At 37.6% G+C, this 131,759-nt stretch overlaps 1 protein-coding gene across 12 annotated transcripts; it reads left to right on the top strand.

Moving 5' to 3' along the window:
- The first annotated feature begins 11,848 nt into the window (after nucleotides 1-11,848).
- Nucleotides 11,849-71,060, top strand: Zmynd8 (Zinc finger MYND-type containing 8). 12 transcript variants are annotated; one of them, XM_067112911.1, is made up of 14 exons: nucleotides 16,296-16,425; nucleotides 18,922-19,367; nucleotides 20,337-20,512; nucleotides 21,052-21,136; nucleotides 23,821-24,001; nucleotides 24,196-24,329; nucleotides 28,221-28,336; nucleotides 30,775-30,871; nucleotides 33,942-34,125; nucleotides 38,898-42,313; nucleotides 46,144-46,299; nucleotides 51,146-51,211; nucleotides 68,689-68,973; nucleotides 69,482-71,060. In XM_067112911.1, exons 2-14 carry the CDS (start codon nucleotides 18,954-18,956, stop codon nucleotides 69,599-69,601), a joined length of 5,430 nt encoding a protein of 1,809 aa, XP_066969012.1. In that variant the 5' UTR covers nucleotides 16,296-16,425; nucleotides 18,922-18,953; the 3' UTR covers nucleotides 69,602-71,060. The 12 variants fall into 12 exon arrangements, with proteins under 12 accessions (XP_066969005.1, XP_066969012.1, XP_066969013.1 ...); XM_067112912.1 differs by having other exon boundaries at nucleotides 51,149-51,211; nucleotides 69,482-69,736; XM_067112904.1 differs by lacking the exons at nucleotides 16,296-16,425; nucleotides 68,689-68,973; nucleotides 69,482-71,060 and adding exons at nucleotides 11,849-11,959; nucleotides 58,694-62,481.
- The last annotated feature ends 60,699 nt before the right edge of the window (nucleotides 71,061-131,759 follow it).

The raw sequence follows: 131,759 nt of genomic DNA, 5'->3' as shown, positions 1-131,759 counted from the left end.
CATCGTGGGATCGAACTCGGGGGTTTCTCGCGCATCGCAAACAGCCCTAAGTTGAAAATGTGGCTTAAGTGCTGTACTCTTACAATTATTTGTGTGTGTGTGTGTGTGTGTGTGTGTGTGTGTGTGTAGCATTTGCAAAATGCAAAATATGTTCTTTCATTTACCACACTACCCATAATTGTTTGTACGTTCATATCTCCATCCAATACAAATACATGAATATTTAAATATATAAACATATGAAAAGGATTAGTAATACAATCCTTGCAGGGTATCATGTCTCGCACCCCCAGGTTTAAGTTTTCGTACACACTTGTGGGGTACAGGTACCCCAGGTAAAGGACCACTGATTTAGAGGCAATCAGGTCCACCATTTTCGCAATGCATCAGTCGCAATTAGGAAGACTGATTCCCTTTTTCAAAATCCGTTGCTTTCTGTTGTTCAGATCCATTAGCCTTCATAATTACGCTTTGAGAATCAATAACATTCATCAAGAATCTTTTTTTTTTTTTTTTTTTTTTGGTTGATGTGTAAAAAAAAATTTTCAGAAAACCCGCTTAGAGAAGTGGCGATGGGTACAAAAACAACTTATAATAACTGCGAGAGAGAGAGAGAGAGAGAGAGAGAGAGAGAGAGAGAGAGGGGGGGGGAGAGAGAGAGAGAGAGAGAATTCCTGTGGAGATATAACGAGAGATATCATTCTTCCAAGTAGAATTAAAATGAAATGGAGTGTCAGTCCACCATAAAAGCTTGGAAATACCATAAAAAAAAAGTTTAATCTCTCTCTCTCTCTCTCTCTCTCTCTCTCTCTCTCTCTCTCTGGTGGTCTGTCTGGCGAAATTTGAAGGCGACCAAATTCTCAAGAATCCATTTTAGAAGAAGTTCAATCCCTAGGGAATTGAAGCTTTACCCGATTGACCCGCGGCTTTGCTTATTGTTTTGCCGGAGGAGGGAGGCTTGTAGACGAGTCCCTATTCCTCCTTCGGTGAATGTGCGGTGCCGTAGCTGTTTGTACTGAAATAGGTACACTGTATACGCTGTATATCGAAGAAGGGACATTGTATACACTGTACAGCTCTGTATATCGGAGAAGGGACACTGTACAGCTCTGTATATCGAAGAAGGGATACTTTATATCTCCGCATATCGACAAATGTACACTGTGTATACTGTATAGCTCTGTATATTGAAGAAGGGACACTGTATAGCTCTGTATATCGAAGAAGGGATACTTTATATCTCTGTATGTCGACAAATGTACACTGTATAGCTCTGTATATCGAGAAAAAAGTACATTGTTCACACTGTATAGTTCTGTATATCGAGTAAGATACACAGTATACACTGTATAGCTCTGTGTATCGAAGACGTTACACTGTATACACTGTACAGCTCTGTATATTGAAAAAAGTACACTAAGATCTGGGTATGACGAAAAATACAAGAAAATAAAATAAAATAAACTAAAATAAAATAAAATAAAATAGAATAAAAAAGGGCGGGGGATAGGTGAGGAATTTTTATTTTTGTCCTTTTTTTCAAAAATATATTTTTGGGGGTGATATTGAAATATGCTAGGTAATTATTAACTAACATCACAGAGTACATTAGTATTCAGTTATGTACATAAAATTGTGACGAAGCTCTGTAGAACTCAATTAGTATTCACGAAAACAAAACAATATTTTGTAAAGATTAATCATTTCTTTTTTTTATCGTTTATTGTAATTTCCATTCGTTTACATTTTGTATAAAAAGTTCGTTCAGGCACATCACGATCTTGACATATTTGTAGCTACTTCAGTAAAAAAAAAAGGGGGGGGGTGAAGTTGTCCATTACGTAACCTGATAGATACAAAAACTGGTTTTTATCAAAGACCTTTTTGCTAATGACGCGAATTCTGATTTATGTCGTCAGATAAGACTGAGATTTAACTTTTGGTGCTGGGCCAAAGTTCTCTTTTTTTTTTTTTTTTTTTTTTGCGAACTCTACGTAGGGATGACCCACTTATATACCTATGGACCTTGGGATGACGTGCGAATATTGATATCCCCATTCAGTCCCATTAGTAAATGTTATTATTAATTTTTTTTTATCAAGCATTAAGCTCTGTACCGATTAAATTATGCACAGGCGTTATGTGGAGTACCTTGGGTCTCTCGTCCGTTTAAAAATGTATATATAATGACAGTCGTATGTACATTGAACTAACTGTCCACTGGATAATCTTTTATAGCTCATTTCTACCCCATAGTCTAAAGAACACTTCAGATCAGTGGTTCCCAACCTTTTTTGGCCATGCCCCACCTATAAATCCTGATGCTCCCTTTGGTGATATATAATCCTTATTATTCACGTGGAGGAAGCCTAAAAGACCATTAGTTTGGTTTAATCAAGCTTCCAAAGAAAAATACATACACACAACCTCGCTAGAAAAAATTCACTGTTAACTCATTCTCGAATTGTCCCCCTTAAAAAAAATCAAATTACACCCGGCCCACGAAGGGAACCATTGCTTTAGATCCTGGCCTACGCAAGGCTTCCAGTATCTTCCTGGTGTGAGATGGTTTGCAGAATAACCCCCTGTGCAAGTGAAATAAGGAATATATAAGAATTGCCAAACAGGTATTTTAAGATAACGATGAATTAGATTATGACCCCCAAAAAGATTTAGTTCTTGAAGCGTGTATGTGATCTATTTTTTCTCTAGCTTTGGTGAATGATTCTTCGGGATGTTCTGATAAAAATTTCCTTCGTCATTTTTTACACGTCTGGATTACGTATATTTATAACATTACTGTAGAATGTTTTGGGTAATTACGATCTTTCGAGTTCCACAAAGGAAGAAAAATTCAACATGTACTTTCCATCTGTCAGTCACATTAACCATGAATGAAAGTAGCTCTTTAACATTTCACATTCATTTGGAGAATGTGTAACATGTGGTAATCGTATAACCGATTTTTAATTTAATAAAGAAAAAAATAAATAATGGATGAGGAGGGGTTAACTTTTGGAATTTTTCGAGGCTTGGTGTTCCGTATAAAGAACATCACTCAAAATTTTGAGCTTGGTTTTAGATTAAAATTAACATTTAGAGTAGAATATCTACGCAATAAGTTCTAGAAGGCATCCAGTCTTGTGGGAAAGATCAGTGGACTTTCAATAGCACTAATGAGCTACGATAATAATTGGGTTGTCCGTCGACGACTCCAGTCGCTGTCAAGTTTTGGGCTGTTGCAGTCGCTAGAATGCTTGATTCATATCCTCATTCCTGCTGACTTTATGAAGCTGTAAGAAAGAGGAAAGTGCCTCTGCTCCTCTTTCTAATTCCTGAGAGGTAAAAAGCTATTTCTGTTTCTGTTTAAATCCTGACAGGGAAAGGAGAATTGTTCTTTTTTTTCTTTTTTGACTAATTCGTCCTTTTTTCTTTTTTTGATGTTAATGCCTCGCAGTGAAAGAAATACAATGCAGTATTAATTTAGGATAGTGAAGAAAAAAAAAAAACTATTTCTGTATCTCTGATTAAATCCTAACAGGGAAGGGAGAAAAATTTCCCTGCTCTACTTTTTTACTGTTATTCCTTGCAGTGAAACAAATGGTCCTGTTTTTTTCTTTTTTGACCTTAATTCCTCGCAGTGACTTATGTCAAATGGTGTCCTGCTCTCCTTCTGAAACGGCTAAAAAAAAAAAAGAGTGAATGAATTCCAAATCTCTGCTGAAAGCAAAAACCAGAAAAGTCCTGCTTTTCTGTTGCAATTCCTGAGGGGAAAGAAAAACAATAAATCTTCCCTGCAGTAATTCCCCGTTGGGGGGTTAGCGCCTTCGGCGCCCCTTTCGTTCCTTTTACTGTACCTCCGTTCATATTCTCTTTCTTCCATCTTACTCTCATGAACCCTCTCATAACAATTGATTCATAGTGCAGCTGCTTTGAGGTTTTCCTCCTGTTACGCCTTTCAAACCTTTTGCTGTCAATTTCCCCTTCAGCGCTGAATGACCTCACTGGTCCCAGTGCTAGCCTCTGGCCTAAATTCTATATTCACTCCACTCATTTCATCCCCGCAGTAATTCTTGCAGGAAAAGACTGACTAAAATACTGAAACGAAACGAAAGCAGCCTGTGAAATACCACTACGATTGTGTCTGCCGGGTCAGAGGCTTCGCAAAAACCGGTTTTTATTTTCGCTGACGAGCTCCAAAGCCTCTTCTTCATCGTTACCCGCGGCCCCTTCATCCTCCAGCGCCGCTGACGAGGCAGTTTCGCCACGTTATCCAGCGCTCAGCGCGCAGAATGGAAAAGATGCGGTAATCGAATTCGCTCACGTACTGGTCTTGGCTCGGTTAGATTCGTGACCAACGAATATGAACTTTTTCACGCGCACTCGTAGATCATAAAGGAGTATGGGGTATGCGAGATGAATGCTTGTTGAAGGAAGAGTTAGTGATTGTGTGAATAGACCTAGAGAGAGATTATGATAGTTCTGAGAGAGACTGGACTTGAGAATATTTGGGACATGTAGAACAGTGGGTCTTCATCTTTCGACCTTCTTGCGCCCTTTGGAAAGCACCAACCAGTTCTGCCAAGTAGTTTCTTCGACGCCAGGCTGTCGGTGACAGAGTCGTCGTGGTTTTAATCTTCATTTATATTTTATGAAAATTTGCCCATTTTGAAAATATTCAGAACCTTGACAATGCTGGGACAGTGATGAGTGAACTGAATTGAAATCCTTAACCTTTTTACCATTTTTATTTTTCTGTAAAAGAAAACTATTGTGCCGGTTTTGTCTGTCCATCCGTACTTTTTTCTGCCCGCCCTCAGATCTTAAAAACTACTAAGGCTAGAGGGCTGCAAATTGGCATGTTGATCATCCACCCTTCAATCATGAAACATACCAAATTGCATCCCTCTAGCCACATTAGTTTTTATTTTATTTAAGGTTAAGGTTAGCCATAATCGTGCCTCTGACAACGATATAGGATAGGCACCCACCGGGCCGCGGTTAAAGTTTCATGGGCCGCGGCTCATACACCATTATACCGAGACCACCGAAAGATAGATCTGTTTTCGGTGGCCTTGATTATACGCCGTAGCGGCTGTACAGAAAACTCGATTGCGCCGAAGAAACTTCGGCTCAATTTTTATTTCTCATTTTTGTTTGAATTATCATTCAAATTCACTTTTTATTTTCACTTTTGTCCTTTCACTCATTTGTGTGACTATGCAAATGTTCATCATAGTTTTTTCATCGTTGGTTTTTATGTAATAAAATGTATTTTGCATGACTCCTTCTTATAGCCTTGCCCTCGTGGCCACCTTCACTTTTGTATGTCGGGGCTGAAGATATCGGGTTCATGTCAACGCTTGGTCTAGACTCCAACCATTAAGTTATATCGGAAAAGGAAAAGAATAAGAATTAAATACTGACAGCCGAACTGGAATAGATTCTGAGTAGGAATGAAACTTGGAGAGACACTGCTGAATGCATGGAATGGAATGGAATGTGGAGTTTAGGCCAAAGGCCAAGCACTGGGACCTAGGAGGTCATTCAGCGCTGGAAAGGAAATTGTGAGCAGGTAGGTTTGAAAGGTGTAACAGGAGGAAAACCTCTCAGTTACACTTTGAAATAATTGTTAGGAGGTGGAAGAAAGGTATGAATGGAGGTACAGTAAAAGGAATGCATGAGTTATCATATAGAAGCGGAGAGATTTTATGTCTGTAAGATGAATACAGTTTGATAAAGGAATGAACGTTCGCAGAGAATTACCTAAACAAACCACTTTTCCAGAGAATCTAGATTATGCAGAATATTCTGTAAGAGAAACGCTCTTGCGGGTTTAAATGGTCTTGAATAAAGATGACCCAGTGGACCCATACTTGCAACAAATTTTTATAAAGCTGAACGTAGATTTAAAAGCTGATTGTATGAGAGGGGCGCAGTCCTATACACCACTAATTCACCTTTTGGGGAAATTCTAAATGAACACTATAATATTCTTTGGAAGCTTGAACTTCAAGTCGACGGCCGCTTTGGTGGGCTTGTTCCGTGTGAATAGGGTTCATCTTCGTATAATAATAATAATAATAATAATAATAATAATAATAATAATAATAATAATAATAATAATAATAATAATAATAATAATAATAATGTAACTTTTAGCCCATTAACTCATCGGTTCAGCATTATCCTGTATGGCACATAACCTTCATTTTATGTCACTATATATATATATATATATATATATATATATATATATATATATATATATATATATATATATATATATATATATATATAGTGGTATAACATGGTTACGTCACAACACAGGTGTCTCAACCCTTCGGAAGACGTGTACATTGGTCTACTGTGATAGGCCTATAATACATCTTGAACAGAGATGCTACCTTATAGTTCACCTCCATTTCTATACGGTGAAGTGCTTCGTTTATCCTTCGAGTATCTTCTGAAATAAAAAAAAATAGTTATTATATCATTATGGTACTGTGATGAGCCGTTCATCCTTTAGGCTATACATGTACTGTACAATTGCATGATAATTATAGTATAAAGTAACAATAGCGTTAATGGCAGTATTTAAATTTTTTGCATCAAATAGGAATTATGCATACGTCAAGAATTACCTGATATATTTACAGATCAAAAAGATAAGTGTGTGTGTAAATATATATGTATATATATGTGTGGATTTGTGTATACATGATATCAAAACCCAACGCGACGAATTGCAAGTTAATTCGAAAACGGATCTTTTCCCTAACCGTATGAAAACCACGAGATACCGAGCCATACCAGATGCTGAAGTCCTGAATATTTCAGTAAGATAACAAAATTCTCTCGTCAAATCAAAACGCCACATTCCTGAAGGACATGCGTACGAAGTCGTGTCACCAGAATCCTGACAGCGACGCTGTAATATAGAATACAGGATTTTGTTCTCGCCCGTTTACTACATACCGAAGCAGAGTTGAGCTCACAGTAAACCTGTCTCCATTTTCGCCGGCTGTTGAAACGTCTCTAGCAAAAATAAACAACATAAACTGACATAATATGTCAGTTTATTTATGTCTTCATTCCCGGCCAAAACTGACACAACTATTTACCTCCTAAAATACTAATGTGAACTTGCGTCTTTCGGCAGTGTATGGCACCATTTTGAGTTTTGTTGGATTTTTTTTTTTTATTCGTTTCTTTTGATTCGATAAGTTTTCCTATAGTTTTTTTTTTTTATAGTTTAAGCTACCATTTATCACACAGAACGGAATTATCGTTTTTTTGTGGAAACTTAATTTCAACAGTATTGATACAATTCACATACACACATATATATGTGTGTGTGTCAGCGTCTGCTAATCCATAAATTTAGGAACATCTTCCCTGGTGACAGTCGAAGTCACATCATCTCAACCTCCAAATATCTAAAAGAAAAAAAATCCTAATTATATTTATGCCCTATGTATTTAAAAAAAAAATATAATAACACTGTTGTTCTTACCTGAAAACTTAACATACAGTACTACCGTTAATATCCTTACCGCGGGCATCCTGCTCGGCCACCGCCGAAGGTTTACTTACCGTACCGGCCTCAGGCTACTCAGGCTACTCGCACAGCGTAATTCGCTTCGCTGACGAGTTATTTGACTTATAGGCAGCAGCGTCCCTCAGGTTGGCAGTATCGCCTCCAAAGCCTCGGGAGAGGGAACTTCGTAAACCGCACTTGTCATGTATAAATAGCTATATACACTATGTCATGGCTGACGTTTCCTGTTGGGCTTCAAGAAATGGCGGGAAACGGCAGCTCGTCGTCTCTCCCGGGGAACGAACAAAGAGGACATTGCCATCGAATGTTTTTTTTTGTTTTTTTAAAACCGAGTCTGTCGTTGAGCGCGGGAAGCGTTCACGAGTCTCCTTTAGGATTAATAAAATATAAATATACTAAATCGATGGTCTCATAAACGAAACGAAGTCGCCCCGCTTATACGCTGGCGACCTTGGGGGAGTGTTTAAGTCACTTAAGGGGCCTCCAAGCGTAAATTGCGAGGTGCTAATTCGCGCTTTATTGGGATTAATATATATATTTTTCTGACTCCTTTGTTCCGACGAAGCAGACGCTCTCCTTTCCTCTTCATTGTTTAAAGTGTTAGGACGAGACTTCTCCTTTTGTATCCTGTGACATTTGTATATAGATTCCCATCGAAAATTATCGTTGTAATCTTAACGCACAGACATCCGAAACATCCTGGAGTGAGTGGTTACAGCGTCAACAGAGCCAGTAGGCTATGATGAAGTCTATAGATGTTACTTCTTGTTATAGAATATGTTATAGATGATAGGAAATAAGAAAGTGCCTAATTGCAGTCCTTGAAACCTGTAACCAGCTGAAAAGTGCTCTGTGGTAGTAAAATGGACACCAGAAGCATTGGAAGACTCTAGACCTAAGACCTAGACCTACCTGGAAGGGAACCGTAAGCAGAATTTCACAGTCCCCCTTTGACTTCACGAGGCGTTGGAGGACATGATCATGATTGACTTAAAATGATTTAAGGTGTAGCATAGGTATTATTTTTGTTATTCAAAATGAACAAACATTAGTAGTTAGATTTAGCCAGCCTTGCGCTGGCACGGGCTCTTGCTCTACAGCAGCCCTTAACAACAAACGTTGTTCAGAAGCAATGAAATGGCATATGCGAAAAAGACAGGTAAAGAAATGCAATTAGGTACAAGCAAATCCCCAAACATGAATAAATATGCAAAGGTAAATATCAGAAATTTGTGATTATGCAAGGAAGAGTGGTTAAAATAAATAAATACTGGCATGTTTGGTAATATGATAAACTTTGAGATATCAATTAAATTTACTGGTAATCTTGCAGTTACCAGTGGTAGGTCGGGTTCCGTCACATTAACCAAACATCTGTGTGTTTATGCATATTTATACGTGATTATGCCTAATGACAAGTTCATCCCAATTAACGTAACAGACATAAACACCAACTTCATCAGATAGACTAAAGGATAATGTATGTCGCTTGAATGTAGTATCACAGCATAGGTAATACAACCAAGATCTTCTCATAGTTTTACATTAACGGATGTACTGAATGACCTTATGTGACCTTGAGTACCCTGGTGTCGCAACAGTTGTGGATATCAGTGCCGTAAATATGGGCCAAAATTAACAGAAAGGAAATCTTAATAAAATTTTTTTTAGAAAAAATTTATTCATACATTTATGATTCATATATACAGCATTTAACATGGAATTGTATGGAACTAACTATAAATTAGTTTTGAAGAGATCCAGCCTCCTCACTGAACTTTAAAATGGCAATTACCCCCTTCATCCAGGCACTCAGAGAGAAAACGGCTCCTAATGTCCCAAAGGTTGGATCTTCATGGTCAAGGGGACCAGATAGTCATCTCAGAATAGTTGGGGTTGCCCAGCCATAAAAGATCCGCGGTTCAAACATGTGTAGCCAGTCCTTAAACAACAACAAAAGCAGCCTCCTCTTGCCTTGGTATATTACCGTGGCGATTTCCAACATTTTGTGGTTATCACAGTTCTCAGCGTCAGGAAAAAGCAGCACTAAACCCTGTCTGATCTGGAGCTATCAATACATGTAAGTTTAGTGTTCACATATCCATAATTGTACTCACAGAGAGTAACATATTAAGTCCTCTAGCCTCTATCATAACATTCATAGAATTTTCTTGATTGTAATAAACACCCGTGGGAATTCTGGGATTTTTAAAATTCACTGTGCTACTTCTCTCCTAATTTAATCAATTCAAAATTCCTTTCTCTCTAAAAGAAAATGGCTGTGCCAAGTAAGGAAGGTCTATATGATGAGTAAAATAATGATTCCTCCCACACAGCAAAATAGTTAATGGAGTCTAGAAACCTCTGGAACCTCATCAAACTTCAAAAATCCAACAAAGTCTGGAAAGGCGGTTCCAGAGGGATCTTGTCAGCATCCACCAGGAGAATATCTTTATACTTACATGGTGGTGAGAGAGAGGACCTTCAACAAGTCCAAGACTCCAAATACTCGTCCTTGAAATCAGCCGAGAGAAGAAGAAGACCTGGAGAGTTTGTTGTCAAGTATCAATCAAAGGAATCTTGTCTTTGTCACACACGGCGTTACGAGTTCAGAGTGGGTTCCATTTCTACATATATAGTACTAATGAATAACTTTTTTTTTTTAAATTGAAGCCATGTATTCCCGTCCGTTATACAGTTTTATTCATGGAGAACTGAAGCTTCGCTCTGCCCTTGAAGGATGCCTTGTCTTCTGCCTTTTAGAGATAAAAAAAATAGACATTTATATTATATTGTTTTGATTTAAAAGCCTTGAATATAGAGGACACCATCCAGACTTTAACATATCTTTTGCTGAACATTTATTTTTGAAGCCACACTATTAGGGAAATGCAGTTGCTCTGCTGATTCATATTCTTTCGGGTCGGAAATGAAATCAAATGACTCCACACTATATGAAGTCTCTTAACTTTCTGCTCTTCGTTCTGCCGATAATTTGCATAAGGTTTATCATAATATTTCTTTGTAACTTAGTAAAGTGGCTCACTGGTGGTGCAATCACCACTGTCTGAGTTTCGGGAAACTCTTCATGACTAAACAAGAGCACTGGTGGTTTAATGGGGATCAATTTACTGTCCACTTTCCCACTTTCAGGCCAAAGAAGTAGAGTTTTTGGCGAAGAAAACGCAAGACTTACAGCAATCGGCAATGAAGCATCATTGCATCTTTACAGAATATGGGTGCAAATGCCCAGTTAAGCGAGAAGCAGGCAATAGTTCAATAGTTCTTAGGGTGTGGGCACTATCGATGTTAATCGAAGTTTTCCGTTGAAGTATAGCTTAAGGAACATGGGACAAGATGTCATTCGATGATTGTCAAGCAAAGGCTGTTTATCCTCAAAGAAATAGCCGTTATGCTATTATATTTTGTTAACAGTCTCATATTATTAGATCAGACACGAATCTAACGATGGAAAATTTGACAGGCCATCCAAGATGAGGGTGCTATGAGCCATTCAAAGACTGAGTAACTTCCTGTGAAATGGTTCTGAAGGGAGGGCTAAAATGTCTCAGAGAAAATCTGAGTAAACTCTATTTGCCTCTTGGCAACCTACATCAGTGTGTGGTTTAATTCTCATGCGTTGAACTCGGGTAATTATCATGGTCTGCCCTGCTACGTGAATCCTCAACCCGAGGTTGATTTGTACAAAATAGCACAGTTGGTTGGTCACAAATGATCTGCCTGGTATTTTCAGTACTTGACATGGGTGATTGTAATGTTATTTACTACAGTAATGTGAGATGGTCGTTTATAAGTTAAGTTTTTCATATTTAACGGCAGTTGTGGTGAAGAAAGGAAATGCTTCAATACACTACGAGGGAAGTGTATTGGGTATCAAGTTGTATAGTGTCCGTACTGATCGGCAAATTTTCATGGAGGAAGTGATACAAAATGCTTGCGATACTTAGCTCTATTTTTACGTTGGGACGTAATGAAAGTGCAGTCGAAGACTTGACAACCAATCGCTTAAAAAAGCAAAGTGGTGAGACCGTTCTTGAAAAGACTGAGACTAAAGGAAACCAAAGCATGAACGAACAGTGGAATGCAAACGTAAAAGTAACTTCTGGGGTTAATAATGACTGTCAGACAGTGTAAGAACCTGACAGAAATGCCATCTTGATAAAAGGAAAAATCGCCCATATGAAAGTCTGTGGAGAGTATTATAAACAACCATGTTATCTGGAGAGACGAGAGATCAATCACTACAAAATTCAAAGGAGTCAGTCATTGCTCACTCATTCCACTGGCTCTCGGGACCCACTGGAACCCGTTGCCGATCGCTGCAACGTCTCAACCCTGTCACGAATCTCTTCTTCAGTGTCTAGGACTCTCCAGGAGGTTGTATTTCCTTCTTTTCCTCTTGTGACTGATCACTATAGTCTTTTGGTCTCCTTCCTCCAGCCTCAGCCAGTTGTGGTATATTCTGTTCTCTTGCATTAAAAAACTGAACGGTGCTACTTTAGCTAATCTACGCGTCACCTCCGAGTTGCTAGTACTAAGCGTGGCGGATTATAGTCCCTCGAAGATCAAAGATATCGTTTATTAGTATAAAATTTGTCGACCACAGAATACTTTAATCCCCTAGTACTAAACACGGCGCCCCATTGAGCTTCCGCCATGTTTAGTACTAGCACCTCGGAGGTGACGCGTAGATAACAAGCCAAAGTGGCACCGACTGAATTGGTAACTTGAGGAAAGAAAGAGCTGCTTTTTAACTCTATGTATTGACACGCACCTTATCGCAAATATGAGAGACCAGTTGCGGTATTTCAGTAGACTTATTGCAGCTACGACAGCTAGCATGTCTGTACGCAGTACAGTTAAGTAAAAAAAGAAACATTAGAGTGATTGATTGTTGAACTACGATAGAGAATTTCCCGATATCGTGCGCCTTAATACTGGATATGTAAAGGGATTAAAGAAAGATAATCACGGTTCACAAAAAAAAAAGAATAAAACATGACCTTTGTTTTCATAACTCAACAAGTATGAGGACTTGTCACTTCAATAGATACCGCAAGATACAGTGAATGATTTAAAATTCCTGTGGCATATGAATATGATTCACGATAAGGGGATATATGAGTACTAATGTAGCATGATATCTACCATCCATTTTCTACATTTGACCACCCCAGGGGCTAGTACTAAACACGGCGAAACAGTGTAGGTGGGTCACTGTTTCACCGTGTTTAGTACTAGCTCCAGGGGGGATCAAATGGTTTTGTATATAGCTTGAGGAAGTAATTGCCATAGGCCTTAATTGGGTTGTTTGGTAAATAGCTCCTAATGTTTGATAGGTCGCGAATTGCTCGGTAGTTATACTATATAGTAGCACCGATGCAGGATGTAGGGTATACTAACCAAATAGATATAGTTTTCTCTTGTATGGCCAGCCACGGGAATCGCAGACGTTTCTGTGGGGGTTAGAGGAATAAATTAAAGGAACGGGAAAACTTTCCGCGATAACGATAAGAACTGTGCAAGTAATGCTCTCTAGTACATCACTGACAACTGCGACTTTTGGTCTGAACTGCAGTAGTGTTCTGATGAAGCTTCAGTCGCCCCAACCCATGAGCCATGCAAGACTGCGAAGAAAATTTCACAGGGTTTAAGCGCTATTTTCGATATAAGGCGCGTTTTTCCTCCTAACTCGTATGCACCTCGGCGTTCAGGGCTATTGCAAGGAAGCTTGATTGCTCACATTATAAATAGACGCGCATACGTGGCGATATATCATATTTCAGCGTCAGAGAGAACGATTTTGAAGATTTTTTTCTAGGCATATTTGCCCCGTAGCGGGTTAGTGTAGTCAGTGCACCTCACGGGGTGCACTGTAGGCATTACTAAAGGTTCTTGGCAGCGTCCCTTCGGCCCCCTAGCTGCAACCCCCTTTCATTTCTTTACTGTACCTCCATTCATATAAATTTTCTTTCATCTTGCTATCCACGTTCTCTTAACAATTATTTCATAGTGCAACTGCGAGGTTTTCCTCCTGTTACACCTTTCAAACCTACCTACTCTCAGTTTCCTTTCCAGTTCTGTGTGACCTCATAGGTCGCAGCGCTTGGCCTTTGGCCTAACCTCTAAATTCCATTCTAGGCGTATTTGATGCTTTTCGCCCCTTTTTCAATGGCAATAACAGGAGTCTACAGCATACTTAAGAACGTCGTGAACTGGGAAGTGGTAGTCAAGAATAGCATAGAACGGAAGCCGGGTTAAAACGACTAATTCACACAGTCGTTGTCAAATTTAACGCCGAGGTGCAAACTGCAGTCGTCATTAAAAACACTCCCCGGACCGAGATAAAGGCGTAAGGTTATCTGATACATTCGTTTACGGCCGCGAAAGGAGTTCGAGATGAAATATGCACATACTTGGACAAATGCAAGTCTTTTCTTGCTTGAAGACGTGTCTCTTGTGGCAGGCTATGCGTGGTATGCCTGAACCCTATTTGCATTAAAGTAGCATGCATGAATTCAAAGATTATGGATTCAGTCGGACCGTTTAACTCGCTCTGTGGGATTAGTAGATTACCGCGGCTCATTTCGTTATGAAGAAAATGTTGTCTGTCATTCTTCTGGACTTTGCACTCTCGGGAATGATGCCTTGTAACCGCTTCGGGTGTCAAAGGGTGTTAATAATTTACTGACAGACTGCTTAAAATTACAGTTTATTCTTTAAAAATACAGAATAAATTTTTGATATAATAGATTCCATAAATTATTTTTATGGAATGATTATTGAAACATTTACTCAAAACCACTTTTATCGTTCGCATTCATTGCAAACGCTCGGATGACTACAAAACTTAGAATCCTTATCTTCTTTTGCCTGTGGAGTCTTGATAGCGAATTATGTAAATATTTGCTAATTCTGTAGCAAATGCATAAATAAGAAGGCTTGGCGTTGTACATCAGGGATCTTTCGTGTCCTAAGAGAGCGAGAAAAAGTAAGATCAAAGATTAGCTACATATGCAGATGGGCCCGCGTAATCTAGTTTGACAGCTTTGCAAACACTTAATCGTTCAGTCACTCGATATTCCGTAGCGACCGAAAAGAGACAGCGAAAAAAAATACTCCTAAAGATACTGACGTATAATATGGGTGCTTTAGTTCTGAAGTGCCTTCCCCAGTTCGAATTTTCAGCGCTCACACTCAAGTACCGTTGGACAAGAGCCCTTTGCTACAAGGGCCTGACTTAACTTTGTGTTAAATTTCTCCTGTGGCAGTGCCAAAGTAATTTAGGTGTGGGGCCTTTCGCTCTATTGAAAGGGCAGTGGGAAAAGCGAAAGAAAAGCTGACAGAGCCGTTATAAAAAGCTCATTCTCGAACACCCGAGAAGGGGTTTTTTATAGAGAAAATTTTAAGGGGGATCACACACCAAGTTTTCTGAGTTTCACTAGACATCGTTTGCGAGAACAGCCACATTTCGTTACATCAATAAAACGATGCCATTATTTTAGCAGACAACCGCTGTATTTAAAGCTTAGGGAGCCTGGAAGGATTATAACCGAAAATTACAGCACATTCATGTTGGTAATGACTGAGCTACAAGGCATAAGATCGGCTTTGGTCTCAAGTCATTTTCCCTCAAGTCTAGAAAGAGGCGAAGCAATAACTTAGTTTAATGTCTGGTCACTCCCTCCCCGTGGGCATAAAAACAAGCCAGAGCACTAAGCTGCCAAGCAAGCTAATGGTCTCAGGAATCACGGCCTGCCTTACCACTGCCCATCACATACACCCCAATACCAAACAGCGCCGCTCAGTGTCTTGGTGATCAATGAACTGCCTGCTGATAACACACCACCAACAGTGTAGGCATCGCACGCACATTCTCCTCTTCCTCTCTCGTCTCATACACACTGGGGCTTGAAATGGCATCTCTGACGCTAGAAATCATAGCCTTTAGTGGGGCGGCATTATTGTTATTATGCCGTGTTCATGCCTCGCTTTACTCCCTCCTCCCCCTTCGCCCTTCAATGTGTGTGATGACGGAAGGGGGTCTCCTGTTCTCCCCCCTTCCTCAGCCACTAACCATTAAGTCATGGTTTATAAATATGTCCTGACCATCGACATTAGTTATTGTTTATAGCGGCCTGATATGTGGGTGTGTCGACCATCATTGCAATCCATTCATGTCATTATTGACAGACATAATGGCCCTCGACATGCATTTTGGAGAAGAACAAGCATGCACACCTTCAGCCATTGTTCATTGCCATGCCAAAAGTCGCTTCGGATCCGAGACTGGAATAGTTAGCGCGTCGAATGCAGCCTCTGTCGTATGCCCAATTCGACAGCGCATAAATGCAAATATTTCTTCAAAAACACGCCATGCCATTATAGTAACTACAAAACAAGATTTGTTACTTTTCTTTCCCGTGAGAGAACGCAGTGCCACCAAGGACACCTTTCCGCTCAGATGAAAACCCACAAATTTTGAGCCCCTGTCGAATTAGGGGCTTTGTTTTCGAGTTCTGCCCACGTGTAATTAAATATCCTGCTTTGCTGAGTATGTCAAAGGTGACATAGCATACCACTAGTGGCCAAGAGTGTGGTCCTCTTGAATAAACTGGCTGCTGTCATCTCTACGTAGTCGGGGAGATCGAAGCGCCGAGGCAGTCTAGCGATGTGGACGTAAGATCGAAAGTTCTATGTCATGTCAGGGGATGAAGGACCGTAAGAACTTGCCAGCGGGGAGTTCTCGGCAAGAAGACCGCTCAGTACACAAGTGTGATGATGGCGGCCGGACGCTCTTCGCGTCTTGCTCCTCTACCAAGATAACTTATCAAGTCTCCCAGGTGCGATAAGTGATAACCTGGCAGCCGGGGCGAACGTCGAAGTGGAATTATCGAAGCCCAGTTCTTGTAGAAGTGAAAGTGTGGCGGGATGGCATAGGTGAAGGTGTTGTGTTGGCGGCGTTCCCAACTACCAAGGCGAGAGAGAGAGAGAGAGAGAGAGAAACTGAGACCACGAGTCCTCTCTCTCCCTCTCTCTCTCTCTCTCTCTCTCTCTCTCTCTCTCTCTCTCTCTCTCTCTCACTCACATACATACACACACAGTTGGGGCGGTCACGGCTACGCCAAAATGTCCCTCGCCGTTCCTTTTCGTACCCCTGGTTTTGAGTTGACCCCTGTGATTACCCCTTGGGAGCGTGTCTCGGAACGCAGACGAAGTCACGGACGCTCTTCCGGAAGGAGGAGAGGCGGCCCTCTGGTCCATCGGCTGTGGAAATCCGCGCTTATATTGTAGCAGGTGGTGGTGGCGGTGGTGGTGCTGGATTCCATATCTTCAACTCGGAGGGCGGGCAGAGGCGCTGGGATATTGTTTGGGAGCCTGTGGGCGGGAATTTGGTGGCTCAGGGCATACCTTGCTTGCCAAGGATGTAATTGACCTTTCCATCACAGCTACCCCAGTTACTTTATGGACGACGACGGCTGACCAGATCCCGGAGGGCATTGTTGTTCTTCTTCCGGAGGGACGAGGCTTGGTCTTCTGACCATCCGTAATATATTAATTGGTGGCCAAGGTACTGACGATGTCTTGGGTTACTCGGTAGATTGTAACGCGAGACGCGCTTGAATTTCAAGCCGCTGTAATTACACACTACTGTAATGCGAGGCTTTGCGCTTACATACCCTTGGCACGGGGTATCATGTTGGTTGATTGATTCATTGGTGACAAGATTAGATGGTTATTGCCGAAGACTTAACTGGAACTTGTAATACGTCATGATAACTCAGTGTTGTGGTACTGGACACCAGTGAAGTTGTTAGATGTGTTTTTATGTGGTGCTGACATACGATGTATGATTTGAATATGTTTTCAATGCCCATGTAACGAGATTCACATGATTAGAGCATTAATTGTTAATATTAGCATGTATTTATCCCCTTCAGGGTGGGTGGTGAGAATTAAGAAAGCTTTTCGTTTCATAATACCTTTGGATGTAATAGAAAAAATTTTCACCTTAATCTGTAGGTTAGTTGAAGCCTATTCCAGGCTGCTGTTCAGGTTAGCCTTGTAGTGGCTACACTAGCCTATACCTACAGTTGTCAGTTAAAGCCTAGCTGTCATTAACACTAGAATGCATATTCCATTGAACAGAAGGGAGAGAGACTGCCATTCATTAACAAGCAAAGGATTGCACCCTGAGTAGGATTTGGTCTTCTGCTGTTGTCATAGGGCGCTATTACTGCACTAAGTATATTTTTTGTAGATTTTTATATTTTATTATTGCATAGACTCCCATTTTAATAAACTGGCAGTTCACTTAAATGTTATTATTCGATTTAGATGGTTTAACATAGGAAAAGTCAGTTTCAAAAAAATTCTCCAAATCTCCCGTGGTGGTCATGACAGTACCATGATTGTTATTATTTACTTCTATGATTGTTAGTACATTTTTTGCTGTGGTTACACTACTTTATTATTACGCAGTTGTTATTGGTATTCATACCATCGTCAGGTAGTGTATGCCAACCTTGATTAATTTAGGTATCAGGTGCTGTAGGCTTGATCCAGTTTGGGCCACTGTAGAGCAGGCACTATGTTGCCACTTATAGATACTTAATAGCATCCTTCTAAAACCATGTTGCAATTCTGGTTTTTTAAATATGTTTTGAATGATTTACATGTAAAGCCAGTTTGTGCGTATATTGCATATTTTGCCAAAAAAAAAAAAAGATTCTGATACATCAAGACCTGTTTTTGCGAAGGTGTCAGAAATATGATGTGAGTTTCAACATCGTTTCCTCACACTGTTTTTGTTTTGATCCACATTTAACGTCATCTAGGTTACTTAGCAGCCCACAGCCTTGAAGCTAAGAAATAATAGTACCTGTACATGCTTTGTGATTTGGGTGAGAGCTGTTTGGTAGTGTTCAGTATGTACAATATGAAGATTGTCAGCGAGAACTGGCAGTCATCGCATTAACGTTAACCAGCTAGCAGGTGTTTCTTGTGAACATGTGTAGCTATGTTCTCACGGCTGGTACATTTAGAGTGCTTTGGCAAGTTATATGTGTTGAATTTTACCCACATGCTGTCCTGTACATGATGTTTATTTTGACGAGCAGGTGTTCGCATTGTAACAAGTGTACATATGTATATGAGACTCAAGGTTTTCAGTATCTGGGCAACAGGCATTTTAGGATGTGACAGTTCTGTTGTTAGGATTACTGTATGTCATGTGAGTTTTAGAGGTTAAGTAGGAAAGTAGCAAAATTTTGATTATTGTGTATAGTAATTCTGTATTTGACATTTTGGAATTTTACTAACGATAGAATTCCTTCCAGGTTATAAAAGGCAGCTATAACTCAATGTAACCATGTCAGCAGAAACCAAGACCTCCCCAGAAGATGAATCCACGTCTATCTCCCAGGATCCTGTCGAGGAAGATGAGAATCTCAGTGACATTGACTCGCATGCGGGCAGTGAGCGTGATGCCATGTCTGAAGCCGGCTCAGAAACCCCCTCCATCTCCGACAAATCCAGCGCTCGCAACAGCCGCTCGACCTCGAACACCCCGACGAACACCAGATCGACCCGCAGTAGAGACAACCCAGAGTTTGTAGCCAAACAAAAATCCTTCATGGCCAAGATTCAAGCTGCAACGTCGGGGGTGGATAGCCCCATGGCTAGACCAGACACACCTGGAAAAAGGAAGAGAGATAGCAGTGCCTCATCAACACAGAGTTCCTCCAAGAAAAGAAAGTCGGGAAAAGTAGACAACAATGGTCAGGTAAGGGGTTTGCACGTGGCTGTGTGTCTGCGCCCGTACTGGTTTTCTCGGGTTTTGTACAATTGTTAACGTGTGTTACCAGTTAATTGGAGAGATCTTGGTTATGAGAGAAAGCATGCTAGTATATGCCATATGCTTTGGTTTGAGATTGCGAAGGCGTGGTATAATCATTACTAATTAAGATTTGTAACCATGAAAGTGAGGTTTCAATGTTTTTTTCATTGTTACTGTATCATCAGTGTTTTTTTGGAATGGGTTCTTTCTCCCATAGTTAAGAGATATGCTCATTTTCCAAATTACAGTATATCTCAACTGTTTTTATATATGTATATATATTGTCATTTTATTAGATCTTGTACTGTATAATTTTCATTTTTGTGTTTTACAAAAGACTTTCCAGTGTCTTGTAAGCTCCCCAAGATTAAGCTAATGACATTAAATAGTCTATTGCACCTTAATTTTACTGCCTACCCTTAGGCCTTCAAATTAGAGAAAGTGATGGTTATAAGTGATAAGTAAATTTGATCATTCATCACTAAGATGAGATATATTTTGGTCAGTCACATTTTTCAAAGATGCGTGCCAAAGGGCACGATAAGAATATAAGGTGGATCAGCGATGGGTTCTTTGTTTATGTAGGTTTTAATTTGTTACTAACCACTTTTATCAGTATCCCATGACAAAGAATTTTGACCCTCATTCACTTATATTGGACAGATGAATTATAGATCTTAGGTTATGATGGATTATTATAGAGGTCAAAATTATGTTGGGCTAGTTCAGCAATGTAAGTCATTCATTCAAGTAATCTGGTGTGATAAATTATACAGTTGTGGTTTATAAATAAACTAAGATTCAAATATCAGATTCTGTATTGTAGAAACAGTATACATGTAGATCCACGACAAAACATTTCACTGGACCCTTTTCAGACTTGAAAATTGGTAATACTGAATTTTATTTTTTCAGGACTATCAAAACGACAACTACTGTTGGGAATGCCATCGTGAAGGTGTATTTATATGTTGTGAAATGTGTCCCAGAGTATTCCACCTGAAATGCGCTGGGATGGAAAAGGAGCCGGAAGAAGACTGGGCTTGCAGTGAATGCCATGCTGTTATGCAGGCAGAGAACATTGAAAACAGGTGAGCTGCTTTTGCATTCAGTTTTGTGATTTAACTGCTACAGGGACTTCAGCTTGTAGATGTTGCCCTGCAATGGTGAAGTGTTAATACTGATAGATGTTGTAGACGGTATTGTTATTGGGTTGCGTTGGTTTCTTTATGCACTAACCTGTGAATGGGGATTTGTATTCTTGGGACTCATTAGAAATATGTTCACTGATGTTATGAGAGACCTTTGAGCTTAGGGGGGAGAGGTTTTACCCAGAGAAATTATAACAAGACACATTTCATGCGTATTTTGACCAGCCAGAATTGAAGATGTGTTTCTGTTTTTAGGATAAAAGAGTTATTCTCTGTCCTGAATTTAAAACACGTGGTATTTTGAATTTTCAAATCAGATGCAAAGCAAAATTATACCAATTCATCCAGCTGTTGAGTTTTTTTTTTTTATAAAATTCACACTAGAAATTCAATGATTTTGTTGGGAAATGTTAGAATATACATCATTAAACCAAATTCTTGGCTGGCTTGCGGCTTTTATTCAACTCTTTCTTTTCCAGATCCCGAGCTATGCAACTCATATCAGTAGAGCAGCTTTGCACACTTCTGAAGTTTGCCCTAAATCGATTGAAGACAATGCCTGGGGTAAGTTTATTGTTAAGCTTTCTGGAGATTTTGTAGTGTACACGTTCTGGCGTTTAACTTCGTTCTTTGATACAGCACAGTTTGACTTATAGTAGTTATTCCTTATAATGTAGTATGATGAGATTATATATCAGAGGACATGAACAAATTTCATCTATTTAATTTTTAAAGGTTACACTTTATATTTAGTAAAATTTGTAACGTTCATTGATAGGTTCCCTGTTTTGGCATTATGCTGTTAAATTGTCCAATCAGTTAAGTTTGTAGGGAGTTTAAAAAAGAAAGGTAAAAACATTTGGAAAAGGTAGGGTTGATGGAAATGAGAAATGTGATGTAGCGAGCTTGGCTCCTTCTGTGTTTGATGACCAGATAATACAGTAGAATGGAGTATTGAGGAAAGGAAGGAGGTTCGAAGAAAGATTGAATGAAGTCACAAACCTTTGTCAGTATTACACTTGGTTAATGGTGGAGTTATTTAAGTGTGCATATACTGTATGCGACTAAGTAACTGGAGACCTCATAAGAATGTGATTTAACCTGATCAGCCAGTCACATTGTTTTCTAAAGTTCAGCATTACTGCGTAATTGTGACCGGCAGTAAGTGATTAGATTCAAGGAGAGAAGGGTCTAACTCTTAGGGAGAGGGGATGTTTTGCAGCCTCCAGACAGTCCTCATTCATTATTATTATCCATCATTAATGGTTTTCACCAGACCACTGTTGTTTGTTTAGACTTGTAGGGCTGAGTATGTATATAAATGAGAATTGACCTTCAGAGCATGACAGAAAGGCGGAACAGCAAGGTGAGGAAAGACCTGAACGGTTGCTGTAAAGAATATACGGTATAGTATTCCTTAAAATTTGCTGCTCAAGACAGGCCAAAAATGCCAAGTAAAAAAGCATTCTTACTGCAAACTTCTGCCTAGGTTGAGCAATCTGATAATCCTTCCCATCCTCCCTCCCTGGGTCTTTCCCCAAAACCAGTCATATGTAGCCAGTCTTGAGGTCCACCATGATTTTTGTAATCTTGCTAACACATAAGCAAGTAAATAAAAAAGTATGGTCTTTTTGTCAGAGGTAATAATTCTTGGAATTTTTTCCTGCCCTTATTATGACAAGAGTAGACCCTTCCAAGGTAATGTACAGTTAAGAAAGATTGCAGACTGTTGTGGGCATTTTCATGAAATGGATAGCCCTTGAAAATCAGCAGATATGCTGACTGGAGAGTACAAGATGAGAATGAGTATCAGAAATAGCTGGTTAAATAGCTAAGAAATAGGAACTGGCCTTTGAAATTCAGTAGTCTTGCTTGTTTTGATGTTTCAGTTTTGAATGAAAAGTCCTTCTATATCTCTGGAATTGTCGTGTTCCATGTCCTTCACTTCTTGATGGTCTGATGCTGTCATTTTCATATCTGCAATTTCATACCTGTATGGAAACTTACCTCTTGTCTTGAAAAATCATGAGCATGTAAGGTTCCACATTTGTTGTTTGAAGGAAGAGCCAATGTAATGTAATTTGGGATTTTGAAAAAGCATTTAACAAAGTATCAAGTAAAGGAATTATGTAGGCAGTACAAAAGTACAGGATATCAGAAGCACCCATTGAAGTAATCTGTTATTTTATCATAGCGAAATATGTAGAGTGAAGATGCTGGCAGGTTTATCAGAGAATTTGAGTTCAAGGTTGGTGGCCAAGGATCAGAGCCAGGTCCTTCGTTGTTTATGGCAGTAATGGAATAAACTACACCATGGTGCAGAATCAGAGCAGATGTCCAGTTGGAAAAGTGGATATGTGGATACTGTGGGAAACTGTATTGTTGAATTCAATAGTACTCATTAAATGTTATGTATAATGTCACAGAATTGAGTATTGGATTTTTTATTATTATTTTCTAATTGCATAAGAGCAAGCAGCAAATAGAGAACCATCATGTTGTGGTTGAAGGGAAGCCTTATAGGTAGACCACATTTATAACCTTGGTGATATAGTATACTAGATTAATCTGGTACTGAGAGGCCTCTTTTGTTATGAGGGAAGAGAAAATATGGAAGATGTATTTTACGTTGTTGTGATTGTGTAAAGTGTGATCTGTATAAATGGAAAATGGGTGCTGTATTTGGAAAGAAATATGAGAAAGGTGCTGAGAAATGTGCTGTAGATCTTAAGGGAGAGGAGTAGTCAGTAATAGTAGATAAGAAAGTAGCAGAATGGCGAAGACTATCATGGTCCAGAAAATCACTGTAAAAGGTCACAAATGAAGACGGCCAGGTGGTGTTCAGGCAATAAAGTGCAAGAAACTGATGAACTCATTTTGCAAGTGATCCATGAAGTGAGAACCTGAAGTAAGAGACGTTGTTGGTAGTGATGTGGAAAAGAAGTGTGAAGTCTAATGATGTATCATTATGAATACCATAAATATGTTTTATGTATGGAACACCTTTAATTTATGGTGCTTCACTGTATTTGGTTGCAATGGTCAGATCTTAAATAATCCAGGTTATATAATGTATGACGCCTTATCTTTGTTTAAAAGTTAATGCTTGATGGAATGTTAGCTTTTTTTTTTTATCAAGATGAATGAAGTTGCTATTCATTTTTATCATTGCCTAATTTGCTGCATCTCGATATGTTAATTTATTAATCTTACTGTTTCATAACAACAATATATTTTTTATTCAACAGATGGAACCATTCACAAAACCTGTAGATACTACAGAATTTCCTACCTATGAAGATGTGGTGGTCCATCCAGTTGACTTCACCTCCCTTGAGCGTAACATAAAGAGAAAATTTTATGGTTCTACAGAGGCATTTTCTTCAGATGCCAGATGGATTGTACATAATTCTGTGATATTTAATGGAGGTGAGTTATCAGTTGGTTGTCAAGGACTTGGGTGTTCTCATCTATCTTCCCCAAGGAAACATCTGCCTTTGTAACCATCACTGCTCATGTTTTGTTTTTATAACTTCTTGGCATTCATAGTGTTGTCTTGTAAACTAAGGCATTAGATTTGGAAACGATGCAAACGTGAAAAGTAACATTGTTAATCTTTCCAGCAAACTCCAAAGTGACTTCAATGGCAAGGTCATTGGTCAAGATTCTGAAGCAGGATATGAGTGAAATAGAGACCTGCCCAGACTGTTACATGAATGCTCATCAAAAACCAAATAGTTGGTTTACAGAAGCTTGTGTAAGTATTGAAATGTGTTTTGAAAAAAATTGTAAAGTTCTTTTGCTTTTCAAGACTTTAAGAAATTCTGTCTGACGTGTCATAGAATTTACATCTGTTACTTATGGTATTGCGCAGGATCTATCCACATGGGGTAGTGCTGTCAGTGTGCCTCATGCGGTGCACTGTAGGCATTACTTTAGGTTCTTTGCAGTGATCCTTTGGCCCCTAGCTGCAACCCCCTTACTTTTCTTTTGCTGTACCTCCACTCATATTCTCTCTCCTCCATTCCTGACAATTTATTCATAGTGCAGCTGCAAGGTTTTCCTCCTGTTACACCTTTACAGCCTTTTTACCGTCAATTTCCTCTTCAGCGCTGAATGACCTCATAGGTCCCAGAGCTTGGCTTTTGGCCTAAGCCCTATATATTCTATGCACAGGATTTATGATTGTGAATAGACTTTTTGTCAAAGGAAGAGAAAGGTTTTTTGAAAATGATAAAATTATTGTCTGGTAGACTTTTATACACATGATGAGGCTAGGTTACGGTAATCCTTTCATTATTGTGAAGTCCTGCAAATCATGAAGAACAAAGGTGGTAGTGAGGGTTAACATGTCACCTCCCTCACGATTGTTTTGTTTTCTTTTCGGCTTTATTAGTTAGAGTTCAGCCACAGAAAAATTCCAAAATATAAAACTCTAAGTAAATAGGAAAGAGTTGTAAGGTATCTCAAAACTAATTTCCGTTTCTACATTTTGTCTTTCTTGCTTACTTTTTACACGGTTAAACATTTGAAAATGCTACTCCTCGTGATTTCTCAGTTTCCTTTGTAGTTGTACTGTTTCTGGTGTCAGATCTCAGACTTGACCGTTGAAATTTTGTTAAATTGCAATTTTATTTGCCCAGTCATTAGTATTAAAACTTGTAATTAATGGATAAGGTAAGATTGTATGATGGTAACCAAGTTCTAAGAATGAAAAATTGTTGACAGTATACTGTGTATTGAGACATAGTTATAAAAGAATAATTTTTTAGACCAAGTTAAGCCATGAATTCACAGTAAGAAGAACATGCCCAAAAATACTAATTGTTAAATCTACCATATCTCAGCATCTAGAGTATTCAAAATGCATGCGAGTACAAAAAATATTCATGTGACTCAGTTGTTTTATGGAAATAATTTTTGAGTAATAACTTTATGTATACACAGTAATAAGTATGGATACATAAAATCCAGTATCTTATTCATGAAAAGAAAAGAAGTACATTTAAACTAGAAACAGAAAAAGAAGCCCAAGTCCACAATATTAGTTTTGTTCTTATTGAGAGATGTGTAAACATAGTCAACAGATATAATAATGATCGTAGTCAGTTGTTACTTAAGATGTACATTGTCTCTCTATTACAGTTGTAGCTCAGTTGACATGACACAAATGACCTTTCACCATACATTACAAAGATTCACTTACATTAAACTTTGTTCACTACTAAAGTGGTTGATGGCATGTGACAGTCTGCACCACAGAGGTAATTTGCCCCCTTCAGCCTCGCAGAATGTTTATCGCATTTACAGTGTTTATTGAGGTGCACTTTGGTTATTTGGGACTTTGCAGTTAAAAGTATATTGTGCTGCTTAGGCAAAGGAAAAAAATCTGTCTCCAATAGATGAAGGTTACCAGGTTTGGTCTTGGTTACCTGGACTTATAATCATGCTGTCTGTTCACTTGTAGAGCACAGACTTCATGCCTCTTTTCCTAGTTTCTCACTGGGAGAATACTTGCCGAGAATGTTTGACTTTTTAAAATGATCTCAAATGCATGATGATTTAATGAATAAAGGGCTTATACCCTGTCATCAGGAGTGGTTTAGGGATAATGATATCTCCAATCATGTAAATTTCATTAACCAGGCCAGGGTCCTTGCTTGGCAAGAGAATGTGATAAACCTTTATTGAATAGAGTTAACATACATGATGTTCTCTGCTTCTCTGGCTAGCTGGGCCATTACCAGTTGAGATGGTGTATATTTCCAGCTCCCTTGTAGTCAACAAAGTATAAAGTTTGGCACAGGAGCTCCACCAGTATGGAAACCTTTTTGTGAATGTCTCTTGTACTCCTAAAGAAGTCCAACAAAGCATTCTTATCTTGGTCACAATGGTGCAACCAAAGGTTTTGTGTAGCTTCTCGGAGTTCCATACTTAACCAGTAATACCTGGCATGTCTTTCGAAGACAGTGTCCAAGAATGTGTGGCTTGGGTAATAGCACCATTACCTTTCAGGATACAGGGATCACAGAGAGCTTAGTGATATGGTGGGGTTACTTGAGAGTCCATTCACCAGCTCCCAGAAGTCTTCCTGAATTTATGACATCTGGAAGCAGTAATCGTTTCAAGAGCCTTAATTGATTACTCTGCTGAGGCCATTCTTGATCTTGTCAGTCATCTTTAATCTCATGGGCACAACTTCTCAAAATTTGACCACTAAGTGACATTTTTTCTCTGAAGAGAAAAGTTTGAGGTTTTGTCTGACCTGCCTTTAACAGTTGCCGTCCAGAAGCTTGGTTGCTAAAGAGACACCCAAGATTGTGTGCAAGGATGGAGTCTCACCATAGCTATCAGGATTGAGATCTCAGAAAAGTTCCATATGGCTAAGATAGTTGAAACTCCTGGAAAGTACTGGGAGGAGAATAATATCCAGCTCTTGACTTCATGTAGACAAAATAGGGTCCCTACTGCATGTACATCCATAGCAAAACTAGCATCCTTGTGACTCAGTGCAAGACAGACTTGCCTCATTGACTTGAACACTCCAACTCTGGTTTAAGACCAGTGGAAGAAGGGCTGTTCGGGTAATGATGTCATTGATTTCATCCTCTTTCAAGGTCTATCATGTTGGTAGAGTTGGGTCCATTTTAGCATTGAATAAGGCTATTTATAGTGAATGAGTTAGTAGAAAAATGTCTTACTGTAAAAGCATTGTACTGTACTTTCTCGAAAGCAAAAGCCTGATAGTTGTATAGGCTTCAAAAGTCATATTTAAAATATGTGTAGGTGTAGAAGTTTGAGTTCATGACAATACACAATATCAAAAATAAGAAATTTGAAGGATTTTATGTTGTATTTTATAGCAAAAAGGATACAAAATAGTGCCACACTGTTCATACCACTAATATTTTATAGTGAAAAGATGTGGAATAGTTCCATATCCTTCAAACTGCATAAGTTGATTTTTATAAAGTAGTTTAACCACCATGCTAATGGTTTGGGAATACAGATTTCAAAGGTTGCTACACTAACTCTGGGACTTGTGGGTTTAGGAAAGGCATGTGAATTTTATAAAAAAAAAAAAATTATATCTTGGTTGAACAACTGATAGGGAATTTTGGATGTACATTATTTCGTTATCAAGTAAACTGGTACTGCATATTTCCTTTCTTATATGGACTGGTGGCCGCAACGTACATAGATTTAAAGAATATACAGATAATCATTTTGTGGTGAATGCAGCCAGACTAAAATTATTAGCCTAGCTTATCATGGGCTAGTAATGAAATCCCATGAAGGATCATAGCAATTGTTTATACTTGTAATTTGATCTACATTTTCAGAAATGAAGGTGGTCTTATGTTGATGCTAAACATTAAAAAAAAAAAAATAGATCAAACAAGCATGAGGTATTTTATTTTTTCCTTTCAGGCTACAAGACATTCTTCATATCATAACTTTTCTTTTACGCCACATTACCTGAATTCCAAAGGTTTTCAGGTTTATTTTTAAATTGTTTCCTGTATTTCTCCTCACTTATCATTCTAACTTGTTCTAAATCAACAAATGCATATTATGAGTTCTAAATCAACAAATGCATATTATGAATGATAATGCAAAAATAATTATTATTCTGCATCCCTTGCAGAGATCGGCTCATCCACTGATATGGGCTAGATTGAAAGGCTTCCCCTTCTGGCCAGCTAAGGCTGTCAAGTGGAAGGACGGCAATGTGGACGTCAGATTTTTTGGGAGACATGACAGGTAAGAGTGTAAATTTTCTAGTGCCCACATGTGATTTTGTTACTTGAGCCATTCAGATTGTTAATACAGTCATACCTCACCTTAAGTTGTTTGCAACTATATGACAGTTTTTCAAAAGTAATTGGAAAAATAAAATTCACCTTGTGTTAGTTTACTCAAGCTTACGTCATTTAGCATCGTTGCTGGTTGATTTTAGGGTGCTTAGGATTGTTTTTGGTGAATGGTTTTGGTAATTCTTTACAGTAGTGTGAAGGGGGTTGTATATTTTACTAAAAAGATTGCAAAATGGTTGAATTATTGAAAGGTTTTTTGTGTTTGCGTGTGACTAAAGTATGATTGATATAATGGGGTCTTAATAGGGATCTAGTTTGTTTTTTAAGGTGGCTAATTCAAGTTAAGTCAGCTTTTTACTCAAGTTGCATGTTTTGGAACCAGTTAATGATTTTGTATTGTGCAAGGTATGCCTGTATTTAGTAGGTTTCCTTGTATAATGAGCCTTAAAAAGGTGGAGTCCTAATTCCTTAACATATTGCATTAAACACTAATGGAAACTGGGGAATGTTTTTGTTTTCCTTGCTTTGCTACAAAGAATTGTGATTTATTTAGTCAAGTAATCCTATTATATGACTCATAAACAGTCCTGTGCAGTAGACATAATCAAGCCAAGCCTGTGAGAAAGATCTGCCTTCTGTCACACATTTAGATTTCTCTTAAGCACCATTCCTCAATGTTCAGAAGAGATTCATTCAGCAGCAGGGCAGTTCACCTTGCAAGATTTCCTGCCGCTAAGATTCTGTTTTTTCAACTTGAATCTTTTAGAAGCTTACAGGCAAAATTATTTTATGTAATGTAAAAATATTTCCATAAGTATGTTAATTCTGAATACATTTTCTTCACCTTTACATCAAAATCTCCTTGTGAAGGACAATCAGATGTTTAGTTATCATTTCACTGATTAATGCTTTTGGTCGAGCTCACTGCTTGTCAGAATAGATTACTGGAGAACATGTAAATAAACTATATTCATAAATAGCTCTTATTAGCTAAATGGGCACTATTGTGAAATGTCAGTTAATGCTTTTAGGCCTGCAAGCATAACAAGCGTAATAGGCCTGTGAAACTAAGTTCTAATAAATTTATTCAGCTTCAAGATCTGAAAAATATACTAAACTTTGAGTGATAACAAAGATACCTAGGCATATTTGTGCACTCAAATTCACTTTCTGCATTAGAGATATTAAAATCATTTTTATACTGTAAGACTAGAATTATTAACAGGTAATTTTTCAGTTTTATTTACATTATTTTATCCTATGCTCCATATTTTCTGTCCTCAGAACCTAGCAGTAATTTGTTGTGAGAAGAAATATAAAGTAATTTAGCAAATATTTTTGTCAGTTCATATTAAGGTGATAAAAATGCATAGTATCTTGGGAAAAATGCAAATTACTTAGAATTCTGTATATTTTATCCTCGCCAAAATTGAAATAACAATCACCCAAGCAAGCAATTAGCCAGCCAGTGGCAAAGGTGCAGGAATGAGGAATGAATGAATGACTTGGAGTGTTGTTTGTGATTTTGGAGTTAAACAGTTTTGCCATTGTAGCTTTTAATCGATATATTCAATTTTTTTTAAATTTTAGAAGGAAAAAAATTGTGGAAAAGGAAAGTTTTCAATCACATATACCAAAAGTTGGAAGTCTTTTAGTGTTACTAATCATTAGTGATAATGATCGGTTTTCCAGTTACGATAGTGAGGTATAGAAATGTACTGTAATGTGTCACAAAGTTATTGCAGCTAATTTCACAATAAATAGAGTGGTAACACATTAATAATTTTAAGTATTGCTTTGAAACTTGTGAATGATCTAGCAAATAATTGCAAAGATTGTGAAGTGATGTTTATTATTGTTTTTTATCCGCCTTTACTACAATTAAGGTGTACAGTACACACTGCTGTAATTTAGTTGTGCAAATGTTAACGTAAAGTACTGTACATTGGAAATAGTTCTTTTCAGCTGAGATTTCATGTGGGTGTTTGTTTTTTTCTATAGCCAATATCTGAATACTTAATGTTATGCAGTGTTGCTTGCCATATTATCAGTAGCAGTGAAGCAGAGACTTCAAAATGGATAAAATGAGTAAAATTGATGAAACTGTTTTTGTCTGACTGCCCTAATAGTATACATTATAAAGGGAGTTATGGTACCTTGCTTTCTAGTACAGTTTTGGTTAAAGTATCTTTCATTTTTATAATAATTATTGTTGCTACTAGTAGCAAGTTTAATTGGTAATCTAACCCTATCGAGTGCTTGCGATGTAACAAAGAGACTGTAGATGATTTAAAAACAGCATGACACTGGTTTACGGGAAATGTTTTATGTTATTTCATTTGGGTGGTGTCAGTGAATATTAAAGGAGGGAAATTCCATTTACAGGTCATGGGTTCCCATCAAGGAGTGCTTCCTCTTCTCTGAGCAAATGCCAACACCTCTGAAGAACCGTAACAAAACTTTGGAATCCTGTCTGCAAGAGGTATAACGTTTTTTCACTGTTTGATAAAAGTAGTTACAAAATTGTGTAATGACTGTTTTACTTGTCTTAAGTGTAGTGATAGTAATGGCGGTGTGTTCTTTTTGCATTTAGTTATTGTGGTTTAGAATTTACTAGGGGAGTCCTATGCTGCTGTAAATGTTTTTTTTTTTACCACAGAAGCTTTTAATGTGTTAGCTTTGTCTTTATAGAGATGATCCGAATTTAACCAGTTTCTTGTTTGATAAATAAGGATGGTTAAAAGTTGACACTATTTCCTGTATGGAAACAAGAAAACCACCTTTAATCAAGTACATTATAGCTAGAGGTTTCAGTCACAGATAAGCAATACAGCAGACTTTGTCTATGAATTATCTATCCCTTATAACTGAACTTCTACTTTGCTTGAGCTTGTCGGCCATGATGCTGTATGACTGGCCTAATTTTTTTCATGAATTGAATGGAATTTTGGATTTTTAGAATATGGTGAGATGGATCTGATTAAATGAAAAACAAAATGGAGGAAGCAAACTTCAGTCACATGCAAGCCACTATATTCTGAACAAATGGTTCATCCAAACCTTCCCCAGATGGGAGAGGATGCCAGTGTTTGCGTGGAAATACAGAAATACGATCAAAAGGAATGAGGTGACATATTTAGAATAGGAAACATTGTTTTTTTTTTTGAAATGCAGGGACTTGAGTAACGTGGATACAGACATTTTCGTGGTTGTAGAGTAGATGACAAAAGAGTGCGTGGAGGAAACTAGAACTGGTAAATGGCCACTTTTGGATCTTCTGAGCTTGGTGTGAATATAAGGTTTCAGTTCAACTTGAATCTAGCCGTTTGGTTTATTAGTTGTGCAATTGAACCATTCTGGGATGCCTAAGTATATACTTAGATTTGAAATGAACAAACCAGATCAGGGAAATCAGTGATTGAGAATAGAATTGTGTACAAGGTCCTTTTTGGGACAACCATCTCAAAACAGGTAACATACTCCTGGTCATCAAGATGAAATTGGCAACATAAACATCATATGTTTGTATGTCAGCTCTTTCTCTCAGGAAGTTAGATGTGAAATTAGTTCTCTCCAGTCTTTTCTGTCCTCCTGCCCGACTCCCATCAGAGCTAGTTCTGCATCTGTCCCCAGTCTTCATGATTTCCTGAGCCTACTGACATGTCAGAGTACTGCTACCTCCATATCTGCTGTGTTGCATCCTTTATCACATGTCCAGATCATCTCAATCATTTCTCATGTCAGTACCCAATTGTGTAGATTAGTAGAGTCCTTGAGAGAGAGAGAGAGAGAGAGAGAGAGAGAGAGAGAGAGAGAGAGAGAGAGAGAGAGATATGAACACATACTGTATATGAAAGAGATGTACAGTATATATGAAAAAGTAAAAACCAGAAAACTGCAGCTGGGGGTGGAGGGATGTAAAGAATCTTCAGTAATATTTACAGTGTACAACACAAAACACTATAATTGGCACCCCAATGCAGGACTAATTATGCACCTGGATATAAAGATTAAAAACACAGTGATGATAGAATAGTTTTATTATTTCACTGTACTCCACATAGCTTCTCTCATGGTACTATCATCACTCTATCTAGGCTCATTTACACCTCATACAGTTTATTCTCATTCAGACTACTTGCAAACTATTTCATAAATACTTGGTCTGTAGACCCTCTTCCCTGAATAAGCCCCCACTGTTCTTCCCCATCAGTCCTTCTTTCATTGGTCTTCCTTTTTTTAAATCAAAATTTTACCTTACACCTTTCCTGGCATATTAGTGTTATTCCCTTATAATTCTTACATTTGCCACTCATTGCCTTTACCAGTATACAGTGAATCAATTATCCTTCTCACCTATTCTTTCTGAACCTTTCCGTCATCCAGACATAACTTACAAATTGTGGTCTGTTACCACTTAATCATGTTTTCACGACCATTACACGTTATCTTTCCTTTCATCTACCTCTTAATTACGCTTCCTACATCTTCAGTAGTCACTTTCATTTGCATTCTCCAACTTACACTGATGCTTTTCACTTAGTCTCCTTTATCTCTGCCTCTCATCTATCATCTGCCTTCAACAAATCCTCAACAAAAGTATGTATTCCAACAAATGAACAGAACCAAGCCTTCCCTAGTTGAATTTGAACTCATATATGGTAGTCTAGGGTCCAGTTAACCTTAGCAGTTTTGCCATGAAGAAGGCTAAGCCTGCTTCTGCTCATGCATACATCAATTTGTTGAATTTGGATATATTTTACTAGAACTGAAGTAGATGCATTCTCACCATCATAGCACATTGTGTTAGTGTTTAGTGCTTTTTAGGCCCAACACACAAATAGATTTTATGAGTAATTTCAACAGTTATATATGTTTTTGTAATAACTAATGACAACCTAAGTTCTCAGATATTTGCTTTTTAACATGCTTATCTCCAGGGTTTATCAATTTGTTTTCCATCTAGGTTCAAGGCTTGTCGTGATAGGGGTATCCATCAAATAATACAATCCTGTAGGGGGTAGTGCTGTCAGTACACCTCATGTGGTGCACTGTAGGCATTACTAAATGGTGTTTGCAGCATCCTTTTGGCCCTTAGCTACAACCATGATGTAGCCATTTGCTTTACCTCCATTCTTGCTTCCTTTTTTCAATCTTGTTATCCAACTTCTCTAACTATTACTTCTTGGTGCAAATGCAGGGTTTTCTCCCAGTTCCACCTTTAAATCCTTGTACTTCACCACCTCTATTTGGTGCCCAACGACTCCAACTCCCTCTGTTCACTGCCCTGAGTTTTGAATGGCCTAAAGTGTCCCAGTGCTAGGCTTGGCAGCCTAAATTTTATAGGTGAAAAGACAAAATTATGAAGTAAATGATTTTGTAATGTTCTTATGTTATGCATTTTAGTCTCATCAGCAGTCTAATGATGTGATTTGTGTCCTGGTGGCATATAACGTTTGGATTTTAGGGCGCTGTGGTAGGTAGAGTGGTAGATTATGACTGCTTCTCAATGCAATCCCTTAAATATCTCCCTGTGTCTTCTATTTTTGTAGGTAAACGATCACATTACCAAGCTGAGAGAGAGATTTGGTAAATTCAAGTATGCTCCTCATCGCGTCCAGTTCAACCCACTTGACCAAGATCAGATTAAGATTATGCTGCCAAATTATAAAGGACCAGTTCCTTTGAGGGTTCGTGCTCAGTCCAGAGCACTCTCCAGACTTTCTGGTCAGTCAGGTATGCCTCTTGTTTTCTGATATACTCACAATACATAGTTTATACTTTAAAAACTTATTAATCATACAATGGCCATACTTCATGGGAATTGCTTCAGTCTCACCAACTTGAAAGATCTTGCAAGGGGGAAAGGACCCACTGGGTATGTATGTCCATCATGCCCCACTGATACAGAAGGGGCCGAAGGCATCATTCTGTGGTGTGAGTTCTTTCAGAATTTGTTGTGCTCACATATATTTGGCCATTCATTTGCCCCACCCTGATGGGTTTTGCTTAGTGCTGAATGCATTTATCATTTAAGTTAGCATCCTTTTGCCTTTTGGTCGGTGGCAAAGTTGCTACTGCTGTATTGCTATGAATATTCAAACAGTTTTTAAGTATAAACCCATCAATATTTAAGTAAGTTTTGCCCATTTCTTATTCCAATCACGATTTATTTAGTAAATATTTTACTGCTTTCATCCATGCACATTAATGGTTACCTTCAAGTCTCCATTTCTGCCTCAGCTGTTCATCACTGCATATTACTTTTGCTTGCCAAATATTAAGATATTTTGTAATTATTTGTGATTAATATGATATCTCTCAGTTGTCCTGGTGTTCAGGGATTTATTTACATTGATCATGCCCCAGTGTACTTGTGTGGGTAATGATAGTTAAGTCCTTTAGCTCTGTATGTCGTCCTTGGACAAGAGCCTGCATTTGCAGTGCCCGTCCTTTAGGGGTCAACAGTGGTTTCCTCAGTGGACGTGTCTGTGTGTAGGCTGAACAGTTGGCCAGTGATTCCTTTACAGCCAGTGGCAAGTCTATAAATGTTGCTCATTCAGTACTGCAGCTGGTGAGTCTTCTGTTCTTCATTTTTTCACACCACCACAACTGCAAGTGTTAAGTTTGGAGTGCTTAACTTAAGAGAAGCTTGTTTTAAGTCTTCTCATTGACGACACTTTGTCCCCATGGATCTCTCTTCCTCTAAATGATCTTCCCTTCACCCTTGGAAGAGGTCACCAGGTCTCCTCATCACCTTCTCTTTTTATCTTCACTTTTACTCCTCCCACTCTTCTCTCTTCCTCTTCATGTACTGCTCTCCACTTGTTCTTTGGAGGTTAGTCTGAGGGATGCCTCTCTCCAGGCTCAGCTCAAGAAGATTGCCTGTGTTCCAGACCAGTTTTTCAGTTTAATGGATTCTTCCATTGAATGAGTTGATCATGACCAGGCAGTCTTCTACTTCAAAAACACTGCATGTGTGCCTACTACTGTTCCCTCACAACTGTTGAGTGCTAGCCATTTCTGCCCTCTGTGGTCTTGCCAATAGCCGCAGCTCCTGCCCTTGCTCTCGCTTACATGTGTGCACTTCCATCCCTTCCCTATGTGGTCTTGCCAATAGGCAAAACTCCTGACTGTATTTGCATACTTGACTTGTTCCATATACTCAGTCACCCCTTTGCACTCTACTTTTCCTGCATATCTGTCAGCTCCTTTGTACCCATCGGCTCATGTATATACTGTGGATGATGTGTTCTCAACTGTTTCAGGGTATTTGACTACTTCAGGTATATGGTACATATAGTACTTGTCTGCTTCAGTCTGTTCCAGTGTCCTTGCCTGTACCCTGAAGTCCCTTTGATCTTACTATCCTAAGAACCTGCTGCGTTGTTTTCATTTGCAAGGTATTCCATTCCCAAATGGTCCAGACCCTGCCATTCCAGTAAGGCCCCCTGCCTAAAAATAGTCTTGGACCCTAATGAGAGATCCTCAGCAACCTTTTGCATGTGAGCTGTCAAGCACCCAGGCAAAGCCATGGCCAATATAGCTCTCTCCAGCCCATTCTAGTAAGCAAGTTCCCAAACCCAGCTGGCACTCTTTAGTCTTGTCATCATCCTTCAGAACCTTGATGTTTGACCACCATCTCTCACCTTGCTGCTTGCAAGAATGAGCTGTTGTGATGACCTCTTATCTCCTCTTCAGCTGTTTCCTCCAGTGATACTTCTTCTTATGTCTCTCCTTTTATTTGACCTTACAAGTGCAGATTCAGCACATTTTCTGATTTCTGCCCCTTCTTGACTGAGTGCCCACCCTTACTCGCAAGTTACACTGGGTCATCTAAGAGAACCCAGTTCAATTTATCCAAGGATAGCATGTTACAATGGAAGACTCAGGTGAGGAAACCATGGAGGATGTGTTTCCTCCCAACCTCTGCATGATGCTTTGGTTGCTGTTGTTTTGGACAACAAGGAGGTATCAAACTTGAAGACATTGGGCCTCTCCTTGCCAGGTCATTTAATTCTAACCGTCAAGGTATCCTGCATATAAAAGGTTATGTTTTCATTAGGGGTTAGGATTATTCCATGAGCAGTTGTCATCCCCCTCTCTCTGCCAGACTAGCACCCTCAGAAGAAGTTTTATCAAATCAAGGACTGCTTTTCATAGGCTAGTCTGCCTTCTTTTGCCATAGAGGGAATTGTGAAGATGCCCTGCCTCTTGCACATACAGAGGGAATTGTGAAAGATGCCCTGCCTCTTGCACATAGATTGACTTAGTGGAGAGTTGAGGAAAGAATACATCTGAGTACTTCTGTAGGGAGAGCTTGACATTGTTAAACTAGCAGAAGTTGGTTTTTCATGGTAGTACTTGCCTTCTAGCTGGTTCATCATTCTTTGGACCATGTGTTGTATGCTAGTGAATGTGATGATAAACAGGGATCATACCTTCCAAGACCTCTCCAGCCTTCTGTCTTTGGCAGAACTTTGCTCCTTGTGTGTTTTCGATCCCATGGCTCTTGATCTTTATCTCAAGAACCTTGTTTGTGAGTGGGCCAAGAAGCTCACAGCTACTGCCATCAGCGCCATTATCATTGGCCCTTTTTCCCTTACTATCCTGAGTATGCTCGTGAACAGTGCCCATGTTCATAACTTTTTTACAGCACAAGAATTCTCATGCTGTGCCCTAAAATATCCCTACTTTATTTTTATGATCCTGATTATACTTCCTCTTTGATGCATTTCTGTTTCTGTTCAACAAGCAAGCATTAGCCTAAGTGTGCATTTTCCTCTGGAGATGATTGTGCTTCAGGTGTCAAACACTGAAATACATTCTTATTTATGCCATCTCATTACCTTCTATAATCAGAATGAATGATGAGACCATTTGCACTGATTATGAAGATCTAATAAATTCAGTTGAAAATAGCAGTAAATAGTCACCTTTAGATTCTGAGGAAGTTCGGAAGTTTCAGCAGTGAGATGAAGAGACAAGTAAGACTTGTCACCATTTTCTACCGTTCACAATGCAGTTACAGTGGAAATTGACAAATGTCATAAAGACAGCCAAATCTGTTACAGCCTAAACAACCCAATGGGTGGCAATCCTTATTTTTTTTTTTTTTTTTTGCATGAATAAGAAATCCAGTAAACTAGTGTTACTTCAACCAGAAAATCAGATCTCTCGTTCTTTCTCTCCCGTTAAACTTTATAATGTTGAACAAATAAGTTCATAATGCTTTATGACATTGCACTATTCACAAAACAAAATCAGCCAGTAATATTTTTTCTTATTTTTCTTACTTTTCCATGACTCTTAAGTGTGTCAGTGAGTTTCATGCCTTTTAGTTGAGTTCTTATTCCCACCATTGGTCTTTTGTGGGTCTTTCCTTGGCTCCAAAGTTTATAGCCAAAATGCTGTCGTTTAGTAAATATTGACTCATTCTTGGACTTAAAATTCTTGCCTAATTATCTTTTAAGCTAAAGATGATAATCTTCCCTGGGAGAACCATAAGAATATGCCTCCCAAGGACAGTCTTTCTGTTCTTTGGACTGAAAGATTCTATCTTTTTGTCTGTTCTTTCACAGAAGTCACCAGAATCTTCCTGTTTCAAATTCTTATATTAGTTTTGACAGTTTATTTCTTGGGCTCCTATTGGGGTTTTACAAGAGAGCATCTTGCATCTCAAGATCAGGGCCTTTAGTATAATCAGGAGCTCTCTCCCATCCTTTTAACAGGCATTTGGAATTTTTAAAGCACATATGCTAGATTGTACTTACATGCTTTTATGCATATATCTCTTGATATTTACCCGTTGGGATCGATTTTCATGGTGGGTTATGTTTTACTGACTTGGGAGGAATCGAGGTTAGACATCCTTTTCCTCTTCATGATCTCATCCCTCAGGTTCTTGCACACCTGGAGGCAGGGTTATCCTGGAGTACCCACCTTATTCCTCATGTGCTTGGCGAGTGCATTTCCTCGGAGTTTTGTCTTTCAATGCAAATCCATTACTTATGGAAGCTCCCTTGATTTTGATTAGTCTACTGCCTGTCACTGTGAGGGATAGGATAATTTCAACTGATTTTACCGTACTCTTTTGTTATTATGTTTCTTTGTCTTCCATAAATTGCTATTCAAGCTATTTTATGGTTAATGGATTCACATGAATAAACTATATTTTTACATTGAAACATGTTTTTTTGCACACCCATTAATCATAAACTTCCAGTTCCCTCCTCTTCTCCCCATACTTTTTGTTATAAAAGTTGATATTGAGGAATAATACCTTTCTTCCCGTCCAAGCCAGTGGGTCACAAGCTAGGTATGCCTAGTGGTATTTTTGCCACGCAAGATTTTTCAAACTGGGTAACTCGAGCTGTTCACGCTGAGTAAGGCTATCTTATTATTAATGGGTTTGTAGGAAAAACATATTTTTGTTGATTATAAAAAACAACATATTTTGCATGGGTGGATTTCATTCTAGATCTAATATTTGCGTGTATGTTTTTCAGATGATGAAACATCTTCAGTTGCATCAACTGATAGTGGTGCGTCCACCAGAAGAAGAAAAAGGGAATCGGGAACATCATCAGCTACTCAGGAGACAGAAACAGAGGCAGAATTTCCAAGCCAGTCCTCGGTGCAAGACGACGACGAAAGAGCCGATGACACTCCATTTGTAAAGTCGGAAGAAATTGAAGACCATAGTTACTCCAAACCTAAAGACCAAGAGGGTAAAGGTGAAGTGAAGTTAGAGGTGAAAACAGAACATTTATCCAAGCCAGACTGTTCTGATCTGAAGGAGGACTCCGACGATGAAATGGAATGTGAAGGCTACCCTACGGGAAACTACGACGAGGAAGAAGATGCCTACAGTCTCATAAATGGTCGACCTTTGACTGTGGAAAAAGTCCCCCAGATTTCCAAAAAGCCAAAACTGATAAGAACGAGACCAGTGCTCAATGACGGAGAATCGAAGTCTGAGAAGACTGAGTCAGAGTTGGAGGAGAAAAAAGAAAATGAACAAATGAAAGAAGCCGAGTCTCCCAAAGGATTGAAAGACGAGGAAGATGGTGATGACGACGAGGAGGAGGATGAGGAGGATAATCATAATCATGATGATGATAATGATGAAGAGGAAGAAGTAACTATGCCTGCTGATGATGATGATGACGAAGAAGAGGAAGATGAAGAGTTAGGCAGACTGCAGTTGAGTACTACTGAAGGAGAAGATGCACAGGATGAAGATGATAAAGAAGAAGAAGAAGAAGATCAAACAATGAAGGGAAATGAGAGTGAGAGTGAGGAGAAGGAAGAAGAAAATATATTGAAGCTGTGTTTGAAAGACGGCTTATTGTCAAGTGAGACCAAACTAAAAAAAGACGAAGGTGAACTGGAGAAGGAAAAACGTGTTAGTGAAAGTGACGTAGCCATAGCACGTAATAAAGAGGACATCAGTAGAAGTAGTAGTAGTAGTAGTAGTAATAGTAGTAGTAGTCACTGTGATAAAACTTTACAAGGTGATGACAAATTTTTGCCAAACAAACCGACAGTTCATGAACGGGAAGAGGAGAGCGGCCCAAAGAGTGTGGAAGTGTCAGACAAGGAAAAGAGCTCAAAGGACTCCAGAAGTGACAGTGAAATGTGTGAAAAAGATGCAAAGCGGGGCGTTGAGATCAGTAGTAGTGACAGGGACTTGCAAACTAGAACATTAGTGGAAAAAGTTACTGGATACCCGGGGATAGTTATAAAAAGGATAGTTGACACATCCAATAGCAAATCTTTAATAGAAGCTAGTGATAGATGTACATTATCAAAGTTGGGAGACAATAGTTTTTCACAGAAAGTAGAGAGTAAGGGCAGTAGTGAATTGGAGGTGAAAAGTAGTGATCAACCAGAAATTAAAGATAAGAATACCGATAGTTTAAGTGAAAGAAGTAGCGTGAGCAACGAGAAGTATAGGGGTGGCGTCGATGCCGAAGGGAAAAAGCTGATGGAATTGGAAACAGACAGTTTAAAAAATATTAACGAACCGTCAGAGACCACCGATCGCGATGCTGGTCGTGCTGGTGATAAATCTAACGATCCTGAGGAATTAAGTGGCCACGATGAGAGTGATGATGAAAGCAGACTGCAGATAGACAAGGATGACAGCGATGATGGTGACTGTGATAAGGAAAGGGAGAATGTGTCCAGAAACATTACTCAATCAGAAAGCAATAAGGATGAAAGTGGTAAAGGCAAATGTCTGGATGGCAGAGAAAGTGAAAAGGCGGCAGCGAGTGAAACGGAAAGTGGGAGTAATAGCAATGAAAACGAACTTGAGAGAATTAAAAGGGAATTTGCCAGCAAGATGGGCATATCCATCACTGTGAGAGACAGTGACAAAAAGAGTTCTGCACAATCGAAGCAAAGTGAAGAGAGAATGGACGTTGATGAAGCGTCTCTGTCCAAAAAAGACAACGAAGACAGAGAGAGCGAAAGCATGGAAACTGAGAGTGAAAGTAAAAGCGCTTTGGAAAAGACTAAGGAAAGTGTTAAACAGCAGGAAGAGGACCCTTCCAGGAACTCTCTCTTTGATGCTGTTCAGTTAATGAAGAACATGGGAACTATAGCAATAACAAAATTGGATAAATCGTCGGAGCTCGAGTCACGACTGGAGAGTAGCATCAGCTTGTCTTTGGCCAAAGGCCAAACAAAATCAGATAGCAGTGACTCCAAAAAGGATGAAAGTGACCATTCTGTCAAGAATGAGGAGAGCGAGTCTCATATTACAAAGTCCTCTAGTGGTAATAAAAATATGGAACAGCAAATATCTGCATTGGGATGTAGCGTTAGTGTGACTAAGGCATTGGATAAAGATAGGGATAAAGAGAAAGAGAAGGAAAAGGATAGAGAGAAGGAAAAAGATAAGGAAAAGGAAAAAGTTAAAATGCCATCTGGTGTTGATACTACACGCCTGAGTCCTTCCATTTCCATCATAGCTGTTACTGGTGTCACTGAGCGCCATCGAGCTAAGACTACTATTGCTCCATCTGCTTCGCCTAATCCAAATCGCAATTCACCCACACCCTCTGGGCATAATGCTCCTAGGAGTTCTCCATCAGTTAATGCTCAAAATCATCCTGAAAACTCATCGTCGTCTGGTCAGCCAAATAATCCGCCAAGAGTTTCATCTGCTTCATCTAGCAACTCGCCTCATACTGGTAATACGGGAGGAATTCCACCTCCTCCCCCACTGTCCCATCCTCAGTCATCCCCCTCTAATAGTGCTTCATCAAGAGGGGTTTTTGTTCCACCATCCGCTACTAATCAGGTTTTAGGAATAGCAAATAATCGTGCACCTATCATAACTAGTCCCGGATTGAGAATGATGTCAGCACCTGGCCCAGGGCCAGGCATGATGTTCCCGAATCGGCTTCCAGGAATGCCTCCTACAAGACATTTACCTCCAGAAGCAGGGCCTCTTGCAACGCAGCTCCACAAACATTCACAGAAATTAGCTGAAGTCATGAGAGCTACTTTAGAGGACGTTCTTGGAGGGCTTGTGGGAACTGGTACTCCTGAGGCCCGGCTTGCCGCACTCCAGTTGGAACTAGAGCGCACCAGTTGGAGACACCAGCAAGAACTAGCAGAAGTGCGACACAATGCAGACGTCATGCTGGTAGAGATGAGGGCTAACCTCGAGGCTGAAAAGCAGAGAGCCGTGGAGGAGGTGAAGAGACAAATGGAACAGCAGCATGTTGAAGTCAGGAGACAGATGGAGCGTCAGATGGTCGAGAGGTTGGCAGAGGTTAAACGGCAAATGGAAGCTGAACGACAAAGAGCAGTGGAAGAGACTAAAAAGAAACAGTGGTGTGCAAATTGTGGGAAGGAAGCGCTCTTCTTCTGTTGTTGGAACACTTCCTATTGTGACTACCCATGCCAGGTGAGTTATAACACTCTTAATATAAGGTCTTTTTTAGTTATAGTATATTTAAGAATTATAGTTCTGACCATGGTGTAAATATGGCCTACATAACTACTTAACACATGCTTCCAAACTGTACGTTGAATGTAGCATAAAGATCTTTGGCAGGGAAAGGTACGAACTGAAATGACAAAATTTTGATTAATGGGAAAGTATAATGTTTACCTAAAAACTTTCACTACCAAAATTATCATGATTAAAAAATTAATCTGAAAGTATTTTTAAGAAAGGCAATACTGTAAAAGGAAAACAAGCTTGGTACGTTGTCCAAAGTAAGCTGAGATTGAGTATCTGTAGAAAATCGGTATATCATCGCTTACTGTAAATTCATTTTTCTTGGTTTAATGTTGGTCATGGTGTTATTTTGAAGAGGGATACTCGTAATATATTTCTGTATGTACATAAGTGGAAACCAACAAAAATAAATGGTCAAAATGACAAATGTATATCTCTACCAAAATATGAACATTGACCAGTTATTGTCCAATATTAATGTGGAAGAGACCAGAATTATAAGGAAGATTGAGAAGACTCAATATATACTGTAAAATTAACCCGGATTATTCAGCCATCCTATTTAACAGGACTTGTTATTATTAATGGTCATACTGTATGCTTTTATGGAGGAAGCCAAAAAGACTATGAATTAGCATAGGAAGGGAATGGCCATATATCAAAAAGGGGTATAGGAGCTAATAAGAAGAGTGTTAAAAATTACTCATAGTAGCATTAGTCTTGAAATGGAGAAACAAATCCACAGTTGTGTATGGTTCTCCAAGAAGAAAATTATTAAAACATATAGTATAAAAAATATTTAAATATAAAAAAATTAACAGCAGTGAATAAAACTAAATATCATAAGTAAATGGAGGAGGCTTTGTGAAGGAGTAACTATAGAATGTTAGAATGCGTGGCCGGAGTTCAGTGGAAAGATTGTTCCAGATGAGGGAGAGATCTGTTGTTCAGCAGCTAGAAAATAGACGGAAAACTTAAAGATTGAAGTTTTATTATTATAGAAAGTTTCGTTACGCTAAGTATGTTACTTTGTCGTGACACTAGTATGTCTAAAGTGAAGATAGTGGCAGTTGTATCCATACAGTTTGGTATTTATCAAGAATCAGCAGTGAGTCCCTTGCATGTATATCATAGTACGGAAGAAGCTGCAAATGAGTGCAAAAAAGGTGTCCCTGGAAGCTGCTTTATAGGGATGACTCAGGGCTAAATGTGAAGAACAGGTGGTGGATGTGTTTAAGGGCCACGCCTACGCCATAAGGCCCCTTTATAAAGCAAATGACTGTTTCTACCAAATGATTGAAGGGGGTTTGCTTCAAATTTTTACCACTTATTCTACAACTAATAATGAAAATTCTCTCTTTGGGAAATCTAGACATTCAACCTCTAAATACATTTTTTTTGCAGTTGAAAAGAATCATGACGTCACTTTTCAAAAATAATATGCATGAAAAAGTTGCAATAAAAATTTTCTTGACAACAAGATAAAGATATATAGTTATACTACCCTCTGTAAAAGCTTAATTGAATTTTGTTCAGTCTTGGAGAAATAAGCATTTAGTTTTGAAAAAAGTGAGTTTTGAGAAAACAGCAAAACAAAAAAATTTTTGGATTTTCAAGAGAATCCTTACACAATCAGGACATCTTGACTGAGTTATCCTTACAGTATATCATTATAACCCGTTTTCTCTATGAAGCTTCCGCTAGAGAGAATGGGGTATTTTAGTGTGTGACAATTATTTTGATGCCAGTTATTTTGACACTTTTTACATATATTTTTACAATTTGTCGTTCACAGTGTCGTACAAGCGAATCTAAAAAAATATTTTTAGCGTTAACGCTTCAGGATATGTTTATTTAGACATAAACCAATTGAAAACTAAAATGTGATAATTCCTCGAAGTTTGGCCGTTGGCACGCTCCATAAAAGGTGGAATGGAGGAGTGTACTGGAAATCAGCATTAAGCTTTTAGTGACTGGAAAGGAAGCAAGGCAATAATTACATTCAGGAAATTGGCATAAGGTGGTTGTGGGAAAGGCATGGGGTGATGTCACAGTAGATGCGCAGGACTACAAAATATTCATGGAGTTAGAGATTTGTAATGGCCAAAATTCTTTACAGGTGCAGATGGAGAAGAGAGTGGAGTTAAGAATAATTTTGTGACAAATTGGGAGCATTTTGTTACCTTGGGGATACACAAGACTCAGTTACTCTCTCCTCCACATATGCGCTTGTAATGCGTTTTGGGCATCACAAAATCTTTTTCCAGCTTATTGTGAAATCTTGAGCACCTCTTGTGACACTATCTGTTGCACTCAATAAACATACAAGAGTTCACCCACACCTCTCCCACAACAACCCATGCATCTTTTTCAGTAACCATGATCTTTGTCTTACTTGCATTGATTCAGTCATCTGCCTTTAGAACATTTCTACCACATCTTCCTCAGACTGCAGTTAACACTAGGTCATATGCACAAAGCAACTCCTGAAGGTCTCCTTTTTTGCACTTATTTGTAGTTTTTCCGTGCTGTTTCTAGATGGGCATCAACTTTTATCTCAAGATTTTTCTCATATACCTGTCACTGTCTTCACACCAGAGCGAGTGTTTTGGTTTTGTTAACATCACTAGCCTATTGGGTCTTTCTGGTACTCTCTGCTTGCGTAATTATATATGGTATAATCTCTCTCTCTTTTCATTGTACTTTTCCTATAGTTGCTTCATGGGAAATAAATACCTTAGTAAATGTATTCATTATTCAGTTTCATTTTCACAGACTCTACTTCAGCAATAGACAAAGAAACCGTATGAGAATCAGTTTTTTTTTTAACAAATGTAATAATCCGTAAATTTTATAGCAGCTCATCCTTTGGTGAGTCTTTTGAGTGTTTGCTTTGAGCTGAGAAGCCTGGTGGATAAATGATAATGGTATTCATGCATTCTTCTTGTACTGGAATGAAGCAATGGCTGAAATGACATCTTAGAGATACTCTTGTCTGTCCTTGAATTCAGTATTAAACAACATGTTTTTATATTTGAATTACAAAACATATTTATTTGAGTGAAACTTTTTGACTGTGCATTTCTCAATGGTATTGCACCTCTCCAAGGTATTAACTGACCTCTTCGTGTAATGGCCCACCCTTTGTGCATGCTTACAATCAGTTAAACATTCTGCTACTTTACCTAACTTTGGGCAATATTTCTGCTCTTCTGAATTTGTTTAATTTCAGTCAGTGATAGCAAAACGATGTAAGTAAAATTATGGTTTGTTGACCCTGAAAAATTGCAGCTGTTTTAAAAATCTTGTTTATTTTGCTTTGAAGTAGTAGTTCTGTATTAAAAGAAAAATAATTTAGTTTTGGTAGTTATAGCTGCAACGGGAAAAATTAAGAATTTTTGCAATGTAATCTTGATGAGAAATGATTTGAGCAGAAAATTTATAATTTTCATAATTTTTGTCTTAAATCTTTCCATCTAAATCTTTTGTTTCTTATTTGTTTATTTATTGGTACTTGGCATTTTATTTTGTAATGGTCTTGGTAGCAGACTGTCATTTGTTTGGACTGGGCTCAGTCCATTTTCACTTGGAGATTGTATAGACAGTACAGCTAAGTTGTGAGAGTCTTGTTATTAGTATTTTATGCTGTCCTCTTACAGCTAGCTTTTACGATAACTTTTAGAAGTTTACTCGTATGTTTTACAGCAGTCACATTGGCCCAAACATTATGATAATTTTGTAGAAGCTTACTTTTATTTCTTGTCTTTTTGCAGCAATCTCATTGGCCCCAACATATGTCGGTATGTGGACAAAATAGCGACAGTGGAGGTGGGGGTGGTGGTGAAGGAGGTTCAGATTCTGTCAATGGGGAAGCCAGTGCTCAGTCTTCGAGAGTCTCCACACCTGTCCAAAGCCTAGTAGCAGCACAGGTAAGGAAAACTTCAAGGATATGACAGTGTCATCTTTATTTCTGACATACACAGTCCATTTTTGAAGCTTAGTTGAATGATGAAGGATTTTGTGTTCCTTTCCATCCTGAATACTTGATTATTAGCTCAAGTTCAGGGACGGACGAAGCACGTGAATGAAAATTACAGTCATCACGAGTGACAGGAAGGTAGAGAAATTAGTTAGGAAGGTAAGGTTGAAGCGCTTGCATCTACAACAGAAGAAAACCATAAAACATTCCATGCACAAGTTAACAGTATAAACATAATCAAGAGTACCTTAGGGCCTTTAAAAGACAAAGATAATAAAACTATCAGTAGTGGCACAGGTATGGCTGATCAAGTAAATGAATAATTTGCTGGTTTGTACACAAGTAGGCACCTCAGAAATTTGTAACATCCCAGTAATATACCAAAGAAGAGTCACTAGAGAGAATGGAAATAACATAAATAGCAGAAATAAAAAATAAAAAAGTTGAACCCAAATAAGTTACGAGGTCCTGATGAATACTAAGAAAATCAAAAGGAGAAATTACCCCTAACATCTGTGACATATGCAAGGCATCACTGGAGGAAAGAAGAGCAATGAAGTAAGGGTTTTAAGAATGAACCAGGGATCTAAATGCTATTAGCTTGACATTCCGTGGATTATATAATAGGATCTATTGTAACAGAGTATATTAACGAGACATTTAAAATCAGTAGTTTAATTATAAGCAGCCATCATATTTAACTAACCTTTTAGGCTTCTTGCACACTATGTATGGTAGATATGATAAAAATAGAAAAATAGTTGTATTGTTATATGAATTTCCAACAGGCATTTAACAAATTTGGGCAAAAAAAAATTAATGGCAAATGCAAGGAGTCAAGGTGTCATTATCATAGATGAAGTAGAAGATTGGATAGAAGGCTGGCTAAATAACAAAACAAAGACTTGTCATTCATGGAACATAATGGAACTGGCAGGAGTATCAAATGGTGTGCTTCAAGGTTCATGCTTGGTCCTCTGCTCTCACTACAGTCGAAATGATCTGGAATTACTAGATGATAGCGAAGTAAGTAAGTTTGCTGATTACATTACACAGTAAATCAATTTCAAGAATAATTGGAGAAAATTGGTGATCAGTTAGTAAAATGGCAGAGGCAAAGTCCTGCACATTAGTCATACAAACAGGAGTATGAAGTTTGATCTGCAGCACAGTACTTGGAAAGGATATAAAGAATTGTCATCAAGAGAAAGCTCTGAGATACATTATCATTAGTGTCTTGGAACTCACAAAGAAATGTGCGTAGAAGTTGTAAAGCAAAGCCCAGAAAATATTAAAATACATTCAGCTCCACTTTACAACTAAGAGAAAGACTGTACTAACTTAGAGTACACTGCCCGTTTCAAGAACATCCCAAAGGAAGGACATAGAAAAGTAAGAAGGGCACAAGCAAGAGCAGTGGAACCAGTGCTATCAATCAGGCATAATGGATATCAAAGGATACCTTGATGAATATTCTCCTACTATTTCTGTCAAAAGCATCTTCTCTGCTAAGCCATTTTTCTCCAAATCCCTCCCTAATCATGCCATCTAATCATTTGCCTCGGTGTCAGTCTTCTACCATAACAGGTTCCATGGAAGCCCTCTTTAACTCCTTCCTCCTCACACATCATCACCACATGTCCAAACCATCTTAATCTCGACTCTCTTACTGTGTCAGTAATGCTTAGCACTCCTGCACTTCTAATTCAGCAAATATGTGAACACAAGATCAATGACAAATTAGCAGAAAAAGAACCAAACAAAATAATAAGAAGCTATAAAAAGAAGCAAACTCAAACCCCAAATGAATATTGATAATAAAAGAACATGCTGTGTCAAGCTCAAAATTAGTATAAAAAGAAATGGAACAAAATCCATTCAGTAACCTATAAAAGATGGTCAGTTAGCACCCAGGGGAGGTGAAGTCACTAGAATCCATCATTGCCCACAGTTTGGTTACCATAAACGTTTCATACAAGAATTAAACATACTTTCCAATATCAGTGAACAGTCTATGCATTACGTAATCACCAGTTGTATTAACAGTAAAACAACACAAATGAAATTATATGCAATACACATAAAACAAAATAGGTTGAGAAGTTCAAATTGAATCCTGAAAATAGCTGTTACAGTTTTAGAAAATAGACATATGGATGAAAAGCAAAACATCCAGCACTCCAGTTTAAATACATGAATACTGTACAGAATAAGAAAGTAAAACTGATAAAAAATAGAAAAATAACAAAGCGGGTAATCACCAAAACCCGGCATTTCGTAATTAAATTTGCAGCCATTGTATTGTCCAGTAGAATGTAAACAGAATTCAAGCCAGAATCCATTTAGGCAAACTACACTACAAAGATTAATAGTATCAGAATATAACCCCATGTGTTTGTGTCTCCAACACATTGGGCAGTATGATCAACAAATTAAAACTACCAGTCAGCCTATTGAAACCAGTGAACATGGAACAGAAGTTTACTTCCATATTAAAATCTCATATGAGGAAAGGGTAGCCCAGATTCCTACATTGCAGTATTTTGCCAAAACCAGATAACCATATGTAATGTACACTGTACTTTATAACCAAACTGTAATTACAGTACATCTGAATGATGCATGGGCCTCACCAGTTGGCTTGGGATTTACTGCAGAGAACAGCCACATTCATATCAGTTACAGATTTTAGATGGAGAAAATTATGATATTAAACTAAAAATGAGAAATACTGGTATGTGTCACCTAAACTGTAACTGTTAGGTCTAATTTTTATAGATTTTTGAATTGAAAAGCACATGTGTACATTAAAACTTATTTAAAAGCTGTTATGTACTACTTTTTGAGCTGACAGATTAACTGCAACTGTTCTATCTATTTTAGACTATAGAAGCCAAATATATATAGTATATATGTAACTCATTATCACTTGGTATTGAAAAGCCAAGGTCCAAATCAAAGTGAAGGGTTCAGAATCTTCATCAGAGTATCCAAGGCCCTCAAAATAAACCTATACAAGTTGAAGGTGGCAAACCTTCCTCTCTTCACAGTGACTTGGTACCTGTTCAGTATCTCAACCTATTTTTCATCGCAGCATCTTGTCCTTGAAAACGCCTAGTAAGCATTTTTATTTTGTCACTATTTTATCAAGGTTATGGTGATAGAGGGCTTCGTGGCTCCAAGATCCATATCCAGAAGCCACCTTTAGCCATGAACACCATTATTTAGCAGCGTAATTAGGTTTGAGAGACAGGGTCAACGAGTGAGAATTATTGATATGCAAAGATTAGAGGAACCTTGATCTTTGCAACTCCTGTCATATCTTTAAGAGTAATCCATTCTTTTCAAACATAAGCTAACCTAGCACACCTCTATCATATCCATATGAATGTCCAGTACTGTTACTGTTCACACAAGGAACTCTAATTTGATTTTGAGGATTCTTTTCTTACAAGCCTTATACCAGAAGCCATCTTTTTTCCCGTAAACAGAAAAAAAGAAGTTTGTGGCAGCTAGTCATAAGGTACTGGGGCTAGTCTGTTCATCTGAGTGAACTTTACTCAGATTTCTTTTCCTCTTGTGCGAAAATCAGCAATGATAGCGCCAATAAACTGCTTAACGGCTCCGTTAACCGGTTATCAGCGTCGATAAACTGCTTACCGATTCTGATAAACTGCTTACCAACGCCGATAAACTGCTTACCGGCGCCAAAAATCCAGTTAACGACATCGCTAGCCAAGTGCCGTAACACCAAAATGCCTTTTAACCTATGCTGCCAGTAAGCGGGGACTGCCTATAATTAAATTCACTTATTGGTCAGTCTCCAAAGGCACTGCATACAGGCATTTTATAAGTACAGTACACTAACTAGATGTCAATATTGTATAAATATTGGATTGCTATTCATAGTAAGGAAGCTTTCACTACAGTACATTAGTTCTTATTTAACCATAAACAGTGTGTATATGCACTATAACGTATAATTTTTCATGTGAATTTTAGTATGGTGTAATTAAAATAAAATTCACAAGTACAAACAGTGCATCTGTTTGGCAGAATACAGCTGAATTGAATGAAACCATGGTAATTTCACATTTCTGACTGACTCTTGACTTGAGCTCGATATTATTCATTCTAGGATCCATGGAAACTGTATCGTTTTAGATTCTGATGAGATGATGCATATTTCATTCCTTGAGGCTCCAACGAAGTCATCTGTAAAAGTATAAAATCAATTAATTACAAATATTTTGATGTCAGGAAGGATTGGAATGATAGTTTTTTCCTTGCAGTTTTATGCAGTAATTTATATAGGATAGCATTGGAAGAGACACTTGAAATCTATATGAAAAGTAGAAAAAATGTCTATTCCTGACGTCAGCATTTTCTGAGTTTATAATTTTTTTTTTTCTTAAAAATACAAAAAGAAAGTGAAATTATTCTAGGTTCAAAAATGAGACCAAATCCAGCATAATTCAAGCTTCAGAAATGAGACCAAATCGTACATGATTCAGTCTTCAAAAATGAGACCAAATCCAGCATGACTCAGGCTTCAAAAATGAGACCAAATCCAGCTTTATATCATGAAAAATAAGTTTAAAGTAAGCAATTGAATGCAAATTATCCCACAACTCATAACTAGTAGATCACAAGTGTGTGTGTGTTTTACCACAGGCAAGTTTTGGAATCCTCCCCCTTCTCCTTCCCCCAGCTCAGAAAGTTAGTCTTGTATGTGTTCTGCAAAATTAGGCCTCTTTGGAAGCAGTCTCGTAATCTATTTTTCCTTAATTATACAGCAGTTGGCAGATGAAGAGGGTGCAGTTGCCTTAGCAGAAGAATTGAGACGAAGAAAGCACCGGGAGGTAAGTACAGCCTTACATCATTCTCTTTATTTAATTATTGGTGTGAAACCTATGTTTGTGTACTTGAGCAAAATGCATGATTTAGATTGCCATACTTCATGGAATGTATGAAGGTGAGTTAAATTCATGATGTTGGCTATCCATTTTTATAATTGTGAAGAACTAGTTTTAGGTATTCATTGACCTCTCATGCTGTAATGTTGAAATTTAATTTGTATGCCATTCCTAACTTTTTTGAAGGGTGATTGTATTTCTGCTTGCAAGGTATAGCAGAGTTTTGGTATAATAAGTAATTTAAAGAAAAATTTTTCAATACATTTACTTTTTTGGATAAGCACATGTGCCTGGATAAAAGTAATGGAAGATTGTGTTCTAGACCATTACTGGTGATTCCATTTGAGACGGGGAACATTTTAAAAGATCAATATTGTCCTTCATCGATTATTAGTATTACAAGATGAAGTTTGGAAAGTTGTACAGCTTAGCAGAATCTGCGAGCAAATTTTGGAAATTAGTGTGGAATTGCATCTTTATTGTATTTGCGTTACATATTTGATGCAGTGACGGAAATAGCCATCTTATGACTTCGCAACAAACACAGAGTACCTCACATCTGATTATGCCTAATGACTTGGCAGACATGGTTAGCAGTGTGCTATTTGTGTACATATATGAACAGTGATTAACTGTGGAGACTTCCACTTCCAAATGTATCTCATTTTTTCTTTAGCACCCAGTCATTTTTCAGGTGTTTGTGAGCCGAACATTCCTTTGCTGAAAGATTTTTGTTTTAAAAATCTCTTTCTGTCTTTTGTGGCTCCCAGATCATTGTGATAATTTTTGTTGTATATTAAGTGAGGGAGGAATATTCATCAAACAGTTGGGTTTTCTAGGTTTTTTTGGTTTTAGATATGAGGTGTTCTGAAATCTGTCTAACCAAAGTTCACTTACGATTTCCCAGTTCATTGTTGATTATTGCAAATACTGTGGTACATTATTTACTTGTTTGTGATGCTCGCATACAGAGCATATGGGATTATATTCAAATGAGTTTGTTTATTTTGAAGCATTTAAGGCTTATATGTTTTTCTTCCATGTTGTGTTCTGTTGTTGAGTTTGTTGCACAAAACCATAACTAAATAGTTGATTATGTATATTTTCTAACTTCAGTTTTTATGTTCAACTTAATTTCCAACTTGGTTTTTCCTACTGACAGCAGTTACTGCTGTAGTATTCAGTTTTATCAGGGTTTCCAGATATATTCTTTTGGAATATAGCAGAAGCATGGACCCCAATAACCGCATTGTCTTAGGTAATGGATGACAGTGTATCTATCAGGCAAACTTATGTTTGGTAAGATATGTATGGTAATATGATCTGGATAGGAGGACTAGGAGTTGATTCATATAGCAGAGTAAAGTTATGAAAATTTACTTAAGAAGCCAAGCCTTGGGGCACCTTTATACATCCAGTGCTTTAGATAGTGAGAAGGGGACAGCAAGATTGAAGAAAGGAAGCAGAATGGAAGTAAAGTAAAAGGCTAAAAACTGGATGTAGCCGGCGGCCGAACGGACAATGCAGATGCTCTTTAGTAATACCTGCAGTACACTTTGTGAGGTGCTTGACAGCATTATCCCCCTAGGGGGGGTTGTCATTTAGCAATGACTGGCAGAAACAAGACATGAGCTAATGGTGTTTTATGTTTTGTATATGAGAGTCCTGATGTTTCTCTCACTTGAACATTATCTTTTGCATCCATCATGATTTTGTGCAGCGATCCATGTGATTGAATTGTTTATATATGTACAGTGCAGAACAGTTTTAGCTCAACAAGCATCCTTCATGATAACAGCTACTTTCCATTCACAAGGTGTGGGTTTGCAGTCTCTTAAAAATTGCCAAACTTTATAATCGCTGCTACATCTAACTTAACCTCTTTTAACCAATCATAAGCAAAAATTTAAGTACAGTCTATATAACTTCAAACAATGTTTGTAAGTTAACAGTATCTCTTGTGGAATTATGAAAGTATGTTGAAAAATGGCCAGACTAAAATACTTTTGCACAATAGCTTCAAATACCAACCTCTGAAGCATCTACCCTTGAGCCTTAGGCTACTAAGGAACCAAGTAATTCTTTGCAGCCATTGGTTGTTGACTTATAATATTGAGCAGAATCAGTATTTACTTACAGTGTGATTACTTAAAGTTATTAAAAATTGGCTTATTTTGAATAGGATAGTAATATAACATTATAATACTATATAAATATACTGTACTACATCATTATTTACACTGTAATTTCATCTGAATATATACTGTATATGACATATACATGCAGTTTCTAGGTAAGCAAAAGGACAGAATTAAAGAAAGAAGAGCAAATTGGCATCTCTCTCTTCTCATTTTTTTTTCACAGTGTACGAAAAAGATAGACTGATGATCTTTATACAGTATTATTATTGAAGAGTTTGTAGTATTACTGAAAACAATAATATTAAATGTAGTTGCACAAAGTTAACTGTATCTTAGTTTAACCAGACCACTGAGCTGATTAACAGCTCTCCTAGAGAGGGCTGGCCCGAAGGATTAGACTTATTTTACGTGGCTAAGAACCAATTGGTTACCTAGCAACGGGACCTACAGCTTATTGTGGAATCCGAACCACATTATAGCGAGAAATGAATTTCTGTCACCAGAAATAAATTCCTCTTATTGTATTTGTCAGTAGGAGTATTTGATCATATTCAGTGATATGCTGTGCAGTATTATGTTTAGTAGATAAAAACCTCAAACATGTATTGGGAGGGCCCTCCCCCAGCCTCTCCTTGTGGCACTCTCACCTCTGGGCTGCATAAAGCACATAGGCTTGAGCGTGTTTGGGAGGCAAGGCAGAGAACTCCTTTGAAAGGGAATCACACCCTTTGCTAACCATTGCTGCATGCTGCACTGACTTGAGGAGCCTCTCAGCACTGGGTTTGTCGGCTTACGTTGGAACGTTAAGGCTTGCGTAAGAATATGAGTTTCTGTCTGTGGAAAATGAAAATTATCATAGATTTTTAGTCTTCCTTAAAAGTATTGGGGTTGTAATTTGTACATTTTGTAGTGGGAATTATCATGTGCGTATGGTGACCTATGCGTAGGAAGAAGTTTTTTTTATTTTGGTCAGAAGTGTAGTATTTTCTCTGTGGTTCATCTTCCTTAGAGTTATTCGTTTGCTTAGGTGGCTATTGTATTAATTTTAGCAAAAGAACCAATTAGTTATTGTCTTCGTTGACATATGGCATTCTGTTCTCATACACCTGGTACTTGGAAAAATTATCTTGTTTTCCTATTTAGCAGTTTCAAAACCCAGGAATTTTTCTTTGTAGCTATATTACTTGCCATTTAGTATTCCTTGCCATTTAGTATTCTACTTACAATACATACTTTTCTATGAAACTTATTGATGCAACATCATTTCTAAATAAATTACTTAAAAAGATCAAGATACTGTGTTTCATTTTATCTAATGAAGTAATATAAACATGAAGTAAGTTTACATGTCAGGACAGAATTACTGATTTACAGAATTTGTCAGGACAGAATTACTGAATTTACAGAGTTATGTAGGTACCCTGTGATGGCTTTTTCTATGTGTGCTACAGTTTTTTACACCAAATCCCTTAAGGGGTTGCAGTCCACATTGTGCCTTGAATTGTGTACTGTTAGCAGTACAGTACTGTAGTAAAGATTCTTTGCAGCTGCTGTGCAGCCCACAATGTATAGCTCTCGTGACAATTATTCTATCTGTTCCCACCTGCATACTTGTAAGATTAGAACTTGTATTCATTTGTATTATTTAACCAAAAGTATTACATACTCCCGAGCTTCATATATGACAACGATGGAACATATTAGATGCAAAGGTCCATACTGTCTCTGAAAGGTGTAAGATTGGTTGCCATTTCACTTAATAAAGCAAAATCAGTTTTATTGACTAAACAGTGCTTCTGTTTTTGCAAAACTGAGTGCTGTACTGAATTCCGCACTGATGATTATTATGAATTTTCCACCACAGAAATTTATTTTCTGTGACTCAAGAAGTGGTGTTGAAGCCATTCAGAACTATTGCTCTAAAAATTATATGTACAGTACAGCAAATTTTTTACATAACACAAATTACATGAACCTGGTGTAGATGTTGAATTATGTTGGATCTGTGCCTATGTGGAGATACGGGGAAATGAGGAAGCCACTAGAGCAGCCAATGTGACCAGGTCAAATTTAACCATCTTGGTCAGTGATATTGAACATCTCTAAAACTTACAAATTTAAAAGATGGCAGGGTTTATAATGCACTGTACCTTATAACAACAAATTAAGCCATAATTCGACCATGGGTTGAATTATGGCTTTTTTTTTTATCAGACCAAAAGGAGCTTTGCAGTAAAATAATTTTATCCTGTCTTTGAATTGGCAACTCTTGTTCGACTCACGGATACGTAATGAACAATCCATGTATGCCGAGAATGCAGGTCAACACGAACAGTTATACTTATGTCATGTTAATGTCCAAACTTCGGCCAGCGGTGAAGTCATGTTTTGGAAATGACACAGGAAATTTTGTCAAAACCTTCATAATTTTCATTTATTCACTTAAATTTTTAAACAACTGCAGATTAATAGCTAAAATTTAAATTCGAATGAGAGTTAAGTATGCTGACTCATTGGTTTGGTTAAACTACTTAGTACTGATAATATCCTCCCAAGCTAGCTGCTGTAATTCTTTATCTTTATTACCCTATTCTAATTTTTCTCTTAATACTGATATATTTGAGTATTACTTACCAGTTTCCTGGTTAAACTACTTTAGTAATAATAATAACAGAGGAGATTATTAAGCCTGTCTCTTACTTAAATGTAATGGCTGTATTAGCAGAATTCAATTTATGTTGAAGTTTGTATTTTTCTGACGATTATATGGTAGTTGCTGAGTATTTGTCATTCAAGGAAGGATATGAATGCATTTAGGGAGGTTTTTGTTTTACTGATGGAATTATACCATCAAATACAGACAAACGAGTAATGTAAAATATTGTCATTACCATTCTGTTTTATTTCAGTATAGCATGATTACAACAAGAGTTGTTATCCTGCGTTATGATGTTGCTGGCTTTGTGATTGCAGCCAACAAAAATGTGATGGAGTCAATAATTAATCTGCTCATTGCAGATGGGCTGATGTCTCATCCATATAAACCAGTTAGAGCTAATCGTGATGGTTGCGGGTCCTCTGCTGCTGTTATTGTTTGGTGCCTCCTTGATTGTCTTGACAGGAGGGTGACCTGGGTATCCCAAGGTCAGAGTTCCTCTGGGCACCTCATCAGGGTGGCATGGTACTGATCAGTGGTGTCATCAAAAGGTGATTTTGTCAGAGGTTTCCACAGGAACACCTCATATGTTACATTGAGGGCATACAGTGCCATGAGAATTTGTAGACAGTGACTGCCCTGTCAGTCTTTAGTGACTTTTATGGTGACCATTAGGTCCTTGGTATGGCACTATTGCACTTTTTCTCAAAATGCCTGCTGATGTTACCATCTTGAATGTGACTAAGTTTTTTGGAGGGAAGGGTGCCTCGTTGTCTTCCCAGTGTAAGTGCTGAGGCATCCTTGGGGAAGGCTATGCAATTGTTAGACTGTTCGTCTTCCTTGGGGGTGCCATTCAATCATGGCTGTGGTTTATTAGTTTCGATGCATCCTGCCTTATGATCCCTCAACACTTCCGTTGGGATGACCATGATGTGTCTCTTGAAGTTTGTACGCCATGTTGAAGATGGTATCATCGGGAGGAATTTTGAAGAATACCATTACCAAGATACTGATCTGCAAAGAATTCATAGCCACCACAAATGACATTGGTAGTGTGCGGGATAGCTGCCTCTTGCACATTCCTGAGAGACACACATGTTAAAAAAACATACCCTCCCTTATTGTTACACAGGAGGCATTCCTTTTGCTTACAAAGATCAGCAAACCTCCAATGCAAACAGTTACATTTCCTGACGACAAAGATGAGACCTCCCGAGAAACTGTCCCCTCCGATACTTGAGCTGCCAACTTGTCAGATGGTCAGTGAAGTTGTACCCAAGGACACTCAACCATTGTAATTAGCTACATGGCTTATATGTCATACGTAAATACAACCAGCACCATCATCATAATTCAGTATAACAACAACCCTAGTTATGATCATGCTATATAGTATTGACTTACATTGTACATTTCCTGTTTCTAGGTAATTATACATTTTCAGTAGTAAAATGAAAATGTCACTGAATGTGTCTGTCCATACTCTTCCACAAATACTTGAATAATGGACAGTTAATAAATAATAACCTTTCTTCCACAGAAAAGGGGGGAAGGACACATTGTTATTTAAATAATAATAATAATAATAATATAATAATAATAATAGTAATAATAATAATAATAATAATAATAATAATACTGTAATAAGTACTACCAGTACAAAGATAAAAACATATAATTAGTGAAGGAAAAATTTTGACATAAGTAAAGTTCAAGTTATGGCAAAAGAAAGATTTAAATAACTGTAAATTTCAGATTTTTATTAGTGTTATTTTTATTCTTTATTTACCATATGGAAAACTTCCAAGTACAACACTGTAATACTGTACCCGTATTCAAAAGAAAATCGTAGTTAAATTGTATATGAAGTTGAACTAGAAATGAGAATCTATAGTTTTACTTATAAGAATACATCTGGTGATGTTTATTTTTTAGGATTATCATTATATTATAATATTACAGCTGTGTATTTTTCCCTTAATGCTGGTGGCATGGGTCTTCTCAGTTAATATGCTTACGTTACTAATTTGCAATGCAGTGTTCACTGTCAAGGTTATTATTTATCTGTATGATTTTGTATGGACATGGGCTGTTTGTTATAAAAATCTGTGTAATATAACCTTGTATCCTTTCATATTGTGTGTTTGTGTGTGTGTTATCTGTTGTGGTAGTTGGTATGGTTAGTGTATGGAATTAATAGTTTGCTTCTTGGAGACTCATTTCCTTTGCATAGGTTACCCATGCGTTCAGTAACTAGTTTGAAGAGAAATCATTCAGTGACAGGTTAATGAGCCTCCCGAAGGAAACCCGGTAATGAATTTTTGTCTTTTGTAGTAGTTGTGTTTTTGTAAAATTAGTGTTGTGCCTATTGTCGATAATGTCCTTTGTTGCACATATCTCTTTATGAAGGCAAGATGGATTTACCAATATACAGTGGGCTTGCTATGAAGTTTTGTCATATAGTACAGTACCGTAAAGTACGCTCAGAGCAGTAAAAGCAGTAGATTTGCTTATGCTTTGTCCTTGTCCATGCTTGGAAATTAATGCAAGGGGAGGGAGATGAAGTTGTTAAAAAATGACTCGAGCTTGACCTGGACCTCTGTGAGTAAATCCATCTTGTCAATTTTTCAGGATGATGTGGGGAGTCTAACTTCGTCCATATTAGCCCAGTGCCTCATCAAAGGAAATAGAGCGCGCCCACGAAAAAAAGCCAAGTCGTCCTCAAAATCTGGTTCATCCAAAGAAAAAGCTTCTGGAAGAAGCTCCCCTGAAACACTTAAATCTCCTAAAGCTTGGATGGAGTGGTTTTTAGAGCAAAGTGAAGGTATCAAAGAAAACTTGAATGTGACAACCAAAAAATCCAAGTCAAAGTCACACAAACCCTCTTGTAAAGTTCCTGAAGGGTCCAGGAAAAAGCGTAAAAGTACTCCTTGTATAAGGAGAAAAATTGAACATATTCTGACCCCTGAAGAAGTTACCAGTGATATGCTTGACAAAGTTGCTGTCAGATCTAAAGATAAGCAGCATGACCAGGAAAACGGCACTTCTTGCCATCAATGTCGGCAAAAGACTGGTGATACAAAGACGATATGCAGGTCAGGGAGGTGTGTAGGATTAAGAGGGTTTTTTTGTGGTCCATGTTTAAGTACCAGGTATGGTGAAGATGCAAAAAAGGCCTTGTTGGATCCCACGTGGGCTTGTCCAGTATGCCGTGGCATATGCAACTGTTCACTTTGCCGCAAGGCTTTTGGGCAGCAAGCAGTGGGGCAGATTGTGCAAAGGCTGGGAAAAATGGGTTACAGTAGTGTCCAGCAGTATTTAGAATCAAAAACAGAAGGGGACTCTCAGGAAGATGCCCCCAAGACTGGTACTTACAAGTATTCTGATGATGAAGGTATGGATTATGAGGAAAATCGACTGCAGATCTTGAAAGAGGAGGAATTAGAGGAAGATGACAAACTGGAGTTGGAGGAAGATGAAAAACTGGACTCGGGAGATGAGAGTGAAGAAGAATTGTTACAGGCTATGTCTACGTTATGAAAGGCTCGTTGGCTTCCTGTGATTTGTAAATATAGAGAACACTACATTGTATATTGTAAAGATTCTTTTATAACAGAAATTCATTTGTATTGTTATCTCTGTAAATCATATAAGCATATATAGAAATACTATATATAATTTTTGGCAAGCAGTATGTTTTTGCTTGCTCCGAGTTTCAAAGATATAAATTAATTGTTTGCGCTGTTGTTGGAAACAGGGTACTTACCGTAGCATTTCCTAATAATGTTAACTTTTACTAGATTTCTGTACAGTATATTTTAGCATATACATGAAGTTAGTTCTCCATTTCATTATGGTAATGGGGAGAGATATAAAAACTATGCAAAACTCCATGCTTTAGTATACTTTTGCTATATTTGATACATATGAAGATTGATTTGAAAGTAAAAGCAGTTGAACTGCGGTTAGACAGCATTGTAATTTTAGAAATAATGTGCCATTTTAGTTGGGACCACAACCAGCATTCTTCAATGTACATAAGACATTATCCATTTGTTTAAAGTGCACTTGCCAGTCATAACTAAACTAAAAAAATCTAGTACTGGATGTCTTCAGATTTACCCAAGGGTGAACAGATTAGTGATGCTTGTTGTGCAGATGTTTTATTTTTTTTACCCCTCCATGCTTCTCTGTTTTTCAGAATGTGAATTCCATTTTGTTCTCTTGATTTTGCTGTTTTTTTTTTATTTTTCCCCCCTCCATGCTCTACTGTTTTTCAGAATGTGAATTCCATTTTGTTCTCTTGTTGATTTTGCAGTTTTTTCATTTTTCCCCCAAGTAAAATATTTGTATTCCTTTGTATCTTCCTAGTATACTGTATAATGTATTTTAAAAGTTATTTAAAATGCTTTAAAGCAATTTTGTAGAAATATATACATATTTCCTTCTTTTCCTTGGAGTCTTTATTTAAGGGAATTATATTAATTGGAATTATTGGGTAGATTTGGTATTTACATTCAGTATCCAAGTAATTTTCCCGTGCAGCCGTTATGTAAATGCGTAAATGCATGCCTAAGTAACTACCTCTAATATGAATCAGTATGGCATTATCACTTCACTGTTTTACAAATTAACTCCATAAAATTTCATAAAATGAAACTAATTAACATTGCATTCACAATAGACTACACTTCCTTGGCTTTGTTTTTGTCCGCTGAGTCTCCTTTGGCAATGTACATGCCTGTGGTAGCCAGTACTAGAGTTGTAGATGAATACGTGTGGAAGGGACTTTGGTGTGTTTCAAATGGATACGTGACACTCACTTAAACTTTCGTTGCATTTTCGTTACCCTTTGTCTCTTCAGAATAAGTCAACCTTCTTGAAGCTGTACTGTAATATAATGTTTATACTAATAAGTTTTCAAGAAAAATTAGAGCCAGTCTCTGTGTCCCACTCTCCCAGTGTGATTGATCTTCACATTTCTCCTATTTTATCATAAAATTTGTTTTTAATATGCTTGAAGTGTAAGGGAAAAAATGATTTTTCTTTACAAACCTAACAAATGAGCTGTAGACTTGATAAGGTAGAGGAAGGTGGGTTAACTCCAGTTTGTTTTTAATGAATATTTGATACTTGATCTCGGTTCACTTTAACACAGTTGATATCTTAGCAGGCTGTGCAAGAACTTTTTGCTAACCTGCCTGATTAATAGTCATGTTCTTCCTATCTACAGTGCTGTTTGTATAACCAATAGCAATGATAAACAAATATAAATAATTGAGAAATTATAATAATAACCTCCTTGAAGTAAGCTATATACTTGGTGATAATGGAAGAGGCGTGATTAATGGAGGTTTAGCACTGGCGCAGTCATACGGTAATTTCAGTTTCTGGAGTACGTTAATACCTGGATTATCTGAGATTCCTAATTGACGAGTTTTTTTGTATTGTATATCTCCTTGCATATTGTATTTTTGACCCCTGCCATTTCTGTGATTCATTTGTTGGCATTCTTTTTGTTCATTAGCTTGTGTAAACCAAACAATCATATATTGATTGTACATTTTTTTTTTACTGTTAAGTAATTGTATGCTCTTAAAGGTTATTGATAACAGTAAATATACGAAAGCATCAATCTTGTTTACTTTAGGATGCAGTAAAAAGAGCGTGAATTGTTTCTTCTTGCTGAAGTTGTTTTATACTATTGAATTAGTTTGTTTTTACTGATTATTGGACGAATTACTTAAAGTTAGTATTCTACGGTACTTGAGTAAATTTAATGACGAGGAAATGTTGGTAACAACTTACAAACATTGCTGAGTTTGCGAGTCGTTGATTTGTATATTATTTTAATATACTGTACAAAATTTGTTTTCCAAGCGATAACTCATGCATATTTCCTTGCAATATTAGAGTAGGTTTAGTGATTCTTTTTTGTATAGGCCAGGAGAGACTGTTGGTAATAGATTTATTTGATTATTATTGAGTACTCGGGCTATGCTGATTTGTATAGTGTTAATGTACAAAATTTGTTTATAAAAATTAATGCTCCCACATTATAGCACTTGTTTTGGATTACTATCATAGTCTGTCACATGAAAATGATCTATATGCAGCTACAAATTAGGAAGTAAACTACGTATATTGAATTATATATTCGCCTGTGCCCGTGTTGTTACCAACATGCTGTTGATTTAACCATAGGTTTTACTGTCATACTTACTTGAAATGAAAATATTGTGCATGAACAGCAAATATAATACTATGGATGTACTTTCTAGTTTACCCATTTCAAAGGGAAAAAGGCTGTATACATGTCACATTATTAAATGTTTGTTGCACATTCTCTAGCAGAGGGCATGTCTTGAATCTTTCATCTATTTTTCTGGTTTTTTGAATTACAAGTTAAGAATAATTTACTGTGCACTTTATTTTACCCAGTACTGCTCAACGTTGGCCCAATTTGGACATTGTTTTTAAAATGAGATGTTACTGTTTTTTATACTAATATGTGTAATACAGTACATCAGTTCATATAATTAGAGTTAAAGTTTGCTCCGACAGGCATACAAGCTTACACTTTCATAGATGGATGGATAGTATTCAATGCAAAGCACGCTGCAGCAGCTGGCTACTGACTTAAATAAAAACAAGAGCCTATCAGTAGGCCTCTGAGTCCCCCATAACCTGAGCTGGGGGAGCTCTCCCACTTTGTTCTCGGTTGCCTTGGTGTACTGTACGGTTGTCGCTGACCTTCGTCTCGCACTAGTTGAGATTTGCTTTTGTGTGTGCCACGTGTTCATGCTCTATGTTCGTTTTTGCAGCTGCATCTTGCCCTTCCACTGCCTTAACCTCCTCCAGTAGCCCTGTGCTATAGATCTGTGCAGTTTATAGTTGTTTTTGTGCTGAAGGAAGGCGTTTCACTATTTTTTTTCTCTGTGATGCCAAGTCACCTGGGCAACCTTCTTTGTGTGATCTAGCTTGATGTGAAAGTGTCTACGTGTTTCGTTGGCCCCTTCTGTGTTTTTCAGATGGCTGCAATGGCAGTTTCGAACCCGATTTCTATCACTGTGTGGGCAAGGGCAAGCCTTGAAAGTTTATTTCCCCAGTTGCGACCCATATTTTGAGTGTTTGTCATGTCGGAGATGAGAGCTCATTGTTAATGTGTGGGGTGCTGTAAGAAGGGAAGTTCCTCTAGGAAACTGATCCTTACCCCATCTCCATGCTCTTCAGTGTTCCTGCCTTTGCCACCTGTGTCAGACAGATGGCGATGGTACAGCAATGTAGGGAGGTTAAGCCCTTCAGGAATGTTCAAGATTCCAATATAGCAACCTATGTGAGTTTGCCATGGGTTTTTCTTCCCCCCCACCTTCCCCTGACTTCAGTAAGTAAGGGGGTGGGAAGGGAGAGCAGTCTAGTCCAATGAAGTGTTTGAGGAGAGAGACAGAGAGAGAGAGAGAGACTTTGACACCTGAGAGTCAGGGAGGGGGGAGGAGAAAGAGCTTCCTCACTAGCAGGAAAGCTAAGTGAGACGATTCGCTCTCGATTGACGCCGCCCAAGTTTTAACCCCCTCCCCGTTTTTTCTTTCCTTTGGTGGGTTGCTCTCCAGAAGCAGATAACTTAACAGAGCAGTGTCATTAGAGGGATTCCTCTCTCCTCCTGGAGGAGAGAATAGATGAAACCAGTGCGAAGGGGGGACACTACAAAGTAAAAGCGATTGCTGAGGAAGCATACAGTGGAATGGAATTGGGGAGCTGCAGGAGTTGGAATCTCCTCTCCCGAAGAAGAAACCCTGGGACCAAAGGAACTGCTTCTGGAAGGAGAACCCTTAGTATTCCTTTTCCCTTTTTCTTTGTGCCTTAAAAATTTTGCCTTTTTCTTGTGTGGGCTTGTAAGTATCAAGAGACATCAATTAATTGGCATCTCCTAAGAAAATTCAATTAGAATTTTCTTTGATATGTATGAATTATCTTGTGTAGACACCATCATTGATATGTATAAATTATTTTGTGTAGACACCATCACTTGATGAGCAGTTTTTAAGATCTGCCTAGGATTTTTCTTGACATATTATAAATGCTTTTGTGTATACACCTTCACTTAATGAGCAGTTTTTTTTCTAGAAGATTCAACTAGAATTTTCCTTAACAGGTGTGAATACCTTTGTGTAAGAAGTATGGAACTCGCTTGTTAATGGGGGTCCTGGAGGAAATAAGGCTAATTTTTTTTTGCTTACATGTATAGATACCCTTGTGTAAGTGGTATCACTCCCCATCAGTTAATGAGTACCTTGAGAAAACCTGGCTAGATTTTCCTAAGACAAGTGCAAATCATTTTTGTGCTTAGAGGTATAAAACTTATCAGTTAATGACACACCTTTAGAGGAAAATTCATCATGATTTTTCCTAGACAGGTATTAAGTTTTGGTGAAAGGCTTCATCAAGAAGAGAACAGCAGCTACATGTTTGTTAGCAGCAGTGCCATTTTCCTTGGGTTGACTATTCGTCATTTAATTCTGCAAGGTTTAGTCGTTTGTAAGCCCACATAATTGACCCACCTGGGATAAATGGGGGCCTTCAGTCCATAAGTCCAGGTTAGCATACACAAGCAGTTGTCATGTCTGCAAGCTTGTGCCCAAGACCTTCATGTTTGTGCCTGTAAGGGTGGATGGTTAACAAACAAGCGCACTCATGTTGACTGACACTATGAAAAACAAAAACCACAAGTTGGAGTACTAATATATTTAGAAACACAAACAGTTTTGGAGTGTCACGCTCCTTCTTCAGTGTGGTGAAATTGAAACCAAACTACAGTCCATTGTGATGAAGTTAACAAAAAGATAAAGAAAAAAATGATGTATGAAATATCAATAATGATAAAACAGGCTGATATCAAGGGAAAAGCATTGTCAATATCTGAACAGGTCATTTAGGAAACAATATCTCAAGTAAAGCACCAGTTATTGAGGAGTAACCAAAATAAACAATGCAAAATGGAAGAATAGGTGTTTTGGTCATACTAATGAACTGGTAGTTTTTTTTAGAAATTAGAGTAAAATGAATGAATGGCTATAATTAACATTATATATAAAAAGAAAGACAACACATATTGCTCAGTCCACATACCTAGGCATATATACATGAATATACATGCAGTATTTAAAAGCTGTCAGTAAGGGAGTTACAGATGTATTCCATAATAAAAATTCTGTTATAAAAACTAAAGCTCTGTACCTGGAAAAAATAAAAACAAAAGGATTCGAGTCACTACGTTACACCACATCCAAGGGCTTTAATAATTTTTCTTTGAATGATTTTTTAAAATTGGAAATGACCACTCCCGAGATTGAAATTAGGCGTGGCTCCTATTAACGAAGCCTCACCAATTCTGCGTTTATAATAATCATTGAACTTATAAACCAATTTTGCATTCATCTATTATATGATTTTTGTTTTGTGATTAAAGAGAGAATTTTTCATATTACAGGTCTTTATAAAATGTTCCTTTAACCTGACTTCCCAGTTTCTGCCACTTTCACCTACTATAATTTTTTGCAATCTTTACAAGGAATGGTATACACATCTGAGGTAATTACAGATGATGGCCTGTTGGAAAGAACACTCCTAATAGTAGAAGGGTATTTAAAAACGTGATAGGGGTAACTATGAAAGACAGATGCACTGATACAGTAATGAGAAACATGATCTTATGTAATGGTATGAAATTAAAATTCAGGTATATACTGAGATAACATGTTTAAAATTTGGACAATATCCAAGTCAAATCATGTAAAACATTTGAGGAATGATTTGCAAAATATGGCGAGAGAGAAAGTCTGCTATTGTGTGAGCATAGGCCTATTTATAGAGTTGTGCAATGCAATATTTTTTCTATAATACAGTAGACTGAGTGATATATTTGTAAAGTATGTTTTAGAGACAGAGGAAATTGGTGGTGGACTTGTGAAGGGAAGAGGGGTGGAGAGTGATGAGACAGTGCACAGGTTGGGATCATCGGTGGTAGGGTAGCCAAGACCATGCTTTACCATACTACATAAAATTTTAAGTGATATTGGTATTCAAGTAGACTTTCCAAGAAATTCATACCTTAGTATTGAGTTGATTTGATAGTTACTGTAACATTCAAAGACTGTGTACAGTAAAAATATCTATTACCTCAAATAACTTGGGATCTACTGCTCAAGAGATAAGTTTTATATCCTGTTGAAAAAAAAAAACCAAATTTATTAGCATATCTGTTAGCTTCTCAGCCAGCAATGCAGCCTTGATAAAGATTTACCATATATGCTCGCGTATCATGCAACTTTTGAAGACCTAATTTTGAAGCTAATTTTAAGGGGGGTCACATCATACACGAGATATAAAATTAGCGTATGTAATATTCACGTATTAGTATTGTATTATAAAATACAAACATAATGAATACAGTATGTATCTTTTCCATGGATCTTTTAAAAAGTTATACTTCAATGAATACCTATAGTATGCATCTTTCCCATTTACCTCTTAAAAGTTATGCTTTACTTCCTGTATCCAATCACATTGTACGTACAGTGCTCTCATATTACTGTACGTACTATTGTATTAGTACTAGCTAATAAGTTATCTCATAGCCCTAGATGGTTTTGTCATGCTACTTCCTTTGCTTGTTGTATGTGAAGTCCCAGTTTTGCCACATAAGCAGTAAAATACTATCCAAAAAAATCCCCTTACCCAGCAGACCAAAAACTTCGATAAGTAAATGAAGTGGACATTAATCTCGAACAACCCTGAATCCCTGCTCATTTAAGCATCAAAGGAAATGAGGACACAAAGTAGCTCTGTGCAACAGCTGCGACTGAATAAAAAAAAAATTCCCCTATTTAATTTTGGGAGACATCAGCTGCCATTGTCTTACTCCTCCAGGTTTCACTTGAGTGGAAAGGGGGCTTGGGCATTATATGTATGTTTGGTCTCTAGGCACTGACCTGTTGCTTTCTTCCACTGCTCATTAGCAATCTTTACTCTATACCTTGGTTTTTGGCTACACGCAATGAGGATTATCTGCTTTGTCCTGTGAGGGCCATTTATCACTATCTAGGGGAGGACTAAGGATTGTATAATTAACAACCACTAGCTTTTTCTTCCCACCAGTGGAAGAAACAAGTGTCCTGGAGTTTGGTATAGTTTTGTTCAAAAAAGGTAATTCTTTGTGTTTATAGTAATGTATCGGAGAACAAGGCAGGACAGGTACAAACGAGAGTTCACAAGATTGTGGCTTTGGAATACAATATGTAAACTTAACACCTGATGAAATTAAGTTTACGTTTGCCAGTTTTTATTGAAGGGGCATTTTACATAAATGGGTGAGAATCAAAAGCAGTTTCTTGCTGCAGTCCAAGTTTTACTTGTGATGGGGGATGTTGGGGCCCTTAGCTTCTGTGTCTTATTTCATCCTCATCCTTCATCTATATTATCTAAATACAGTATGTAGATACCATGGCTTTGAAATTTATGTTGTATGTAAATTGAAAGCTGATGCATCAGGGGAACTTACCAATACAGATGTGGTTTCTTTTTTTCACTTTGAATTTTCTCTTACCAAAAGTAACCCTTAGGATTATCTGAGTCATGACATGCGATTCTTACAGACCCCAAGTACCCTCCTGGATCCTTCAAATACTTGCATACAACCTATGGTTCTCAACCAGCTGTGTTATTCTGTTTTGTATGCAGACTACACAGACAGTAAAAAGGATGGTTGGTCCCTACCAGTGGGTCCAAGTGATACATGTGAACAGTCCCGCTTCTTGTGTCTAGATAAAAAAGAAAAAATGGTTTGTCAAGGGGATAATCAAAACCACAAGTGTGGGTATATAACATTAATGGGTTTGTAAAAAAAAAAAAAATGTTTTGAAACCTGAATTCTTACCTTGGACTCCAGTAAAGCTATTCTGTTACATGTATCTAAGTTCCAGTATAACCAGTTGGTTGCGTCTTGAATTGTAAGTCGGACATGTATTTGCAAAGCACATAGTATAGATATACTGTTAGACAAATTTTTTAATAGCACAGTGTAGTTATACTGTGGAACAAAATCTTTGCTTTTTTATCTACAAATGAAGCTTTCATCAATAAAATTAATAGATGTAACTAAAATTTCCTTTATAGAAAACTGCTTTTGTGAGATTCTACTTTAACGTGCTGATGCAGGACACATTTTCTGTGGTCTGTATTCTCTCACATCTCCAGTAAACAGGCACTATCACAAACATACAATAATATTAAATGTGCTTTTTAGCTATTTTAACCAATAACTTAACACTTTGTACTCTTAATTTTAATTTTCTACAATTTCAATGTTCTACACTTACTGCAAAGTTACCGTAAGTTAGTTTTAGTGTTTTTGGTAGCTGTAAATTCTTTTCCTGGTCAAGGCCTTATTTTTCTGATTTTTTTTTAATAATAAAGAATTTTTGGGCATATATATATATGTGGATGGTTGTAATGTCCACAGATTGCAAGTAGGCGAGAGGATTTTTTTTTTTTGTTTTATAAAATACTGATATGAATCCTTATGGGATACTGTATTGCATGCTAATGTAATAATATTTTTTTGCTTCCAGAATCCATCTCCTATTTACGGAGAAATGGCTATGATGGGTCGTGGATCTCCTGCAGTTGGTGTTGCTGGTAACATGACAGGCAATGCTAGTGTTCCGGCTGGAAGCCCTAATTTAGCAGGTCTGAGTCCTGGAAGTCGTGCAGGCATGGCTGCTCTTGGAGGACCTGCAATGGCTGCGATGGCTGCAATGGCAGCTGGAAATACAGCTGCCTCTGGGGTACATTCTGCTGCTCACGGCAATATGAAAATGCATCGCTACATGCCACCAAATATCATGCAACAGCAGGTACAGTATTATTAACTTTTTGATGTGTGATCTTTCATACAGATGGTAAACAGGAATGTATATTATTATTCAAGTTAATTATGAGTTTTGCAAGCACCAGGTTCTGCACTATAGCATTAATTAGCCGGTGCTTTGATCGTACGGGAGTGAAATATTGATTTGTAATGTTAAATACAGGCAGTTCCTGGTTATCGGTGGCCTCGGTTATCGGCGATCCGGTTTTACGGCGCTTGTCTAGCGACGACAATAACTGAATTTTTGACACCGATTCCTGGGTATCAGCACCAATAACTGGATACCAGCACCGATAACCAAAGATCAGCGCTATTATTGCCGATTTTTGGTTATCGTCACGCTGTCGGGAATGGAACCCCGCTGATAACCAAGGACTGCCTGTATTGTATTGTTTGCTGTATAACTTTCAGTTCAAAATGCCTCTTAGATTTTGTTTTATTCCTTTTTTTTTTTTTTTTTTTTTTTTTTTTTTTTTTTTTTTTTTTTGTGACAGATGTATGGCGGTGTTGACCCCAGAATGATGATGATGATGGGACGTGGATTACCTCACGGGGCTGCGGCTGCTGCAATGATGAGGAATCCTATGCACCACTTCAGGCCGAGATATATGTGACCACCGCTGTTATCATCCGTTTCTGAGTTAGTCCTAGTTCAGCGGGAGACAGTGCTAAAGATGAAGGATCTGAAAGGTTTCATAAGGTGAATTGTATACTGGGTGAATGTGAAATTACTTGTGGCGAGTCCTGGAATGCTTCAAAAGTACCTGCAAGGAAGATGATGGTAAGACTTTTTGGAATTCTTAGGAAAAGATTCCAGACATAAACTGAATGACACTGGTGGTTATCAAGTGGAGGATGTTAACTGATAAATGTCTTGGAAATACTGCTAGCTGATTTATAATTTGCATAATGTATCGTATTGTGACAAATTGATCTCAAACTTGCGTATACTATACATCTTTTATGTACTGTTCTTGTATTTATATATTTTAAATTTCTGGTGTTATAGTACATTACACAAGTTGTAATAGAAGCATAGTATTGAAGAGGGTTTTCAGTTAGGTATGACTAATAAGGAAAAGGTGAATTAGTTCGCATGTTGTACAGAAACCTACCTTATTAATAATTTATATTTTGTACAAATAATCAAAATAATTATTTGTTATATGATAATCTTCACATATACAATGATGGCTTTGTTCATACTACTGTACATATTCTGTACATGAACAGAATTATCTGTTTGAAGGAAATGTCAGCCAAATTCAATTGTTTAAATGACTTTTTCTACCTTCCATACATTTTTGTATCACTAAACAGGGTTACAGGGTCTCTTGACAGTTATCTTTATACAAAACTGTTCCTAGTTACACTATGAACATAATTGTATTTAGGAAGCAGTACATATTTCTTTGTGCACTTTGAAATAATGCAACATCTTAATACGAATAAATTGTGTAGACGCATAACCCTTTCAGGTGTGACTAACTGTAGATACTGTACCTACATTTGAATGTAATGAAAAGTTGTTTCCCCACTTCACAAAAGTAAGAGGCTTCTCTCTTAAAATACCCTTAAATGATTTGCTGAGGCTGCTAGTGGACCTTGTCTTAATAGCCCCCAGTATTATAGATTATGCATTTAAAGGTGTTTACTTAGTTTAGGAGTTACGATATTCTGCAGTGGAATGTTTTGTCTTGAAAATTTATGAAGGCACACTGCTTTTGTTTCAATCTGTCTTTGTATTTGAATCTGAAGTGAAGCTAGTTTTCATGAGTGAATGTTAATTTCACAAGCATCGTCTAATGGAAGCCGTTAATTAAAAAGATAAATTTCTAAATTAGTGGCTGTAATTTTGTTAGGTCTTTCATACAGACCATATCAGAACTAGTAGACACAAATAAGAATGTAAGGTTATTACAACATTGGCATAATGATCTTCTAGTAATAAACAAACAAATACTACTTAGGCAAAAAAACTATATACTCTACCACTTGATGGGTAAATAACTCGCACGTCATGAATTTTGTATACTCTTGGGATAGATAAGAATAAATGCTTTTTAGGTAAAATGGGGTTTCTTATTTAAATTTAAATAAATTGAAGCTTTAATATTATAGATACAGATTTACTTCCTAATTCCAGGTTTCTAGATGTAGTAATGGGCGGTGTCTGAAAACTAATCATTGGTGTGTGGGATCTGAATATTTTGATAGCTATGTAAGGGATAGTTACATGTCTACACTAGCAGGAAGTATGAAAAGTGATGATGAGCTTTGGGTCTTGTCCTAAGTGTTTATAGGTAAAAAAAAATTTCTGTTGTTGAAACAGGGGTATTGCATTACGAAACGGAAATTTGAAATTGTTAACCAAGGTCCACAAAAGAAATTTTGTCTTCTAGTTAGAGGTAGAAAGTAAAGTTTTATTTTTCCCATTAATGTATAGTTTTCAATGTTCCAGATAAAGCTGAAAATATATGAGCAGCACCTTTTATCAACTGATTTCTTGGACTTTACTTGAAAGGTTGATAGAATTGTAATTATTTTTTCCTCTGCTTACTACCATTTCCTTGCCCTTTACTTTGTATAAATTAAAATCTTTTAAATAGTTTTATATCAAAGATTTTGGTACTTTGCACGTATTGCAAGCTTTATGTTTCAGGAATGCTGTTGCATTATTAGTTTTATTGAATGTTGAAATGAACATGTTTATGTTCTTGTTCTTTGATGTTAAATTATCCTTGTTGTACAGTTGTGAGGAAGAGGCAGTTGTGTTTCATTTCGTAATAACAGTAAGCAGAGTGAACGCATTAAGCTTTTTATGCATAAGCATGCAAAGTTTGAGTTGCTAGGCAATCTTGCTATAGCTGACTTTTTTTCCTTTGTAATTTCCATCTTTGGAGATGGCGGCCTGTATTTTAACCATTATGGGTGTAAAATTTAAATTATGAAAACTGAGGATCATTAAAAATACTCTGATTTGGTTTCACGTGCCATCCCAGAAATTATTTTTTGTGGTGTTTTAAATGGCATGAGCGTATTCCATTTCAATTGCTCCTCTCATGTAGATAAGGATAATGTACTCTATCCCTCTCTTTATCTCTTCTCAAATGTAACCTTGAGTTATTCACCTTAGATATTGCATAGATGAGTCCAATGAACAGACTAATGGTTTGTTGATTTCTTAGTTCTTAACTCTTAGTGGTGACATCGGACAGTTCTGATTACTTTTAGCTCCCTGCTGGAAATCATTAGAGAATAATCAACCACTTCCCTGAACCTGCATAAGGGGTGGCTGATTCTTGCCATCAGATCTGTAGATTGTCTCTCATTGTCTGATGAAATAATAAAGATATTTTATCATAATACTCAGTGTGGTGCTTATTTGAGAGTTATGGTTGTGCGAGAAATCCAGTTGAATGGAAAGTTACTGATACTGTACTTGAAATGGTTACTTTGAAGTTGAAAGTAACTGGTTAGATTAGTTTGACTATAATATTTTCATATAGGTTTATTAATATTTAAGATGTACATATTTATACAGCATAAACAAATATTTTTTTTTATTCTTCGGGCGTGTGATTATTTGGGTGTCATGCAAATACGGTATATGTTCTTCAACCATTGTTATGACAAATAATGATTAGGGCAATAAGTATATTAAGCGTTTGTATTAAAAGGCTAAAACAATTTTTGTTACATGAACATGAATGGTTTTATGTACGTATATGCCAAACTTCAAAGAACATGTACTTTTTGTGGAAAGTTGGAGCACTGTTTACAGTTATTCCTGGTATTCAGTTGGGTGTACCTTTACAACTAGAGGAAGTCTATGATAGAATAGACAGTCTTGGATGCAGAACTAACCTGGAGGAATGGTTTTCATATAAATGTAAACTGTATGTGTAGAGAGGGATTTTGAATGTGCTTTAAGCATTTTCCTTCAACATATTCATGTTTGTTAAAAGTTCAAAAATTATGGTTTTGATACTTAAACTTGTGAATACCAAAGCAGCTTATACAGGAGGTTGACTGTATTCATAAAAAGTTTTTTTTTGTGATTTGAAAAATCATTTTTGCTACATTTACTTAAAAAGTTATGTTACATTATGGCTAGCTCTTGTAAGGTTTGTATTTGCCTTCATTTCTTATTGTAGTTTTATGCCTAATTTTAACAATTTTTTTTTTTTTTGTCACACAGTAAACCTTCGATTTCTTTATATGATTGAGCACTTCAGAGGTTGAAAGGGACATTTTTTTTGTTAAAAAACCAACCGTAGAATTTTTATGGGTGTAATGCTTATAAGAACTTGGTAAAATTGTGAATGATTCACGGCAATTTTGCAAGCATTGGCACACAAATTTTTCATTGTTATTCTCATGTGTTAGGTTATCTTAAAATTAGTGTAAACATTACCTAGACCTATGAAACCATAAATTCCATAAGGCATACCAAATAGTAGGCCAACCCTATGAAAGTTAAATATCTGATTCAACTACCCACTGATCATAGTAAAGCTAGTAATTCCAGGATTACATACCCCATGCAATTAATTTAATTTCTTAGTATGTCCCTCTGAATGACTGGTTAGACAGTAAACCACATAAGAGACATCTCAGAAGCCAGGAAAATTACCATGCTTGCTTCTTTCTGTATTAATATGTCTGCTCACATGTTTTGTGATGGGTTTTTTTTGATGCTTTATCATAGCAAGTTCTTTTATACGGTGGAAGACCTGTGAACTTATCCATGGTGTAAGAGACAGACATTTCAATATTGATCACATACCACAATATGCTTTATATCCTTAACCCCTTCTTAATCCAGTATATTTCTTAAAATCTCCTTATGTGTACTTTTTATGGTCTTTTATGTTTAAACACTGTCTCAAGGTAAAAAAACCTCCCATCCCTTCAAATTGGCTTGGTGCTTGTAGGGTAGAAAGTGGACCAGCTTCCACTTCGAAGAGGTGCTTCCTTCTTTGTGGTTACTTCCCCAAAAGCATCTCTGTGGCTAAGCATTATTTTTATTGTTAGTTGGAAGTTCATAGAAAACACTGCCATGAAGTATTAAATTTATTTAATGTAGATATTTACTCACATAAACACTGCATACAAACACATTTGATTGTCTGCTTTCTGTACATTAATGGGGACTTTTGTTGACATTAAAAATACTAATTTGAAGAACTTAAAGATTGGCTCTTGTAGAAACCATCATGATTGTCTTAAGAAAAAAATACCATGTTAAATATTAGTGAAATACAAGTAGTTAATGGTTTTAAAGCTATTTTGATAATGCAAATTTGGTTCAACAATAGTAATGTTCAAACACAGTAGATCAGTACCTTTCTGTCACTAGCAGCTTACTTTTATGGAGTAGCTGTTTATTCTGGTATTTTACATAGAGTTTCTAAAATCTGGCTTCCAAATAATCCTGGCATAATTGTTGGGACACTATCCACTCAGATTTCATGTAAACTATTAATCAAACAGTACCCAGTAATACAGATTTTCTTTCAACAAGTTTATTATACTTTCCTCTACAGTGACCACTGTTTTGGATGTGATTATGAAAATAAGTTGTTTGCTTTTTTTTATACATAGACATGCAGAAGTCCAGATTAATTTGCTCCACAAATTTTTATGTATATACTATGTTCAACATGTATACTTTTTTTTTTTATCCACAGACATGCTGAAGTCCAGATTAATTTGCTCGAAATCTTTATGTATACACTATGTTCAACATGTATACACTAAGTTCAAATGATAATTTTCTCTTGGGAATTGAGAGAAACTGCTGTAGCAATTATATTGATTGCTAGAATAGTCATTGTATATATAAGATGGAAAAGAAATTTACAGTGGAATAGATTCCAGAATGAAAGATATCTTTATCCTCTTGTTGTCTTTTAAACTGTCATTCTAGATAACTTGCCGTTCCATAGAAATCACGAGATAAAACTCCAGTGTGAGAATCTCTTAGTTTATTTTTGTATACAATAGTTACAGAAAAATATAAAATTTTGCTTTTATTAAAAAAGTAACATTTTGGACAAAGCATTTTTAGTTTGGTGTACACATTTTCCCAAGTGTTGCACCATTTCACAATAACTGCTTCATCTAACAAAGTAGTGTCTCTTGGGGTCAGTTGACAAATGTGTTGTTAATATATCATTACACTTGATGAGGTGCAGCTACTGTACTTTTGCAAGGGATAACATATTGACTTTATACTTAGGTTGTGCATTTTTTTAATTACTTAGCTAGACTTATCTCATTCTCTACCAGATCCACTCATTCATTCATTCATTCATTTATATTGAGATCTTGGGAAATCACTGCATGCATTAAACCTCACTTCAGTTCATATTTCTTTGTGTTATCTTTTAGATAACAGTTCATAATTGTGGTTTCCCACAGTATTTGAATTCAAACATTCTCTTTTTTTACTAGCGCATTATTTCAGCGAATTCTTTTTTTTTTAACTTAAAGCAGATGTGTTCTAGTTTTAATAACTTTCTGTTTTAGGAGGTTAGAGTGCACAGTTTGATGATAATTGTATACATTAACACTGTTATTTAAAATGTCTAAAGCTCTAGTCTAATGGCACTTCAAATTTGGAATTAACTACAATTCCTCACTGCTTGGTATGAAAATTATTTTTGTGACTGACCAGCATATAATTTGTTTCTTTTGCAAGTAATCTGCCATTTTTTGTAAGTTGAAATATTCTTTTAAAGTGAATATTAGTATTTTTTCAACTTGAAACAATGCTAGGAGTACCATTCAACCTGCAGTGTGAACAAGCCAAGTGTTTTCCGGTGGCTTGTGTGGAATATTTGAAATGTTTCTTTTCTCTGAAGCAAAACTAACACCTTCAGTTCATATAACTGTGACTTTTCCCTTTCATTCACTTTAAAATACAATACTCAATTTATGTTATATAACTGAATATTTAGCAACCATTATCTATTTTTTACTAGAGTTTCCCATGTTTGGTTTAAAGAAGCTGTATTGGTATATTTTCTGTTGATCTTTTTCTTTTCGTATCTTTCGGGGGGCAGAGAGGTGATTGGATATGCCATTTCACTGATTACAGGCAGTCCCCGGTTTACGACGGGGGTTCCGTTTTCACGCCGCGTCGTAAACCGAAAAATCGTCAAAAATTGTCAAAAATCCTAAGAAAACCTTACTTTTAATGCTTTGGGTGTATTGAAAACTATGTAAACTGCATTTTTATTGAGTTTTTCATCAAAGAAACCTCAAAATTTTTATTATTCTGCCGTTTTGGAGCCATATTTCCTCCGTTGGATCGGCGTACGACGCGTCATAAAACGGGAATTAATTTCTGATGAATACATTTGAAAAGCGTCGTAACCTCGGAACGTCGTAAGCCGGACCCGTCGTAAACCGGGGACTGCCTGTATACAATTTAAGTAGATTTTTATTCAATGCAATTTGTTTTTATTGTAATGAAAATAATAGCATACCATTTCACAAAAGTTAGATTTTCACCCATCTGTTTTCCTACAACTTTTCACAACTGCCGTTTGCTCTTCAACCATTCAGTGGTTGTGAATTCTCTACTTAAAACATAGACTTGTTAGGCCTGTATGTGAGAGGAATAAGAAACCATGACATTGCATAACAATATTATCATGTATTCACAAAAGTTAAAGTTACTACCTTCAAATGTATTTGAGGTAACTTACCTTTATCATGAATCTACTTACTTTTGGTCACAGTCTTGCTTGCAGTTACTGTGCTGCAAAAATTAATTTTGTTTTTGAAACCTTTTAAAGAGAAATGCTGTGTATGTATGCGTGTGTGTGTGTGTTTTTGCTTTCAGTAAATCACTCTTCCTGCTTTATTGAAAAAATCATTTACTTTGTAGAGGTAACTGGCATTTCAGACAAAATTTTAACATTTTTACAATTTACGTTTACTTGAGCAATATCATACACTAAAATGGTCTTATTCCTTTAGTTCACAAAAAATTTGTTCTATTTTCCAATAATTCTTATCATCAATATTTTGATTCTTTTTATTAATATTGTGGGTATTTCATTTTCATACAGTATTCACGAACAGAACAGGGAAAAATGAATATCTTAAAATTAAGTATGCTTAAAAGTAAGCGTGTGTATGTGTGTATGTACATATATAAATATGAAATTGCACAAAATATGAAAATGAAAAAAGCTCTGTGAACGACTGGAGAAGTTACGTATGAATGGGCAGGAAAGGTATGAGAACCATGACATGTAAAGTTTCTGCTTTGTTTCATTTAAGAGAACAGCCGTCTGCCTTTAATTTGTTTATCCGTCACATGTCTGAGAGGGGTATTCATGACTTTGGAGGCTATATGATTTACAAACTTGAGTATCTTCGTAACAAGGGGGTTATATAATTTTTGTATGAAACGTGTCTCAAATATGTGTTAGCACGTTGTGCTGTGTTCAATTTTGTTGTGTTTGGGGTCTAACCCTTGTGTGATAATGGTGCTGATACTTGACAATGGTTGTTAATCCTGTGAAAATGTGTTACAATACCAATGTGCATTGTAAATAATTATGTTCCATAGAGCTTACACAGAAAATTGAAGAGAAGGGGAATTCTAAATTATATTCTCTGCATGTGAAATTGTAATGAACACATTTTTGTATCTGATGATATTGTTAATAATGATACTAAATACATTATGTATACTCTAGGGTAGGAATTCATGTCAAGTTTTTGGGAATAAACAATTTCTGTGGTACTGTACTATGTTGAGATGCTGTTCCTGGTACTCTTAAGGTGCACACCCCTTCCGTAACATCTTTTCAGTTCTGTGGCATTTCCTTACGTTGTTTGTATATGATGAGAATGTTAAAACGAGTCTCTTCTGTAGATTAGTAAGGTTTAAATGATGAATACCATATGTACACATTGGTTATAAGTGATTTTTGTAGGGTATTTTTACTAATGTGAACTTAGCTCAGTTGTTTGTAAGCATTTAATTTGATTTAGCTACTGATTTTTACTGTACCCAAGGGAATTACCAGTTTCACAAATGCTTGGAACAGCATTAAACCACATACAAATTTTGTATTTATTTTTACAGATATTAGATATGAATCATCACAAAGAGCAGTGCTACATTTGTATAATAACTTATTTATGATAACATGTTTTCATCTGTTGTTCTGTAAATACATTGCAGTACTTCCTTCTTGCTTGAAATTCTCCTATACATCATATCTGTACATCATTTCTCATTTTTTGTAAATATCTCGTCTGCTTGGTAGTTAAATCAAGTGGTCATTACAATGACTAGTAGGAAATGTTAGTGATTTATTTTTCTAGTAAACAAGTAGTATTTGTTTCAGTGACCTAATGTACCATGTTTTTCAATATTTAAAATAAACTTTCTATGTACTGAAAAGTTTTAGATGAACCACCCTCTGTAAATATTAATATATTAGGTGAAGCCACAGTTGCCAAAGCATTAAACTGGTATGATGCTCTCAGGAGTTATTCTTCGGCATTGTCAGAGCTCTTTCAATTGCTGGAATTCCAGCTCCCCTACTTCCCTCAACTCCAGGTATCTTGCTGTGGCCTTAGCACATTGGAAAACCATACAGTCTCCTTTTATGGCTGAATTGGTGTCAAGTTTATTCTTACTTATGTTTCTAGTTTCCCTATGGGGGCCGTTCGCTTGTAGCATGCTGCTTTCCCAGCTATGGTTGTCAGTAATAATAAAACAAAAATCTTGCGCTGAAATAGTAGCGAGACCTGATGAAGCAGACCCCGCTGTCAAATTCAGTGTGTTAATCAACAAATTACTGAAAACACATTAAGGAAACTTCATACTTTAACTAACTCTGATCACAATTTGGAAAGATTAACTGAGCAAGATTTTCAATATGGAAAATAATGCTTTCACAGGTGACAGTCATTCCAGCATGTGATGAGTATTACAGAAACTGACATTTAGAACCAACCTTTATAACTTAAGTCTTTTGTGGTATTGTGAACTAGATTCTTACTCCATTTTTCCAAGATTGCCTCAGCTGATGTCATCGCTCTGGACTGAATTAGCTTGGGCTTTCTTGTATTTTACATTGTTTTTTACCATCTTGTCCAAATCATGACTGATCCTTGGTAAATGAACATGATTTGAATAATTTAGAACAGAAACAGTGAAACTGGATGGCATGGCTCCTCACCTGTTGAAATAGGGCAGCTGATGTCACCAAGTTAGGCAAAGAACTGACATTTAACTTGTCCTTATTGTTGGACCCAATCTCAATGGGCCAATATCCTTAAGTCAAAGGGGTCATGTATATCCGGGTTGAAATCTGTGGGGTAAAAGAAACAAATCAACACTACTAAAACTGGTGACTGTTATGCTTTCTCAAATCCATTTGAGAGGAAGGACTAACAGATATAAACATAGAATCCTTATGCCTTAATACAACATTTATGACCTACAGCCTTACAAAATTAAATTAAAGTAAAAAGACAAATGAATTGTATCTTGAATGTTGCCATTATAAATTTTCAAAATTAAAGTAAAAAGACAAATGAATTGTATCTTGAATGTTGCCATTATAAATTTTCATAACATTTATTATTTGGATATCAACTGTTAAAGATAGCTTTTATCTCTGCAGTGATGGTGAGTCAGCATTCAAAAGAAAAAGACTGAATGGCTGCCACGATGATTGTCTAGTACTGTATACCTGTTCTCAACAAGGTGTGTGTTTCAAACATTTTAGTTCTTGTAAGAACTCGCACCGACAGCCCACAAAGCATTGGGGAGGTTGGGTGGGGTCTACTTTAGCAGTAGGGAAGTATCCAACAAACCTGTTTTATTATTTTTTTCTTTCCCTCTCGATTTTTTATTTTATAATTTTTCCCCTTTTTTATTATTTATTTATTTAATTATTTAATGACTTAATTTTTTATGTATTCTTTCCCCCCTTCTTTTTCCAGCCCGAGAAGAACCCTAAAAAAGAGTTCAGAGGTCTGGTTAAACAAATCATTTATAACTAACTAACTAACCCGTTTTACTATGAAAATTTATTATTTCTCATGAATCTTACCTAGTATTAAAGACAGCTGATTCCCACACAAAAGAGGATGTTGGGTATTTCAGCTAGACAAATTCGCTCAGCCTATCGAGCTAAAGTTTTTTGCAGGAAACCCAAAACATTCTCACCTGATCTGGAATCTTTTCTGGATCTTATTGCTGCCATTACTTGGATTCCATTCAGGGAGCAAGGCTCTTACGTATGCAGCAAAGAGCAGCCTTGAGGATAAAACCGCTTCAATTCGGCCAAAATGAAGCAAAGCAGTGTGAAGTGACCCCTATGCCTGGGTCTGCAAACCCCAAAATCAACAGTTAACTAAAATAACATTCCTTTGTGATAAAACAATATCCTATACAATATATGTACCTTCATGCTGCCCAAAATATCAAAGCCCAGGCTTTAAAAAAAAAAAAAAAAATATAAAAAAAAAAGCCTAAAAGATTTCTCTTCTTTGGTTCAGGAAAACATTACCCACAATTATCAGGGAACTACAGGTTTTATTGTATTTGAACGCAATAAATTTGTCATAAAACTAAATGAAGTCACAATGGAACTGATTCCACAGGCTCAAAAGGATCTGCAGATGAAATTTTAGAACTACTGTATGTCTAAATTAAAGGGAGAGACTGACAATGAGTTCTAGAGGCTTCAATCTCAACTGATCTCAACACCTAAAGGTGCTCATCCTTAGCCAGATCCAACTGCACATGATGCAATATAAAGGAAAGCATGGAACTACAGTATAACCTTGGAAGCAGAATATCTAGCTTGGAAACAACAGCGGATACTAGAGGCTGAAGGATGAGACTAACCGATGGCCAAAGAAACAGCATGTAAAGAACGAACAGGTGCATTTTGAAGAGAAATGGGAGTGCTACTTTGGCTCATTATCTAAGAGTCACCTCCGAGGTGTTAGGACTAAACATGGTGGAAGCTCAATGGGATGCTGTGTTTAGTACTAGCCCTCCGTGCATCAAAGATATTGTTTATTAATATAATTTGTCAACCACACAACAGCTGTATATAATACTCTGATTCCCAAGGGGCTAGTACTAAACACAGCGTCCCATTGAGCTTCCACCATGTTTAGTACTAGCACCTTGGAGGGGACACGTAGTTAACATGCCAGAGTAGCACCGAAAGAGGAATAGCAGACAAGGATTTAGAATAAGTAGATGTAGAAGAGGTTGGCTTAACAACTGACTGAGTACAACTCACTAGACATTATTATTAATAACACTGCCTATACCTATATATGTAATCAGTCCTACTGGTGCTAACCATCTCATTACTAGATACCGATGATGGTAGAAATTGAATACGGTGCGAAGATTACATTTACCAAAATGAGCTGTCAGCTAAAACACTGAACGAGACTCAGACCGCGAACAATCAGAGGCAGGTGACAGAGGGCACAGAGCCACACTGCCTCAGGAACCAATCTGGTTCCCTGGCAGCACTCTCTTCCAACGGTCACAGGACAGTCTTAGGCTCAGGCTACAGGAGGGCAAGGGCACCAACACCTTACCACCTTACAGGGAAACACAAAAATGATCACACACTATGGGGAGAACTGGAACAGCTCCATAACATAAATTCAGACAAACCTTTTGCTGTTCTAACTTCTCAATACGCTTTTCCTAAACTGAAAGGGCTCCGTAGGGGGGTAGTGCCATCAATGCACCTCACCGGATGTGTGTGTGTGTGTGTAGCCACACTGCATCAAAAAAGGCTTGGATGAACACAGTTTGTCTGAGACAATAAAACTAGAGCTAACCAATCGGTCGTTTTATCGTTAGCCCCTCTCTCCCCTTCCTAAGGAGAAGAGAGGACTTGCATTTATGAATCTATATCTAAGATTATAGACAGGGTAATCAGTTATGTAGGCTCACCTGCAGGACTCACCCGACCAGCATGTAACGGATGGCTACTCATCTATTTCTGCGAGAGAGGAAAGATAAAAGAGCAAAGGGAGGGAGCCAGTCCTCCCCCCCATATTCACTTTCTGCCACCAAAAACCTTAGAAGAGATGCAAACTGTCCACTGTGGGAGCTGGGCAAGCTACACAACTTGTTGAGCAGCCACCACAGGACCCAGGGAAAAAGTGTCCCAGGCCCTGTGGGCAACATCCTGAAGGCAGAAAGACATGAGAGTGGATAGCCTAGACCATTTTCTGTCTTAATACCTGTAGAACCGACAAGTTCTTCCGGAATGCGAGGGACAGACCAATGTCCCTATCCTCATGAGGCTTAGAACAAACCCCTGGCCACATGTCAGGCGTAGAGTCCGCTTGTTTGATAGCCTCATGAGGCTAGAAAGAAATTGTGACCTTGAACACTTTTTCTTTCGTCGAGGCAATACTAAAGAAGGGCTGTTGACACTCAGGCTTGAGATGTCAAGTCCTCTGAAGATGGTACCATAGCACTCTAACTGGACACATTAGTATCTTGTTATGATCACTACCAACCAGTTCCCAGGTGGGACTGACTGTGACTCGAAAGTCTTCACTTCGAGCTCCAGGACAAACTTGAGTGAGACAGAACCTCATTCCTCGAAGCTTCACCTAAACGTAGATTTCTCTGTGGAACATAAATACACATTATTTGCTGAAAATTCGCCTATTTGCGGCATTTTTCAAAGAGAAATGTTCACAAATTACTGTACAGTATTTTCATATTTTCAAGAATAAATGCACTTTTTGTGATAAAACTATTAAAATATTCAGGTATAAGCATTTTCAGAAGGGTTTTTGGTGTTTTGAACTATCAAAAATAGACAGTTTTAAGCATTTTTACAGGGGTTTTAAGTATTTGGGATTTGAGCTATTTGCAGGGAGTAGCAGTCTGCATCCCCCACGAATACCGAGGGTCAACTGTACACTTACCAAGTAATTACAGAATCAGGGCCCTCCCTCCTCCCCTCTAATGGACATAAGGGAACAAACAGAATGATGCCACCAACGTCGTTCCAACACTACCCGTGAAGTGGATGGAGTCTGTTATTACACTAACTATCAAAGTGCTACTGCAATTTTTAAATAAAAGGCTGCCGTGCGAGGTTAAAACTATAGCTATGTAATTACTTGGTAAGTATATATGAAAGAATTTTATGAAAATATCATTTTTAAGATATTATGCTGTTTACATTAACTTTAATATCTGACAATGAGTAAAACGTTTTAATCATAAAAAAATGTATTTAGTCATGAAAATAACATCAAAATACACTACTGTACTGGTAAAGGTAACTCAGGGTCTCTATGAAACCCGAGTACCCAGAGTGACGTGCCTCTCTTGGAGGGCCGAACACTCGGAGATTCCGAGTCACGTAAAGGATGATCTTCGGTTGCTCCCTCTGCCCGAGTATCCGAAGAAACACACTAGTCTGAGAAACTGACTTCCTGGAACTAGTATCGGTGATACAAGTTGCCTCTTTGACTGTCATATCTGAGGAGACCTCTGCACCCTGTGATCCAGTGTTGCAGGGTCTCAGAGAGACTCACAGCAAGATTCCCGAGTCCAAAGACTTGGGAGAGCACCCAGAAGAGATGGCACACAAGCAGATGAAGGCAACGACAACGATGACAATTCGATTCTCTTCTTCAACTTCTACCAGAAGTCTATAGCTGACCCGGGAGCCTTGCACCATTCCCGTGTGGGTGGGAAGGTTGGAAAAAGGGCACACACACTCTGGAATCTCTCTCTCCGAGTCGAGCCACGGGTTCCGTAGGAATATGCCAGAATTAACAATTATATCAGAATACTGAATACGCAACACAAAAGGGTAAAATAAAGGGATGGATTTTCTTTATACAGGCAGTCCCCAGTTTACAATGGGGGTTCCATTCCTATGCCAAGTCATAATCTGAAAATCGTCGAAAATCATAAGGAAACCTTTTAATCCTTACGGGTGTCTTGAAAATGATGTAACCTCTATTTCTATCAAATTTTTCATAAAAAAAAATCCAAATTTTTACCATTTTGCTGTTTTAGAACCTTATTTCTTCCGTCGGATTGGCCTCGTAACCCTGGAACGTGTCGTAAACCGGGAAATAATTTCTGATGCGTCAGCTCAGAACGTTGTAAGCCGAGCCCGTCGTAACCTGAGGACTTATGTATTAGCACATTATGTCCAGATGTAAGCAAAAAACAGCAAACCAGCTATACCAATCAAAAGGTTAATAAGTCACAGGTTTGCCTTATATCAGAATGAACAATCATATAATTCTGAATATGCAACACAAAGTAAAATAAGGGGTTGGATTTGCATTACAGTATATCATAATAGTACGTCCAGATATGTATATGCAAAAACAACAACACACTAATACACATGAAATCATCATATAAACAAACGTATCGGTTGAACTGCAGGCACATACGGAAGAGCAGCGAGTCTCTCTTTCTCTCACTCTCTCCCGGCCAAGAGCAAAGTGAATGCGTACTGACTGGGTGAGCGGGACTCTCACCCATAGTCAGTAGCCAGCTACATACTTAACCACCTTGTTTAAACAAGTTAAATGGCCGGTCTCCAGCTGCGCTGAAGCATATTCCTCTTGTAAAACCAATGGTTTGTATATTGTGTAGGAACAATGAGAAAATACAGTAAAAACGTAAATGAGAATAACGTAAAACATAAACTTAAAAAATCATAAGCCTAACAACACAAACCAAAACAATCTGTAGGAGTTCTCTGACGCCAGCATCCTCTTACACGTGGCAGTGAGAAAGGAGGATTGCCGACACCAGAGTCATTAGGGAAAAACCATGTTTTTCAATACAGCACTCGATATAAAAGCATCTCACAACACAGAGCAAAAAATTAAAGAATAAAGAAAACAGTCCACGTATGAAAGCCTTTCAAATCTAATAAAAATTAGATGTGCAGATATACCTATGAGAACAAAGAACAAATAAAACTAACATGATTCTGATTACGTGGAGACACAACTGCATCAAACCACGAGACACAAAAGGGTATTTTACTTTAATACCAAAACTTTACATTGAAGTTTTTATGCTGTTCTAAGTCTCCTTAATATGTCTAAAATGAAAGATATGCTAAATTGAAAACAGATTTACTGTTACTGTACTGGTAAATGTACCAACAACTGTTGACAACTACTTTGACTTTTTCTAAGTTCTTGGTTTATGTTAGCAGTCAAGAGAGTGGAGCTCTTGATCATTTGCCCATGTGTACTGAGGGTAAGGATGGTTGATTGATTAATTGTGGGTTATCTGGAGTCACAACTGGCTAGCATATACGGAATGTCTTCTGTTCTCACCGGAAACTGTGGGCACTTGAAAAATGCTGAAACCGTATAGGTTCTTTTGTTTCAAGTTTCACCAATTACTCTTAATTTTGGAATTCAGGAGTTGCTTTAAAAAAACCAGCATCAGGCTGTCACTCTTCATTTGATGCAGATTTATAACTTAACCCTTGTAATTTTATTTTTGTTTCAACATTTCTGGTATTCATTTCAGAAACAATATAGTAATTTAATGATACTGGAACCCCTTATATCCCACAATCATGAGCAACTACAGTGGGAAACTGTAGTTTCATAGGTGGGGGAAAATGCAAAAGGGAAATAGGCCTAGAAGGAGGTAACCTAACAATGCCATGAGCTTACTCCTACAAGTTCTGATTCTGATTAAGGAAAGGTTTACTTTAAGTTTTGCAGCTTGGTAGATTTTTACTTAAAGCCATAATCTTATTTTGGAGTTGAAAATGTGACTCTCCCATGTTTGAGTATGTTTTACATGTTTCTGACATCCAGTTTGGTTGTAGCGATAGTGGTCCTCCCTCATATGGAGGGAAAATACAGGAGTGAAATACAAGAATGTATTGTATTCTAACATGTGCACAATACTCCTGCAAATTCTGATGATTAAGGTAAGGTTTACTGAAGGTTTTAAAAATGACAGCAGGCACCACACAACTAAGGACCTGGTAATGTTTGTGGGGTGCCAGGTGAGGACCTGGTGCCCTAGATTAAGTTACAGGGGTCCAAGGGGGAAAGTTCTGTGCAAGGTAAGCCCCCAGTGCCCTGGGTTCAGGTTAGGTCCAGTTACACCCCTATAATTTCAATTTACAGTTCCCCAAGTTAAGTTAGGGCAGTGGTCCAAGGGGGCAAATCCCATAACCAGCCTAGGTTAGGTTAGGTGGTGGTCCAGTTGTGAAAAGCCCACTTGCTAGGTAAGGACCTGGTCCTCTAGGTCAGGTTAGGTGGGGAGCCAAAGGAAATGAAAAGGTTAAGTGAAGAATCCACGGGGATACAGCCCCATGTTAGGTAAGGGACTAAACCCTAGGTTAGGTTAGGTTTGGGAGTCCTGTGGGGGGGGGGGAGAACCCACCAGGATAAAATCCATCCTTGAATTCCACTCGTTTCGTGTTTTCTCCCACCCATCGCTCCGCTTTCTCACTGTGGTTCCTCGAATTGTAGGATTCAAGGGGGGGGGATGTTGTCTATATCATAATAGAGTATAACTATAGAATCACTCTGCACAGTTTAATACCTTGGAAACCGAGTTTTCCTATACTTAGAGTGTCGCTGATAAAGGTGGTGGTGTTGTTTATTGGTGGTCAATTATCATTAACCTTGTCTCTTCACAAGGGACCCTTTGGGAACGGGGGGGGGGGGGGTTTGGGTGGGGTAAAACACAGGATAGATAATGAACATGTTGTTATAATGGCCACCCTGGAATGGTTCCGTGTATGCGCAAGGCATATGGGAGCCATATGTCCAAGAAGGGACTGGCTGAGGAAACCTATTAAAAAAGGAACTATACTAACCTAACCTAACCTAACCTACCCTACCCTAGGCTGCGTTTCAAAGTTGGGGGGCTCTGCTCCAAGGTCCCCCCAGTGAAGGAAACTCCCCTTTTTACCAAAAGTCCCTCTATAACACTACACATGCGTGATAGCATTCCAGGATGGCCAGCACACAAAAACATATCAGTTCTGAGGTTAATTACATTTTAATTACAGTCGGCCGCCATAAAATAACGGTAATTTATTGATAAGCAACCAAACTACTGTAGGAGAAGTTAATTTCCAAGGTAATAAGCTGTGAGGAGTTATACTACGGTTCCACCAGGTAATGGACCGACAAATCAAGTAAGAATTGTTGATGTTATATATAAAAACTACGAAGAATATAACACTATAATAAATATAAAGTAAATTTTACCATACTACATTAACCAAATGGGTTAAATACGTCATTTACGTCATCTTTTATACAGCTTTAATTATGCAAACAAATAATTAAAAAATTCATTGAAAATTGGTCCAGATTTTAGCTAGTGGTCATTAACTCTCAAATATAACGTATTATTAATACGGAAAAGCTAATAACTTCAGGGACTCTCAAACATAACGTATTAATAATACGGAAAAGCTAATCATTTCAGGAACTCTCAAATAAAAAGTACTATTAATACGGAAAATCCAATAATTTCAGGGCGACATTATGGCACCTGCTATCTATATGACAATAGGAATCATTTACCTTTTTTTTTTTAGAGTTACAGTCGCTTGAAGTCACAAGATGGTTCTAACAGGGTTAAATCTGGAAGGAAGCGACCAGTCAGGTGTATTTAGGATAATTAAACCTTTCAATTGGCTGAGAAAAGAATGAATGCTTCGATTTTGTTGACACAAGACAAGTTGCTTAGACAATGGCTGCCACCGGTCACCGCCTACATTTATTATTAAACACGCTGCTTATGGAAAAATGACATCATGTCAGCTTCAATAAATGACAAACTTTGGTCCCTTTTACTCTAGATAAAAGGACATGATGGAATTTTACTTTATTTGTAGTTTTAATTTCTTTTGCAAACGCTTTGTGGATGCTTCTTCTTCTTCTTTGTCTAGGCGCTGTTGTGCTGAAGGTGGTCCATAGATTAGCTTGCCTTCATGGCCTAAATTTCATAATTAAAAGATGAAAATGCGACATACGGCTTGAATCCGTTATCTTTTGTATTACTACAACAGGCAGTAGTTCCAATACTATCACTTTATATATATATATATATATATATATATATATATATGTATATATATATAAATGAAAAAAGGATAGTTATTACAAGAACTAGCAAAAAACTAAAGAAATATCATCGTCATATCACTTGCTACATGTTTTAATAAAATGAAGCGACCCACATTATGCAAAATACTCTACTAGATTCTGAGCCAATCTAATGCTTCTAATTATCACTCCTAATTAAGAGATTCCAAGAATGCGATTGTATCCTTTCCGATCTACTCAGGACATTTTGAAGATTAATGATTCATTCAAGAATGACGTAATTACGATTAGTGTGAACATTGAAAACTATCTTTCTACGACCATATTGGCTTGAAAGCCAACTACGATGCCCATCAACCATCCAGTCTAATTTCTGTGAACGGTTGCTTGGAGTTGTTGAAGCTTTTCATCAAAAGAACTATTTTTTTTTTAGCAATTAAGGATTGATTAGCAATTATCAATTGGATCTATACTAAAATCTCATCAACTGTTTGAACCACCATGAGTCTTTAAGGCGCAGGTAATGAATAATTAACAAAAGTATTCCTGAGACAACATACCCCCGCCAAGAACACTCTACAGAGATTAAATGAACTTGCTAAAATTTTCCAGCTCTTATGCACGTATTTAAGCAATGTAACCTATTTGCGACCTAGAAGCATTTACACTTCTAAAATATGTGACCTTTATGGAACAAACTCAATCAATAAAACTCTCAGGGAATTGACGTTTTGATTTGTCATAATGAACATGATATAAGGGCCTCTGAAACATTTAAAACAGTTAAAATGAGGTGACCTTGACCTTTGGTGTTCAAACTTGGTAGCCAATGACCAGTTTAAAAAAAATAACGTTTTTAGGTGGTGGTCTATTTGTTACTGGGGGTGGACCACTGTAATAAACTTTGTCGATTCCTACCAGTCGACTGTACAGATAAAATGCTAATCTTCCAGTTTCCGTTTCAGCGTGAAATGAAAATCCGGTTGCAACAGCTATCTGCAGGGCAGATGCCAATTGGTGTTACTAACTTTCAATGTTGTCTTCTGGCCTCAGACCCTTAACCTTTGACTGGCTGCTTTCAAAAGCTAATCATCTGAAGATCCCCAATTGAAATTTTTTCGTCACAAAGGTTCATCAAAATCCTAGGCACCTTTGATGATCATCAAACGAATTTTTTTTAATGTTTAAACACAGTGACACTAAATTATGGGTACTTGGAAAAGATCTCTTCAGGAATCAGTCCGAGTAGAATATCATAGAAACGTGACCAAACAAGTAAAAAAATGCGCCGGAGTTTCTTCGGCACAATCGAGTTTTCTGTACAGCCGCTACTGCGCGTAATCAAGGCCACCGAAAATAGATCTGTCTTTCGGTGGTCTCGGTGTAATGCTGCATGAGCCGCGGCCCATGAAACTTTAACCACGGCCCGGTGGTCGCCTATTCTATATCGTTGCCAGGAGCACGATTATGGCTAACTTTAGCTTTAAATAAGATAAAAACTATTTGGACTAGAGAGCTGCAATTTGAGATGTTTGATGCTTGGAGGGTGGATGATCAGCATACCAATTTGCAGCCCTCTATCCCAAGGCGATTTTAAGATCTGAGGGCGGACAGAAAAAGTGCGGACAGAATAAAGTGTGGACGGACAGACAAAGCCGGCACAATAGTTTTCTTTTACAGAAAACTAGAAGTAAGGAAATTCATCACGTAAACTGTTTATTCTGCTAAACTCTGCCTCGAGGAAAAAAACTAAATGAATTCGATCACTAATGCTGTGATGATGCATGTGTAAATGCATGTCAGTATTTACACAAATGGAAGGAAAATAACAGAATTATATCAATTTTAGTCTTTTCATTAAATAAAAGGGTGCTTTTCGCGTAGGCAAAATACCTCACAAGATATAACCAGATTACTCATGCTGGAAAGTGGAATAACTATGAAACAATAAGCGATAACATTGCAAGACATAAATGCAAACTTTTGAATTCCGACAAAATAACCGCTTTTGTCAGTTACGCGGCGAAATCAGTCTGAGGCTTTCAAAAGTACTACCACAGAGAATCTCCACAAAGGGACTGAATTCACCTTGTCGATACGTTGTGTTTATCCCCGGAAGTATTTCTGTCCCAGTACAAAACGTTACGTAGTATTTTCCACAGAGCGGGGAAGTCCACTCGTCCAAGACACGACGTCTTCTTGGGAAGACTAACCTAAGACTATGTGATGACATCAGCATTCCCCTACAGAAGCCTCGTAAGGTGTCACGCGGACAGGTGCAAAGATGCGAGGCTTTCTCTTGCAAAATCTGTCAGAGCGACGGTTTCCTCCAGACAAAACTATGAATGCCTTGATGCCCTGTGGGCGTGGTTTAGAGATGGGTGTGCGGACGCGTGAAAAGTAGGTGTGTGTGTGTCTGTGTGTGTTGATGGAGATGGGCTGAGCGAAGAGAGGTAGGTGCGTGGGTGGATGGGTGGGAGAGAGGGTTCTCCGAAAAGCAGCAGAGGTGATCTGGCACTGCCGTCGGAGGGCAGTAGATGAAGTCAGTCCCTCTACACCCGCCGTCAAAACAACACCACGCGCGCTTTGATTTAGTCTCCCCTCAGTGTTCGGATTTTGATATTTTTTTTTTTTATTACTCCCTTACTTTTCTCTAACCCACTCTCTTTCCTTTAACCTTTCTGCCCCTCGTGGATGTACAAACTCCCTCTGGATTGTGGATAGCTGTGCCACGTGTGTGTGTATGTGTGTGTGCGTCTATGGATGAACACCCCCCCATGTGCAGGCGAAGGTGGAAACTTGTGGATAATCGTCCCGGAATCGGAACTTTCCTCTATCCAGAATGTCGTCCTACAGAAGGACCTACTTACCGGTAAGTCACGAAGGTTTCGCCAATCTGCAAAGGCGGACTGATAAAGATAAACCATTAAATCTTCTCTTAAGATGACCTTATTTTCCGTGCCTCTCTTTTCATTTTACGTTTCCGAACACACTTTCTTCTTTTTGGGGATATTCTGAATAAATACGTAGTCTAATTACGGATTACACGCATACATACACACGTTCTTTTTACTCGCAAACCTAAACTTATTTGAATAACGTGCTACTGAATTCATAAAATTGGAAAAACTAAATAAAAAAATAGCCCAGTAATCTACAAAAGCCATATACACACATTATATATATATATATATATATATATATATATATATATATATATATATATATATATGTAAGTATGTGTATGTATATATATATATATATATATATATATATATATATATATATATATATATATATATATATATATGCGTGTGTGTGTATAGATTGTGTGTATGTGTCAATTTTCGACAATTTTTCCATCGCGAAAGGCACTCAAGAAAGGAGGAATGATCAAGAAAATAAATTAGGAAATGAATCTCCTCATAGGGACCGCCGAGCGGAGCCGTTTTCTATTAAAGTTACAGAGCGTTCAGCTCGGCGAAAATAAGGATATAGACAAGAAAAAAAGGAAGTACGTAAAACGGAGGGTTGACTACTGAAATTTTCGCTTCCGCTTAGCTCACCTGGAAATCATTTCCGGACTTTGCTGATCAATTTGAAATTGTCGCTTTGTGACGATTTCAATCAACCTTAACAAAAGCGTTAACTACTTACTAAGGAAGTTTAAGCTAAATCAGGCATGAAGTTTCTACTAAATACCACACGCTGGTTTAACGTAATACTTATCTTAATAACTAAAGAGATAAACGCGCAGACGAACATGACCGAATCATTCGAAAGAGTTAGAACAGAACAGAATATAGATTTTAGGGCCAAATGCCAAGCGCTGGGGCCTAAGGTCATTCAGCGCCGAAACGGAAATTGACAGTCAAAAGGTTTGAAAGGTGTAACAGGAGGAAGAATTTGCAGCTGCACAATGAAACATTTGTTAGGAGAGGACTGAGGAAAGTAAGTTAAAATATCTCTCATTCTCGACTGAGTCTTTTCACAGCTCATTTCAGCCCTCTGGTGATGACGAAATAGATAACTTCGTTTTCGTTTTTCCGGCGTCAATAACCTAGATGTTGAGACGTCAGTTTTATTAGGCAATCAATTTTTCTTTTTTCACATTCATAACGGAATTTCTCCTATAAGTCCGTTTCCTTAACTTACAAAGATGCGGATAATATATATATATATATATATATATATATATATATATATATATATATATATATATATATATATATATATATATATATATATATATATATATATATATATATATATATATATATATATATATATATATATATATATATATATATATATATATATATATATATATATATATATATATATATATATATATATATATATATATATATATATTTACCAAAATTTACCTGGAAGGAAATTGTGAAAATAAGCATATACTGATGACTTATTTTTATCATTTTAACAATAAAAGACGAGTTATCCATTATTAGATATAGATGACAACATAATGTATTTAAGTGAATTTGAATAGATTATTACGGTGCTCTGTCGTAATAATATTTAAGCAGATACACGCAACACACACTATATATATATATATATATATATATATATATATATACATATATATATATATATATATATATATATATATATATATATATATATATATATATATATATATATATATATATATATATATATTCACTTCCACAACCTCTGGTTCGTCGAAGATTGCAGTCATTGTGGTTATCAAAAATTTGCACTCAAAATTGATTACCCAAATTGAGAGGAGTACTGTACTCCCTACGAGCGCTGTCCAGCCCTCAGCCCATTCCAGATCGCGGTTGTGGGCTAAGGGACACTACGATATACTTAACTGCCAGAAATTTCCACAGTCATATAAATAAAGAGAATAATTATCAACTCTTAATTAAGTTTATTATATCTCCTCTGTAGAGTGAAAACAGGTACTGGGTAATTTTATTTCCTAATTATTAGCGGCCTTGTGCCTGCCACTCGTTTTGGAATCCTGAAGAATTACCTGACAAACTGCAGATTTTGAAGACTAGAATCCCTCCGTTCAGGAATACAAAGTGAATTAAATGTAAGCTGGAAATTGTTCCGTTAAAATTTTTATTTACTTAAAATCCTCCTCTTGCCTGTTTGAGGTCGAAAGTAAACGCAATTTTCGTGGCGACACTAAAATTAGATTGGTTTTCGGTCTATACATAAGCACTCACACACAAACGCACACACATACACAAACACACACGTATCATGAAGATCAAACGCTTCTGAATGCAACTGCAAAACGCAGGACTCACAATTCCTCAAAAAAAGCAATTGCGACTCAATCGCAAATATTCGATATTACAATTTACTTCCATTTGCGAGTATTTGAGTTTTTGCGTTTTGGCTTTTCGTGCTAAATTATCGTGTAATCATCACTTTATTTTTTGAGAACAATCAAATTATGGTTAAATTTAAAAAAAATATGAGTTTATGAGAAAAGCGGAATGGATTGGGGATCATTTATCCAAGAAAGCTTTATACACACATACACACAAATATATGTGTGTATGTGTGCTATGAATATGTATATATATACTGTATATATGTATACAGTATATATTATATATATATAAAAGCATATTTTTCTCCAATTTTTCGTTACACTTGGTGCTTATTATACACTACAACATAACTTTTTTCAATTCTTATGCTTTGCAATAATCTAGCGTTTTCGTCCGTCCACAACCATAATTCACTCTCTATTCTGCAAAACCAAAAATCTGTTTAAGGGAAATAACAGGCCGATCTCGTGCTCTCCAAAGTCCATATTTCTTATCTATAATTGATTCGTTCGTTAAATTTTATAGCCTTCCGCCCCTCGTTGTGATTTTATAATGATCTGTGTTATTCTGGCGGTTTTTCACTTTTGTTGAATGATCTTGAAGGTTTCGCCTGATCTGCGAACTCGATAAAGCAGACATTTTTTCCGTCATTCATCATTCTTAGAACAGAGTAGAATAGAATACAGAATTTACGACAAATGCCAAGCGCTAGGACCTGTGACGTCATTCAGCGCTGAAACGGGAATTAACAGTAAAAAGGTTTGAAAGGTGTAACGGGAGGAACACCTCGCAGTTGCACCATGAATCAATTGTTAGGAGGGGGTGGAAAGTAAGATGGAAGAAAGCGAATATGAAAGGAGGTACAGTAAAAGGAATGAAAGGGGTTGCAGCTAGGGGTCTCAGGAAGGGACGCTGCAAAGAACCTGAAGTAATGCCTACAGTGCACCGCGTGAGGTACACTGACGACACCACTCTCCTAAGTGGTTAATCACTCTTTCACCCAGTCGTTATACTTCATTTTTTTCTCGTCTGCTGAAGGCCTCACCGTGTTTTTATCAAAATATTCCATTAACTTTTGATCTCAAGTTCGTCTCAACGTGCTAAATCAACTGCAATCTCACAAACTTCATTTGAACAGCAAGATGAACTCAAGAAGACCTCGACTGGCAATTTGCCAAGTCGAGTTAAACTTTTTTCAAAAGTTTTTTGGGAGTCTTCATTGTTTGCTCGTGATACCTCTGGGGTTTTGGACAGTTTTTACTTTTTATTACTGCATTCTGAGAGGAAATAGCTATAAAGAACAGAGAACGTGGAATTTTTAGGCCAAAATAGGTCAGGCGCTGGGACTATGAAGTCATTCAGCGCTGAAAGGAAAATTGACAATAAAAAAAATTGTTTGAGAGGGTGGAAAATCAGATGGAAGTAAGAAAATATGAACGGAAGTACAGTGAAAGGAACGAAAGAGGTTAAATATCTATAAAGTAATCGTGAATGAGGGAATGTTTAATTAACAATGTTTAGTTAAGATCTTATCTAGTCCTTTTAATCTTTAATTCATAACAAAAATTAATGTCAGGCCACCGTTCCCGTGGGGTGGTTTCCAGATCGATTTTGTGACTGATGAATCACAATTTTAGTTGCATTTTCCATTTTACAGTTGGGGCCTTTCAGCATCGCCCTCTATAATCGTTTTGCCTAGTTGATGGAAGCGAGGTCAAGGCATTCTCTTGACCTTGGATGGAAGTATGGGTGCTACTGTTCAGGGCAACTGGGTCAACTTTCGCGTCACATCTTTATCGAGTACCGGGGAAATATACATTTATATATATATTAAGAATAATCTTGGGTTTACAGCAGAAGTACATTTGACTTTAAGCAATGTACTACTTATGCTAGCAGACAAAAAGTAACTCCTAGCTTTGATAATCTGCAAACCTACCAATGCAGGAGGAAGCCACGGTCTTCTAGAAAGAGCAAGTGGGGCTTGCATCGGCAGCGTCGGCCTACATGAACAGACCATCTATCCGTTGTAATAGCTAAGAGTCAACAAGGTGGAGGTTTAAACCAACAATGACTATGGGCCATGTGGCAGAAAAGTGGAACCCCAGACACACACACGAAAGAAAAAATGAAGAAACTTCACACCAACACCGATATTAATAATGCAAACCAGAGAGAAACAAATACTGCACAGGCAGTTCATCCGTAAATCAGCATTGCAGGTATAAATATGTCAGTGAATGTTGCGTTTTTTTCTCTGGAGCCGGCCGCTGTTAGGGGAAACAGCTTAATGGCAAGGAAGATAATACATAGGCCTATATATTGGCATGCAAGTAAATTCATAAATCATGACAAGAAAATAACTTGTTCTTTGACTTTTCACGGAATGATTGAAAGTACATGTACTTAATTACGTTGCATACCACAACACGCGGCTGCTAAAGCTATGTCAAAAGCATCTTTAAGACAACAGTCACAAAAAAAAAAATTCTTCTTATTAAGTTTTGACTGGAGAATCCCTACAGTCTGCTGGAGCATCTAACTGGTCTGAGAAGAAACAACGAGGGAAAAAATAAGAAGAGAAAACTAGACCGAATGTGGTAGAGCCTAGGGATGGCTGAGGTGTCAGCAACACGGGAGAATCTGTTAAGGTTGGTGGATTGTAGAGGGGGTGAGGGGGTAAGGGGGGGAATGGAGATGACATGGGAAATGTGGGGAAGGGGGTGCAGAACCGTACAGACTCAAGCGCGCGCGCGCACATTCACAGACACATACCTGCCTTCCTCCTCAAATGGTTGACCAGGAGCCTTGCCAAGTCTCTCAATCCTCTCTGTAACTTTAAGTAGTCGTTTAGCGACGTTCAAAACGTGCAGGGGAAGGGAGAGGGGGAAGGGGTTATAGGGACCGAAGGGGGCGGGGTTAGGGTGGGGAGAAGAACTGTCGAAAACAGAAAAAGTCGAGCCAAACGCGGTAAAAGGAGTGGCTCTACGATGGTAGGTCTAGGGTTTTTATAAGTAATGACGTATTTATCTCGGAAATTAGAGCTTAAAACTTTAAAGCTGTGGTATATATATATATATATATATATATATATATATATATATATATATATATATATATATATATATATATATATATATATATAACCTTATGGTTTTTCCCTTTGGAGAAATTGGCAACTGAAAGCTAGAACCTTTCGATTCTCAGCCAGTCAGTCTCTGAGGGCGAGGTTGCTACCTTAATTCTCTATTCCTTGACCCTAGGTGACGCTTGTACCCATTCAGGGTTGGGTCGACTGGTGTGAGGCTGTCGGCTGTGATAATACAATCCCAGTACTCTACCACTGGAGGCAGGGTGTAATCGAACCATGGACTGTGCGCACTTATGCAACCCTAGGACCCTACCACCACTGAATCTTAGTTTATATAAACAGAGACCAAATGGAAGAGCATTACATTACATGTGGTATTATAAATCATAATACCTTTGGGTACATTACTCTGAAAATGATAAGTAACTATCAGATTCGAAGTATAAGTAAAGTTAATCTTCCTTAAAAAAAGGTTGTCTGAATATCTTATCTTCTTGATCCAGCTAAAGACTCAAGCGATAAATTTCTGTTGCCTTTCTTCCTAGTTAAAGCATCTCTGAACACCTGTCCTTTGAGTCGATAAGTATTGCCAAAAACAATCTATGACTCGCCCAAATTTACACTGTGGTTCGTTCCGCTAATATGTTTAAATATGTCGCTAATTAAATATTCAGTATTTTCTTTGGACAGGATTTTCTTTGACAGTGATATAAGACTATCTCAGCCGCTTCAAGGTGTCATACGTACACCCGTGCATGCGCTGTTTTAAATTTTATGGTAAATATTTTGTGACAGATGAACCTCTGTAATAGGAATAACTTGAAGCCGAATGAATATGTCTCCATTACGGTTCGTAATTATTCTTTATGCTTTCTAATCGTGGCCATTTTGATTACATTGCTCTGATGTTTCTTCTGGTATGTCTATGGTGGAAAGACTGAATATATTATGGAGATTAGGACCTCAACGCACGCAAAAATAAGTCACTTGCAAATAATTCTCACTGAATTATTAAGAAAACTAAAATTATTATTATTTGATATCAAGAAGGTGAGGTATTTTTTTTTATGTAAAGGAACCTTATGTCACGTAGACCCTCTTATTATAATAACACGTAGGTTGAAATTCTGATACATTCCTATTCTGCCTGATATTTGATGTTTTAGACAAGATCATCATTTGGCGAAGAACGAATTGAAATCGCGCCAATTCAGACTCTAGAAACTCAAAATATCATCCGGGTACCTCATTCAAACCCTGTACTTAGGTTTAGAAGGGTCTAATATACAGGCAATGGTTTCACATTACTCCGCACACAGATTTGCAAGTACAGAGCTGAGTCGATTGTTCACGTAACTCCAGAATTTGTATATAAAAATGACCTTTTAACCACAAAAAAACATTATTGCAAATGTAAAACTCGGCAAGTTTTATGGTCTTTCTGTGCAAAGCTGGAAATGGCCTTCACAGGTGTCAGTATAAAAATCATTGAACAGAATGCTGGTGAAGAGAGACTCCACATTTAGACCTAATTAGCTGGCAATATAAAAGGGTATATACTAGCGTTATTAGTCGCCTAGCAACAGAGTCAGGGGAGACTATAGTATCTTCTCCATTTCCACGTGTGTCCGTCCTTCAATGTGTCTGTCATGCTGAAGGGATTTCGGTCACACTTGGTACAAAGGTAGACCACCATGTATAGATGTGCCTGTTCCGTCTTTCTGGTAGTCAGTTTACACTTAGTTTGGTTTTACTTCTTTTTATTTCTTTTTTAAGTCAGATTAGACTTGGGGCACGGTTAAGCAATGGCACGCACAACCGTAGACTTTAACCTGACTGTCGGAGTTAGCTTTCTACCTTTGCTAGACCTTTCATCATGTTCTATTTACCATTTCATCAATAGGAATGCTCTCAAGAAAAAAAATGGTTGGGGGCCCAGTTAGTGATTTGCACTACTTTAATAATACCCCCCAAATGCTCGTTGGATATTGCAAGATACGAACAAGAAAGGAATTTAAACATGATGTAGACTGTCTTAAAGAGACAGTACCTTCCATGTAAAACAAAGATCTTTGATTCGGAAATTTGTCTAGGCTGAGATTTCAGGCGTAGGTTTAACACGTACATTCTATTTTTTTTTTTTCCAAGATCAGTTAGTTTTCAAGTAAATGAAATAGTGAAACCCCAGCATTTAAAGTATCGCCCTGTAGTAGAGAGATAATATTGCAAAGGTACCATACTAAAAAGAGTAGTGTTTCTCTCCACACACAAGGCGAAAAGTGAGAACAGTTTATCTAGCTGAGGACGCCTTTCAGAGTTCATACGAGACTGGAATCAGACTTCATTCGATTAGGAATATAACCAACCAGTTCTTCGTAACCTGTTTTCTATAGCGTGCTTCCACTGAATCCTGAAAATCGTTTATTTTATCAGTTTCAGCGTCTGTTGTATCGTCAGAAGACAAGCTAATGAGTAATGGCCGGCATGTGTCCCTCCCTCCCTTCAGACAAGGTGGGGGCTGGGGGTTATACATGAAAAGGCAGCCATCGTCGCATTACCGTCTAGATAAATCTTGAGAGAAAACTTCACTCGGTCTTTAGACGTCAATGAAATGCCAGATGATTATGGCCGTGAGCGTCCTGAGTAAGATTTTAAAAGCCATTCGTATGCTAATATTTACAGTGGGCATACGTGTGATTTTTCCGCGCAACGGCCATCCGTCATGAATAGTACTATAAATTTTTGCAATAAACATAACTATGAATGCACGTATTACTAAATGTGTGTGTGTGTGTGTGTGTGTGTGTTTGAAAGCACACACACACGCACAAAATCAGAATCTGAAAACCCTGGGGAGCTACTTGCCTTTGTAATGTAATTCTCTCTTAAGAATAGTACCATAAATTTTTGCAATAAACAGCTATGAATGTAGGTACTACAAAACGTGTGTGTGTGTCAGAAAGTACACACCTACACACGCAAAAATCGGAATCTGAAAACCCTGGGGAGCTACTTGCCATAGTAATGTAATTCTCTCTCATGAATACTACTCTAAGTTTTTGCCATAAACAGCTATGAATGTAGGTATTACAAAACGTGCGCGCGCGTGTGTGTGTCAGAAAGTACACACCTACATACACAAAAATCGGAATCTGAAAACCCTGGGGAGCTACTTGCCACTGCAATGTAATTCTCTTATTCAGCTCTCATGGAAAGCGTCTACCAGCTCCTAACTCCAGATTACCTCGAACGAAGCGACAGCTTTGAAACGCCACTCCACCCCTTCTCCAGCGATCTCCCGACGGTATAGGAATAAATACCACATTGCCCCCAATCGTGATGTGTGTCCATTTAGAGAATCATGTTTATCAATTAAGTTACGACGACACTCGAGAGTAGGTGGGTCTCAAGAGTACACGAAGTCTCCTCCGAGGCTGGAGGAGAGAGTCTCCATAAATAAGACTTAATGTTATGGTAACTGACTAGGACAACGGCTGAGTATTATTCGGAGGACGTGTCACTGCAATGACTCTAAAAACTGCCCTGAAATACTGTCATGTAGTTGACACCTTTCATTATTTAAAGCTCTGTGTGTGTGTTTATTTTTTAGGGATGTAAATAACAGATATGTACGTAACCACTTCACCTCTGTTGACACTGGCTCTAGTCCTCTGTTGATGAAAGGTTACATTACTAAGTTTAAGTAGCATTTAATCTTGCTTTATAACCCAGTAAAACGATGTCAATCTATATGCATTTTTTTGATGTAGTCTTACAGACACCTATAGCACTGTTTTTTTTTTTTGTAATGTAGTTTTTAATATCACTGTCAAATGAAAAACTAAAACTTGGCAAGATGCTTAGACTATTAATAATCTATTAATGAAAGGCCAATGTACACTGATGAAATTGCATAACCTGAATTTTTTAACTTGGATGAAACCCACCAGAGTGGGACATCGTTCATCTGCATGAAACCTACATTACAATAAATATTTTACACTGGCGTTCAGCCGTTGGCAAGACTATTCAGAAAACTAATGATACCAGCGCAGAAGTAGCTGTAAGGTTGAAATTGCGCTCTCAGGTTTGCAATTTGGCATGGTCGCTAGTGTCGTGACATCCGCTCAGATGTGGGGAGTTCGCGCCTGCCCCAGGGCAATGAAAAAATCACTGGTGGCTCTGTATCATGATCAGTTACTGCTGCAGAGTGGGGTCTGTGGTGGGAGGTTGGATTTCAAGTCAGTGGTCCCTTTGGTGGGCTTGTTCCATGTGAATAGGTTTCATCTACCGAAATACTAATAATAATAATGATAATACTATTGTAGGGCTGCGTGCATTTAACTGCTGGTATCTGTGTGTTGTTAAAAATGGGGGCCGTTGCAACGAAATTCCAGTGAAGAAAGTTTGACAAATGAGAAATGCATAAGGATGCCAACGCTTGGCATCATGACCAGCTTAGGGGGAAAGATAGATTAGTTTGGTTACAAATGATTCCACATTGCGTCGAGAATGGAACAAAACACTGAAAGGGGGTTATAAATGAGACATTTTGGGAGGAAAGACAGATGGGGTTCTACATTACTGGACTCCCAGAAATTGTAAAAAAAAATAAAAAAAAATCTTTCGTAATGTATGACTGATGCAAGAGTTTTAATAAGGAGTTCGAATTTCAAGGGCAGGAAATGACAGCATTTTATGTATATACATAAATATACATATATATATATATATATATATATATATATATATATATATATATATATATATACTGTATGGATGTGATTACATAAATGTAAAATATTGCTTATGCTTCCAAGACAATCGATGGACCAGTAGTGCCAACAGAATATTCTGGGGTGTTACTGGACAAAGCAAAATGGTCTGGTCATTAATTTCCTATCGCACTGTACCTCCATTCATATTCTCTTTCTTCCATCTTGCTATCCACCCTCTCCTAACAATTGTTTCACAGTGCAACTTCGAGGCTTTCCTCCTGTTACACCATTCAAACCTTTCTACTCTCAATTTCCGTTTCAGCGCTGAATGAACTCATCATAGTCCCAGCGCTTGGCTTTAGACCTAATTCTACATTCCATTCCATCTCTGTTCTTTTCTGAAGAATGGCTTCATGTAGTCCAGACCTGATCGAGGCAAGAAAGATGGTCGATAGGAAAAGAGTGAAAGGAAGCCACGAACGTAAGATAACAGATGTCAGGAGCACAGAGAAACGCAATTGTGTGTGTGTGAAGGAGGGGGGGGGGTGGCAAAGTTTGGCAGTAAAAGAAGAAAAAGCACCTGAACAGAATGAGCGTGAATCAATGGCTGCTTGCTTGAACTGTCACGCCACTGACGTTGGGGCTAAGTCAGCGTTTTGTTACATAAATACATTCTATCACATACAGATTATTACATATATATATATATATATATATATATATATATATATATATACATGTATATACATATATGCATGTATGTGTATATATATTAATGCTTAAACTCATACCACTCTCGAAACATACTAGTCTCACCATCGAAGCTATGCAAAGACTTCACTTATTGAGACTTGGATAGATGACCGCTAAGGATCACCAGGGCTCAGTTGACATATCTCCCTTGCCATGCTAGCAACGGCTTACCAGAGCTAGGCCTATTCTAAAATAAGAAGCCGCCTTGAAGATATCTGCGTTACTAGTACTAATTGGGGCAGTAAGGGGTCAAATGTACTAGAAGAGTCGACAGAGGCTTTCGCAGGCACTAGGCAATTAGAACTATTGGAACCACTGTTTGCAGCCGCTTGTATGTAGTATTTATGTAAAAAAATATGTATAAGCTATAAAGACAAATTTTGTGCACAGGTTAAAACAACTTTCTACCATTTTTCTGCTATACATTGTCAGAATAAGCTTCAATAGAATTACACGGAAAATGATTCAGATTAATTAATAAATAGACTAATTAATAAATATCAGGACTAAATGATGAATGAGTGAAAAATGTACCTCCATCTCAGGTAATACTACTCTGTAGAAAAGGGGGAAAATTTTGCTATTGTTCGTAGATTCGAGTATCTTGTAGGTCCATGGCATTGTGCCTACTAGGCCTAATGAATATCCGGCACTTGGTAAAGGCCATACCTAGTAAAGATCAAATACATAGAGAAATGGTCATCTATTGAAAAGTCATCCTTTTACAGAGGGGAAAAGTCTTGTACGATACAACAATAAATACAGATACTTTTTTTTTGTATCATAATTTTGAAATGTGATTTTAAAATCCTCAAAAAATAAGAGACGGGTTGAAATCATTTCGCGCCCTGGAAACAACGGTAATGGGTGAAGCAAAACATAAACCAAAAACGGAGTCTTCTCCAAGGAAATGGAGAAGAATCTGCTTCACTCTGTTTATCTTTAGCCCATCTGAATGAAAGACCAATGAATGTCAAATAAAAAATTACCAACTGTGTAATTCTGATGACGTCAAAGGCGAGTATTGTTGCGTTCTCATGACCAGCTAAGGAGACATGGCTGGTCACAAAAATCAGCCCGTACCTCTCTCTCTCTCTCTCTCTCTCTCAGCACCCGTTTCTAGGGCATTTGGGCATGCATCTCCGCCCCCAACCCCGCCCATTTTCATCTGCCAAAACCCGCCAGTGACAGCGTCAAGAGTTGTCCCCTGCCTTTTTTGATAACGTGGGGTGACCATTAGTACTATATTTATTCTTTTGGGTCTCGGTCATTTTTCTGTTTCCAAGGTCAGGCTGTGTTGCTGTCCGAGTCTGTCTTTGAAAAGTAGTGAGGAAGACGGTACATCTTTGCAGAAGGTCTGTGGCCATTAGGCCTAAGGCATTTGATTACTGGAAAACTGCACTGGCGATTTTTACGTTGTTCTGCGAGCGAAAGCTTCTTCAAAGTGATGCGAATGGATATCCAGATTTACAAGGGAATGGCGGCACAGAGTAGAATAAAATTAATAGAAAAATGAACGATAGTAATCCACTCGTTCGTTTTGAAAGTGTATAAACAAATCATACGACAGAATCATAGAGCAGCCAAGAAACATTGTAGCAGAATCATCGTAATTCAAACGATTCAGAGTTCATCCACAAGGCTTTTGCGACCTTCCTGTGAGCAAGGCTGATAGACGCACAGGATCAGATGCCCGGATGCTAAAAGCCGTTCCTAATGAAGGCAACAGAGATACGAGACACGGGGAAAAAAATATGTGAAGAAACCTGTGAGGAAAAAATGGTGATGATGATCGTCAGCTGCTAGTCGGGAGAAAAAAAAGATGGATAAATAAATAAGAGAAAAAATGAAGAGGAAAAACTTCTGATTTTTTATACGTTGGCGCGAAACCAGTTAGCCTACTTTATAGGTCTAATTTCCTCTCTAACTTACTCTTGATTTTTTGCTCTGATATTTTTCAGAAAGTGGTCGTCCCCCATTTCTAAGAGTGATGTTTGTGGACAGAGAGAGAGAGAGAGAGAGAGAGAGAGAGAGAGAGAGAGAGAGAGAGCTTATGGTAGAATAAAAGGCTTCACAACTCAGTCGCGCGCACGCAGATTTACATTTGGTGTTTGCAGAACGAATCTTAAATCTAGAGAAACTTTCGATGCCTTTCACTGGTTCACTTGTACATTTCGGTATTTATTTCAGAACAGGCGTTAAAATGCACTCTCTTTTTCATCTCACTCTTTCTCCCTGATTCTAGCGTGCATACAGCAAGGGATAATGTACCTCTACGAAATCAGAATAAGATAATAAGATACTCCTCAGTCGCGTAGAGGAGTCATTCTCAAAAAAGTATAAAATGAGCAGAAGTTTCTTCGGCGCAATCGAGTTTTCTCTACATTGTACACTCAAGGACACCGAAAATAGATCTATCTTTCGGTGGTCTGGGTATAATGCTGTATGAGCCGCGGCCCGGTGGTGGCCTATTCTATATCGTTGCCAGATGCACGCTCATAGCTAACTTTTAACCTGAAATAAAATAAAAACTACTGAGGCTAGAGGTCTGCAATTTGCTGTGTTTGATGACTGGAGGATGGATGATCAACATACCAATTTGCAGCCATCTAGCCTCAGTAGTTTTTAAGATCTGAGGGCGGACAGAGAGCAGTGTGGACGGACAGACAAAGCCGGCACAATAGTTATCTTTTACAGAAAGCTAAAAATGGAAAAGAACCACACCGAAGTGCCAAAGCACTCGGGTAATGCAGGGACTACCGGCGGAGGAAATGACCGAACCATGAGTTGCGGAGCTAAACGAGATCGAAAGAGCAAACTCTTCAGATCTTGGGGCTAACTTTACCACTCCAGGAGCGAAATTAACACCGCCATTACGCCTGCACGCGGGAATCCGTTACGGGCTGTTTTCAAGCCTTGAAATATTTCCTTTCTCTTAATATGTATTTTAAATGGTGTGGACGGAAAATAAGAGCCTTGTATTGAATACACTTGACATTATTGGATGTATATGATTCGTCCTTTTTTTTTTTTTCAAAGTAATGAGAAAGTACTGAAGTGTGTCAAAGGCAGTTGGTACGAATGCAGTAACCATTTTACTCCGTAACGGGGTAGCGCCGTCAGTGCACCTCATGCGGTGCAATGTAGGCATTACTTAATGTTCTTTCCAGCGTGCCTTCCTTAGGCCTCTAGCTGCTAACCTCTTTCGTTCTTTTTACCGTACCTCCTTTCATATTCTCTTTCTTCCATCTTATAACACCCTCCCCTAAATTCTATATTCTATATTCTAAATTCTATATTCAGTTCAACAACCATTTTACTTATTCATATATTTATTTCTGTTTTTGCTCCACTGCCCTGAATTAAAATGTCGTTACCTGTATTCGTTAAAATATTTGACGCAAACTCCTCCCTTCTAGTTTTGTATTGAGTCCTATTTAATTTTAAAGGGCCCCTTATATCATTTATAAGGTTCAAATTCTATGTGTTTCTTTCAAAAGGTATTGCAGAAAAATATTGCTTAGTTTCGGTACTTATTTTTCATCTGACAGATTTATTAATACCCTTTTTATTATGCCTGTACCAGTAGTGAACTGTATATACATACATATATATATATATATATATATATATATATATATATATATATATATATATACATAGACATATATTCAGTATATATATACATTTATATATGCATATATATATATATATATATATATATATATATATATATATATATATATATATATATATATATATACATATGTACACATACATAAATGTATTCATACCTGTGTGTACGTCTATCTGAGTGTGTGTGTGTGTGTGTGTGTGTTTGCGTGGGAACATAAAATAATCTAAACATCCTTATCTACCTTGGAAGCAAATAGGGAAACTGTATTATTTCACCTGGGTATACCCGAGATAAAGCTAAAGTCAGTCTAAGAATAAAGCCATAAATTTAACCTGGGCTTGATTTACGAGCGAGTTTCATGACTAGTGTGTAACTTGCCTCCGTATCGTTCAGAAATAGATGCTGAAAAGTTGTTAAGTAAATACCAAAAGGTTCAGAAATAAATACTTAAAAGGTGTTAAATAAATGCTAAAAGGTTCAGAAATAAATACTTAAAAGGTGTTAAATAAATACTAAAACGTTCAGAAATAAATACTAAAAAGTTGTTAAATAAATACTAATAGGTTCAGAAATGAATACTAAAAAGTTGTTAAATAAATACTAAGAGGTTCAGAAATAAATACTAAAAAGTTGTTAAATAAATACTAAAAGGTTCAGAAATAAATACTAAAACGTTCATAGAGACAAAGAAACCATTCAGTATAGGGTCGTTATTCTACGAGGTTATTTAGCTTATTTTTCTCTCTAATTTATTATCAATCAGCTACAGAGAGAGAGAGAGAGAGAATGAAAGAGAGAGAGAGAGAGGGGGGGCCGGTGATGATAATTAGGGGTGGGCCTAAAGTCTTGCACAATATCCAAATCTGGACCATCATTCAGTTCCACGGAAAAACACAATGGCTCCAATCCGCTCGCGGAGAAATGAGAAGTTAATGATATTCAGCGCTCTCTCTCTCTCTCTCTCTCTCTCTCTCTCTCTCTCTCTCTCTCTCTCTCTCTCTCTCAGAATCTGCATGATGCCAGAACTATAGGGTATAAGTTCCTGACTTACTACGTACCGAAAGAACCTCACACAAGAGACTTTCTGCAGTTATTTTTTATGTAAGCAGCTATGATATTTTTACCGTAAGTGAGCTTGCATTCCTTCATTCATTAGCGGATCTAGAAGAATTTCATGGGGGTGGCCACCATTTTCATATTATACATATTTTTATGTATGTATATGTATATATATACACATACTGTATATATATGTATAGATACATATATATGTGTATACATATACATATTTATTATTTTTTTCTTAAAATTTTATTTTTTCTATAACTTTTGTTATTTTTTTCCCATTTTTATATTTCTCAATTATGTTATTATTATCTAAATCTTCAATATTATACATATATATATGTATGTACGTATATATATTCACATACTGTATATATATGTATACACACATATATATGTGTATATATACATATTTATTATCATGTTTTCTAAAAATTTTACTATTTCTATAACACATTTTTTATATTTTTTCCCATTTTTATATTTCTCATTTATGTTATTATTATGTAAATCTTCAATACTGTTATTTTGTTATTGTTTTTCACGTGGGGGTTGGGGGGCACGTGCCCAGGTGCCCCCTACCTGGAACCGCAAGCTAAATAAATGGGCAATAGCGAGATGGCTCCTCCAAGGCGAGATTGTTCTTCCAAAAAAGAATCCTAGCGGTAAGGAATTGCTTTGTTATTGAAACTGACGTCGGAGAGGCGTATGTATACAACGGTTTGAGAAACTATACCTAGCTAAAAGTTAAGTATACCTTAGTTTTACCAGACCACTGAGCTGGTTAACAGCTCTCCTAGGGCTGGCCCGACGCGCCATACATTAATTTCAAGTGCACGCTGAGACATCGGCCGGACAAATTGTTTTGGGAGCTTTCGAGCCGTTTAATTAATTAGGTTACTTTAAATGCTGTAAAATAACACCATGCTTTCATATTATATGTATATATATATACGTAATTAAGTGGTTTGTGGTTAGTCGACTGTGGGGGGTTGTAGGCAGGGTGGAAAAGATATATGGGAATAGTGACCTCATCACAAAAGATTTGATTTAGACGATTTACATCTCAAGGAACCATCCGCTTTTTGGGTAAGAAGGACTGTGGTTGATATATATATATATATATATATATATATATATATATATATATATATATATATATATATATATATATATATATATATATATATATATATATATTCTTACCCACATATTTGTGTTAATAAGTGAAATGTAGCTGAAATTAAAAACTCTCTCTTGGAGTCTGTAGTTGCAAATTCCTTTACGTCAGCAATGTTGCATGCGAAACATTATCTGTGTATACAGGTTCACTTTCAAGCCAAGAAAAGAGGCGCACAAACTTGGATCTACAACACAAGGGGGCGCCAAAAAAAGAAATAAAAAATTTCGTCCTTGAAACAAGAACAAATGGCTCTGCAGCTTCACAGAAAATAAGTAACCCTTGGGTTTTTGTTATTATTATTATTATTATTATTATTATTATTATTATTATTATTATTATTATTATTATTATTATTATTATTATTGTTGTTGTTGCTTAAAATGTTTCACCGTATAATCATTACCTGTATTTCTGCTGGAACTGTTTCTACTGCCGTTACTACTATTAGGGTTCCTACTACTTCTATAACTACTACTGCTTATGTACGTACTATATATATGTATATATACAAATACTTATATATATACACATATACTTTCCATATATATATATATATATATATATATATATATATATATATATATATATATATGTATGTATATATATATACCTGACGTTCCCGCTGCCTTTACATTCAATTCCAAAGTTGATCTCAATCCCTAAACAACTCTTCAAATCATAATCATGCAAGATCAAACAAAAACCAAACATCCTATTCATCATCATCATCTTCCGAGCCCGCGGAAAAACCAAAATTTCCCACCGGAGAATAAACCAAGATTATAAAATAATACGAGAACTTTTGGCACACCGGATCGTAAACACTCAACAAAGGGTTGAAACCCTTTCATAAACAGACTTCCTTCGCTAAACAGGGAAAACTGAGCTGTTTACAAGATAAAGAATACAGAATTTGGGCCAAAGGCCAGGCGCTGGGTCCTGTGAGTTCATTCGGAGCTGAAAGGGAACTGACAGTAAGAAGGTTCGACAGGTGTAACGGGAGGAAAACCTCAAAGCAGTTGCATTAGGAATTAATTTTTAAGAGGGGGTGGAAAGTCAGATGGAAGAGAGAGAATATGAACGGAGGTACAGTAAAAGGAATGAAAGGGGTTGCAGCTAGGGGGCCTATGGAAGGGACGCTGCAAAGTAACGCCTGACGCCACTAACCCCCTAAGGGGAATTTCAGTCTTGAATAGCTCGGTTTTAAACGGCGAATTTTTAGGGGATCCTGACCACTAATTCCTCATTATAATTCTTCGCTTTGACTTGGAAGGTCGCCGTCGCAAAAACTGCGGACGGAAGCTGATGCCAAGCGGGAGAAGTCTAAAAGTCTAACGAGCGTAACGTTTCTTGACAGGAAAAGAACCTTCTTACTTGATGTCCCACCGACTTGCTTTTGTTACTTTTTACGTTCCTGCCAGGTTGCTTTGGCGATGATCAGGAAGCCTGTCTCGTTAGTGGATTGTTTTTCTCGCAAGCAGCACCCGACTCACCGAACCATCTTCTTATCGTAATTAACAATTAAATCAACTATCGTTTAGGTAATTATACTTTCTCGTTAGGGCGGTATTCCGCCTTCTTCAGGTAAGCGAAATGCAGCGACAATGCAAAGCTTCAGAATGCGATGATTACCTTGCAAGGAATTAGACTCTGTCAAGAAAGACGGCATGGGGAATGTAACTATTTCTCCCTCCCCCCCCCCAACCCCCCACCTCACATATGGGCCTCCGCGCTGCCAAGAATTGCGAGTTTCCGTGTTCATATAATTAATATGGCCAAGTTTAAGACCTCATTACGAGGGGAGGTCTATAACCTCCAGAGGACTCTCTTCGCTTCGTTGCATTCATCTAAAATTAAACAAGTAAAAAATGCGCCGAAGTTTCTTCGGCGCGATCGAGTTTTCTGTACAGCCGCTACAGCGTGTCATCAAGGCCGCCGAAAATGGATCTATCTTTCGGTGGTCTCGGTATAATGCTGTATGAGCCGCGGCCCATGAATCTTTAACCAATGCCCGGTGGTGGCCTGGCTTATATCGTTGCCAGATGCACGATTATGGCTAACTTTAACCTTAAATAAAATAAAAACTACTGAGGCTAGAGGGCTGCGATTTGGTATGTTTGATGATTGGAGGTTGGATGATCAACATGCCAATTTGCAGCCCTCTAGCCTCAGTTGTTTTTAAGATCTGAGGGCGGACAGAAAAAAGTGCGGACGGAAAGATAGGGAAGACGTCTCAGTGATTTTAATAATGAGATTGTGGACTATAACACGAACCTACGAAAGTGCTTTAATAACAGAATTGCGGGTGTGGCTTGCTGTAGAAAGTAAAATTTAGGGAATCTGATTCATTTAGAGTGTAAGACTATAGACTACACGCACAGCTATAATTGTTCTAACAACTCAGGATCGGAAAGTCACACCGTCACTTTCTGCTGATTGCAAGAGCGTTTATCGCCTTCGGTAGTATCCACGATTCGACTACTCTCCACTTGAAATCAAAGGACAAACGCGAGTTGTAAATCTCGGCCTGGACATCTCTCTCTCTCTCTCTCTCTCTCTCTCTCTCTCTCTCTCTCTCTCTCTCTCTCTCTCTCTCTCTCTCTCCCCAAAGACACAAACGTCATAATCAAAGCCAAGCGCACAGAGAGAGTTATCTGAAAGCCGCGGGATAAACATTACAAGCTGGTCGTGTCGGGTGGCTGGCTAGCTAGCTAGCTAGCGAGCTGGCTGAGAGGAGGGGGAAAAACGCCTAGGGTCTTCTTGGGGCCTCTGAATGGCACAGACGTAGGGTGGAAGAGGTGAAAAAGAGGAGGAGGAGGAGGAGGAGGAGGAGGAGGGGGGGGATTGGCACAGTGCCACCAGCACCTCCACCTCCATAGACACACTCCTTTCCTCTCCTTCTTCCTCTTCTGAACACAGGTTTTAGGCTTCGTCTCTTTGATTTCCGATGCAAAACGTTTGTCTGTACCCTGAGACTTGCCTGCTTGTCTGTACTGTCTGTCTGAGTCCGCTGTGCGCACGCTCAGAGATCTTCCTTTCTTTGTACCTTTGGCGGAAGGGGAATCGTGCTGGGTTGGGCCAAAATTATCTTAACATATGCCAACGTAATTAGGTAAAAGATGTTGCTACTGAATTATCTGTCTTGAGAATCCTGACGATTTATTGTGTGCTCTATATATACTGTGTATATATATATATATATATATATATATATATATATATATATATATATATATATATATATATATATATATATATATATATATATATATATATATATATATATATATATATATATATATATTAAAGTAAAAGACATCATTATCAATCACGTGACACACGGCAAAACAGCAAAACGACGCAATTTGCAAATCGATAATTACACAAAAAGATACTCACCTATTTCCTCTTTACTCTTTCTGTATCAAAGAAGTGAGACTCTTTCTGTAATCGGACGTGGCCATCAAGGTCCCGTCAACGTCATTCTCTGAACGATGTTGAAGTCAGTGGCCCTGACTTCAATCCCGAAGATGCTGAAGCCTCGTGACTTCAGAAAAAAAAAAAAAATCGGGACGCGTTTGATAGAAGCTTTTATTTTGTTTGCTTTCTCGTGGGAATTTTGTGGACATGCATCTCCACCAAAAGCAAAGTGCTGGGACCCATTAGGTCATTCAGCGCTGAAAGGAAAATTGAGAGAACAGGAGGTTTGAAAGGTGTAACGGGAGGAAAACCTCAAAACAGTCACACTAAGAATCAATTGTTAAGAGAGGACAGAAAGAAAGATGGAAGAAAGAGAATGTGAATGGAGGTACAGCAAAAAGAATGAAAGGGGTTGCAGCAGCTAGGGGTCGAAGGGACGCTGCAAAGAACCCCAAGTAATGCTTGCAGTGCACCGCATGAGGTGGACTGCTGGGCAATCTGTCTCTTGGCGGGATTACGCGAAAACTAATGATTATGTTTTGCGATGACTTTTGAAGAGATTAAGTATATTCTAGGGAGCAACTGATTAGATTTGGGCGTGTCTCAATCTGGATGTAGATTCAAAACGTCTTTGTTTCCTCGTTTAATGTTTTTGTTCCTAGTGTGAATTTAAAGAATATGTCAACTTCCTATTATTTGAATATATCAACTTCCTATTACTTGTCAAAGTGCGTTTAAATTTAAGATAGAGGATTTGGGGAGCTATTTTAACAGTGGCCCTAATATTAGTGAATGAAAGGCCTGAACGACGCATGGAATTTGGGTAAATCCGAGTCTCATTGCTGTGTCTGGGTACTTTTTTACTTCGTTGTTTTAATTTAAATTTTAATTTATATTTCAATTTAAATTTTAATTTATATTCTAATCTATATTTTAATTTACATTTATTCAATCTTGAGCAGAGTTGCTTTGGTATCAGAAACGAACCCTAGGAACAGCAGACCACCAACTGAGCGCAAGAAGTGAATAAACAATTACGTAAAAAATAACGTACGATTGCTCGAAGTACATAAATAATTACATCAATAAATAACGTAGGATTGCACACAGATTTGACCACCTCGAGTCTCACTTCCGACCCGGGATACGGTAAGTCTCCACAAAATTTGAAAGTATCGAAATCAACAGGAATCTCTATGGTCTCTGGGTGGTGAGGTCCCACAGTATTACGTTATGGAACTAGAACATAAGATTTAGGCCAGTGGCCAAGTGCTGGGACCTATGAGGGCATTCAGCGCTGAAAGGAAAACTGGGAGTAAAGGAGGTTTGAAAGGTGGGGCAGGAGGGAAACCTCAAAGTAGTTGCCCTATGAAATAATTGATAGGAGAGGGTGGAAAGTAAGATGGAAGAAAGAGAATATGAAAGGAGGTACAGTAAAAAGGAATGAAAGGGGTTGCAGCTAGGGGCCGATGGGACGCCGCAAAGAACCTTAAGTAAGTATTACTTTATAACTTCTTATTTTTATGTGAAATGTTTGTGTGTGTATTTACAGGTGTATATATATATATATATATATATATATATATATATAATATATATATATATATATATATATATATATATATATATATATATATATATATATATATATATATATATATATATATATATATATACCTGTAAATACACGCATACACATTCCCCTTATAAGTATGTATATATATATATATATATATATATATATATATATATATATATATATATATATATATATATATATATATATATATATATATATATATAAACAAAAACTTCTATCACGGATATAACAACATGACAAAGTATAAATTAAGCATATGGACACGAGTTCTTCATTGGAGGGTGGGTAGAGCTCTCGGCTAAGTACGCTGTTGGCCCAGCGTTCGACTCTCCGCCGGCCAATGAAGAATTAGAGGAATTTATTTCTGGTGACAGAAATTCATTTCTCGCTATAATGCGGTTCGGATTCCACAATAAGCTGTAGGTCACGTTGCTGGGTAACCAGTTGGTTCTTAGCCACGTAAAATAAATCTAATCCTTCGGGCCAGCCCTAGGAGAGCTGTTAACCAGCTCAGTGGTCTGGTTAAACTAAGATATACTTACTTACGAGGAAAAAAAACGGGTGCAACATCTTTCGCCTTCGTTCTCAATGGCCTGTCCTATATCGTTGCCAGAAGCACGATCATGGCTAACTTTAACCTGAAGTAAAATAAAAACTACTGAGGCTAGAGGGCTGCAATTTGGTATGCTTGATGCTTGGAGGGTGGATGACCAACATACCAATTTGCAGCCCTCTAGCCTCAGTAGTTTTTAAGATCTGAGGGCGGACAGAAAAAAAGTGTGGACGGACAGAAAAAAGGAAAGGAAATGAGTGGCAAATAAAAACTATAGGACGAATCAAGAACTAAAAACTATAAACTTCTTTGATAGGTTGTTAAATAGACTTGGATTGATTGCTATGGTACAAAGACTTTTGGCTGTAACCGTTGGGAGTTGATCGAATGAAGAGAATAGAAAAATAATAGATCTATAAGTTAAAGATAGTCTGTTGTTCCAGCGTGTTTACAAATGGCACTGTGCAAAGGTCAAGTTAATGACCTGTTCATTCCAACAGATCTTCCCAAGTACTTGGCCAATCAAACGCACCCTCGGCGCTGTGTCTACAAATTGCATGAAAGCAATTGCATTCACATTTAGAAGTCACAGACGACTGTAGCCAAATCTAGCTGAAGTCTTACGGCGCTTTGATAGGCAATATGTCATTTGATAGGACATACCTTTGGTTTAAGACTGTTCACGTGGAGACGTTGAGGACTTGAAGTTTTTTTTCAAATGAAAGACCACCTCAGGAGAGAAACGGCATGACAGGTGAGTTTGGCCACACACAGGAAAACAAACGTAGTGTCGTTATGTAACCAAACAAAAAGCTGAAAGTATTCCTTAGGCATGTTAGGTACCTGATGTAATAATCTGGTAGTTTTTGGCTCAGCTAACATAAACATAGACGACAAAGACATTCGAGAACGTTGCGCAAGTCGTTTTTAGTAGGGTATCACACTGCGAAGCGTCGACGCCATTGTAGTACTTTAAATTAATATTATTATTATAATTATTATTATTCAGAGGATGATCCCTATTCATTTGGAACAAACCCACAGGGGCCACTGACTTGAAATTCAAGCTTCCAAAGATTATTATTATTATTATTATTATTATTATTATTATTATTATTCAGCAGATGAACTCTATTCATATGAAACAAGCCCACCAAAGGGGCCATTGACTTGAAATTCAAGCTTCCAAAGATTATTATTATTATTATTATTATTATTATTATTATTATTATTCAGCAGATGAACTCTATTCATATGAAACAAGCCCACCAAAGGGGCCATTGACTTGAAATTCAAGCTTCCAAAGAATATTATTATTATTATTATTATTATTATTATTATTATTATTATTATTATTATTATTATTATTATTATTCAGAAGATGAAGAACCCTATTCCTATGGAACAAGCTCACTAAAGGGGCCACTAACTTGAAATTCAAGCTTCCAAAGAATATTATGGTGTTCATTCAAATGCCTAATTCTGGATTCATATTGTGTAAAACTGACCTCATAAACTCACAGATCTTAGGATACTTTAAGTTCAGCAGTTCTATTTGCATTCAGAGCCTCGTCTTACATTCTTCAGGCCAAAATCGGTTGATTTTAGTTTTCTGTAAAAGAAAACTATTGAGATGGCTTTGTCTGTCAGTCAGCACTTTTTACTGTCCGCCCTCAGATCTCAAAAACTACTGCGGCTAGAGGGCTGCAAATTGGTATGTTGATCATCCACCCTCCAGTCATCAAACATACAAAATTGCAGCCCTCTAGCCTCAGCAATTTTTATCTTATTTAAGGTTAAAGGTAACCATAATCGTGCTCCTAGCAACGATATAAGATAGGCCACCACCGGGCCGTGATTGAAGATTCATATGCCGCGGCTCATACAGCATTATATCGAGACCACTAAAAGGTAGCCCTATTTCCGGCAGCCTTGACTACAAGCTGCAACGGCTGTACAGAAAACTCGATTGCGCCGAAGTAACTTTTTATACTTGTTTAGAATAGCATATACATTTTAGGCCGAAGGCCAAGAGGTGGGACCTATGAGGTCATTCAAAGATGTACCAGGAGGAAAACCTCAAAGCAGTTGCACTATGAAACAATTGTTAGAAGAGGTGTGTAAAGTACGCGGAAGAAAGAGAATATGAACGGAGGTACAATAAAAGCAATGAAAGGGGTTGCAGCTAGGGGCCGAAGGGACGCCGCAAAAACCTTAAGTAATGCCTTGCTTATGTTTATTGTTTTGTTTTTCCGATTTGCGTCATCGGGGATGAACCGACTTCTCAGAAGGTAAAAGGAGAGGGCGTGGGCATATTGACATAAAACAATGAGCTTTTTTTTTTAATGTAAGATTATTGGTGATGCGCATTACGTGTTTCAACCATGACTGACGTCATTTGCTTGCGTTTTCAATGAACAATTAAATGCTACGATTACAAATATTCTCTGCTTTATTCGGGTATTTAAAATACAGTATGATTAAAGATGAACTGATTGTATACATTATATATATACATAATTATATATGTATGTGTATGTATACATACATAGTACATACATTCATACATACACACACAATATATATGTATATATATAGATAGATAGATAGATAGATAGATAGATAGATATATTTATTTATATATATATATATATATATATATATATATATATATAATTTTTATATATATAAAAATATATGTATATATATACACACATACACACACACACACACACATATATATATATATATATATATATATATATATATATATATATATATATATATATATATATATATATATATACACATACTTACAACGTAACCGGAGCAAATAAACCACGACTACCGAAGGTCACGACTCGAACAGCTGAACGTTTCAGCACATTATCAAAACAATTTTAAATGCTTTGCAATATCCTCGTGATTTGGACTGACTGGAAATATTTCACTTGTCCGGCACTTGTTAAGAACATCAGCATTAATTTAGTCGTTCAGCTTCAAGCATTTCGCTGTGAGAATATTTTCATTTATGGTTTGGGCGCCACCCCACCCCCCAAAAAAAATACAAAACTTCGGACACGGATTGAAATAAAGAATCGACATCGTATAAAATGATTTCTGACATCAGTTACAAGACATCTTCATCACCTGATAAAGGACGTGGATAGCAAACACTTGTCATCTAAAGATAACGGTTTTGTCACCTGGAAGTGAATTCGTGAGACGAGGTTGAAATCATGAGATAAAATACAGACAGGTGGAATATTGATGGCGCCTGCGCGCGGGAGATCCCGCTCGATCTATTTCTGTCAGAAGGGAAAGCTCTTATCTCCGCGAAATCTCCTGCGATTTTACAGAATATAGAAAAATGAGAATTTAGCACTGGGACCTATGAGGTCATTCGGCGCTGAAACGGAAACTGACAGTAAGGAGGTCTGAAAGGTGTAACAGGAGGAAAACCTCAAAGCAGTTGCACTATGAAAGTTAGGGGAGGGTTCAGGAAAGCAAGACGGAAGAAAGAGAATACGAACGGAGGTACAGTAAAAGGAATGAAAGGGGTTGTTGCAGCTAGGGGCCTAAGGAAGGGACGATGCAAAGAACCTCAAGTAATGCCTACAGTACACCGCGCGAGGTGCACTGACGGCACCTTCCCTCGAGGAGGTGCCCGTATGGAAGAATTGACATGGCGTCTATTTTTACTTGAAGGAATTCGAAGCATTCTGCGTTGTGCTTCTAGACTAGAACGGTAAAGATATTCAAGCGGGCATTGTGACCAGAAAGGTCGAGAATCCAGTGTCACACGGGAAAGAGACGAGTTACGTAATAGGGTAAAGAAGTGAAGGTGTTTTGTGTTCCCCTCTTGACTGATGACTCGAACAAAAGAATTCATGACCCGAGCATTCAAGCAAAAGTAGACGAAAGAAACGTGACTTGAAAATATGCACGGATCTTTGAAAGCTTATTACAATATCATGTTTGAGCTGGAGAAAGCAGAGTTTTTTTTTATTTGATTTTTTTACGTGAGAATAACCTTATCATGTAGGTTGTTCCACAAGGTAGTATTCTGCGGCCTTTGTCATTTAATTTTGACAAGCGACGTCACTGTTGCTCTTGAAATTATTAATAATTTTCTCTTTTTTTTAGTCAGTATTAAATATATAACGCTGTAAGAAAGCGAAATGTGTTCGTATATTCATAGAATTTGGCAATAATGTCACATTCTTCATCACTCTTGCTCTACAGCGTGTAGAAAATTGCTTTGTTTGGGTGTCAAGAGCACGTTCTGGGATCTTTAACTTTCCAGATTTATGTTCTATAGTAAACATGATTTAGAACGTCGACGCAGCTTTCTCTGCATTGTCCCCTTCTAGAACAGAATAGAACAGAGTATAAAATTCAGGCCAAAGACCAAGCGCTGGGACCTATGAGGCCATTCAGCGCTGGAAGGAAAACTGAGGGTAAAAAGGTTTAAAAGGTGTAACAGGAGGAAAACTTCGCAATTGCACTGTGAATAAACTGTTAGGAGAAAGTAAGAAGAGAGAAAGAGATCATGAACGGAGATAGAGTAAAAGGAATGCGGCGTTCTGTAAAATTTGTGACTGACAGAAACGTAGTTTTATTTTGCAAGAGCAAATTGCTTGAAGGCACCATTGCTGGCTGCAACGTTCATTACAGAACCGGAAGTTATGTAATGCAGTCCAGTATTTAATAGAAACTTAGTGAGAGTATATAAGTCTCCTAAAATCCTTGTCATTTTAAATGTAAAGACAGCAATAATTATGAGTTATCAGCAATGCTGTACAAAGACATCATACGCACTACCGAGTAAATGGTCTTAGGTGGAATATTTCCGAGACGTTAAAAGGCGAGAGAGAGAGAGAGAGAGAGAGAGAGAGAGAGAGAGAGAGAGAGAGAGAGACCCGTAATGTCACTTCTAACGTTTACAATCAAGGAGAGAAACAGGTCGATTATAAGAAACTCTAAAATCATCATCGGACATTTTCAACTCTGTGTGGCGGAAACATTGCAGTTACAGTACAGCCCCTTTGTGTACTCCGGAATGCCAGCTATCCGAGTCAGTTCTCGACTGGGTTCAAGACTAATGAAGCCTTCAACCTGTAAACCAAATAACAGCCACTAATTGCCTCTCTTGTCAGGGTTGTAACGACATGACCACATCGCTTCTCACCCCATTAAAAATGATCTCAATTAATTTGGCATAACAGGAATCTTGCGGGAGTTCAGGAAACACGCGACATTTAGCACGCGATCGACTCTTCATTTCACGAAGCGTAAATTTAGATTTGTTTTGGTTTACTGGGGAACAAATGCGATTATACCGCAGTGCAGGGAAAAGTCATATGCACGATCACTGACAATAAATAACTTGAGACAGGTAAAAAATGCGCCGAAGTTTCTTCGGCGCAATCGAGTTTCTGTACAGCGTATAATCACGGCCACAGGTAATAGATCTACCTTTCGGTGGTCTCGGTATAATGCTGTATGAGCCGCGGCCCACGAGACTTTAACATTGCCAGACGCACGATCAGGGCTAACTTTAACCTTAAATAAAATAAAAACTACTGAGGCTAGAGGGCTGCAATTTGGTATATTTGATGACTGGAGGGTGGATGATCAACATGCTAATTTGCAGCCCTCTAGCCTCAGTAGTTTTTAAGATCTGAGGGCGGACGCACAGACAAAGCCGGCACAATAGTTTTCTTTTGCAGAAAACTAAAAAGTTCAGCTTTTGTATTTTTCCCTTTTGAACGAGTTATATTAATTATCTTTTTGAAAGGAAGACCGAATATTTTCCTTCTGTACGAATTAGTTTAATTTTTTTTTTCTTTTTTAGGAGCGAGAATTCCAATACGTCCCAATTCTATCAAAAGCACCGACCATTTTATATATTTCTATATATATAACAAAACATTTCTTTTTGAATGATTAAACCTAAGAAGAATCTGGCGGGGCGAAAACACAAGCATTGCAGATTACTGACACAAGCAGACCACAGATTTTATTCTGTGGCATTTGAATTAGAGAAAATTGGGAGAGGATCTATAAGTGGACGTTCAGCGCAAGGTCTTAAAACTTAATGAGAGGCGTTATGACGGCTTCTTCGAGGCTCGAGGGCGGGGGCGGAGGACCCGCGGTTGGAGGTTGGGGTGTGAGGGGGTGGGGGGGGAGAAGAGGGGTGGAAGGTGGGAGAGGATTCTTGTATGGCGACAGGGCCTCGACAGAACGGCTTCCTGCCGTTATGTGCCAAAAATACAGGTGCATACACACCACGTGATGTTGCTTTCTCTCTCTCTCTCTCTCTCAAATAATCCTCCTATCTGTCTCTCTCAGGATGTATGGTTTATAAGAACTTGAAATGGTTGGTATGTAAGCAGAGAATTTCTACTAGCGATCATTTAGTTTTCTGTCATAATAAATCATGGCTTAAATATACAGAGTCAACTAGATTAGAATAGAATATAATGTACGATTTAGACTGAATGCCAAGCGCCTGGACTTATGAGGTCATTCAGCGCTGAAAGGAAAATTGGGGGTAAATGGTTTGAAAGGTGTAACAGGAGGAAAACCTCGTAGTTGCACCACGAAACAATTGTTAGAAAACGGTGGAAAGTAAGATGGAAGAAAGAGAATATGAGCGGAGGTACAGTAAAAGAAAAGAAAATAAAATGGCTGCAAGCTTTCTCCTTTTACAGATCCTTCCAACAAAAGAATACGCATTTGAAAAAAAAAACAGCCTGTCGAATTGCTTATATTTATCTGAAATTCGGAAGAAACTCTCGAATGATAAAGCACAGGTGAAGAATAAAGGCAGATATTTCTAAGCATTATCGCATGCATCTGCCTGTTGGCAAACGTCTGGCAACACTGATCTTCCTAATCTCATCTAGAACGAGATCGTCATTTGTCTCCTAAACACCTGCAGCTGCCTCGAAAATTCTACGAGGCGTGGCCCACTAACGGCGAAAATATACACGAAATTTTGATAGCAACATTTCCTTAAACTCGAATTGAAATGAACTGAATATGGAATTTAGGCCAAAGGCCGAGCGTTGGGACCTATGAGGTCATTCAGCGCTGAAATGGAAACTGACAGAGTGAGAGAAAGAGAATATGAAAGGAGGTTGCAACAAAAGAAACGAAAGGGGTTGCAGCTAGGGGTCGAAGGGACGCCGCATAGAACCTTAAGAAATGCCTACAGTGTACCGCATGAGGTGCACAGACGGCCCTACCCCCTTACAGGGATTTAAAATTGACTCTTGTAGAATGCCAATAAAAATCATTCACGCTGATAGCTTGAAAGTAAAAAGGCTTTGGAACTCACTCTAGCAGAAGGGAAATGATAATAACATTAAATATGGTGAAACGAATCCACAGTTATGTATGGGTACAAACATCCTTTAAGATATATCTGTACGGTGAGCTTTCGGGAACCTGTTCGACTCCCATTTTCAATCGAACAGATTCCCGGAAGCTCCTCTGTACAGATTTATTTTTAAAATATATTTGTATCCAGACCTAACTGTGGGTTCGTTACTCCTTTTCAAGACTCATGCTACTACGAGCATTTTTCAATATTAAATATGATGAGAATGAGACAGTGAACAATGAAAATATGCAGCCATAAATGATATAGACTCTATGGTATTTATGCATGTACTATATATATATATATATATATATATATATATATATATATATATATATATATATATATATATATATATATATATATATATATATATATATATATATATATATATATATCCCCTCAGAACTTCTTGACAAGTCGCGTATAAGTGGCCTTGCTGAAAATAACGTAATGGGTTGACATCTCGAGGCTGTATTATATATAGAAATAACTCCTCACTCTCTTTTTTTTCAGTCCGAATTGAAGGTCCCATACACAGACCATAGAGAGAGTGACATATTTTGCCCGTGCTGTCGTGGTCCACAGTCTAAAAATCCACTTCTTGTTTTAGTTTTCTGTAAAAGAAAACCATTGTGCCGGCTTTGCCTGTCCGTCAGCACTTTATTTTGTCCACATTTCTTTCTGTCCGGCCTCAGATCTTAAAAACTGCTGAGGCTAGAGGGCTGCAAATTGGTATGTTGATCATCCACCCTCCAATCATCAAACATACCAAATTTCAGCCCTCTAGGCTCAGTAGTTTTTATTTTATTTAAGGCTAAAGTTAACCATAATCATGCTTCTGGCAACGATATAGGATAGGCCACGGCCGCGGCTCATACAGCATTATACCGTGACCACCGGAAGATAGATCTATTTTTGGTGGCCTTGATTATACGCTGTAGCTGCTGCACAGAAAACTCGATTGCACCGAAGAAACTTCGGCGCATTTTTCACTTGTTTTTTTTAGCAGACATTATAAAAATCTTGAAATGACTGTTGTTTTTATAAAGTGAAAATTATCTCATGTTTTACTATTAATTCATTTTGAAAAAGTTATATTCACTGATAAGAATTTTTTTCCCTAACCTTAGGATTATCGATGCAACAAGTTATATTATCAGTATCTTAGCTATAAACAGATCATGATGAACGATAATCACTACATTCAGACGATGATTCCAGGTAAATCTTCTGTTTCATCCTAAGCTACAAACACGAAGTCAAGAATATCTGAGAAAAAGGCAAGATATTTTGTTTTGGGGGGGAATTTTTCCTTGGGTTTGAAGCTATTTTTTAAGCAAAGTTACTGATTTCCTGGTTTTAGGTCAGAAAATAATTGAACTGAAATCTAGGCATGAAGAGTGACGACCTTGAAAACTATCACGGAGAACTGGTTCTACAATTCTCTCCATATATCCCAAATTTTGGTTCCAAAGGAACTCGTCGACTCTCAAAGAACTTTTGTATTGACAGTCTTCTTTCCTTCACCTGCTCTTAAGATCCACCAACGGAGGCAACATTTACTCCAAAGGCCTAGACAAATCAACCACTTCCATCCCTTCTTCCACCACCCACAAGAATATCAATTGCTGCACCTTCTTTGCTTTTATTAATCCTCACAGCCTCACTATTCTGCCCTAAAATGAAAGACTGCAATATCTGCAAAAATACAAATCTGAGAAGAATGGTAGATACTCCCTTGACTTACTACTGATTTTGCAGATACTGCGAATGGGACCCCCTAAATACTCTTGGAAAGCATTGAAGAATCATTCTGAAACTGCAGTAACTTGTGTATTAGTGTTTCACTACCCAATAGGTGGCATATCTCAATTTCGAAAATTTGGCAGATACTGCAAATGGGACCCCCTAAATACTCGTGGAAAGCATTGAAGAATCATTCTGAACCTGCAGTAACTTGTGTATAAGTGTTTCACGAGCCCAATGATGGCATATCTCAAATTCGAAAATTTTGCAGATACTGCAGTTTTCCATTTTAGGGCAGTATTGTTACATAATCTTTCACATTTTCCGCCATAAAAGCACCGTAAAGTTATTTTAACAGTCTCTGAAGCTTCTCTTTAATGTGACCAATTAACCGAGTGTTGTTTATTAACATCAGCTACTTTTTTAACTCCTTTTCTCACTCCACAAACTTACACTTTGTCTGTTAGCCTACTCTCTCCCTGTCTCCATACAGTCGGCGCTAAAACGTAATAAAACTCTCATCCCCGTTGATTTTACATTCCCAAGCATTGACAAATGCCCTCCTTTTTAACTGCACTTAACCAGCAGATGCCCATTTTTGAGTAATAATTCCCACAAGTCTTACCTTTCACATTCTCTAAAGGTGTTGCAAACTTGCCAACAACGCCATCTCTGTGTCCATCTTTGCATTAAAATCACCCAGCACAACTACATTTCAATTTCCAAACCCTGCCAGGTTTGGAAATTGAATATACAGCATATACATAATGTTTATGCATACAAGTAAATGTATGAACATCAGGTTTGGTTGTTGGTGTCTGAGGCAGAGCAAACATAAGTCTTCTCTGTATGGAAAGGATCTACCCAACCTAAGAATGGAAGTGATATGGAGCAAAGATAACAGTTAAACTAAAGCCCCCGTATCTGCCTCTCCTAAATGTCGGAACTGCGTTTTCTGGGAGGGTATATATATGGCCGCTATTCGGATCCTCCAAGGTCTAATAGCCGTAATATCTTCTTCCGTAACAAAGGTTGTAGAGGAAATTAATGTCAGGCGGAGAAAGGACGGCGGATATAATAGATTGTAAAGTTCAAAGGTAAGGGAGCCAATGGGACATCACGCTTCATAATATGAATCATTTCATTTGAAACTCAGGGGTGCCATTTCTGTCCCCCTCAGAACTCTCTTGCCTTGACGGAGTTGGCCATCTCTGTCTCCCTCACGTAGCGATGAATTGCTGAAAGGGACTATGAGAAAGAAAAAATGAAGAAGACAGAGCAGCAAAGACATCAGCGGAGAAAGAAGAGAGAGGAAAAAGAACGAAAGTGTTCGTCCCTAAAAGAATGTGGATGGGGGGACTCCGCGGAATGCCCAGATACGGAATCTCTTCTGGGTCGTTGCGGTAATACCTTTCATAATCCAACTCTCTCTAAACTATTACGTCGAGATTCGGAAGCCGTTAACGGTTAGAGAGTTCGATTCCGAGGCTTTCGGAAGAAAGTATAAGGCAACAGCTCCAAGAGGACTTCACCGGACGGGGATCCTGATAGCGTATCTCCAGGTCTAGACCTATGGTGTATCTCGTGTAATCTCAAGGTCTAGACCTTTGGTGTATCTCAACTTCTAGACCAATGGTGTATCTAATGTATCTCAAGGTCTACTGTAGACCAATGGTGTATATATATGTGTATCTCAAGGTCTAGACCTATGGTGTCTCTAGGTGGGCATGAGCGGGAAATTTAGTGGACGTGTTCACTAACCAAAACGCGTACCGCACATAAATCGTTAGGAAAACAGAGCGGCCTTATTTCCTTTACAGGTGCAGAGATTCTTTCTTAGTTCCACCTTATGGCTAATGACTCGGAACGACACATGAACGATGCAAAAACTGTACGTTTAAGAGGACGTACAGTGTGTGAACATATGTCTACTAGATTGAAAAAAATGTTAAAGAACAAAGCCTCGAGTGTAGTTTATATCGAACGTTGATATCAGGTTGGATAATATCATGGTAGGTTTGTTACAGAGAGAGAGAGAGAGAGAGAGAGAGAGAGAGAGAGAGAGAGAGCATATTGAACGGCAAGAAAAGCCACCATCATTCCTTTAAAGCATTTGCACTCTAGAATTTTTCCACAGCATGCTGTTGTCTGACTAGGCCTCTCTCTCTCTCTCTCTCTCTCTCTCTCTCTCTCTCTCTCTCTCTCTCTCTCTCCTGCTAAACTGCTCAGCACGTGTAAGCAGAGGCCAACAACATCATGAGTACCTAATTACGTAACTTCATTTCAGAAATAGCGCTACGTCAGTGTTACCATTTCTTGTCATTGACTGATGGATATTGCAGACATAAAAAGAAGCCAAGATATTAATAAAAAGATAATAAGATATGTTCAGTTGGTGAAACTGTTTGTCTGAAAAAAAAGAACGATACGGTGTATTGAAATTTATAATGAAAAAGAACAAATATGAACGCGAACGTATGTCATAATATATTCGAAGCTTGTGACTAGCTAATAGATTCTGGAGAATTTGTCGTTAGACCAAGAACTGCAAAAGCTGCCGTTGGCTACAAAAATCATGAACTTGCTGCAAGTATTTTGCAGCTACCACTTTGCCAATATATTCATTACAGTCACCAATATCTGTTTCATTGACTGAATGAATGCTTAGCTAATGGTACTACACTTTTCGCAAGATTTATCATAGTGGCAAAACATAATGATGCAAAATAGGTCGTAGCTATTATCCAGAGAATTTCGTCTTTTTTCTGGGTATATCCGGCCTTATGCCAACATTTGCCCTGCCCCCAAGGTGGCACGTACATGCCCTAAGGTTTGAATGTTGAACCGGTGTAAGAGGCCTGGTGTGGACAACTGAGCGCTGACCAACCGGCAGAGACCTCATGGGTAGCCAAGGCATCTTTTTTTTTTTTTTTGTCATTTCTGCTCTCTTAGTCATTCGTCCTCTTCAATCTTTTCTTCGCTTCCCGAACATGTGTCAAGTTCATTTGTTCCCTGTGTGTTTCAATAACTGTTGTGATATAGCTTCTAATTGTATAATTCTTACGGCACTCCGTGTCATTTCATTTATCGTCCTGTCAAAACTTTACCGGACGTTTAAAATATAGAATGACTATATTATTTAATAATATTTAAGTTTTTGTTTCCTTAGCACTCTTTTTTGTTTATTAAAGCCTACATTTAGCATTTATTTCTTTTTTCGGTTTGGTCTTACTTATACAATGTACGTATAACAAAAATATAAGTATAGATTAAAACTGCATACACTCAGAGTTTATCCAAATCTCAGTACACCTTGTAATCCTGTTATCATAATTTGTAAATTATTTATGTATGTATACGTATAATATATATATATATATATATATATATATATATATATAATATATATGATATGTACTATATATATAAGTATGTATGCATATATTATATATATACATACAATATATATATATATATATATATATATATATATATATATATATATATATATATATATACAGTATATATATGTTCCATTGGAGAATCACAAATATACAAGCAAACTAAACGATGAAATCTGGCGAAATTTTATAATAAAACGGAAGTTAAAATCATGGTTGCAAACTCCAGTTTAGATATTCCCGCAGAGGTAACAAAGTACACAGTTGGAAGGTTGACAGTGCCTAAAGAGAATAAGAATAATGAGTCTTGTATATGCATTTTTAAAAGGTGCCTCACTGCTGGGAACGTGCACTTTCAAATGGAGGACGTTCGTAGTCATACTTGGAAAGCAGTGAATACCGAGAAAAGAGTAAATACTGAGGACCAGATGTTATTATGTTCGGCAGCCGTTTTCGCAGAGTAAATAAGCGAGCGAGTTCATGGCTGAAGATAAAGTCTAGATAGAGGCCAAGTTTAGCTGGACTGGACGCGTCTAGACAGAAAAGTTATAGGAAAGACGTGTCATACAGAAAGGAGGTTGGGGGAATAATACTTCGGGGTAAAGCTGGAGTATAGGAGCGTACGAGGAGTAGGCCTATCTTATATTTAAAAAAACTGGGTCACCGGGTTAGCAGGAAGTCTTGCGGATATAGGAACGTAGAAAATAATAATAACAGAATTAGCGTATCGCTGGATGATAAAATATGAGGGTTAGGGAAGGCAGAAAGACGATTAGAACTGCAGCTCTAATGTACCATTATTCAGAAGATGGACCCTATTCATATGGAACAAGCCCACCAAAGGGGCCACTGACTTGAAATTTAAAGCTTCCATAGAATATGCTATTCGTTAAAATTAAGTAAAACGAGGTAACGGGAAATACAGAAAGAAGAGATCTCACTTATTAAAAAATAAAAAAGAAAAAATGATATAGGCAAAAATGTATTAAAATACAGGAGAATCATATTAGATTTTCTACATAAGAAAATAAAGGCATTTAAGTGGTACAGAATAAAAAGAGATATAAAGTTGGGAAGTAATGAAGATTTAGGAGTGAATTTAGAAAGTAAGACTATAAAAAAGGGATTAATAAGGGAGAACTGTGAGTTATGAAGACGAATATGGAATATATGAGTTAGATGCACATTATGAAACAATTATGGAATATTTCGAGCACAAAATGTATGCGTATGAAGATTTTTTCCACGGTCAGAAAATACTTAAAGACGACATTTACGTTCGTTTGGTTATGTTAAACTAAAATCTTATATAAATGGAATATAGAATTTAGGCCAATTGCCAAGCGATGGGGTTTATGAGGCCATTCAGCGCTGAATGGGAAATTGAGAGTAGAGAGGTTCACTGACGCCACTAACCCCTAACGAAATAAAAAAACTTGTATAAATGAGAAATGTAAATTAAATCCACCAAACTAAACACATCCAACCCTTGTGGTTGATTACCATACAATTGCCTCCCAAAACCTAAATAATGGTTCACGCTGCGTCCCAGTGATCAAGAATATGTATGAACTGAATTTAAGGTTGCAAGAAAAATCTGAAGACTCAGGAACGTACCATAGCAGAACTACTAAAAATATAAGCTATTATAATCGGTCTAAATGTCTAAAGATGAACGAACAATAACCGTCTTGTTGTTTAATTTCTCATTACATTCGTATAACTCCTATAGTAACTGTTATCAAATACACCAGAATCATAGTCTATTGTCTAGACAAGAAACGTGAATAACCCTCTTATCTTATTCTAAGGAAGTTCTTTAATAATGAATTAAAACTAACATTCTTTGGTACCCGGATAACAACACGAAACACACAAGAATGAAACTGTAGCAGCACAGACACAACTGACCTTTGAAATAGTGGAATTCCTGGTGTAGTCTTTCATTGATTGCAAAGAAGTGGCAGGGCCAGATAATAACAAAGTTCCAAATTCCAATTCATCCCTCTTCAGAGAATAACGTCATCCGCACTAAACTGTATTCGACTTGTAATTCCTACTCACACCGTTTTAAAATCCCACTTTCTTTATTACTGTCTTATAATTCCAGTCGATTACTGAGGAACCTGTTCTCTCCTCCCACTTCGCTTGCCCCCTCCTTCTCTCACATCAACACAGAACACAATTTCTTTTGTCAATGTTAACAAATCAGCATTGGGTAACAATTTCCGTTTGGCGCTATCTCATACGCCTAAGTACCACAAAACCGTTGTTGCAAAGATGGGAATATGACGAATTACAGTGATATACAAAATCTAAATCAATAAGCTGTACTCTCAAACCTCCTGATTATGAAGCACCAATTCACTATTGATAGTAAACTGCAGTAATATACGGCATATGTATGTACGGATCTTTGAACCCCTCGGTTCGTTTTCGATACAGATTTCATGGGCTATCACACGGGTTTTAGGTACTGTTTGTATCAGAACGACAAGCACTTTATCAGCCATCTCCCTAGTTTTTCTTTTGGAAATCTTCGATGCACTATCTGACACCAATTTCACCTTGCCTCTTGGTTAAAAAAAAAAAAACACGAAACAATTAGCATTCGAATACGATGAAAAAAGCATCTGATGACACAATGAGTACGACTGTGTCGTGAAACTGATCCATTCACCTTAGTTTCGGTTAAAGGGTAATATAAATTACCATCAGACGTTTAACGAGAGCTTAAAATATTCAGGGGTGGCTGGTGTTGAAAATCGCAGTCACCATCATCACAGAATATAAAAACAATATCCGTCCATCTTGTCTAACGGTAGCATGATTTGAGGCGTTGCTCTCGCAGGAGTCTTGGTTTTTTAAACATTTCTGAAGCTACGGTTACCATATTTAACTTGGTAACACATCTGGGAAGGACCAGCCATCAGGAGGTAAAAGCTGACATCATCAGAATTTTCAGCATGGTTCACAACTCACTGAAGAGAATTATGTCGTGGGTCAACAACTTTGTAGAATCCTTACGCCTAATGGTAGGGTGGTGAAGCAAGCGTCTCTACTAACAACGGTCATTACCTAATTCACTTGACGAACTGACATAGTTTGGTCTTTCGCCGTTCTAAATTAACAGGGAAACTAAAGTCTGAAGAAAACACAGGTTTCCGGACAACGTGTTTCTTCTTCGTGCTCTGCATGTTCCTATGATAAAAATGGATAGATATACGATCTCTTGGGAAATATATAAAGAATATGAACTGAAATGCGAATGAGAAATAAATTGTAATACGTTTATTCTGCACTGGACGAAAACTAAAATGCCGGAAAGGGGTCATTTATGGCAGAAATGATAAAGACAATTTTCTTTTTGAAGCCTTTGGGTTATTCAGAAGAGTTTGCTAATCCTTAGTTGAATTAGTTCATACTTTGGAGAACGTTGAGGTGGACTCCCGAGTGTCTCTTGTCCTTTGAGTTTCCTTGTAAAAACTTCGCAGCTTGCTCTTGTGATGTGGTGTGTGTTCGGTGAATGAAGAGGCCGTCAATATATGATACTTCATATGCAAGTAATGAATGTGGCAGACATTTACAAGTTCACGATGCCATTAACCAGGCTTGCAATGTAGGCCTAGGCCTATTTCAAAACGGACCACAAGCTGTTCTTTCAAAACGTATACACTAAAAGCTGAATGGATTTCTGCGAATGGCCCTAAAAAAAGTGAAATAAGAAGGTGAGTGACCATTTATATTGTATCACTTAGATTGCCTTGAGTAATCAATAGTTTTAGCAGTTTTAGCAGTGTCCAAAACTGGACGGCCATTATGCCATCGTAGGATCGGTTTAGCAACATGCATTCATTAAACAATGCCCGAGGTGAGGTTAGGGTAGCTTTAGGGGGTATCCATAAGGTAGCATTTCATATTTCTACAGAAAAGAAAGGCCTTTACATAGGCTCTTAATGTATACCCGGTACAAAAAGGCAGTCAAGCACCGTCAGACGTTCAGTTTTAATGCGTAGGCCGAACCACGATAAACCTACCCCTTTGCAGGACCAGAGCATTGATTCCTGCAAGAGTATTGTTTCAAACCCATTGATTCCTGTAGGAGCTGTCAAAAATTACCTTTTACCTATTATATATAGTCAGGCTTTGGGTAACCCTACAATTTAGGGGTCCAAATTCATTGCATGACGTAAGTCAAGATCAGCACACAGATTTTTATCAAATATTTGTCGAATCTTGGAAAACAATGAAAAAAATTAGCAGTTTAGCTACTTACAGAGGCAGAGATTGTAAAAAAAAGGGGGGGGGAACGTAAAAGTAGAAGTAGGACTCATTTTACCGCTTAGCAATTATTTTTTTCATGAAAACGAGGCATATGAGTTAACACTGATAGGGATTCTATAGCATAGGCCTACATGTCGCCACATACGAATTTAAAAAAAAAATCCCGTGTGTTATGGTTACGGAAAAAGAGTATCCTAAGGTATATTTTTTCTTGTTATAGAACCTATATGCAACAATAATGATTTTACTTTTAATTTTCAAGTAGGGAAACAGTGGCATATGAATCATGGTTAAACCGTACCGAAATATGTTTTCGTTTGTTCACAGTAAATTCCTTAGTAAAAAGTTGTGATGACTAATCAGATTTTAGCGTCTAATACATACACATGTTTTTATATATATATATATATATATATATATATATATATATATATATATATATATATTACATATAAAACATACAAAAAACATCTACGTAGACCAAAGCTTCCTTAGTTCTGTTCATGAAAAGGCTGGCAACGAATAACTCCTTGGAGACGAACCCCATTCGTAATGGTAGCAATTTACGCACGTCAAGTGTGGTCAAATGCGACTAAGTAGGGAAAAGGGTATGGAATCATTTATCAACAAGGTGACGCCATTAACAGAACGTTTAGAGTTGCCAGAGGAGCGATAAGCAAAGGAGAGCCAGGCATCCTATACTCGTGGCGTCTCTTACTCAGCCTGTAGGCACATAGACCCAGATAGCGCTAGTGGTACTAGACTGGTCTACTGGTTAATCTTCGTGTTTATTTGTATTTATATTTCCTTTTGGGGCGAATTAGCATTCCCTCCCGTATCAGATATGTTTAGGATATGGACTTGTGGTAGACTAAACAGAAGTGGAGTGTAGGCAGAAAGGATTGGAAGAGTCGCTGGTGTATTTTTCCAATAGTTTAGGTCAGGGGATCCACGTAACGTTGCGTAATATTACAACTGCGATTACTATTTTAATGTTAACCTAAAAAGTTTATTTTCAATTTTTATTCCTTTAATTCTATTGTATAAATACGAGTTATTTAAGCAGCTCGATTCGCCTTGTGGATGTTTAGCTTAGGATGCAAATAGCATGTAAGTTGTATTCCGCTGAATCTGCGGAATTATGCGGTCTGTCTGTCATGTGTGAAAGCTGATGATAGAAAATAATAGTGATGGATATCACGAAAATGAATAGCACTACGTACTTGCGAAGCTGTTAGATTGAGGCAATGCGGGTGTCTTTGACGATGAAGTACTTAAGTTCTCGAAGTTCCATGTTGGGGTGGCAACTCAACGACGCAAGATAAGTTCTATTTAAAGTGTCTCACCAAGACCTGGCTGAAAGTATGTTTGTGGGTTTACATCTGTGTACTCGTTTTCATGTGATACAGAAATCTGCTCGATTCGTCAGTTAAGGTCGACGTCGAGTATTGTATTGTTTGCACCAGA

This window comes from Macrobrachium rosenbergii, chromosome 12 (assembly GCF_040412425.1).
Source record: "Macrobrachium rosenbergii isolate ZJJX-2024 chromosome 12, ASM4041242v1, whole genome shotgun sequence".
NCBI lineage: Eukaryota > Metazoa > Arthropoda > Malacostraca > Decapoda > Palaemonidae > Macrobrachium > Macrobrachium rosenbergii.
This window is presented reverse-complemented; position numbering and strand designations above follow the sequence as displayed.

Excerpts from the sequence above, each read along its gene's own strand:
- Zmynd8 (XM_067112904.1), top strand. The coding sequence starts at position 18,954 with ATGTCAGCAGAAACCAAGACCTCCCCAGAAGATGAATCCACGTCTATC. Across the intron at positions 28,337-30,774 it reads TTTTTTGGGAGACATGACAG|GTCATGGGTTCCCATCAAGG; the intron begins GTAAGAGTGTAA and ends TTCCATTTACAG. Across the intron at positions 30,872-33,941 it reads TGGAATCCTGTCTGCAAGAG|GTAAACGATCACATTACCAA; the intron begins GTATAACGTTTT and ends CTATTTTTGTAG.